This window comes from Gymnogyps californianus, chromosome 4 (genome assembly GCF_018139145.2).
Source record: "Gymnogyps californianus isolate 813 chromosome 4, ASM1813914v2, whole genome shotgun sequence".
Classification (NCBI taxonomy): Eukaryota; Metazoa; Chordata; class Aves; order Accipitriformes; family Cathartidae; genus Gymnogyps; species Gymnogyps californianus.
In genome coordinates, this window is record NC_059474.1 from 58,525,450 (window position 1) to 58,669,628 (window position 144,179).

At 44.5% G+C, this 144,179-nt stretch overlaps 2 protein-coding genes across 4 annotated transcripts; one reads left to right on the forward strand and one right to left on the reverse strand.

Annotated features, from left to right (window-relative positions):
• Positions 1–290: 290 nt before the first annotated feature.
• HADH (hydroxyacyl-CoA dehydrogenase) lies at positions 291–20,229 on the forward strand. Its single transcript, XM_050896063.1, has 8 exons — positions 291–419; positions 4,152–4,280; positions 5,789–5,946; positions 10,786–10,912; positions 13,797–13,886; positions 15,410–15,482; positions 18,583–18,699; positions 19,751–20,229. The coding sequence occupies exons 1-8, from the start codon at positions 291–293 to the stop codon at positions 19,867–19,869; spliced, it is 942 nt and encodes a 313-aa protein (XP_050752020.1). The 3' UTR covers positions 19,870–20,229.
• A 15,536-nt stretch (positions 20,230–35,765) lies between these two features.
• On the reverse strand, positions 35,766–105,866 carry LEF1 (lymphoid enhancer binding factor 1). 3 transcript variants are annotated; one of them, XM_050896059.1, is made up of 12 exons: positions 105,657–105,866; positions 104,659–104,722; positions 103,019–103,152; positions 64,809–64,941; positions 60,735–60,825; positions 58,367–58,450; positions 56,379–56,501; positions 55,483–55,645; positions 52,721–52,828; positions 48,849–48,897; positions 48,156–48,196; positions 36,470–36,534 (listed from the first exon to the last, which is right to left on the reverse strand). In XM_050896059.1, exons 1-11 carry the CDS (start codon positions 105,864–105,866, stop codon positions 48,162–48,164), a joined length of 1,194 nt encoding a protein of 397 aa, XP_050752016.1. In that variant the 3' UTR covers positions 36,470–36,534; positions 48,156–48,161. The 3 variants fall into 3 exon arrangements, with proteins under 3 accessions (XP_050752015.1, XP_050752017.1, XP_050752016.1); XM_050896058.1 differs by lacking the exon at positions 48,156–48,196 and having other exon boundaries at positions 35,766–36,534; XM_050896060.1 differs by lacking the exons at positions 48,156–48,196; positions 58,367–58,450 and having other exon boundaries at positions 35,766–36,534.
• Between the last annotated feature and the right edge of the window lie 38,313 nt (positions 105,867–144,179).

Genomic DNA, 144,179 nt, shown 5'->3' on the forward strand with positions numbered 1-144,179 from the left:
CAGCCGGGGGTTTTAACTGTGTGCGGCAGTCCTTCTGTTGTGCTGACCCTGGTGTTGCTACTTGACTCCTCGTAAGGAATCAAAAGCAGCGAAGGTGAAGGATTCGAAGCACCTCTCGCCGCGGCGGGCAGCCGGGCCCGGGGGCCGCCGCCGCCGCCCCCCGCGGCCCCCCGGGGCGGAGCGCGGCGCTCGCCCCGCCCCGCCCCGCCCCGCCCCGCCCCGCCCGCCTCGGCCCGGCCCGGCCCCCGCCGCCGCTTCTGGCTCCGCGCTCCCTGCCGCGCGCTTTCGCCATGGCCTTCGCCACCCGCCACTTCGCGCGCGCCGCCTCCTCCTCCGCCGCCACGGCGGCCGCCAAGAAGCTGATCGTCAAGCATGTGACGGTCATCGGCGGCGGCCTCATGGGCGCCGGCATCGCCCAGGTGAGCGCGGCCCGGCCCGGCAGCGGGGCGGGGGTTCGGGGAGGTGGCGGCGCCATGGCGGCCGTTGGGCGGCCGTTACTCGGCGCGTGCGGCGGGCGGGCCCCTTCACGTCTCGTTCGGGTGCTGGGGCTCGCCTCGTCGCCGGCTGGTCGGATGAGGTGGGGATCGTGCTGGCGCTCTGCTCCCTCAGAGGCTGCGCTGGCAGGGGCCGCCGTTCGTGCTCTGCGGCCAGCTGGGGCCCCGTCCCGGGCTGAGGCGGCAGGGGGAACCCCGGCTCCAGCCGCCCCGCGCGGCTCCGCCTCGCGTCCCCTTCGCTTCTTGCTTTCCACTTCGGTTTTTTACTTAAAGCTGAGCCCGGGTCCGATGTAGCGCTCTAACCTGCCCCCCAGCCAGAAGGGGAGAGCGCCGGAGAAGGCGAAGCAGTCAGTCTCCGCTCTCCTTCCGTTGAGGAGCGTCACGTGTGGGTGCCAGTTGCTGGCCCGGCCTTGCCAACTTGCTTGAGTCGAGTCGCCGCTCAAGTACTCTCTCTGAGTTGCAAGACAGGAGCAATATCAATAAAAACAGTAACCGCTTTTCTGAATATATTGTAGTTTGTGTTCAAATTTTTTCATGCTATGCTTTTTTCAGCCTGTGTTTGTGTGAGAAGCGGTGGCTGCTCTTGCACTGGAGGGGCGTATGCTCAGCAATGTCCGACAGTCCTGGTCCATAAACCAGCCGGACAGGCGTACCTGCTGGAGCATGCTCTGTGTCTCGCCCCGTCGGCCTGCCCTGTGCCAGGCACGTCGGGGAGCTAGCGTGGGCAGCGTGTGTTCATCACACCCCGAGGACGAGGGCTGCTGGGGGCGTGGAGGGAAGCACCCGTTCTGCCGTGTTGGCAGACTTCTGCGAATTTTGATTTTATTGCTGCGGAGGAGTAGAAAGTCCTGCTGCACCGCTGCTGTCCGGTTGCTCAACTTTCAAACTTTTTCTTCTCTTGCTAATCCACACATCTTCAGGTCAGACGGGTAGGCAAGAAGAACCAAGGTCAATGTTTTAAATTGTTTAAGGTGATTCATAAGACAATGTGTGGACTATTTGTAAACCAGACAGTGTGTAATAATATTTGGAAAATGTTGGTCCAAGAAAGAGGCTTCTTCTAACTTGCCAAGGGAGCAGATCAAGTGACATTTTACAAGATATTGAAGTAGAATACAGCAGCTAAAATGAACAATTAGCTGTCAGTCACCTGCAGAATTATGAAGTGGTTAATATTTAAATAGGACTTATTTTCCCAGTGTTTAATCTCAGGCCTTTGGCTTTCAAGTCATCTTTAACTTGATAGATTTGGGACAGAAAACTGAACAGTCCTGTCAGTGATTTAAGATTTAGATATTTACTTAATTCACAGAAAGAATCTGTTGCCCAAGATAACAGAGTAGCTCACAAACTTCACAAAGAGTAACTGGAGCATGCAGGCATCCCCAAGCAGAAACTGACAGGGAGATTGGAGTTCATAAATAGCAGTTCTCCATTTTAATGAATTAATGGTTTTCCTTCTCAGAACTGAAGATTTCTCACATTCCTGGCAAATCTCTAGCAGGAGTAATACAGGGGCTATTTTTTTGCTAAGGAATTAGCTAGTTGTTTATTAACTTGTCTGGTAAAAACACTCCTCTGTACCTTGATACTAGAGCTTGAGGTTTCCACTGAAGAAACCATCAAAGAACAGCTTTGAAGTAAGTTGTTCTCATGTTTGAGGAAGAGGAACACTATGCAAAGGTTATAATTCTGCAGGGAAAGTGAACTGATCTGCATGTTCTGTTAGACTGCACGTTTTCAGAGAGCTGCTTGTCAAGAGAAACATGTCTGGTATTTGGCAGTAACAGGGGTTGCAGTCTTCTACCACTGTTAAGGACCAAGGATTGTTTTGCTGACCATCTGCCTCCGATTTATGAATCCAAAATTATCTCAAAGCAGAGATGATTATAACACTGAGTTGGGTCTCCTCTGCACCCTATTAATAAGGCTTTCCCTCCCTTTTAGAACACTTAAGAAATTGTCTCTCCTCTTTCCTTGCTTTCTCATACTGTCAGGAGAAGCTAACCTTTGCTAAAATGTATGGCTGAAAGCCAGGAGTTTATAATTTCTGATTCTGCCACGTGAAAAGCACTTCTGTATGAGAAAAGCATTAATTGACTCCCTAGCGCTCTTGTGTTTCTTATTTAGTATTCTTAAGATCATTGGATAGTAGAGTCTGAGTGAGCGTGCGTTTGAATTGCAAGGAGATGGTATGACCTTTTGCCATTTTTCTTCTTTCCTGTCCATGTAAATATGGTAAGAATGAGACGGGAAAAGGGAGATGTGGATTCTTCTAGGATTTTTTGCCAACTGGTCAATGATGGTGTAATCATAAATGGATAATCAGTGAAGCATCTCTTATAAATGTGCTTGGTATTGATTTTTCTTCTGAAGAGTGGAGGGTCTTGCTTTGCTATTGCAAATGATCAGCAACAGATGAAGTGTTAGAAGTGCCAATCCAAGCTTGGTTTAAACATTTTTTTGTGATTCAGTTGTTTTTATGAAATGGCTACAGTGAAAATAAAAAAAAAAAAAGATGGATAAAGAAATGTCCAGCTGCAGACTGACACCTTGTTAAAGCTATACTGCTGCTGTCCAGAGGCAGTCTGGCATTTCTTTATTTGCAGGATTAGTGAGATGACTTGGATGAGAATAGCACCATGCTTTTGTTCAGGAGATATCTCTGTATTTTTCTTTTCAACTAGCTTTGTTGGAGTAGATCTTGTAGGCACAGGAGAATCTTTAGTCTCCAGGTACAAGGTTAGATGTAAAGTAAAAGTTTGCAAAAGGGAAGCTCCTAAATTGTGTGACTTTAAAAACAGTCAGTGGAGCCATGTTTTAACATCTGTTTTCCATAATTATTATATTACAACTCTGTTAGTTCAAGAATTCTGAAAATGAAGATAGGCTGTTGCTAACTAACAACAGAAACATAAATTAATGAATAGTGAAGTAACAGATAATGAACAGCTGATTTTTAATAGGCTTTTGCAGTGTGAGAAAGTGACATTGTATGTTTGAAATTAATTGAATGCCAACCAAAAAGACAACCCAATACTGCTGTCTGTAGCTGAGCTGGTTTGTACCAAGTACGTAGTAAGGGGAGTTTGCGGGCCATTCAGGTCTGTGCAGAGTCCTGGAGTGGCAAACATTTCACTGCTACTCCCAGCTCTCTGTCACCTTCCTGTTGTTGCAGGGACATGCTCATGGCCTAACAGCAGAGTTGCGTTACGCTATGTCCCAGGAACACAGGGTTAGCCATCCCTTATGCCACCCGCTCACCCTGCCAGCATTCCAGTTTTGGTCTCCACAGCCCTTTTTCCTTACAAGATCCAAGGATCACAGCTAAGCCGCATGCTCTTTTTTTTTTTCTCTAGCCATAGCCACAGAATTCAGCTGACTCCAGGCGCAGGTAGCGTTCTGCAGACAGCTCGGAGGAAAAATGGTTTTCTTCTTCCTTTTCCCTCAAGTTGTTTGAGACCTTTATTCCTTCCCCTCTGCCCCAACGGTGTGCAGGTTTTTATGATTTTTCTAGTAAAGTGCATAAGTCTTGATTCAATGTTCTTTAGCTCTCTCTTGCCTAATTCATTGCCTAGTGTATTGTCTGCCCCAGCACAAATCAATATGGTTGGTTGTTTTATGATATTGATGTTGAATCTTTTTTTTAACTTTCAGGTTGCAGCAGCCAGTGGTCACACTGTGGTATTAGTAGACCAGTCAGATGAAATCCTTAAAAAGTCTACACAAGGAATTGAAGAGAGTTTGAAGAGAGTGACAAAGAAGAAGTTTGCGGATAAGCCTGAGGTTGACATCTTCTTCTTTATTCCTCTAGGAAAACTTCGGAGAATAAAAACTGCCATACTGAAGTTCTGATATTGTTTACGCTTATGCATTATAGAGCATGTTAATGTAATGGCTTAAAAAGAAAACTTTTTCTAGTGTGCTGAAGAACTTGGATTTTCTTTTTTTGATTCAGGGAGGTTGAAAGATGTCTTACCTTATTTTCTTCCATTTGTAGACTTCAGCCTTGACATAAAGATTTAAAACAACTTGGTGACCTTTTAAAACAGATGCTAAATGTGAAATGGTGCCAAATTATTCATCCTAACTTAATAGCCAGCTATGTTTGAGCACTTACCTGGGAATGCACTGATTTTGTCCAAAAGAGAATAGTAACAAAATTGTCTTAATACCTTAGTAAGGAGTCTTCCCCCCCCCAAGACTTAGGCACAGGATTACTGCAAAGGAAATGAGAGTGCAAGTTTAACTACCCTGGAGTAACATGAATTAGATGTATTAGATGTGTAAGATACTTTGCGTTTACATTACTGAGTAAGACTTACATACAGCAAGTCACTGTGGAGCAGTTGATGTATCTAAATTTATATCCTAAGGGTTATTTTTGCTATGCTTGTTTCTCTAAATTCCACAGCAGATTCAATTCTTCTTTTGATACATATTAACGTATATAATATATACTGGTATTGATGATTACCAGCGTGAATGATGCAGCAGACAAAGGAAATGAAAAATGGGCTTGTTTGCATGAGGGAGTACAGAAGAAAAATTATAGTAATACCAGGATAACCAGAATATGCATACATACATAATTATGGGCAGTCTTTTAATCCAAAAGAAAATTGTCCACATGATGCTTGTACTTTATATATGACATTATATTCTAGCGTGCAGGTATGTTTTTACTTGTACTATGTCTCCATTTACCCTTAGTTCAAAGTCTTGCAGTTCTGTTTGATTTCTGTCCTCACAAACTATGTCAGTGATTGGCAGATTTACTAGTCAGAAAACAGAATATTTTTTCCCCACATTTGCACTGAAACTATAGTGAGTGTAGGCCATTTCATTTCCTGAAGTATTCATGAACTAGCACATACCTGTTCACAGGCGTGAAACCAGATAATCACTGAATGAAAACAATGCAAAGGTTTGAAACTGGAAAAGTTCCTCTTTATGGAGGGCAAGTCGAGGTTGTCTCAGAAACTACTGCTTGACCAACCAGTTGTTCACTCAGACTTATGCTGAAGGTTGGACTGCAGCAAATAGTCTTCCTAAAAGAATGAATTCAAAAGTCTCCTGTTCGCTTCAAAGCAGATTTGATTGGCTAGCAAAATTTTGTCAGTGAAAGCACTGTATCTGTACATACTTAGAACTTTCTGACTGATTTGGAAATGTGGCAGACTGCCTGAATTTTTGAGGGCTCAAGACCACTTCAGAGCACATAAGGGGATTTTCATGTAAAAATAAATTAAATCATTGTATATAGACATTGCAACTTCTTGGAAATGTTTCAGGCTGGTGCTGAGTTCATTGAGAAGACCTTGAAGAACCTCACAACAAGCACAGATGCAGTAGCAGTGGTCCACAGCACGGATCTGGTGATAGAAGCCATTGTGGAGAACCAGAAAATTAAAAATGAACTCTTCAAGAGGCTGGATAAGTTTGCTCCTGAGTATGTGTATTTTTCATGTTACATTTTTAAACTTAGATACCTTTGTATCTTCTGTTTTTATTCTTACACCATTAGTTCTGCATTTTCTTAGCTGCCTTTTTAAAAAACAGGAGTTTTTCTCCCTTAGACTAATTCCAGACTGTCATGTGGTATGGAATAGTTGTGCCAGGTGCATATGTTACAAATACTTTCAGGTGTATTCACCAGGTTTATTTACTTGTTGCATTGCTTCATTTGATGTGTTTCAGGGTATGTTTAGTCATAGAGCTTGTCCATCTACTCAGCAAGTTCAAATCTAAATCCAAATGCAGATGCACAACAGTAGAATAAGCTTGTGCTGCTACACATGGGGTATGGTTAACATACGTGTTCCCATATTTAAATAGGGAATTGGGATGATAAAATACTTGTTTTCAGCGTGCCTGGCATGAACAAGTTTTAAGAAGTCTCAGCCTCTTAGCCGTAAGTCAGAGTCAGCTCAACAGTGGCTTAAGTGAACTAAGTTTACTTTGTATTACAAGATTTTGGAAATAGCTCATTGCTGGTTATTGTGTGTGAGGTAAAAGTGTACATAATTTCTTTGTGTGCCCTCAGTTACTTACAGTCCCTGGAACTTTCTTTGAACTGTGTTTGATAACTGTTGGAAGTTACTGTTGAATTGTATCCAAACCCAAAAATGCTGTTAAGCTGAGCATGCAGTCTCAGAAGCTTGATCCTTGTAATGGATGACTCAGGATCACAAGACCTTGACTGCTTGCAGGTTGAGGTTTTAACTAGTACAGTTACATCTGGGGGTATTGGCTAAGAGGTATTCTAGACTGTCTAAAGAACTAGGCGAGCTGCGGCTTGAATATAATGTCAAGGGAGAAAAGATGTTATCATTAGTTGACTTCAGCCTGGGGAGATTGTCAAGCTGTCTCATATGGTCGGTAATCAAAATTACCTGGTACTTCTGAAGACAATAAATGATCCCGAACAGCCATGCACTGAACACGGGGTAACTTGCCATTACCCTTAATCTGACAGCCAAAAGTAAGTAGCTGCCTTTGGCAATTATCAAGGTACCTTGTCATGATTAGATTGTGCTTATTTTGTGAAAACAGACCATTGGTTGCCTGAGTCTTTGTCCATATTCCGCAGAGAAAGCTAATGAGCAAATTAGAGTGTACTAAATGGCAAACTGTCTAGAACCAGTCAGCAAGGAAAGTGGGCACAGGGACTTGGAGCCTCATTTAATGATATGTATATTTGGAACACCTGAGGCTATTTTTCATAAGACTGAGCTGTTTATAAGCATAGCTGCCTTGAAACATCAAATTGTACATTACAGAGTGTTAAAAGATACTGGGAGTTGTTCAGATATGCTCCTTCCTGTGGCAAAAGGCATGATTTTACAGGGTTGGGAAAAATGACATTAGACAAGAAGCCTTCCTTTTTAAGAGGAGAATTGGAAATGATGATAAATATACAGATGTCTTAAATGTAGGATAAAGAAAAGGGAAGTGAATGGTGAAGAATATGGGTTACAGTGTAGAAAGTCTAGATGAAAAGAAAGAAAACCTAGTAAAATAGTGAAACGTAGTAGCCAAGTGTTTAAAATATTAGCTATTAGATACAAAGGGTAATTTGTAATTATGTGAGGTGTATAACATTGCAGATCATTTAAGTAGCATGGGGAAAGGCAGAAATGTCTAGTGAGTGTTTTTCTGTGCGTTAGCAGGAAGCAGTAGGCTTTATTCATCCCGCACGGCACTGCGGTGGAATGGAAAGCTCTCCCTGTCAGTGCAGGCGTCCTGCAGCCTTCGCTAAGATTCAATGTTTCAAAATTTCTAAAACTATTATATGGACTAACTGTTGCGCCAGCTTAGTGGGGGTGGTGGACTTGTGGTTGATTGGTAACGAAGACAAGATTTGTTTAAAGATAACTTTGAGGCTCAGGAGAAGCTTTGCTTCTGTGGGGCCCTGGGCGTTGGTGGCACTGTGAAGTGTATGTTACAGGCAGAGATCATGAAAGACCAGGCTTCTGAGGAGGGGAGGACTTGTGTTAATTCAAATGTCGGGACTTACCACGGGGGTAGCTGATAGCTGATCGAAATGTAAGGGGCTGTGTGTTACAGTTGCTCAGACGAGATGATGAATTATGCGTTTGGAACATAAGCTGTGTGAAACCTTGCATTTTTCTTCTTTTCTACTGTGTCCCATGTCTCATGTGTTTCCTCAGATGCAACAGCTACATGTTTGTCTCCCATTTTTGCACTATGATGTCCTCTCCAATGAAGATAAGTCTGGGGACAGCACAAAACCAAAGTGTTGCATTAAAAAACAAAACCACAATTAACTTAATTCCTCTTCCTTTTTCTGTATAAAAGAATTAGAATTCCTCTGAAAGTGGTCTATAAATGGAGCGGGGTGGGAAAGCTATTCTTTATTAAGAGAAGTTTTATTCGGGGTTGGGGAGTGAATTTCTCTCAAGTTTTCAGTGAAAATGTAATGAGCTGGGAGGGTTTGGCAACCTCAGAGAGCAGTGGGAACTCAGGGTATTCTTCATCTGATTAACTGTCCAGGTGAAACGGTGAGTGCTGTTTCTTGGATGCCATCAGTCTGAGAGCATACTAGTTTATGTTTTTAGAGCTTTGCAAAATTGCTTGTGTATGTTATATTCCTCTCAGTGTTATCCTCATCCTCCTAATATGGTAGTTGTTACTGTGTTACATGGTTGTCATCTTCAGAGCAGGTGATAAAGCATTGCTACCCACTCTTCAGTTCTGTCTTCCTTTTCTTGAATTGAGTCAGTCTCACGTTTCCATTTTGCAAAGGTCAGGCTAGGGTTTTTGTAGAATATCCCCGTGTTCTTTTTGGCTTTTAAGCATTTAAACAGTGCAGCACTTTTCCAAACAGCATCATAATGAACATGACAAAAGAATTTTTGGGTATTCGCTTTAAGAGCTCTTGCCTACTTGCCTTCTCATTATTTCTGGGTGGAGGGAATGCCCGTCAACATCTCTTGGCCTTGGATTTATCTTTAGATGTGGAAACTCAGCTGGGAACTGGCCAGTGGTTTTCAGCTGTTCACTGTGTTAGAATCAGTGTGTTATAAAACTGTTACAAAAGAAGTGTTGTTCAGTGTTCACTGTGTAACGGAGCTGGACTGTAAGAGTTTTATTGAGATGGTGTGTTTCCCTCGTGTTGGACTCCGTTTTTAATGTCTTCCCCTGACCCACTAGATGGCACCAAGAGAAAGCACACTGGTGCCTGGAAAAGCATCACGAGGGCTTCACTAGCACTGTTGCTTTCAAAAGCCTTCCAACTCTGCTGTCACCTGAAGCATGCATTATGTAATTATAAGTCACAGAGTCATGTAAATTCTATTTTAAACTCACTTTAAATCAATTGGTTGGTCAGAGCAGAAAGTGTAAATAAAATGCCCTCGTACACAATACAAATTTAATGCTTTTTTTCCCAAGGCTTTATGTTATGTGAGGCTACAGTATTCACCCGCAGAAGTGATGCTGAGGTAAAATCTCTTACTTTAAGTGAACCCAGATACAAACCTAGCAATGATTACATCTCACAAATCAATGTGCTTAATTTTTATATGAATATGTGAATTCTTTGTATAGAGTGGCAGATTTTCAGTGGAGATAAGTGTCTTTTGGATGCATTGACCTTGCAAGGTCAAAACTATGAAATACAGAATACTCTTTTTAGTACCTCACCTCAGAACAATATAAGGCCCACTTTATGGTGGGGAAATAAAAAAAGAATATTTGTAAGAAGTGTAAACAGGAATTTTCAGGATTTTTTATTTCCTTCTCCGTAACAAATTCTCAAAAACTGAGAAAACATAATAAAAATGGAAATCAGTGTGGTTTTTTTTTATCCACGAATGTTTTCTTTTAATGCCACTACAAGACGTCCCCATGACTTGGACATAACTTTTCTGAAAGCTCTGTTGTGAAGCTCAATTATATCTTAGTGAAATGTAAGCAAAATACTAATATAGATTAACATTTGATGAGTCCAGTAGGATAACTTTTTGAAAGGTCAGTGGGATACAGCTCAGAATGGAAGGCAGGATTTCATCTCTAATTTAGTTTCTGATTTTTGTGGTTTGAAGAAAAAGCCATTTCTGTAAGTTTTCAGTGTGATGTCAATATAGCAGGACTGTTGAGGTTCTGAGATATTTCTGGGGGGGAAAAAACCCCAAACCATTATAAATTGCAATTAGTAGATCTGGTTTATGTCTGGAAGAGGACTTCATATGTGTCTTAAAATTCTTGTGATTTTGTGTATCCTTTGCAGTGTCCTATGCGTGGCAGTTTTTATCTTTTCTCTGTTTTTTTCCATCAGCTCTTTGCTCTGGTGGCAGGTTTGCTCATCACATCTACCATTGATCATTTAAAAAAAAAAAAAAATAATTCAAATTTTTCTTAAGGCTCCAAAGTGCATTTTTGACATGACAAATGATTGAGTTTCCAGAGATGTGTAAATGATTAGCAATAAAAAATGCCATTGGGTTTCCAGGATTGCTGAAGGAATTACCTGGAATAGATTTGGGGAGTTAACAAAAATTTTCTACTTACAGTCTTTTTTCCGTCACCTAATACAAGTATTCAGCATACTTATGTGGGAGTCAGAAACTCACACAGCCCTTCCAGTGGTTATTTCATCATTGCTGTACTTATACCTCAGCAAAAGGACCATGGTAATCTGCAGGGATATTTCTGAGAATTCTGTGGATGGTTAGCCAATTGATGTCTATTTATGTTTAGTGCACCAATCTCCTACTGTCAGAAAAATAGCTATCATTTATGCAATCCATATGTTTCATTTTTCCAGGCATACAATATTTGCAAGCAACACTTCATCCTTGCAAATCACGCAGTTGGCTAACTCAACCACCAGGCAGGACCGATTTGGTGGTCTCCATTTCTTCAATCCTGTGCCTATGATGAAGCTTGTGGAGGTGAGTGTCTTATCATCATAATAACCACTGTAGCACAGCAATGCAGTTGTCATCACTGAGAATTCAGTTAGATGAAAGAGTAGATCTCAGTTTGGAGCTCTTCTGATACGGAATAAGCTACCTATAGTGATAAGAGGATGGTGCAGTCTCTGTTGAGGGGCAGGTTAAAGAGACAGAGGTAACTCCTTCAGTCTCAAGGCTCCGAAGTTCTCCACTGAACTGCCAACAGAGGTGCTGTTTATAGTGATCACTTCAGGCGTGCAGGCAAGCTGATTAGTAAGAACTACTGATAGCTTAAACAAAATCATTTGATGACTGACAGAGGAATTTGGTTGTTAACAGTGTAGAAATCGATAGAAAATTACGTGAGGTGAAATCTTACTGCCTTGTGACTTTTGAAACAAAGTCAGTCATGTTTGTTTCAATGTTCCAGATTATTTGTCTGGAAGTATTACAGTATTTCCCAGCCTTTAAGGAAGTGTAAAAAGAAGGTTTTAAATAACTCTTCAGATGTCTTTTCTAAACACTCTCTTTGGCTACATCATGCAATTTCTAATAATAATGCAATGCAGAGCAGAATAAGAAATAATCTGATATAAGAGTTTATCTGAGCCTCCAAAGTAAAGGTCACATTGCAGAAAAAATGACAGGTCTCTTCTTTTTCTCACATTCCCCCGTTATGGCTGACCTTGATCAGCTAGAACTTACAAACTCTTGAGTAAGCGAAAATAAACTTTGCATTTTGGCCGCTCTGCCCAAAGTTTCATGTACTTTGTGCACTTAAATGCTGTAAATCTTTTTCCTCTGTCCCATGAGTGATTAGTTCTAGTATTGCTTTGGTGACAAGCACGTCAAATATGTTATGCTTGCCTTTTAAACTCCTGAGATTCACTTTATTATATTTTTTGCTTGTTTCCCATTAAAATACATATTACGCAGTTGCTTGCTCTGTGTCTTTGAATGTATCATTCTCTTCCTCCCCCTTTTGAAATGTTTGAACCTTTTGGCTGAAATGAACAAATTTGATTCAGAGTGTGGTTGTCTGATGAGGGCTCAAACACTTGCAAATTCTCTCTCACTAACTTCTGTACCCGTGTGGATTTTTTTTTTTGTTTAGTATTGCATCCTGTGTATTGTGACTAAATGCTCTGGGGAAATGTTGTAAGAAGGAAAGGGAGGAATTCTGTAGGTGTTGTCAGAGATAACAGAAATCTTTAGCATAATTCCTTAGGCTAACATAGGCTTTATTGATTTCTGTGCTAAGAACTACTTGGTGGCAGTAATTTATTTCTATGGATGAAATGTTCTATGCCTTGTCTCAAGCCTAAAACAAATCATAGTCTGTAGCAATCTAAACTAAGCCTCTGTGAGATTTGAAAAATACAGAAGATATCTATCATAGTTTGTAAAAAACAAAACAGAGCAATCCCTGTCTTTATAATTTGTGGGTTTTTTTCACCTGACTTATGAATGCCCTACCCCAGAGTCACTCCAGTTGATGAGTAGTATTTGAAGAACTTTAAAACACAGAAGCTGTGCTTTTAGTGACTTGATCTTGAAATGTGCCAATATTAGTAAATAAATACACTTTTTAAAGCTTTGCTTTTGTTTCAGATCTACTGCTGTAAGTCAGGATTGGCATTGACAAACACTGTAGAACAACATTTTCTATGTAAAACAGATGTTTCAGTTTGAAATAATCGGGGGAAGATGAAGAGAATTGCCCAAACTATGAAAGATATTACTGAAATTGCCAGTCATGGAGGCTGTCCTTCTTGGGTCACAAATCTGCAGTGCCTTTGAGTCTTATCTACTCTTTTCATAGCTTGTTGATCTCATGCTCAGAACAACGTAGCTTTGAGGGGATTTTTTTCTCTAATAATCCAAAAGGCTAGTGCTATTGTTTCAAAATTCTGAAGTGTATATTAAAAACTCATTCTTGAAACTGTTGCAGTCTTATGTAAGTATCTCAGATATTTTTATCTAATATCTAACTAAAAGAACACTATTTTTTTGTGCTGAGAAACAAGCCTTTTCCTCACTCCTAACAGTGTTTTTTTGTGTTGGCCTTACGTCAGTCATTAGGATGGGGGGAAATCTCTATGTGACTTAGTTGTATGAACAAGGAGGTCAGCCTTAACTGCATATGTATAGCAGTTTTCAGTTGCTGCACATGGAGGTCAGTTTCAACACGAATATCACAACCCCTTCAGCTTCTGCAAGTCTTTTTTTTTTTTTCTTCTTTTTTTTAAGGGGGGGAGGCAGGTTAGGTCCCTAATAAATGACTTAAAGCATCCAAACTCCAGTGAAGTATAGAAAATATTACGTGACAAGTGTCTCAATTCTGAAGAAAATCAACATGGAAACATACTACTCAAAAGCTAAGAGGCTGTCACAAATTTGAAAGATAGATTTTAAATTTTCTTTAGAATTAAACGTCTGTGTCATGTTTACATTGGGCACAGGGTAGATGTTACAACCCTTTATATCAGGAACTATGTCTGTTAATATGGTTCTCTAGAGTGATGCCATCGTGTTTCCCAAGGCAACAAATACTATGTAGCTTTTAAAGTTGTTTTGTTATACTATAATCTCTAAATGTGATTCCAAAGGATGGTCCCTTTTACCATCCATACTGGCTGAGTGGGACAGTGTCTTAAAGTAACACATAATTTCAAAATGTGCAAAATGTTGTATCTATCTTTAAAATAGATTTCTGTGTCTGTTACATATATATCCACTGAAATTGATTTTTGCAAAACAAATGTTTTGTGAATTTCTGGAATAGTGTTCTGGATTACAGTTTAATCATTGCTGTACTGGGAAATGAGAGAGATTCTGCTCATAAATGTGCTTATGCTCTCCCTACATTCCCTCTGCCCAGGTCATCAAGACTCCAATGACCAGCCAGAAGACTTTTGAATCGCTTGTGGATTTCAGTAAAGCAGTAGGAAAGAGTCCTGTCAGTTGTAAGGTGAGTACATTTTGATTGTATAGTGTTCAGAAGGTCTGTTCTTGAAAACTGTTAATTTTAAGGTGGTAGGTTTTAGTAGATGCAAGAGCACTTCAAGAATTTCCAGGCTGCTTTTTGTCCAGTTTCTCTTCCCTATTAAAAGCATTTTGACAAAGAAAACACCCACATTTACCACAAATTCCTCAAAGTAGAGTGACTCTAGACATCTTGTCTAGAGCAGCAAAACTCACAAGTATCAGGGTTTACAGTTTTTGGTTTTTCTTTTCCAGTCCTGCAGAAGCCTGGACTGGAGAGCTTAAGCAGAAGTTCATCTTTAGCCATGCTAGAGACAAGACTGCTACCTCTTGTACTGTGAGGCAGTTGGATGAGTCCTCCGTGGTGTGTGCTCATTGCAAGTTTTTCTTAAGACTGCAGTAACTAGACCCATATTAGTCTTCATTGCTTCGCAGCTTTGGTTTTTTTCTCTAGAGGAACACCCTACTTCTTAAGCACGCTTTTTCCAAATCCATTAAGTTGTGGTCTGGGTAGCTTTATGCAAACTATTGCCTTGAGTTTCACAGCCCCCAGGAGACATTTGGCCATAAAAAGAAGGGCCTGCAATCCAGTAGTTACCAGTAATTCACCGTCTTAATTCTGGCTCTACTGCTACATTGCTGTGTGGCCCTAGTTGACTTTTTCCCTGTTTCTGTCACAGTTTTGCAGTATGTAATGTGCAGAATATATGATGAATTATTGTTATAAATTAGCTTGGGTAGAGAGTAATGCAGTCGCCATGTCTGAACCCCCTTTTTTTTTCCTTTTTTTTTTTTTTTAAATTCCTGTTTGTAGAAGAAAAGTTGCTTGGAATTCTCTGGATTAAGTATTGAGGCAAAATGGAATGAACAATAAACATCTAAAACAGTAGTAGTGTATGAAATAATACTATATTTGCAAAGCTCTTTCTCTTTTCTTTGTATTGTTGCTTTTGATTAAAGCTTGTGTAAAAGAAGATCTGTATCTGTTATCTTCTTCTGACAGCATGTATCTTATCTTTTCATTGATAGCATTGGTGTTTGCTGTTGAATTGATCCTAACTTTCAAAAGCATCGTTTACCAGTGAGCAGTGGGGGAGAAGGAGACTATTTAGCCAGGAGTGTTTCTAGTAGTGAAAACACAAAAAAACTGTTAGGGAAGAACTGCTCTTCTCTTATCCTTCAGGAAATTGTATCACCAGAATTTTGCTGAAGAAAAGGTATTTGCCAACTGGCCACATTAAATTCTTTTAAGATTAGTTGAGGTGGGCTTGTAGTAGCCTTATTGTTCTCAGTCGTGATGAATGTTTATGTGCCATTCCTTGTTTGTGAAATTCATCTTTTGTGTTTTAATATTGAGCAGATAAATCAGATGAAAAATACAGTTTAGAGAGTACCAGAAGTTGATTATTCAATAAGTGTCTTCATCCACTTGTTTAATTTGTCATGTAGCGTTTGAGTATAATACTGGTAAAGAACGTTTATTTAGAATCCCTTTTTTTCTTTTCCTAGGATACTCCAGGGTTTATTGTAAACCGTCTCTTGGTGCCATATATGATGGAAGCTGTTCGACTTTTTGAGAGAGGTACTTGTTGGGATATTGACTTCAGGGAATGTTGACGTATAACAATGCTAAATGTTATATTCCTTCAGAAAAGCCTTGGGATTCCGTCAAAACTTTCAGACCTTAAAGGCTGGAAGCGAATAGTGAACATCTAATATGAGCCAGTATGTATAGTTGGAAAGACCTTCTCTTCAGTTTGAAATGTCAGTGTATGCAGAGTTGGGAGGTACTAGTTAATGTGTGTGGGAAATTTCTGGTGGTGGAAAATGTTTCTGGTTTGGAAATGACAAGGTGAGTGTAGTGCCATTGTAAAAATATCCTCTGCCAACTGATCAGGAACCTCCCTCTCTCCATCCCAAGAGACGTTAATGAAAGTGGTTGAAAATCCTGTAATGGGACCATTTATAAAGTTCTCCTGAGTTCACTTACATTGGGCTTGTGAAATAAAACACCAATTTTCAGGTGAGGTAAGTACTATAATACTCAGTGTCACACTATGGTACTAACATACAAGTGATTTGGGCTCAACTATCGCTCCATAAAACCTCCTGTTCCTCTTCTATGTCCTTTTTTAGACATAGGTTTTTTAGAAACTCCCTTCTCTCTGCTGGCGTCTTTTATGTTAATAGTGAGGGTAAGTAGAAATAATCACAAATCCCCAAGGAACCACTAAATTTTTCAAAGCATTGATAATTGTTTTGCAAAGGAAACAAGCCAATAATGTAGTGGATAAAGAGGAAATTATGGAGTATAATTGCTTTTATTTCAAGTACTCTGCTCATAGCGCTGTGCTACTAAGAATGTAATTTGAAACATTTTGGTTTTGAAATCACTGCTTTTTTACAGATGAAAGCACTCCATCATCACCATTCCACCAAATATGCTTTAAATATTAAAAATCTCTTTTATAGCACATGGAAGGGATGGTTTGATCTCCAGCAAAAAAAATATAAACCAACACTACTTGTTTATCCATCAACAGATGTACCTAATTACATCTCAAAGGGAGAAAAGAGCAAATTTAGTGACTTGAAAGGCAAAGGCATGGATGCGAGGGGGCATTATTCTCTTAGAAAAAGTCACAATTTTAAATAAAGTATATGGGTGTTCCACTGTGTGTAAAAGAGGTGCCTTTGTTAAGTGACATATCTCATTATGCATATTTCAGGAGACAATAGAACTTTTAATTAAATGTAGAAGAAAACAGTCACTGAGATTGTATGTTAAAATTGACTGTTTTATGCCTGCGCAAAACAATATTTTGATTTAATCTTTATTCTGTTTGTATTTTGTTCAACAGTATGAGATTTCCAAACTTGTTAAAGTTCATTTATGAATTTTTAACTCTAATGAAATCTATTTAAAAAGCTGGTTAATGTTTTGAAAAGCCTGATGGCTGTCTTTGAATTCATATTTTCTATTGAATCAGGTTAAATTTTTATCATATCCTTTGCATTAATTCTCAGAGTAGACACTTGAGCCAGATTGTCATCCACATTAGTATGAAATTGGGTCTTTTTCCTGGCAACCCCAAGCACTGAAATACCATTTTATTGGGTCCATCCTTGAGTCTTTATTTATACAAAATCTCCTTGGGTTAAATGTGTGCTTTTGCATAGGCAAAATACCTTTAGTATATTAACAGTGATTTAAACAGGGGGAATATTATAAATATTAATGTATGGTGGCCTGTACTGCCCTATTCTTAGTGGAAAACCAAAAAAGCAGTCAGTCAAGTTTCTATGGGAGTCTGCTTTATAATAGGAGACTAGTATGAACTAGGAGTACAATCCTTGTTTGCCCTTTTACTATTTTTGTGTTGTAACACTACTGTATACTGTCAAGTGGCCAAGTCCCAAGTTTGACAAACAAAGTGGGACAAATCTGTTGATAAAGGAAATATTTACATCTGCATCAACTTCAAGTGAGTTGAGGATTTACGTGTGTTTGAATTTGGGGAACTGAAATTATGTTAGAATTAAGTAAGGCTACTTTTCCCAGTTTCTAAGAAATAAAATGTGGTTTAAAAAAAAATAAATTGTCAGCTTTAAAGAGTGAAAGGAGATATATAAAAATTATTACTTCATACAGAACTTTCACTGAGGTTGTTGCCTTTACAAGAGATTTTGAAAATTTATTTCTAAGATTCTCTGATCTTAGGTGTATAAATTGCATAGGCTATGTCTGCCAAGCTTTTGGACACCCTGAATGCCTGTACACATCGAGCATGGAGATTACTTAACAAGTACCTCTGGGGTTTGTTTAACTTCGTCCTTTTTGTAGGATCTGCAAAGCAGTGCACTGCCTTTATCAAGATATATATTAGAAATAAGCAGTAGAGGTGCATCTGCTTTCATGACAGTATACAATATGCATTCCCAGTAAAAGAATGAGGTGAATATTAACTGTGACAGTGTGGCAATGCAGGATTTGTATTTTTATAGGCACAGACTGAAGCAGAAGTAACAAATTTCTGATAATTTTGATTTTTTTTTTTTAAATAATTTTGGAATTCACAAATGTAACTGCACCTGCACAGTCTCTTCAGGTCACTCCTATCTGCCATCTCTGATGCTGATGGATATCCTCTGGTGAAAGTTGCTGTAACTAAGCGTGTTACTCAGCTGCTACCGCTCCCCTCCCCGTGCCTCCCTTGTCCATCAGCTGGATATCACTTGCCTTCTGGCTGTTGTAGAGTAAGAGTAGCTCTGTCTTACACATCATTCAAAAGCTGCTGCTGATCTCATGAAGCTGAAATTGAGATCTTTCCTTACACTATTCAGCTGCCTCTAAAAGAAGCTCGATTCTTCACAGTGACCAATTCTTCCTCTAGTCTTTCTGATAGGTTGAGCACAGTAGCTGTGGCTCCATCAATAGCATAGTGATCTATATTGAAATGCAAGAGGAAGCTAGAAAAATGGAAAGCAGGCCTGCAGGGTGCTTTTTTTTTTTTTTTGTGAGAGATTCAGCTTTATACTCCAGTTTTTGTGGTTCTGAAACATGCAGATATTTCTGTGAAGAGCTTCACCAGGGTGAAATAACACCCTGTTAATTATTTATAAGTGGTGCCAAGCAGATGCAGAATCTACTCTGTTCATCAAACTGTCAATCTTTTCTCTAGGAGATGCATCAAAGGAAGATATTGATGTTGCTATGAAGCTTGGGGCTGGCTATCCCATGGGTCCATTTGAACTGCTGGACTATGTTGGGTTGGATACCAGTAAATACATTATAGATGGTACTGCATGCTTATTTTCTTCTATTTTTCCTCTCTTTAGCTAAATTGTAGATTAATGTTCTAATGAAAATCTGGCTCTTAATTAGTTTAAACTGAATGTTTATGGCACAGCCTTTTAAATGTTGAGGAGAAAGGAATGAGAATTCAGCTCAGAATGCTGTATGAGTACAGTATTTGTACTGTATGCCTGTACCCTATGTACATGGGGACAGAACAGTGGTGGTTTTGCTGACTTTATCAAGTTCCAGTGGAAAATAATAATAATATTAGTGGAACTTTCTGTAACTAAAAAGAATCAGTGGGAAGAAAGACATGTACTGGAGGTAAGAAATTCTGATGAAAAGCAACAAATGTTGAGACTCTCTATCCTTTTTCTGCCAGCAATGTTTTCATTCTCAATTAATAGGAAACCCAGTAAATACCTTAAAAGATGCAAGTATACCATTTCCCTTTCACTGCAGTTGATAAGTGGATGAATGTCAGTACAATAACAAAAAAAGACATAATTGGTGACGGCTTGTTGATGGTTGTTGCATTTATTTTGAATGAGCAGCTTAAATATTGTCGAGGCAGAATGTCACTTTCAAAATGGCATCTGCAATGAAACCTCTTTTGCTTTTAGCCAGTACTGTGGAGTAGTGTTATATTGTTCTAACTGACCATGTCTTTCGCAGGTAGAAATTCAACTTGGAATATCTTTCCACTTGAATTTCTTTTCAGCATAGCCTTTGTTTTATTTCATTGTACTTAACTATATTTTAAAAGTTCTCCTTAATTTTTTTTAAAGTACTAAAAATCCTCAGTCCTGGAGATTATAAAGTGTTCAGAGTAGACTATGCCTGAAGGCTAATTGCTAGATTTGCTCATAATCATCAATACTGATATGTGCTTTATGAAGCTGTATTGAAGGGTCTCAGGGAGTCTAGAATAAGTTCCAAACCTCCTTCAGTTTTCTGACCTCTTAATGTTTTTCTAAGGAGATGCAGATCTCTATTATCTTTGCTTATAAACAGAACTGTTACTAATTCATGCACTTCTTTTCTTCCTCCAGGATGGCATTCATTAGAGCCCAACAATCCTCTTTTTGCACCCAGCCCACTCCTGAATAAACTGGTAGAAGAAAAGAAGCTGGGTAAGAAGACTGGAGAAGGATTTTACAAATACAAATGAACTCCAAACCTCAAGAGGTGTTAAACTATCTGTGTATGCTATTCAGCATTGCTATATTACAGGTGAATTCTGTTTAAACCTTTCCAAGGATGGCAGAAGCTGCATTTAGAACGTAACCCACCTCTGAACTGAGTGATTGCACTAGTTAACTATTTCTCTGGTGAAAGCTTGATTTGGTAGATTTTTTTTTTCTTATAATTCTGAAAAGCTTTATGTGTACAGTGCCTTCATGCAAATGTTGATTTTTCAGGTGCAGGACAGAATGACAAGTGAATTTATGTATTTGAAACATTATATTAATGAGAAAAATCCTAAAAATAACCGCACTTTCTTAAAAATAAAATTTTCAACAATTCTGTATTGAATGTCATGGCTTGCAGTTGATGTACTTGATTGTAGTCCACTGGGTGGCAGTCTCTTTTCACTCTGGCAAATGTAGCGATGGAAAGGCAGTAAGTTGTTTTGTTAGGATTTTTCTTAAGTGCAGTGCTAATCTGTACGTGTAAATTACGGTGCCTTGAACAATAACGTTTTGAATGTCATATTGTTTAAAAAAAAAAAAAATCCTGCAGTGGCAGGCTGTCACCTGGACAGAAGGTTCCCAATACAGCATTTAAAAGCAGAACTCATGATTTGTGTTGGGATTTTCTGGCATTTTCAATTACTGGTTGAGGGCCTCCTTCTGCTAGGTGCTGTAGAAGCATATTGAAGAGGTGGTTTCTATTCTGAAGGGCCGAGGACATAGATTTGTTTTTTATTAACTAAGCTAGGAAGCTGGTGAAAGCTTCCGTATGCTTTCTAGAGTCCTGTAAATTGGCTTTATTTACTGGCTATTCATTTTAAGTGTCGTTTTTACGCACTACGCTACTACTGTAGTTGAGTACTTCGGGGGGTTGAAATTGGAGTCTGTGCTGTGTAAACAAATAGGTGTGTCTGGCTCTGTGAGGCACCTTCTGTTTTGCAACTTTATTTCCTTGGGGCTTAGCAGAGCCTGGATTTGTTCATGGCAGGAGTGCTGCAAATCCTGCCTTTTATCCAAATACTGCAGAGCAAGTGGGCATGAGGGTTGGAGTTCCAGTTCAGCTGAGCGGTAGCCTTCTTTTACTTTGTGTATTTTGGATCTGCAAACTGAGTGCTTATATATATTTTCTAATTAGATTATTCACAATCATTTAATTCTAAGTTGCCTCTTCCTCCCTCTCCCAACATCTAATTCAGATTGCATATAAAGAAACTGAGGCTGACAAATGTTAATTTCCTTGCATGTGATCACTCAAGAAGTCTCTGAGTAGACAATAAAAATTGTTGGTTTATTGGATCCTGGTTCCTAATTACAGATCTTCTGATTTTGAGTCACTTGTCTTGAAAGAAGAGGGTTGAAGAAAAGAAATGGTACTCTAGACAGTCTCTTTCCTTTACTAATATATTGTTAAATTGAATTGGTTTTCCTAAAATACAGTCCACTTCTTGCATCTGAATTCTGTTTCACTTGAAGATTCTTAGTGTCTGTAATTCATTTTAGTGACTTCCAAGTGCTGCAGGGTGAAGTTAGCTTCAGAACTACTGTTTTCAGTAGTAAATAAAAATGGGAACGTGTATTACTCTTGTGTCTTAAAAAATGCTGTTTGTTTTTTACAAAAACATTTAGGCAGAATTAACTTGATGCTGCTCCCTTTACTCGGAAGATCATCTTTATTTTTAGTTTGGAAACGCTTAGGTTTATAGCAAGGTGTAGGCTATTTAATATTAAATGTGCAAAATATTTTTCGCTATTAAATGTGATATTTTAGAAAAACAAACTTTCTCTAGAACAGTGTTTTCCTTTCAGGAGCTCTAACGGTACAGTATGTATATATATAATACATACAAGAAACCTGAAAGAGGCATTTGTAAGTTTGACGTGCTATTTCAGAAGAGACTTCTTTTTCTCAGTAGCAAATAGGCCATGTGAAGGTACTTTACTGGTGGGTGGGGATGGTTTATTTTACCAGCATGTGGAGTGCTGGGCCAGGTTGAGCAGAGATACTCTCCCTTAAATCTAGATCAGAACACATAGTGGTAATTGAAAGACTGAGGCCATTGAATCAATGTAAGCCTTGTCTTCTGCTCTTCAGTGAGGAGGCATGGAGGATATTCAAGTCCCTTCTTGGGTTCAAGATCATGATGAAATTGGTCAGAAGTAGGATATTAAATAGTTGCTCCTGATTTGTACAAGAATTTCTGCAGCTTTGACAGTTTAAAGATGTCTAGGAGGCTTAAAGAATGAGTAATGAAATAAAGGAATTGTCTGTCTCCACCTTTCCCTCAATAAAGATTATTTCCCATCCCTTGCTATGCCTGTGACTTGTTGCGGAGGTACATGAGCCACCTTCCACTGCATGTAGTGGTGACGAGTGAAGGGGAATCTACTGCTGGTCAGTACCTCAGAGCAGGACATGGTACAGTAGACCTGCTCTCACCAGTCAGCTCTTTCTGAATTTTTATTAATGGGGGAAAAGAGATTGTGGAAAAAAATGAGGGATAGAAGAGAAAGGAGGAAGGGTGTTTGGTTTCCCTCATTGCCTACTTTTAAAACCTTTAGTCTTTATTATCCTTTTTGTCAGCAGGCCTCACAGATTTAGAGCATTTGCCTCACTTCGGTCAAAGCTTTGAGATGTACGCTTGGCACAGCTTGAGGGCAGCTTGACAGCCAACAGCTGAGGAGTCAGACGTGAGCCCAGCTACTGCAGCTGGGAAGATGGCTCCAGATTCAGCATCTGGGTCATTTCAGCTGCCAGACACGCTCCATCTATGGTCATCCTAGCTGCTGATGCGGCTGGGGAGAAGATGGGAGCACAGCAAACTTTACAGAGGGAGTTGAAAGCAGAATCGTAATTCGAGTGGAGGAGGTTGCTCTGCATGAGTGGCTTATGGAGTATAAAGTGCAAGAGGCGACAATAAAGTTTGATCTGAAGAGGAATTACGCGTGTCGAAGTTAAAATTTGGCTTTGCTCTAACAAATGAAGTATTCTCCATTAATGGCACTGAGCACAGTAATACTTGTATGCGGGTCAATAGTAACAGCTGCCTGTTTGTTGAGTGCAGATGTCCTGAAGTTCTAAATCTGCATCTGTGTTTGCAAAAGTCATTGAGCTTTTCCAGTATATTACTGTAGGAGATTAATTGTCTTAGAAGATACAGATATCAACTTGCAGTATGGATTTGAATCTGGAATGGAAAGTGGAGTTTATTGCTTCCTCCTTCCTTCATTGTGGGGACTTGCAGAACATCACCTTGGTAGGAATTTAGTTGGGAAAACAGCATTGCCAAAGAATTTAATGTATGTTAATTGTCTCTTGATGAAGTTTAGCCTCTGGAAATGAGTAGCTGCCTTGAAGTGAATAGCCCAGCTCTGTCCAGATGGGAGTTTTGTGAACCTATGCCTTATTTTACACAGTAGGAAGAAGGGTTGACTGAGCAACTGCATAAAACAACTTGGAAAAGTATCTTTTTTCTTTCTTAGACAAGTTGGATTTTTCCCCCAAACCATCTGACCCAAGGGTTTTGAAGTGACAATGCAAATGTCCTTCAAAAATCAGTTGTTATAAACGGCAGGCTATTGACAAGACAGGAGTTAACTCCAGCATCTAGCGTGGGCTCTTCAGAGCCATGAGATCCAGTACTACCAGCACAGTGCCTCAGTGAATCAGGCCTCTGAAAAGCATGGTAGTGGCTTCAAAATGAGATTCAGAGTTTTTGTTTTGGTTTTGTTTTCTTAATGCCATATTTGGTGGTTCTTCTTCTCCCGATATTTTTTCTGTGGATAAGGCTCTTATCACACTTTCAGATATTTGTGAAACTTTTGAGGTTTGTCAGTCAATCTCTTCTGTAGATCCACTTACTATCAGTTAGTAAATGTTTATCAGGCTGGAGAAGAAGAAACCAAGAAGCTTTCTGTATAAAGCTAAGTGTAGTGAGATGTGATTGTCTGGTGAAATCTGTACTTGTTATTAGAAAGAGAAGGGTATCTGAAGAAGAGGTATTTCCAGTTTGGCCGCCCAAACAGTTGTCTTGGTGTGAAAAGGTCTTGGGTGTTCCTGACTGTGTGCCAGACTTTGATGAATAAAGTCTGCAAATGAGTTAGGTGTAAGCTAACTCAATGTAACATATTCCCGTGGTCAGAAAGGTAGGTGCTAGAGGATATCGGTACTAGCAAACCATCTCTTTTGTGTTACTTTGTACTTTAATTGCAGTGCAGTATTGAGGTCTGAGATCCCTGAGGACAGTGTCGTTTGGGTGTGTGCAGTGTAGTAGCATAAAGGTTGCATTGTTCCTTAGGGGAAAAAAAAGAGTATGATCAGCCATGAGAAAGTATGTGCTGTTTCTGCTGCTGCTTTGGAAAAGCACTTCTGACTATTTTGTTTCATGAAAAATTCTTCTCCTTGCTGTTCTCTAGTGAATTCTTTGTGTAAGCATCCACTGTGTAGCATCACGAGATACGAAATGTTTTCTATGTCTCACAGTATTGCTCTTGAAGCCTGTGTAGATAGATATATAGCTGATGGTTATTGCAAATGTTCGTACTAACAATTTTTATTAAGCTATCAACACATAATTGCCAAAGTTTAATGCATGCTTGTTATTCTTACATCTAGAGAAAGCCACTTTACAGTACCAAGTGGCTTTAAAGATGTGGGCAAACCAGAAGCAGTTTTTGTAGTCTTAGTGACCAACTTTCCCTAAAAATGTACTGCTGACAGTTTTGGAGTTAATTTTTTCAAAAGACGCAGTAGTCTTCTTGCACCTGTAGCTATGGTGCTATGTTCTTACTTTTCTAACTAGTACCACAGCAGTGACCCACATCTCAGTATTTTTATTCGCTACAGTTTGCAACCACACGAGCAATTATAAAAGTGACCTGAATGATGCCTGTTTCCCTGTGCTTTTTGCAAGAGCTGAGACCAGGAGCAAAAGCACATGCTAAGATTCTTTTGAGAGCTAGATCTTTTCATGTTATATGTTCCTTCAGTAGCTTTTCCTGTTGTTCACAGCCAGAAGGAAGTGCTTCTGCTGAATTCTGTTAGAGAAGGGTTAAGTAGAGCCACAATCTGGTAACTGTAAAGATGATTTGTAGAATGATCTGTCTTGAATTTTGTGATCTTCTCAAAAGTTCATGTTAAAACTGAAATCCCTTTTTATGTACCATTTGCTATCCAGTATACTTTTCCATTTATAAATGCAGTGCTATGCAGAGTCTTAAGTTAAATGTATGTGATCACAGAACAGTATGTAATGAGGTCTGGGGTTGTTACTGATATTATATTCATCAGATTTAGGATTGTATGCCCATAGAGCAGCTTTGCACTTGTTCAATTCACTCTTCTCTTTTATTCCCGTAGAGGTTTTCCATTTGGTTTTCTATAAATTGCAAATAACTCACAGCAATGCATTCTTTGCAGAGAAACTAGCACCGTAAAGCTCTAATGCTGGCTGGATGTTTTGGTTGCTTCTGGGGTAGGAATAACACAAAACACCAAACCTAGTTATTAAAGGAGCTATTTCTTTTGTCATGTGGTGGCATGAGGCATCACAATGAGGCATAAGGCCAAGTTTTGTTTCCAGCCTTGGGTCAGATGCTGTAAGTTGGCCAGGGCACCGGAGGATATTTTAGCACAAGGCTTTTGCTTGGCGGGCACTAAGGAACTTGTCGCTTACTTTGGCTGTTTCATGCTGCCAGATAACAGGATTTTTTCCTAGCCTGTTGTTCACTGCTGCTTTGCTTGGTGCATCTCTGTCCTGCCTGGTAACAGCTTCTTCTATTCTGGTCCTGTTTTTCTGCCAGCAACCACTTCTAGGGTGGTTTTCTGTAAATGGACAAACCCTTACAGCATTCGCTAGTTAAAGAATGCAAATTTTTGTCATTAGTAACCTAAACCCCCCATTTGGAGTCTTGGCTTCAGCAACAAAAATCTTGTGGATTAACCACTTTCACCAGCGAGAGGCTTTCTGATGAGCTGTGGGAAGAAGTGTATGCTTGGTGGTAGATCTACAGTAAACAGCTGGAATTTGCATGTGGTGAATTAGCACCAAATAAAATCCCCCTTTTTTTGCTTAATGATCCATTTGAGTATGCAAGGATCTATTAAATGTTTGTGCAATAGAAATTGGTAAAACCACACATTTACAATAAGCAGGTTTTGATTGTGCACAGACTGAGATTTGTCTGCTCTGCTGGTGGCAGGGCCTGCGTAGGTAATGTAATGGTCTATGATCTGATGAAGGGACCGCTCTGTTCCCTGACTCCTCCTCGGCACGCAGTGATGCCCTGAGCCGGATTGAAGCACTGCCGCCATTGGAAGCCCTTGCTTCAGCTCTGAATCTTCAACTACTTTACATTAACTTTGTTTGAGACCTGCTGTTTTGAATCCTACAAAGCTGCAAGCATAAGCAGGTGTAAGATATACTGCATTTATATTTCACAGGCTTTTTAGTTGTTGGTTTTCTTTAAAGAGGTTGTAAAAGGTAAAATGTTTCTGACAACTTCTTGAAGTCCTTATTTCTCTGAAGACGACAAGAGGGCTAATGGGTTCCTTACGGCTGATGTTGCAATTCTTTCTTCTTTGCAATTTAGGGTGAGATTTCTAAAAGCCTTTTTCAGTTGGAAGCCTAGTGATGTTTTCCAGAATGTCTGAGCAGGTGAGGCATCTAGCTTCCAATGATTTCTTTCCAGCACTGAAATGCCTCTCAGAACTTAAAGAAGAAGTATTTATGGAAGAGCCTGATTTTGGGGTCCTAGTTTTATTTAAATCTTGAACTTAATTTTCAAAAGAATGGGGAATATTAGAAGAGAACTGGCGTGGATTTTAATGACAAGTTCTCCCACCCCCCTTCAGTTCTTGAGAGAATGTGAAAGAAAAGAGCAATTTTCAGCCTTTTCGTCCTCTGTTTGCGGTTTATCTACTTTCTTGGACAGAATCAGTTGCAGGAACAAAACTCTGCTCTTGCTGCTAATTAGTAATTTCAGACAGTAGCAATCTAACAGTCAGAAAAAACACTGCCTCCCAATTTCTTCACCCTCCTGTTTCACTTTGTTTTGAGCGAAAGGGTTATCACAACTGCTTGCGGATTGATTTCTGGGTGCTATTATGACATTAGTGTCAGAGAGCAAGCAGTGGAAGTTAGGCACCCAAGTGATGTTTTAAGTGCCTAAAAAAACTCGTGTGAGTCCTTTGAGGAAGGAGCGTGGGTGAAAAAGGCTACAGGGAAATACTTCATTGAGAGAGAGCTGATTTGAACGAGGCTGTGGATTCTAAAACCCAGTCAGGGTGCTTTTAGGAAAATGGCAGTGTCTGTAAGAGTGAGATCTATGATAAGCATTTAAATAGCTTACTTCAGAGTAGGAGACAGAAGATACTTGGAGAATTTAATTTATTCAGTACTAGAGACATGAGGTTTTTAAAGTTGGTAAATTTTGCTTTTAAAAAGGAGAGAGAATATGGGGGGGGAAGATGCTGTGTTAATTTCACATAAGTGGTTTTCCTGATACCATCTTTTTTATTTCTTTAAACAAAAGCATTAATTGGAACTGAGGAAGAAGTCTTTCTTAGAGACTTGGTATTTTATTTTTGGCTAAAACTGAAAGCTATTGTTGCCTAAGTTGACGCTAAACTGGCAAATCTATGAACTGAAGCCAGTATTGTTACTTGGGATAAATTTGTAAGGACATTTGGTTGTCTTAGAATAAAAGTTGAGCATATAGTTTACCTCAAGGGCAGAGTTATACTCTAAAGATTATTTGCACAGGCTTACAGCTGAAAACGTTGCTTAGCTTATTGACACATGACATTTAAAGTAGCATGCTGATGGAACAGAAGAATAATGGCAAATGATGATGAATATGTCAAGTGATCGTACAGTAGGCACGATCTTCACCCACAGGCTCACTGCTTTTTGGCAAAGGGCAGAGCTTTTCTACAGTGGCAGCTAACATTACAAGGAGGAAAGTTTCTAGTGAAGACTGTGATTTTGAAAAATCACTTTTATTGTGTTTTTAGGGAATCAACTGTTTCAGTGACAGATAAGACTGGGCTTAGCTATGGCTGGTATCAGTTTGACTTATAATTCATTTTAATTCACGTTATGAGAGTAGTGCAAACCCGCAGGCACCTAGCTCAACTTACAACTGATTTATATTGAAATTGGGAATTAAAATCTAAAAATCAATCTAAATAATTAAATTGAATCAGTCAAAACAGAAGCAGTGCCCGTACAGCAGGTTATCCTAATTTAAGTATAGTGGTTTGCTAAGGCTGTCCCACAAAGCTTGCTTGCTTTTAACTAATATTCCATGTAAATTTTTGGGTACTGGCAGGGAAGGAGAGCCACTTTCTCTGCCTTCTGCGTGGAAGGAAGTTCTTTTAGAGAACTTGCTGGATCTGCTGAGGAATAGAGAGAGAAGTAAAAAAAATTGATATTTGACATGGCAGCTGGAAATCCAGCATGTGTTAAAGGATTTTAGATACCTTTGAACAGAACTGATACCAAGCTGTGAATTAGCAAGGACATCCTTCAACCGCAACTAGTGTTTGCTCCAAAGAACTTTGCAGGCTTTCCTGTCCTGTTCAATTGTTGTTATGTCTATAAATTACCTAATTTAACTAAGTATTGGCCGTAATGTCTGAAAAAAATTGGATGAAATCTGGTAAAGGGACAGGTGAGAAAGTGCTGCCTAGTCTTCAGTGTTCAGCAATCGTAGTAGTGGTGGGTAGTTGGGACTGGTGTTAACGCTTTTCCATTTCGAGCTTTCTGTGAGCTGTTACTTCTGCTTAGTTACAACTCTCGGCCTAAGTGTAAGTCTCTCCATGCTTCCCTGGGATCATGGAAGGGTAACGCTACAACAGTGCACAACAGAAAATAGTTCAGGTGAAACACTTAAATCCACGCTTATCAACCTACTCTGTTCTCTTACTATTCCCCGAGTTGTTACCATTGCCTCTGGAAGTGAGGTAACTCCCCCAAAAAAATGACAAGGGGTTAAGCTAGTGAGACAGCTGTTGGAGTAAGGTGATCTGAAGAATTCTTCGAATGTTGGTTGATAAATGCTGTATATTCCATGTTTATATAATTGTGTGGTAGCAGTTATAATAACTATACCCGTAGTGTAGTTGTATGCATCTCATTTAAGATATCCCTTAATTCTTCCATCTGTGGTTTACACTATAATCATATCTGGTCCTCACAACATATCTGTGAGCTAAGGAAGTACCATCCTTGGAATGCGTTTGGGGAACAGATCTACAGGGAAAGTCTTCCTTAAATTGACTTGAAAATAGTCTTTTCCCCCATTCTTTCTTCAAATGGTATTTATTGCCAAACTGAACTGAATGAAGATACAGTGTAGGTGTTAGACCTGTGCTAGATTTAAGTCCATCTTTTTATGTTCATAGGAAATCCAGCATCAGGTCATTGGAAAGGGGAGACTGCTTCCCAGTTGGTGAGAGCACTTAGCAGTGCTGTTCCATCAGCAGGGAAGCCCCAGTTGCCCATGAGGACAGGGCAAGAGCAGAGGAGTCAGTCAAACACCGGAGAGAACTGGGAGGACGGAGAAACCCTAGAGCAGGAGTGAAATTGAATGGACCAGAGGAAGAAGGGAATAAACTGCTTGGATATTGAGAAATTGCTTGCTATTCTGTTTCAGTAAGTAATTTCAGTAAATTCACACATAAAAAAAAAAAAATTAAAAAAATGTGGGGAGTAACTGCTTTAGAATACTAGTATAGGCAGAACTAGACTGCTCAGTGGTTAACTGATTGCTGTGAGTGGTTTTATTTCTGAGTCATGCAGTTATACCAGTCCCACACAAAGGGAAACTTATAGACCATGTGGTAAAATCTTCCATATAAAATCTGAATTTTCAAACAGTGACTAAAACCACTCATTGTTAAATTTGTTGAGGGACCTTAGATTAAGGTGTTTTGATTGTGAATTCTTTCAGGACATTGTACTAAAAAGCTGAGTAGAGTTTGAGCCAGCAGGTTTTTACAGGAAAAAAGCAGTGGCCGTTCTGCCACATAGTTTCTTTGCAAATATGATTACTGCCTATCTAATTTAGGATTGAGTGGAGAGGAAGAAGTTGTTGCTGATGATGTTAGTCATGACAAAATAAAACAGATTTCACAGGAGAAGAGTAAGAAGGAAACATATTTCAGGGTAGCAAAAGCAGCAACTAGATTTTAAGAATCTTGTCCATCTCAGGCTTTGAAACTTGGTCTCAGTCAAGGGGTGTAGGCACTGCCATGTTCTGGTGTGTACTGTCTCCTCTTTTATTACCCAGCACTTCACTTTCACAGGCAGGTGCTGAGAAAAACTAACCCTTATATAGCATTGTGCTTTGTCAAGATCTGAGTCCTTGTTTCTGTGGCTTGTTCTCTCTGTCTTAAAAGACATGGAGATGGTCCTATCTCAGCCTCATCAATATCTTGCAGGATTTTTTAGCCAGTTTTCTTAGCTGTAGGAAATTAGTCCAAATTCAGAGTTGCCTCTCCGAATAAGTGTCTTGACCACCATTTAGTTGTGGAGTATGTTATTTTTCTGCTGAAGATTTTATTTTGTTGTGGTTACCTTTTCTCAGCACAGTGAACAGGACAGACGAGTTCTTGGGTGAGTTGCTCTTTTGGTATGAGGCAGATGGAAATTTTTCTCGTAGCTCTGCTGGTTCATGTTGGTTTTCCATAGCTGAGAGGGGTGAACAAACCTGTTACTTATGTGTATGTGTTGGGTTTCTGGGAGGTGGGATGGGTGAGTTTATCAAAATGTGTTTTGTAGAACATCATTCACAGGAAGAAAACCTTAGTATCCCAGACCAGGTAAGCAGTGACTTATCTCAGCCAAGCAGATGCTGCTTCTGTGGCTCAGTGAAGTTATGGTTGTTGCAGGAGGAGTGTGCCAGCCAGAGAGAAGACGTCGTTTAAAGCCCATGGCCTGAAGGTATGAGTATTTACCTGGGAGGACCGGGAGCAGAATTTTAGTCCTTGCTGTGACCTGGCTGAAAGCTGGTGGTAAAGAGGTTCATTTCCCATACTTCTGGCAGATACGTCCCTTTTCCTGGGGCTGCAGATGCTTGTTTGCTTACTTGCTTTCTAAAGCTGATCTTTGTATCCGTGAGGAGACTCACAGGGTAAATTCATACATTAATTCAGAGGTTCTCTTCCTGGCCTGTCATGTGGAAAAATGAATGTGTTCGGGCACACTTTCTAGGTTTTTGGCTTCATCTCAGAATGTCTGTGTTTACAGCAGACCATTTTCCTTCTTAGCCCAGTAGTTTTGTCACAGACCTGACTTAGGAGAAATGTGTTCATAGCTGACAGGCTTCTGGCCATTTGTGGAGTCGCTTCTTTCCCCCATAATGTTCTATTTTGTATTAGGTCCTTACGCTGGAGGAGAGGCTTCCTGGCATGTTAGCCCCCTTGTAAATGCAAGGGAACAAACTGCAGTTGCGTTATTGGAGAGGTTAGTGGGCATTTCTTAGTCTGCGCCGTGTCCTTCATTTTCTGCCTGTCTTACTTTAGCCTAATTAGCTGCCATGTAGATCAGAGCAGGAGGCCATCAGGAAACAGGGAATGGTTGCTTCAAAGCCTTGTGCACTGTAGTGGTTTCAAAGGAATGCAGATGACTGACATTCCAGATTCTGCTGTCCTACAGCCTGGAGCAAGGATTGGGTCCTTAAGGTCCCACATTTGCTGCAAATTGACCTAACCATCAAGCTATCACTTGTACAACTAACTTACCGCCTTTTCTGTTAGCTAATCCAAAGCGGAAACTACAACAGAAGATAATTCTCTAGAGCTGGTGAGTCCCTATAAGCACAACTAGTGAATCTGTCATCACTTGCTGTGTAAGAAGCCAAAGTTAGCCTGCAGCATTGTTCTTTTATTTAACAGAGGGGAAGTGGCTCTGGTCCAGGTGATCCAGAAGCCTGAGGAGCCAGACCATCCTGTGATGTTGGTCTGATTAGCTGTAAATAATTCTGGCTCAACTGCCCTGTTCTGTGTCTTTGCCCTTTTCTGTTTTTTCGGTGAGGGGAGGGAGAAGGACGTGTGTTTCCTAGCTACTAGGATATCTCCTGTGTTTATGAATGGGAATACCTGTACCGTGATCTGTGCAGAACTGTTTTTGGTGCATGCATGGAATCAAGTATGGAGGGAGACAGTGGGTTTATGAATGCTTCTACAGAAGCATCTGGATAATTAAGTCAGCCATTAGGTAGGAGCATTTAAATCCTTAAAGACATTTTCTGTGGGAAATACAGGGTAATCATCTCCTCAGGCATGCAGGAGAGACATGGTTAGATGCCGACTTCTGCCTAAATTGCACATCAGGAATTTAGGTGGTGGTTTTGAGTCTCACCTGGAATAATTTATTTGGTATCCCAAGGATTTCAATCTAGTCTTACTGCCAGGGTAACACCGTCATCACTAGGCCATTTTTACTAGCTCATCTGCCTCCACTGACAAGCTGGCGCGGTACAGTGAGGGCCCAGGTCAATTTGCTCTTTCAGTCCCACAGAAAACAAATGCCGATTAGCAGTGGGGGGCAGGAGCAGACACTGACCCAAGTCACAGAGGGTATTCCAGGATAGCGCCGTTACTCTGTTTCAGGTACTCTCATGGGAGCATCCTAAGCCTTGCATATTAGTTAACCTTTCCCATAGTTGCTATATGTGAAAGGTCTTTGATCTATGAATGAGCCCAACACATGGCGCTTGCTCACTGTATGTTAACAGCAGAGATGTTATTTTTAGCTCCTGAATTCTTTTTCTCCTTCACTATTAGAGCTGAAAGACCTTTCGTCCTTAAGACAGGCAGCTGTTCACTACATTGTGTATTTGCGACAACGTGCTACATAAGGCTAACAGCTCTATTGGGAACAATTCTTTTGCAAAATGGGTAAGTGGCTTTTTAAATAGCCATTAAAAAATCTAAATAAAGTAGTCGTGTTTTAAAAAGTTTTAAAAAGAACTGTTGGACAGTTTGGAACGTGTAATTTACAGAACTCACTGCAGTAATCCTTGATTTAGAACAATTACTGCACTAAAGTACTTGCTTTTTTCCCTTTAAAAACAAAACCAAACACCAAACCAAAAACCAGACAGGTTTCCAGCAAAGGCTGGGATAATTGACTGGAGTGGAAACGTAGCCAAGTCTTGCAAAACTCCAGTATACAGTTGCTGTTCTCTCAGAGGTCTTTTCTCCTGCCATCTGAGAGCGTTCCCTTCCCTGGTCACTTGTTTTGCTTTTTTTTTTTTTAACTATATTGGGTTTGCGTGGTAAGGTTTTGGTAGTGGGGGGGCTACAGGGGTGGCTTCTGCGAGAAGCTGCTAGAAGCTTCCCCTGTGTCGGACACAGCCAATGCCAGCTGGCTCCAAGATGGACCCGCCGCTGGCCAAGGCCGAGCCCGTCAGCGATGGTGGTAGTGCCTCTGTGATAACGTATTTAAGCAGGGGGAAAAAAACCTGCGCAACAGCAACTGCAGCCAAAGAAAGGAGGAGGAGGTGCTCCAGGCGCCGGAGCAGAGACTCCCCTGCAGCCTGTGGTGAAGACCATGGTGAGGCAGGCTGTCCCCCTGCAGTCCATGGAGGTCCACGGTGGAGCAGATATCCACCTGCAGCCCGTGGAGGACCCCACGCCAGAGCAGGTGGATGCCCAAAGGAGGCTGTGACCCCATGGGGAGCCTGTGTTGGAGCAGGCTCCTGGCAGGACCTGGGGACCCGTGGAGAGAGGAGCCCACGCTGGAGCAGGTTTGCTGGCAGGACTTGTGATCCTGTGGGGGACCCACGCTGGAGCAGTCTGTTCCTGAAGGACTGCACCCCGTGGAAATGACCCACGCTGGAGCAGTTCGTGAAGAACTGCAGCCTGTGAAATGACTCATGTTGGAGAAGTTTGTGGAGAACTGTCTCCCGTGGGAGGGACCCCACACTGGAGCAGGAGAAGAGTGTGAGGAGTCCTCCCTCTGAGGAGGAAGAGGCAGCAGAAACGACGTGTGAGGAACTGACCACAACCCCCCGTATTCCCCGTCCCCCTGCGGCACTGGAGGGGAAGAGGTAGAGAATTCAGGAGTAAAGTTAAGCCCGGGAAGAAGGGAGGGGTGGGGGGAAGGCGTTTTTAAGATTTGGTTTTATTTCTCATTATCCTACTCTGATTCAACTAGTAATAAATTAAATGAATTTTTTTTCCCTGAGTTGAGTCTGTTTTGCCCATGACGGTAATTGCTGAGTGATCTCCCTGTCCTTATCTCGACCCACGAGCCTTTTGTTACATTTTCTCTCCCCTGTCCAGTTGAGGAGGGGGAGTGATAGAGCGGCTTTGGTGGGCACCTGGCATCCAGCCAGGGTCAACCCACCACATTAACCTAATCACTAGTTGCTAGAAATAAATATTGCAAGAAATAATATGCTGGTTACCTTCTTACAATCGGGTTCATGTGCAGTGCATGCTGGCTTAAGAGGAAGCTGTTTTGTAACATTTTTAATTATGAAATTTCTTATGCAACAGAGTTTAAGGGTCAGTTATAAACAATCTAATCACAAAGCTTCCTTAGGCAGTAACTCACCTATGTCATTTCTTGTAGCTCAAGCTTGACTCAGTCCAGTCTCACACAAAACAACATTCAGGAGCTAGAATACACGGTATGCTGATTCAATGTACAGTTCATAATATTTCTTTTGCAGTGGTGCTCACAAACCATTGGAATAGTTTATCTATGGCTACATTGGTTTTTTCCTTTTGAAGTCCTTTAGTAGAAGTCAGGCAGCTGTGTCTGTTTTTCAAAGCTGTGGAATACCAGTCCCTGAACAAAAGGGGAAAGGTGTCAGAGAAGTTGCTGGTAGCGTTTGGGGCTTGAAAGACTCAAACGCCTGCGTTTTCAGTTTTGAAGCGTGCAGAGGAGCTGCTTGCTATTGCAGGAATGCCTCACGGGCACCATTGGCAGCAGGCAGGCCCTGCCGACTCTGGATCTGACACCATGAAACCAGGCCCTCCACAGCCAATTCTGCAGCCAGCTCCAGTCCCTGACTGTGGGATAATTTATACAGCTATAAAAAATTTAACTGTAGGCTCCTACCCCTTGTGTGGGCGTGGACTGCATCCAGAAAGAAGGGAATCCATATTCCTAATCATCAGCTTAAAACCACTGCTCCACTCACTAAGATTTTTAGTAGGAAACTGAAGATAGAGGGAGGGATCACAGACGGTGGTAATTCCACTTGGGCCAAATCTAACTGAGAAGTGTAAGGGAGCACCAAGCCTGCCCATTCCTTACTCCTGGTATGAAAACAAGAGACTTCTGCTCTTCTTAGGAAGAAAAAGAAAGTCATCTTCCAAAATGACTTTACTTCAGGTGAGCAAACAGCTGAACAGACACATTGCCATTTCCTGCAAGGGAAGACTGAGTCAAAAGTCTTCAGCTTTAGAAGTGACTGTGCCTTCCTGGGCTTGCTTCTACCTTCAAGGGATTCTGGCGCAAGCCATTCTTTTTTTTTTTTTTTTTTTTTAGCCAGACAATTGACTTCAGTTTTATTACAAAGCTTTTATTAAAAAACAAATGCTCAGCACATTAACTCAAACTGGAATGACAAAAAAAAAAAAAATCGGTTGACAGTATTTTTGGCAAAGGCTGTGCCTTACTATTTTAAAAAATGGGTACATCAATGCTCATTTCAACAACTGGCATAAAATCCCACTAACAGGCTAACAAAAACAGATACAAGTACAGAACAATTGAAGTAATAATTCAAGTGCTGGGCTTTTTACAAGGAGAAGGGCAATGGGTGAGAAGGAGAACTCACTGCAGTCAGATTTGCTGGATGTATTGCTTATGTTTACAGAGTAGATGATGCAAGACTGACGTGTCTACTGACCAGCTGACTGTTGTTACATTTATTTAGTTCTACAGGACACTGTATTATATAGACTGAGAGGCCACTATTTGTTACAAATAGTTTAACAAAAAAGCCACCTTTTTTCCATACAGGTTTTTCCTCTGGCAGAAAAAAAACAAAAAGAAAAACCCCTTTTATTTAAAAAGTATTTCAGATTTCTGACACTTGTTTAAAAGCTCATACCTAGTAAAATATACACCAAAGAAATTACAAACTAAAAGTTAAAATATAAAAGCATTCAAGTTTCTTAAAAAAGCTAAAACCAAAATTGATCCTGTCGCACCATTAAATAAAAAGAAGGTTGAGTGTGTCATCCTGGTCCAGGCAAATTCCATTCCTCGATGTGCTGTATGGGGCAGCTGTGGTCTACGTTATTCTGTTGGCTGAAGCAGGCAGAGACAGCCACGCTACTTTGTTTGCTGACTCGATACGGACACAGATGAGACGGGGGCTTAAGAGTGCAAGGCAGAGGTGGAGTGAAGACAAAAGCTGCTCTGCTGACCCAGGAGCTCATTTGTTCTATTTATATCGGGGCTGGACCTCGTGATAGTGAAGGATTTTGGCAGTGATTGTCTTTATGATTCAGTGTCTCTAGCAGTGACATCAGGGTGAATGACATCCTAGACAGACTCCTTGGGGGTGGTCTGTGTGGATGAAGGACACACCTAGGGTTTAACAAGCTTCCATCTCCAGAAGGGGTCCTGGTGTCGCCGCCTTTGCTTTGCAAGTTGAGAAAGCATTTCTTTTCCCACCTACAGGGAGGGGGGGGAGAGAGAGAGAGAGAAATAAAGACTATATGAAGCCTTTTTTTTTTTTTTTTAAATCCTTCAGAGAAGCTGGTGATGGGTCACTGTAACTCTATGACACAACTGTATTAGTGGAAGGTGCGTTTGCAATGTCAAAGTTAAATGCAGAGTATTGCTACTTGCTCTTGCTTGAAGTTTGCAAGAATATTTATGGAGAGTACTCTGGATTGTAAATAGATGTCCACACCAACTAGAAAGGTGGGGTTTTAAGCTATTTAGACATTCAACATATTACAGAAGTAATTTCCTTTCGTAGTGGATTTCATTTATCTACAACATTTGACCCAGATATCTGTTACAAAACTAGACATCCTCAGGCTTTGGTACTACAATGGTTGAGGTCAATTATACGTCTGCTTCAGAGCCTCAAGCTCTACTCCCTGCAGAAGCGAAGAAATGCTGTCTTCTCTAAGCAGCTGGGTAGAGGAATGTGGTGGGTGAGGCTTGTGTGAACACTGACCCTACCATGCAGTCACACGACCGCTCTTCAGACTCACATTCTGCTCTTCAGCAGGGTAGGGAACAGCTTCCAGTTGCCTAAGAGCCACGGGCCTCTTTTACCTAGCAGTAAAGTTCACTAGGATCTTGGAAGGATTTATGTTCTTATAGCATGTGAAAAGGCCAACAGTGCAAGCCTTATAGGTATCGCTCATCCAGAGAGGAACAGTTCTTCATCATTAGGTGTCTGGGTTACATCAGCTGACTTACACAATTGCTAACTCAACCATCACCCCTGCCCTTCTGACCCAGACAACTGGGTTATAACAGGGACTCCACCCAAAGACTGCCTAATGAGTCAGGCGTTTTTCCACAGACGGACACATGCTCTCCAGTAATGGTCTCAGGATTATTGGTATCTCAAAAAAAAATCTGTTAACCTCTAGGCCTCCAGGTACTACTCAGCTGCCAAACAAGTAGAGGGTTCAATGAGCAGAGCTTTTGAGAATGACCAAAATTAGCACAGGAATGCAGTTCGGTGGAGAAGGTGAGTGATTTTTCACCAGAAGAAACACAAAATGCTTAGTCACACAAAGAAGATGATACACTGCCAGCACCTTGAATCACGCAAGGCAAGACAGAACAAGTTTATGAAGAAATGGTTTAAACCACAAGTCAAACTTCTGTTAGACTAATCATAATAGATAGACTGCTTGAGCCTGTAAGAGCCACAAGCAGAATTAATCAGCAAATACTACAGCAGCAGTATTTAAACCAGGGCCATTTATAACTAGGCACCCACCTCCCATCTGCTGCAGCTTCCGTGTAAGCCATTACAATGCAAAGCATTCTGCCTGTGCTGGTTGAGTACAGCTCCTGAATAAGGAGTTACACAGGCTAATGTACTCCAGGGTAGAAAGCCACCAGAACTGATTCTGGACCCTTTGATTTTAGTGAGTGCAAGCTGAGGCCCCAAAATCTTACTAAACAAGTTGACTCCTCATCAGAGGCCACCCACATGACCATTGTTTTAGTGGAAAGGAAAGTTGAGGACACTGAAGTTTAGCTGCAGACTAGGTAAGGTAGAAAGAAGCAGCACAAATTTATATCAAACTGTCCTGTATAGCTTTAATTTGAAGGACACTCTCCCCTCCCCCAAATACCACCATCCCTGATACATAATGAATAATTTTCACCTGCTGCTGGTAGCCACAAAAGGACATTTAAAGCCACTGTGGCCTCTTAAACAGCACAGCTGAAAGTCAACTGGCAAACCAGTGGTTTCAACAGAGGTGGTCTGTATTGACTAATTCAGTTCCTATTTCCTCATAAAACCAGCCCAAGTCCCAACTAAAAAAAGCCTTCTGAGCTTCCTGCCTTTTTTTTTTTTTTTTTAAAAAGTAGCGCAGTGCTCCGTAACACATGCGGATCAAAGAGCTGCGAAGGGCTCTACCTTTCCAAGGAGCACGAAAGAGAGGCCAAGCAAACAGCAGAGGAACACTGGGGAGAGCACCCTGCAGCTTTATATTTATTTTATGCCTTTTCATCCCGGATTTTCAAAGGTTTGGTCCAGGTTGCTCTTCCTGGGAAGGTTTTCCTCTCAGTCTTACATGAAAACATTCAGCTTCCTGTTGAGGAATGGCCTTGAGGCGCCAGGCCAGTAGTTCACAGCAGTCTGATACAAGTGCTGTGATTCAGAGCTACTCCCCATTAGCAGCCAGGAATGTCTACTTCGCTGAAGGAAATGAAATGCTCTTCTGTTGAGATGGTTCCCTGCCTCCTCCCCCCTTCCCTTACCAGCAAGCTGTCTTTGAAGTCAGGAGGTTAAAATAACGACCGCGGCCTTGCTCTGGCCCTCAGCTTTTTCAAACAGCGGCCATCACTCCTTTCTCAATTCGAACGCAGCTCTCGCAGCGCCTGCCTCCTCTCCATAGCCCCTCTCAGCGCCTAATTATCCCCCGCTCCAATAGAGAGGCTGCAGATACTACTGTAATTCTGCAAGGGGTCAGGCGCAGTCAAGCCCCAAATATTTTTATTTTTAAGCAAATACTGCAGTACAGCAAATTACACAGTAGCTATCCTGAAAACAGCATCTAGAACCCAGCCTTTCCCCAGCTGCACATTAAGGCTACACGCTGGAAATTGCTTCTACTGCTGATAAACCAAATAATACCTAAAAAATACAAGTGACGATGGTGTTGCCTTACAGATATAAAACAGGTCAAATCAGGATTCTTTTCAAGAAACCACAAGCATGTGCTAAGGAGACTGAAGACTTCCCACATCTAAGGCTTCACTGGGGGGCTGTAGCTGCAGTCTCGCCAAGCGAGGCATGCCCTAGCAAAGCCCAATCCACAAGTGAAGTCGGCGCAATCAAAGACGGCAATTACAGCTCCCTGGCTGTGGTTAGGCTTCAAAGAAAGTGCTGTAAGTCACATTTTACATATGTGAAGTCTTGAGCCCGAGCCACAATAGGAGGCACTGTCTGTGCCATTTGCAGTGTACATCTGACTGCAGGAGGAAAGGAAAAAAAAAAAACCCACCTCGAGTAAGAAACAGAAATAAAATTCAACAATAATTCAGTGTAAAAAGAAAAGCCTTACTACTGAAGTGATAGAACTGTATTTCAGGAATCACTACAGTAAAACTAAAGCCTCCTAACAAGCCTGGGTTCAACGGCTGAGGGCAAGAGCATCAGAGGGGGATCAGAAGTCCTCCCCATGCTTGGGAATGAGATGCATTGAAGGGTGGGTCTGCAAGGGCCTTGTGCTTATCCTCTAGTCTTTAACTCATCTCCATTTTGCTAGAACAAGGGAGAGGACTATGCAGCTTCATCCAGGTCATGCTAATGGGAAGAGGTTATGGAAAAAAGTCAAGAGTGTCTGGGCCAGTACAGGAGTAAGTACAGAGTAAAAGAGGTAGCTAACCCTTCACAGAAAGTGAGAAAAAGTAAAAATTTTTAACGAGGAGCTTTTTTTCTACACCTTTCCCCACCATAGGTTGTTTTCATACAGTTGTAAGAAGACACAAGATGACATATAACGGCAGTTATACGTATTTAAAAAAAAAAAAAAAAAAAAAAAGGAAGTCAGTCTCCAAACCTGGCTTTTAATCCAGTACTTCAAACAAGATGGCAAACTCAGGGGCCCGGCAGCTGAAACTGTCATTTTCTTTTGAAGTCCAAAACGAACATGTTCGACTTACTGCCAGGGTTTATCCAATACTCCAGAAACTTGGGTATGCAAAACCAGGTCATTATTTATCAGAAAGGTTCACACTGTTTGTGAAGCCCCTTTGTATTTTCTTTAGCAGCAGCGCCGGAGAGAGTTTCAGGCACAAGCAGATAGATGCCGGCGCTGCAGTCTGCTCCTCTTCCTGCCCAGCTGTGCCATGGTTTGTGGGGTTAGCCTAAACCAGATCCTTGAAATGTTCTGGGCAAACAAAAACAAACACTCCACAACCTTTGTTGTTTCTAAACAAAAAAACACACCTCCCAGCAAAACCCCAGTCATTTTAGTAATTCAATTTGCTGCAGGGTCCCACAAGCTGTTACAGCACATGGATGGAGGGACCTACGGGAGACAGGAAAAAGCCCTCTCTGCAAGAGCTGGATACCAGCAGGCAGCAGAGGAAACCTTTTAAGCTGCCTTTGTTGCCAAAGAAATTACATAAAATTGTACCCTAAAACTGTAACAGATACTGCCATATTGAAGCTACGTCAGTGGTAATTTTTTCTTGGTTTAGTCTCCAGTAACAAATTATCCACTGGTGGTTTAGATGCCCTGAAGTAGCTACCCCTGAAAATACCTCTCCATTGACTATAGGTGGAGTCCGGTGTCCTAACTTCTGTCCTCTTAGATTGGCCTAAGCTAGATGCACTAGCTGAACAGCAGGAATACCTCTCCCCCGCCCCCGCCATGAGTCAGAGACCTCTTCCAGAGCAGGTTAGTGTCAGCACGGGAAACGCCCAGGTATTTTAGGGCTCCCACTTTGTGCACTTGAAGTCAGTGACGCCAAAGCAGGTGTGGCTCTTCCTAAAGGCCCCCAGCGTAGGCAGCATGAAACTAGAAGCTCTATCACTGCGCTACAATCTTTAAAATGACCCTACTGGAAGACCCACGATGTGTTTTTCCTGTTGGTGGTGGGAGGGGAGAGAGGTTCCATGTTTATAATAAAAAACAGATTACCTCTAGACAGCCGTCTCCAGCGGCTTCTTAAAGAAGAATCATATACTAACAGTGATCTGCAAGGGAGGAAGAAATAGGCTTGTTCCCTTTTTGTGTCTTTATGGCATATAATAAATATTCAGAAGACTGTTCTTTAAATTATTTATTTTATAGACTGAGAGCTGTGAAGAAAGATGCATCTGTTCTGAAGTAGCGATTTCAGTGCCCCTAGTTTTCACCCGCTGTAACAGAAAAGACATGAGGTACCGGTAAAGTAGTAAGTGAAAATTCTTTCAAAAGAAAGAAACAACATAGGTAAAGTTTCCTTTGTATATCATCTTTTCTGCCACAATTAAATGTAGGTTAGAATTTGCACCGTACTTTGAAAGACAATCTCAACACTTAAATCTTCTAGCACATGGAATAATTTAAATAGTTGCTTTCATGCAACCTAAGTCAGACGTAACCTGAATATCTTCTTGAGCTTCATCAACTCTGCTACACACATGCATCTACAGAGCAACACTACTAGTGTAAGACAGCAGGTCACAGAAACCACTACAGAACTCAAACACATCAACTTCACTTTGATACAATTAAGTCATCTCAGCAGAAAATCTCTACTGATCCGAAATACACAACAGGAGGCTTGTGTATCTCAAAAGACACACATATGGGAAGAAACCCAACTAGTCTCACCTAGTGTCAAGGCAAAGGCAATGCACACACCATAAAACTAATTATATGTAGTTATTCTGGCAATAACATTTTACCTCGAGCAATTTCAGGTATCCCAGAGATGAAGGACAGAGGCCTCTCAAAACTCCCGAGTTTAATTCTGATGCAACTTAATATTCATGAGGAAACGTGTATCTTACTTTTGCAAGGAGGAAGCAACTTCAGAAATGATGTCTCTCTGCTCAGTCAAGCCTCCTTAGTTCTCTTACCCCCTGATCCCGCTCTACCGATGCCCGTGGCAAGAACACTAATTCAGGGAGATGGTCGCTAGTACCATTTCCCTCATTGCATCTAACCCTGCTCGCACACTACACCCCAGTGCCAACGACACCTTCACTGCACAAATGCTTCCAACATTTGCTCCCACTGCTGGAACCAATGGCAGAAAGCTGGTGTCCTGAAAGGTCAGACTAAAACACATACTGTCTAACTGGTTGCCAGTCTCACATTTAACTGGCTAGACAGTGCTTCAGCTGGCTCCGCTGTGAGCTTCCTTCCTTGTACAGCTTTCCAATCTGCATGCTTTCAGAACTGTCTATATGGTACAGTCTTAACAAGCAGGTAAAGGATCAGAGATTTAAAAGATGACTTGCATAAAAAGTCTTAAAGTAGAGGATTAAGGAATTGACTGGTATGAGCAGGTTGGCTCTATTAGCAGTGACTTTTGCAACATCAAATTTAGGCTTTTTGGTTTTGTTTTGTTGTTTTGGGGTTTTTTGTATTCAGGATGGCTGGGTTTGCATTCATGTATATCAGAAGACCTCTTCAATCCAATCATAATCTCTAAAAGTCAGAGGCAGACAGAAACAAAATTCAGTGCCAGAGTTTGCTAAGCTTTGACAGAATTGCATTTGAATACAATTCTGTTGAAATTAGAGGACAGATTTCACCCAAGCTTAGTCTCCAGAAACAAATGGGAAAGACTTTGACAATGTCATAACAACTTGCTTTCTAGCTGTTCGGGAATACAGTATCAATTTCTCATTTTGAAATTTTTCATGTAAATACACTAAAAAATTAAAATGCAATACAGACCTGAGATGAGCACTAAAATGCTGAGGTTTTCTTCCAATTGGGAATGAAACCACATTTCAAAATCTTACGTTTTCTTTATGAAACAGTTTGTTTCTACAGAGTTTTTCTCACGACCTTAGAATTCTCAGTCTGGTGGCGAATTTACTAAATCCACTAAAACATACCGTTTTCATCCAGAATGGTGCACCAGCCGTCAACTCCCTGTCCCCACCCTCTCCCACAGGAAGAGTTAGAACAATAGTCGTCCCACTGTTCCTTCATTCTAGCCCAAGCCGCCTACTGCTAACACCTCAGAAGTGAAACGATACGGGTTTGTTTAATCACTTGTAAATGTGGCTGAGTTCAAACTTCATTAGGCATCTCTAACTTCACAGCAACATCTGCAACTCAAGCATCTCTGACAAAATAAAAGGGTTCTAGACATTCACCTGCTGAATTATCTACTTTTGCCCTTTGTCAGTGTCAGTTTAAAACGCAAAATGCTGAAGGTCAGCTTCATAGCTGACCGTGCTACACCCTTTGGCTGCAAAAACTAACATTTTGTACGGACTTAAAAATTTTCTTGTTTCCCTAATCCCGTATCTATGCAGATTGTCTAGTTGAAAGTGTTCTGCTGTTTTTTTATTTAGAAAACCTACGCTTGGCCCCTACCCTGACTTACTCTTATCCCTCACAGAGTCTCTGATTGCACCCAAAATAGCTTTTATACCCTTCCTTCCTTCCCTCCTGCACTTCACAAGGCTCCTCCGCCAGGCTGATAAAGGAGATTGGGGAACTCGGTCTGCTCTGCCGCAGCTCTCCCAGCAGGTGTCAGTGCCCTTCTGTACCTGCCACCTAAACAGGAGGCAGCTTTCTTCAGGTTTGCTCTTTTGACGTTTCTCTTGATGTCAGAGAGCCTGAAAGAGGAGGTTTTCTACCGTTCACCCCAGCAAGATCCATGTCAGGTCAGAATTAAGTTGCAGGAGGGGATCTGTCTGAGGGCTATACCCTTTCTCTTTGGAAATTTCTATGCCTATCTGAAAAGGGCTGAAGTTAACCAAAGTATTCAATAATACAAAAGTTTCAATCCAGCAAATTCTCTTCTGTTCATTCTGTCCCTCTTGCCAATGCTGAAGGCCACCGTTCATAGGCAAAGCAGGGAATAGGGAAACATGGGTCACACAGGAAACATGATTTTTAAAGCAAATCAGGACATGTCTCTGCACCACCATCACCACACAAATTCTCACACAACACTAACTTCTGCGCAAATCCTCCAGGCTCTGTTTAAAGCTTCTGAGCGGTCAAGGGGTATGGAAAGGGGTGGAGCGTTTCTTTCATTTTCAACTACTGCAGCAGCAATTTCAAGAGCACGGGACAAGCCAAGTTAGAAAACATGTGCCTCAGAAAGCAAGGTACCACATCCTCTTTGCATCGCCTTTCTAGGATGCTGGCCAGAAACCCATGGTCAACCATGACTACAGTCATCAGATGGTTCTTTTCCACAGTATTCTGGCTGTAGATTGGTCCACTTTATAGTCTGCTTTCACAACCTCACTCCATTTTATTTCTAAGTAATAAGAAGATAATCCAGTCATAGATTGTTTGTTACAACACTATCCAAAAATCACTTCTGCACTGAAACTTGACTCTAATTTCCATGTAGGAAGTTTGAAAGGTTACAGATAATTCATTGTTTAAGCAGTCTTAATCTGATCCTTTTAAGTGCTTCTGACTGTAAATCAGTATTAGTCAAGTTTTCTCATTTTTGAAAGTTTTGCTAATCTAAATGCTAATCGTCACGGAATTTTGCAAGCCACAAATACACTTCTCACAGGTTTTCAAATGTCTATTAAGCTTCTCTATCACTCTTTTTAGCCCTTGAAGATATGCCAAAACACAATGTTAAATTATGTAGCTTGTGAGGACTTCCCAATTGCATCCTGCCGTATGTCAAATGATGTGCCTTTTACAATTACCGTACATAGCAAGTCATAAGAAGTTAACTATTTCCATCTTGTGGAACAATCAGGAGGAATTTTTGTTAGTACCCTTGTATTTCCTTGCTGATTTAAAAATACTCATAAGATGCTGAAAAATCAGCTGGTTTTCCTTCCAAAAGTCAAATTGGATAGGAAATCAGGAATCTCCACTTCCAACACAGAATTGCTCCCATTTACAAGTCTTCTAGAAGGCTGTGCTTAAAGTAACAAGAAAACACCCGCCTTTCTGAAAGGTGCTCAACAGACGATCTCTACCTCGTCCTTAATCTTAGCTTTCCTCATTTCCCCTTCCCTCCTGGCCTCTCCCAAACTCATTTTTAGCATTATCAGGTCTTATGCCACTCTCGGTTGATTTCAAAAGGAGAGAATGAATACGAGTTATTTCTTCAACAAATAAAAGTTATTTCAAACATTGTGCTGGGCCATATCAACTGAAAACAAAATCCTGCTTGGGAACAGTTCCACAACCTAAAGAATGGTGACACGCTTTGGAGTACCCCCCAGGATAATTTAGCAAAGACTAGACCACCAGGTCCCAGTATTCCTAAAGCACGATAATGTTAAAGTGTTTTACAAATTGGCCATTCAGCAGGCTGGAGGAGATCACGGAACTCAGCTAAATCTTACGCAGTGAAGCCATAAGAAGCCTGCTGCTGCGTACAACCCCGGGAAGAGAGGCAACTTAACGCTACCACCTTGACTTCACCGCTCAAATGACGTCCAAGCTAAAAAGCAGGTTAGAGGTCCACCTTAAAAATCAGTTATGTGCTGAAGTGTTCATGGACAAAAAAAACCAACCAACCAGACCACACTCAAAACTTTCACAGTATCTTAAATCACTTCTGTTTGCATGTCTCTTCCGTTACTTTCCTCTGAACATCCCACCATACAACCCTCCCACCATTTCATCCTTCTCACTTACATCACCGTAATTACAGCCCTGGCTGATCTCCTTTGTGCTGATCTCGAGATTCTTTCTTTGGTCTTGCCACCTACTCATTTCTGATTCTTCTCAGATAACAGAATGCTTGTCTCCTTCCCAGACCTCCCACCCTCCTTCCCCCTCTTCCTTGCACCATCCGTATGAGTAAGAAAGCTAGTGTTTTCCTGTCTTCAAGAGCTCTTTGCGGCACTCACTGAAAGGCATTCCCAAACTTATTATCTCCATCCAGTAAAGACTACAACAGCTCTGCTGTGGGCCTGGTAAGATATTATGCTTGTGGGCAAAACATTCTTTGGATTAGGCTTGCAAAGGGCAAGAGTCTTAACCTTCAGAAGTTTACTTTCAAGTCTGGCTAATTCAGGTTCTCTAAATCATTCTGTGCATTTACTTCCAGCGAGAGCACATCTGTACATCTCCAGTGGAGAGCATTCACTCGGCACGCAACATTTAGTGAGGCTGCCTACATGCGCAGGTATGGAGACAACAGCACACTCCCCCTTCAGTGGAAGAAGATACCTACTGTTCTCATACTCCATGTTATAAATTGCATGAAGACAGAGAGACGGGTATTACCAACAGTTTCCACACTGTTACAGAGCTTAAGGGGAAGGAAGAAAGGGGTGTAGAGGTAAAAGGGAAAGAGAGAAAACCCACACGCTCAGAACATTCATCCTCTTCTATTTCAACTCATCCTCTACTATGGAAAATGCAAACAGAGAAACTCCAAAAGTAGTTCAGTAGGCAAGGCAGTAATCCTTAGATTGTAAGGCATCCAAGAAACCAAATATCCCCTGGTTTTTAACTGTCAGTTGACCTTAGTTGTATTCCAATCCCAATCGAGTGCTCTGCGTCAATTCAGATAAAATGATGTGTGTTTTGCTTACCAGTACTGTGTTAACATCAAAGGGAAAACTACTCACAACAATCATGGACCTGGGCAACTTAGCTGAAATATCAATTATAAAACTCAAGGTTAAAGCACTTGCTTTTTTTTTTTTTTTAAATAGGTATAATACTTATGGCAGTCACTGTAACTAATGATACTTTACAGCTACATTTGTTGTGTAGGCTACAGAACCCAAATGCTGCAATCCACATCTAAAATCAGCATGACTCAGGCCTAGTGCAAAGGGCAAGACTGTCTGCTTGCCTGAAAAACTTTTGCTTAGCAGGAAGAAAAAAAGAGCACGCATTTTACCTTTTCACTTCAGCTTTAAAAAAAAAAACCAAAACAAACCCAAAGTCTTAAACCCAACCAAGTTTAGACTAACCAGCATAATGGCGTAACTACAGAAGAGGCTTGAATCATGCTCGCTGACTGATGACTGACACGCTGCACAGAGCAAACTTAACTGGGCTTTCTCTGGCTGAAAGTCCAAGCAGAGCAGAGGGCCAACGGGAGGCCGCTTTGCTGACCACTCTGAGTGCCAAGGCGATCATGCGGCCAAACAAGGCAGAGGGAGAGGGGATAAAGAGTCCATTTCTGTTATATATTATTTTTTAGACAGTGTAGAAGCATCTATTATGTCAAATGAATGCCATTCCTACTAGAAAATGTATCACACTGAGAAGAAGAGAAGGACCAGCCTTCCAACACAAACACTGAGAAATGAGGATCTCACTGTGGTACTGTGTGCGCTCACAAGCAGACTAGATGGTGTCACTGGATATGTGTAATCACTAGTCATTCCACCTTCTGTGCAGTTGATATGATATGAAGAGAGAAAACACACGCTGGAAATACAACAACAACAACAAAAACAACCCGCACCACACATGAAATACCACTGTACAATCGAGGGAGAAATTCTTGATGTAATTGCAATACAGTCCCATTTTCTTAGCAGATGTTTTGTTAGTATACAGGTGAATAAATTTTTAAGAAGTGTACCCAGCCAGCATCTTGTAGATGTCAGCACACAAAATGTACTCTGAAGCCAGCTTCTAACCTGCTCTTATGAATTGTGACAGTCTGCTGGCTGGGAGGGTTTGCACTGCTTAATAAACCCATCCCTGTGCTTCTCAGGCAGACTTGCAGCGAGTCAGTGAGGTATGGTCAATTTGAAAATATTAAGGTTAAGAAGTGAAATGGTGAATACCTAATAGATAGCCGGTATAAAAACCATCAGTAGTCAAAGTAACATTAGCTTTGGGATATGATACTTCTGCAATTTTTGCTAAATTCATATTATTGCATAAAATTTATAAGAAAGCTTATTTTACAATTCAGTTTTATCATCAGGAAAGCTTTAGAGATGTTCTTACCATGCTTCAGATGTAGGCAGCTGTCATTCTGGGGCCTGTACCTGTAGAAGATTGTTTTCCTTTAACAAATTTCTGTTACAGCGTTTTTGCACATTCCAAATAAGTTTGTTTGCTACAGTATTACAGGGATTTTTTTGGTGTGTTTTTGGTTTTGTTTGGTTTTTTTATGGTTCTTATACCAGCCATTTTTGTTGGGGAAAACAGGGTGTTTCTTTGTATATATTTTACAGGCAAAGAGGAGACCTCACTGATGCTTTTAGCCAACCTACTAGACAGCTGTTAGTGTACACAGAAATGTAAAACACAGCGATAAAAAATACAGTGGCTACAAAAAGGTCAGTGTAAAGTTTCCAGTGTCCGATAATCCCACACAGTACTCAAGTCATAGTTAAGTCTAAGGATGATACAACATCGATTTAGGAGAAAAGCAAAGGTAAAGCAGGACAGTGATTGCAGCAATGCATAAGTTCAGCCAAAGATGTTGATGCAGTCAGGACTGCTGTATGGAAAGGCGTAAGGGAAAGGAGACATGTATTGTGTGCATTTTCACAAGCTTGCATTCAAAGTGAAGTATCTTAAAACATCTATCAGAAGCAAGTGTTAGAGAAAAGCATGTAAAAATTAAATAGCGCAAGCCCTGGTTTCTAAAATAAACCTGAGGTGAATGGTAAGTAAGAGTTGGTCATGGCCTACCTGATGCTGATTCCTGCAACTTTTCTCTCTTCCTCTTCTTTTTCTTCCCCTGAAAAATACGCAATTTTACCACACCATTACACGCACAGAACTTTTTTTTGTCACTCCCCCACCTCACAGCATAGAAACGAAAACCATCTGGACACCGAGAAAGTGGTTAGGAAAAAAACCTATTGTTTTCGGGGTAGCTAAAACCTTTTCTAACCCACTTCCAACTGTTTCAATGGTAACAAGGTTTGCTCTCAGCATCTATGGAGAAATGCGCACACGAGCAATACACATTTTTATATCCACCTGGAATTACAATTTCTGGCAGTTTTTCAACCAACACTGGCAGCCTCAAGCATCTGAAAGACTTCTCGCTTAATAATCTGATGACAAGTATGTTGATATCATAATTTATGGCTCTTACAAGAACTCTTCACACATTCAGATACTTACACTGTCATACATGGCAACAGCAGATAGGGTGTTGAAAGTACCTAGGACGACCATGACTTGTCCCCAGGGTGCAAACCAGCCAACTAAAACTGTTCTGATAACGCTTGTACCTTAACAAAAGCCAAGTCTCGTATGGCTGTGCCCGGAGAACGTGCTGTGCAATAATCAAATAGCAGACCGCTGTACAGCAGAGAACCCTTAACGTGACCGAGGTGCAGGACAGAAATGGATGTCAGGCAGCTGTCTTTCTTGGACACCACACTGGCACCAGCATGCCGGCGCAGGCTCATCGTGCCAACCCACACACTCAGCCTTCTCCCGCACCCCCATCTATGGAAAAGGCCACAGCTCCCGGTTCGCACAGTCTTTCAGGAAACAAAAGGTCAGTTTAGACCCACAATTTTAAACCTCAATCATCTTGCATTGCCCTAATTACCACTTTGATATTCCTCCATATGACTTCTCTTTATTTTCCTGCTTTGTCAGTCAAAGCTTTTTTTTCTGTTTGTTTAAAAAAAGTCATATCCATTTATATTTTAAAGAAGCCTTCAAGCTGCCAGGACAGGCCTTTCAGATGAGCTCTGGCAAACCTTGCTGCAGTTGCTGTAAGCGGGACTGCAGCTCGCTGTCCATCCTTCTGCCCCCCAGACGGAGGTTACCCCACTCAGCACAGCTGACAGCTGCCATCGCGTGTCCCAGCGTAGACTGTGCCATGCATAGTGGCCACAAACTGGGAGGTCTGAGGTGGAGGGACACATCTTTCTGTTAGCTAGCTCTGCAAGGCGACGGGATGGACAGCAGGTGATGTGAGAAACCACCTCAAACCACTGCAGGGCTCACTGATGGACAGCAAGCAAGGGCCCCAAATACAGGCTACAGTGAAGCTATGGCACATGAATTTAAGTAGTCTCCAGGCTGCGCTGACAGTGTGGGCTTGCTTGACTCTTAAGCTCCTGTCCTTATTTATCCTGAGGCTGGCAACAGGGCCAGGGAATGCCTTGTGAGTGAGCTCCCAAAGACGGGACCAAGATTAGAAGTTGGAAAGCAGCTTTCAATGGCTCTGGGAAATCCACAGGGATGTGCTTTATCACTTAGGCACCAAGGCAAGCTTCTGCATTAGTGCAGATGTTAACGTGGAAAAATTATGCGAGGTAAATTATGTTTTATTCTCTATGGCAGGCTGACTTCAAGTGCTAAAACATACTGAAAGCTGATCTGAGATCCATCTATGAGATACCAGAAGTGGAGGAACAGAAGGAAGAGGCTGGGCTGAAAACTACTTGTCAGCATTCCCAAATGAGGGAGTTTCTGACAACTCCAGCACACGCAGACACTACCACATTACGAAAACACTGTGCTTCTCGTGACTATCACAAACTTTCGAGGACTACTTTGGGTGTCAGTAATAAAAACATAATAAAAGGCACACAGATGTTGTCAACAGTTGAATAGCAATGCTTAACATTTTCTTGAAATTTCTGAAATCCTGAATAACCAAGCAAACCAAAATGGAAGAATTAAAACCAAGTGGTAGATATTTCTTAACTGTACTGTTTTGTGAAATTCAGCCACATGAAACAGAAAAGTCACCCCTAAGTCACTCCCAACTCTCAAAATACTGCAGTAATATCTGTGCTAAATGAGTACAATTTCATTTTTTCACTGCTCAAGTTAGAAAAAATGAAGAGAAAAAAGAAAAAAGAAAAAAAAAAAAAAAAGACGACATATACCTGAAAAGGTTTCAGTGAGAAACTGTGATCTACTATGATCACCTCCTCACCACTGCTGCGACAAACGTGTGCATTCCTGGAGAGGCAGAGAGAAGGACTGCAAGAGGAAGCTAGCAGAGTTCTCCATTGCAACATATTGGACTGGAGTATGTCAGAGCTGTACTTCTACATAGGATGTAAGTTGGAAGCACATCAAAGAGAGAATTCATAGGTACCACCTTACACACTCTGAATGTCTATCAACGCATTTAAGAAACCGCAGGTCCACTGCTTGTGCTATATGGCAGTAGGCTGTGGCAGAACACATCAGGTTCTCAAAGTCAACATGACTGAGCATCACAGGACAATCTTGACGGCTGATGTCCAGTAAGCGTGAGCTAACAAGGCTCCAAAGTGGTTTGATTTTCCAGCAAGTAAGTTCAAGACAATTGAAATCCCCTTGTTTTCAGGGAGTATATCACTAAGGCCCTATTTGTTCCCAGGTATATTTCAAGACAGCTCTGTTGACACAGTCTGGTTACTGGAAATAAACCCTACCTGCGTAAGGTCATGACAGCTCATCTGCTAGGAAAGATGACTGTATAAAACAGGCAGAAACAAGCTGCTAGGGCTTACAGTAGTGTCTGTGCTTACAAAACTGGGCATGGACGTCAGCAAGACCAAGGCATTTGCTTCAGAGATGATCACGTAGTTTCTGTGTCAATGCCTTCTGTGCCAAAGATCTCCCTGAGAGACTCCAGCTTACAATGAGAATTTTGTTTAAGCTGAACAGTAGTTGTGCTGGATTGCAAATGTCAGGTACTTCTACAGTTTCTGTTAACACTATATTTAAGTGCCTCATACTCTTTAATGTCCACAAGACATCACTGAAGTAGAGAAATACTACTGTCCACCTAATACAGATGGAAAACTGAGCTAGATATAGCATGTACGCTTCCTATCACAGTAAATAACGTCACAGCTGATGGGGGGACAGAAAGGAGCCCAGATCTCAGGCTAGGATCAGTCGCTCAGGATTGCAGCTTGCAAGTTTCGTAACAACACGTGACTACACTGACAGCTCATTGTAAGCACAATAGTATAATTGTGCAGTGCAAGCTGTGCAACATGCTATTAACACTTGTTTGATATTTAATTATGAAATAAGAGTAATTGTAAGAAAACTTCTTAGCTTCGCCAAAATGTATAAAAGCAGAATCTATCATGAAGTTTACTTACACAAATTTTGCAGGCTTTATTTCAGAGATGGACCATTCTGAATTACTTTCAGCTAAAGTTCAGTTTGCATTAAGAGCCCTGGGCTTTCAGTTCTCTTGAAAGAGAGAAACCCCTTTTTCGCTCAGGTCTAAAGAAGATTTCTGAATAGCAAGTGATCGAATAGAAAAGCATGGAAAATTCACAGCTATACAGTAGCACATAAGCTTTCAGACAGTACTGATGATTGTCTCAGAAAAAAAACTTTCCGAGCTAATTTCTTCCCCTCAAGAACTGTGACCTTTGTAAGAAGCATCTCAACAACAACAACAAAATCTCAAGTTTTCTGGATGCTTGAAGTGCAAACAAATATAAGGCTTATGTTATATGTTTGTTCACCATCCCTCCATCCAGAACTTTCCACAAGTTAAAAAGAAAAAGAAGAAAGAAAAAAAAAGTTAGGTAAAGGAAGTTAATTTGAGAAGAGCCTTCAAGTAAGCGACTTACATAGTTGTCTCTTGCAGACCAGCCTGGATAAAGCTGCATGTGTAGCTGCCTTTCTTTACGAGCTAGTTCATAATATTTCGCTTGTTCTTCACGGGAGAGAGCATGCCACTGCAAACAAAATAAACACAGCATTAGACTAGGAAATAACTCATACCTAGGCAACAGATGACATGAGCAAGTATTTTTGTGACTTTGATTCAGTCCTTCCCCACTGCAAAAATGAAATTCATTAGCAATTACAAGCACCCGTGTTTATTAACCAACTTTCAGGCATTTGTCAGCTCTGCAACCGCCAAGTGCCTTAAGCAAGACAAAAATCATTTATGGAAGCAGGGCTCACCAAATAACGTGCTCACAGAACCATGCTCTCCCAACACTACTTAAAAAAAACACCCACCCACCCCCAAAACGAACAACAAAAACCTACCCTTTAGCTCCTGACAAAAGAGAAAGGTTTTGTGCTCCTTTTAAAGGGCAGCGAGCTCCCCACCACAGAAAGGTTTGCTGTCTTGGTTTTGAGCAGCAGCTACACGTGGGTTTTTAATGCCAACGCAGAGGGCTTTCTGGGCACCAGCAGGCTCCTGTTCCAAGATCAACCTCTAAGTATTGAGCTTCAAGGTACCTGTTTTCTGATTTCTTCTTGTTGTAATAGAAGAAAATGGCAACTGCAAAAAGTTTCTAAGATACAGAAACCACAGAACTGTAGTCTTCCAAATTACACGAGTGGACCTCTGTAGCCAAGTAAGGATACACTTCCTCTTTTATCTACTTTTAAAAAAACCAAACAAAAAATCCCTCACAACCTGCACATTTGAAAAGGCACCAGCCACATCAGTATCTAATCATTTCGTTCTTGTTGAAACATCTACCATAGACCTGAACCAAAAAGAGTAAAGGCCTTTTATTTAGAATCAGGTTCCACTGCTGCAGCATTAAACATGTCTTCTTGTTTGACTTTGACAACATGCGTGGGGGAGCAAGGGGAGAAGAAGATACTAAAAAAAAACCCAACAAAAAAAACACCAAACAAAAAACCACCAGCTTAATGACATGAAATCATTAAGACACTCATGCAAGAATAATTTACAGAACTAGTATTTCAGATCAGATCATATTTGTATGATTTAATATGTCGTTTTGTTACACGTCAGAAGATGTGAACTAAAGGGCTTGTCTGTTTTGACTTGGCAAGTTCAATGTGTTACTGAGAGCATAGCAGTTCAGCCTATTTGCAACTCTCAAACTCCACACGTGCATTCCAAAGCTGGAAGGTAGTGAACATTATGCCATAGCATCAGAGAGCCCAGCATCACACAGAGCATCAGCTCTTGAGAACAGAGGTGGTTCCTGTTCTGGAGTTGCACAGGGTATACTAAATAGTGACCAGGATGACTGAACACAAAACATTTTACAATAATTAATCTCCAAGCAATTATATTGGATAACTCATGTGTTGTTTGTACCACAGTAAAAGTGGAATTTGAGGTACTTTCACGGAGAACAGTAACTTGAAAAGAGGAGTCCAAGCTGTGGAAAAAGCAGGCAGTGGAGCACTGAGGCTTGATTCATTACCAAAATGGAGATAAATAAGCCACTGCCCTCATTCAGGCCGAGAAAACAAGGCTGACATACTAAGCAATTAAGATCAATGATGGAGGTAGTGAGAATGAAAACATGATCCTAGAGACTTGCATGAAAGAATGGAAAAGGCAAGCACCGAGATGTCCTTTAAGAGGAGGTAACAAGAACATCAGAGAAAAGGCAGAAGGCTGCAAGAACCGGGACAAGCACCAATGGATTTCTGCTCTGTTTGAGGCGGGGGCGTGGAGGAAATTCTTCAGATTGTAACAGAGAAGCAGCAGTTAAGGTCATGTACTGACTTCCCACTTAAAAGCAAAGGGTTTTCAGAGAGTTGCAGTGCCTCTCAATATTAACCTAGTGGTCAAGAAGAGAGGTTCACTGAGCAAGGGGATTTGAATAATCCCTACTCAAACTCAGATTGATACAAAAGTCACCCCTTTTCTCATTTCCAGGACAGTTGAGGTCAAAATGGGCATTTACCTCTGCTGCTTTCCCTCGGAATAACACTGACAGTGAACGTGAAATCTGTAATTGTGGGTTGGCCTGCAAATTTTTTTCAGAGCATGGAAAGAACAAAACATGCCTACAATGCCACAGAAGCAAATGGCTCTCAGCAAGGCTCTGGGACGTGTACCGGGATCATCAGTACTCAGTGAGTGTAGAGACATTCAAAACTTGACTGGACAAGTCCCTGAGCAACCTCATGTAACTAGACCTGCTTTGAGCAGGTGTTGGACTAAACGACCTCCACAGGTTCCTCCCAACCTACGTGACTTCACAACTGGACCACATTATATTCACTTTTGAGTTCCATCTCCACTGGTGTCTAGTGTTCATCTTTGAATGATCCCCTCCTGCTCTGATGGACGCCAGCCTACAGGAGGACCCAGAAGGTGATCTGAATGCTCCTTCCATGTGTGAACAAGGATATTTCATGCCTGAGGTGCTGATACCATGACATGAGTGGAACAGACACCAATTTGATGATGTTGCTCATGCTGAAAAAAGAAAATCAAGATACTGCTTTTATTTTTAGTTGCATGTTTTATCTTCTATGGCTAATTTGATAGTTGCACATTAGTTAGCACCTCAAGCAGAAAGTGAGCCATCACACCCAACTAAAGGGAAACATACACAAATTAGCAGCACACGTGAGTACACACACACCCTCCTGTACATACCCTTCTGCCAAGAATCTGGTTGATAGCTGCGCTTTCTTTCAGAGTACACTCTGCTACAACGTTCGCTCTCATTTCTTTCATGTACAACATGAAAGCATTCAGAGGTTTCTTAATATGAGGTCTTTTTGGCTCTTGTTCTTTTCTCTGTTCGTGCTGAGGCTTCCTAAAACGTGGTGGGGGAAAGGGAAAGGAGGGGGAAAAAAGCATCCATTTACCTTCAGCCTAAAAAAACCCAATGGAAAATTACTAACCTGTGGTTACAGCAGCATTTAAGTAGTAAGAATGAGAATTTCAGCAGTTATGTCCCATCCACTTTCATATCTTTTCAGAGAATTGACTTAATTTAATACTCAGGGAGGACGTCAGGTTGACATTCTCTAGCAAATAACATTTGATACGTGAATCCGCTCCAAACTCATCACTTGTCTCAATTCTCTTTTTGAAAGGCTATCCATAGTACCCTAGAAGACCACTGCTACATGCAGGAGGACAGATGCTCATCCACTTCTTTCTTAGGCCCTTTGCCTTCAAGTACTAAGCAATAAGGCTGCTTTTTACTAGTAAATTTTGCAGTTAAGACCTTTTCCAGCAGAAGTGCATGAGTTCACACTCAAGCAACTTTCACAGGTAGACAGGTCCATGATTACGTCTGAATCAAGATGATTGTTGCCAATAGCTAAAAAGTGCTGGACTGGAATGAAAAATGGCTTCACGTCTCATTACTCTTCCCAAACAGTAGCCCACATGTCCCATTTTAGTTATAGGAGAGGAGTTAAAATTCAAAGAGGTCACGAAAGGCACTTTTTTTTTTTTTTTAACCTCCTTGACTCTTCTTCAGATAGAATTAGTTCTCAAACATTTATAGATTAAGGGCTAGTGCAGAAAGGCAGACTCACACATGCATTAGCTCACTGTCGTTGTGCGGATGTTCTTGTTTTACTTGAGGTGTTACAATAGCTGGGTGGGGGATTCCAGTTGTGTGAGGGCCTGGAGGACCAGGAATCATGTGATGTGAAAACCTAAAAGAGAAAACAAAGGTAGGTCTGTAACCCTACTGAAGACAGGCATCAAACACATATGACAGCAGCAGGATACCCCAAGAATGCAAATGCCACGGAGCTTGCAATGGAAGACAATTCTTTAAGAGTGCACGAAAAATATTTGGCTAAGATTTGTGCATTGTAGCCCATTTATTCAAGAAAAACAAATAAACAAAAAAATCAGTCAACATTTTGGTTGTAAAGAAGTTATTTTATTACCTTTCAGGCAAACAGTTTTAGCAATGCACACAAGAAACATTTAATGGTTGTACTGTTGCACTGACTAGCAACAAAAATACACATTTCTTAACCAAAAACTGTATTTTCCACACCAAGATATAAACATTCTTAAAATATCCACCACCAGCCAATGCAAAGGAGGGAACTGCCATGCAGAAACAAAATAAAAGAAGAGGAGTCTTTTCAAGAAGTCCCTGATGGCTCTCTAAGGAATCTCTTACTTAAGCTAAAACATTTTAACATCACTTCACCTAAACTCACTATCCTTCCCTCAAATGCTTAAAATAAAAATAAATCAAAAAACCCTGGCATCCTGGAAGGGGGGGGGGGGGTGGGGCAGGAAAGAGAGAGAAAGACTTTTCTCCTAAATAAACCTTCCTTTCATTTGTACAAGAAGGAAAATGGAAAAGAAAACCAAAGTACCACTAACTCAGTCTTCCCACCCTACTAACCCAGGTCATCCTCAAGGATAGCCAAGACGGATCTTGAAGGTGCTGAGCATTGCAAGCTCAAGTGCAGCAGAAAACCTGCACGTTTTATTTTGAACTGGTGGACAGTACCATTAACATCAAAAGCAAGCTCACGCTCCAAAGGTTTGCTAAATGAGTGCTGGTTAAGGAATCGCATCCAACCTCTCCTTTCTCCATTCCCTAGTCCCCTTGCCCTTTTCCTTCATGCCATCAAAATAAAGCAAACACAAAGCCCTGTAACGAAATCAGGTCATTTTATTATGGAGAAAGAGGGGGTTTTCTTCCCAATCACCCTGACAGGCACATGCTTATCATTCCCCTGTAAAGAAGTGAAGGGACAGTGATAATCCACAGGAGCCCACACAAACAGAGGCAAGAGGACCCACCACTTAACAAGGGGCCTGTCTTAAATCCCCGTGCAAGAGGATGTGTCTTCTACAGGTCACGCAAAAAAACCCCAAGAATGGTATATTGCAACCTTGTGTACACCAAGCACAGGATGCAGAAGCTGTCTTTAGAGTGCAAAAGCAGAGGAGAGGAGGTCTGGAGTGTGTCATGGCCAAGTCTCAATTAGCATTGCTTGCTAGCACTTAGACATAAAGACACAGTGCCTGATTCACACACCAGTACAAATACACTGTGCTGGCATCCCTTGCCATTAGTGGCTTTGGGCTATGAAATACCTACTTGCGAGCAAGTTTCCACACGGAATGATACCTAAATGATTCAAGACTAATTACCAACAACTTTGAAATTAGAACTAGAGAACGCAGACTAGAGTGACAATCCACCTGGTTGCATACTTGCATGAGCAAAACTCAAGGATGCACACTATATGTTGCATCTAGAAATGAACTAATGACTCATTTCAGACGAAAGAGCTCGATTAATTGTTGACAATTCACCAGTGCTCCTAATTGCAATACTTCAGAGACTGCCAAGAAAATGCTGAATGAGACCAGTGTGGGATCCAGGCAAACTGTATATACACAAATATGTTAAATAAAAATGTACGCATAAAGTTTTAGCTGACTGAAAAGCAAGCAAAGGCAGATCAAGATGCAAGCAGAAGAGCAACTTGCCCTCTAATGCCACCAGTTACTCCCCAGTCAGTCATTCACCTCCTACACCTACCTGGACATGGAAGGGTCGACTGAGAGTGAGGATGGATAGGGCTGCCTGAATCCACTCGAGATGGGATATACAGGCTGACCTTGCCTGAGGTCACAGAAGAAAGGAACCCATCAATCATACGATACGGTATTCCATAGTTACTCTAGAGTTACAAGCACTTGATGGGAACTCAGTACTAGTCACAAATAAATAGTAATAGGTAAAACTTTCAAGAATTCTGCTGTATTCAAAGCTAACGAATACTTGAATGCTTTGGACTTTCTCCCTTGCTATTGAAAGATTCCCAATCTAGGTTTCCACTGGGGAGGAAAGCAAAACAACCAGCCTTCCTTCCCCAAAGCACACGTGCACGTACACACACACGCATGCATGCACACTCCTCTATCTCTATCCCTCTCTCACCTAGTTTTAAAAGCACTGGAATCAGATTTGGTTAACTAGCTTTTAGGAAAGAGGCATTTTATTCCAAATAGTTCTACTGTAGATCAGCGCAAGAACACCAGACTGTAAATTATCAAGCTAGAAAATCTTTTGAACAGTTTTATTAAGTCTTTGAAAACTTAGGACTCTCTCCATTTGCATCTTCTATAATGAGGTACAAGTGGCCAGCTTTTCTAAGAAAGTATAAGTTTATTTGATTAAAAAAAACCCCACAGCCACCTAAAAGCTCACAGAAACACAAGTCCATCTTAACTGCTTAAAGTTCAAACTTTGCAATCCGTAAGAGAAGCTTGTGAGAAATTCTTACCTCCTTTATACTCCCACATATACGGAATATTCTGTCACCAGCCTGTCATTTGGACTCTCTAGTTTTTATCGTCATCACTATACGTTGGTTACTTTCAGTTAGCAATGGTTCAGGTCGCGACTATGATTAACACCCTGAAGTAGCATGCTATGGTAATGCAAACAAATACCAGTTCAGCCCAAATACCTGAACCAGCCCAGAAAGACCACTGCACACACCAGTCCTATTCAAACAGTTACTTATTGACTGGCAGATCAGCTTTCAGAGGGGATAAAAAGGGATATTGGCCTTTGTAAGGTTCAGGATACAGGTTTCACACTTGGGGTACGTTACTGGAAATAAGCAGTGCTCAAAGGGAAGGGGGTGCGGAGGTGGGGGGGGGAAGGTGGAGGAAGCCTCAGCAGCGCTACCGCACAGAAGGCAGCTGGAAGCCGTATAGCATAAGGGACAGCTGGGTATGTCCTGCTGTCGGTGAGTGTCGCTGAACACATCCCCAAGCCTTATAAGATCGGATCTTGTCTCTCATCTTCTTTCTCTTTTCCCTCTTCCCTCCCCCCAGCCTCTGCATCGAGAAACCATTCAGAAGAAATGATTGACCACATCTGGAAAACGCATGCCAGGAACTGCCTGGTGGTGGTGGAGGTGGGGAGTCAGCCGAGCAGCAACAAATGGGGAGGAGGGGCAGAAAAAAAAATAATAAAAAAAATTAGAAAGTCAGATACTTCCATATTTTAGTTTGGTATCTGATAATAATTTGTTCCAAAAAGGCATGTGGCACTTCCTGAAAGATTTGCCAGCAATACAGCATTTCACCATCTTCTGCTCTCTACTTTCTCTGCCTGTTGTCATCTGGATCATGTTTTCCTCACATAGACACATTAAAAAAATAAAAATAAGAAACCTGCATCGCTCATTCCGTGGGCACAGGCTAGTCAAGATACAGATTCCAAAGCACTGAAATTGTTGCTGAGTTTCCTTATTCCCTGCTCCGACAGAACTGAGGGCAAGTACCTATCCTCCCCAAGCAGACATGAAGCATCCTGCCAAATTGATTACTCTGAAAATACCACGTGTTTCCTCCAAAAGGAAAATGACACCCTGAGTGGCAGAGAGAGATCCTGAGAGTGCTAGTATTAGCAAGAGCAGCAAAATCTCCCAATGACAGAGGCTTCTCTCCATACAGAAACTGTAAAAAGCAGCAGACTACAAAAGTTTGTTCTCCATTTGGGTGCAGTTTCAAGATTCCCCCCACACACACACTTCAAAGTTCCTTCTTGCCTCCCCTCCCCTCAGTAATTGCAATTTTGTTTATTAAAAATTTACATTTAATTCCTTGAGAACTGTTTTCTGTTATCTTTCCAAATGCCAAGAGCCACAAATCTGAGCCATAAGAAATATATAGACTTCAAAGTGAAATCTACACACTTCAATTTCTGTACGTGTTCAAAAACCAGATTCAATTCATTTCAAAGATCGACATTTTTTGATCTTTTCAACTAAAATAACTTAGTAATTTCTTACTGCAGCGACATTCTTATTTTGTAAATGCTGCGATTGATTCAACAACAGAAAATGGTGTGAACATGCACCTTTGTCTGAAAAGAAGCTAAAAGATCTTACCAGCCAAGAGGTGGTGTTATCTGTCCAACCCCCCCTGGAGACAAGGGATAGAAGGTAGGGAGATCAGGAGCTGGAGGATGCCTGGACATGCCTGTTAAAGAGCACAGAAGAATGAATGACTTTCCCCTCAAAATACTACACGTGAGCTACAGTTCACAGCTAACGTGGCCAACGCTACGATGGAATTAGTGCTCTGGATAAGAAATAACCACCTTCCTGGTTAGTGTTAAAAGCAAAAGGCTACCCATGCCACCTTTAAAATAATAAATAACTTGCATACAATATTGCAATTCAAAGGGAAATACTAGAAAAACCAAAGTGGAAGGAGGAAATAAATGTATGGGTAAGGACGTGCACAAGTTTAGATCTCCTGTAAAGCGCGTCAGGCAACACTGTCCTCTCAATGGTTTCACCAAACCCGATCGGATCCTGAGGACCTCTTCTAACACAGCATGAGACAAGAGGAAAATAAAGCGTTGTCAAAGAGGCAGCACAGCAGAGCTATTAGATTAGGTAAATTGCTACTTGTACATTTTTGCGGGTTCCCTTATGGATTCACAGATTTTGGAAACTTGCTACCACAGAGGATCAGTGGTTAATTAAGAATCATTTTCAGGCCTGTAATGGTCACACTTGATATGATTCATTTGGCTTCCAATTGTCACTCCAGCTCCAACTAAGCTCTTCATCAAGTTGACTCCTGTGGGCTCCAAGGTCAATCTGTTTTGCATTGGTAGTATTTCATGGGAAAATAAAAGTCCCATCAGGAATGATCCATCAGCTCACATTCCCCAGAACATAGAGCCCTACAACTGCAAGAATCACCTCAAGATTAAAGCTAATCCTCGTCCCAAAAGAGTCTGTGGTCTCCATTCTTCACCTAAACCTTGTGCCCCCAGGAGACATGGAATTACGGTTGCAGAGGCCACAAAGACATCGGTTTATTTAAATGTGTTTGGAGAAGAGGGGGCTGAAGCAGAAGGAATTGTTAAGTCTACTTCACATGTTAAATCAGCTGCTTTAAAAGGGTATTAAATATTTATGTGGTGACACTCCAAAGGTCCAAGACTGAGTGTGTGCTACCTTGAGACTTGGTTTATAGATTGATGCTACTGATTTATTCCCCCCCTCAGTTTGTATTTAACTCTTCTGAATTTAATGACAAGATTTGAAGAATATCTTTCAGGACTGTGTACAGGAAAGGATGGAAAACAATACTGGTGGTGTTACTGTCTCAAAAAAGCTAAATTCTCAGACTTGGGACCGCAACCTGAGTGAGGATCAAATTTCTGGCCAGTTGTCTTTTCAAAGGTGTAAAACAACTGGTGGCTGACAGGAGAGAGAACACTTTATATATCCCAGGGTTTTTATGTGAGAGGGAATGCTCTTTCAGAGCAGTTTAAAAAAAAAAACAAAGGTGAAAAACAAGCCCAGCGTCTCTTCTCTCTCATCTCTGGTGACAGTTGATGCTCCTGGGAGTGACGACATGACCTTGCCCCTGCCAGACCAAGTTCTGCGCAAGGAGCTAGGCCGCTCCTTCCCCAAAATCCGCATTTCTGACCCACGGAGACGACGCTGCTCTCTCTGCACTAATGCACAGTGGTTATCGCTAGTCCAAAACTTCTGGCCCCTGACAGGGGGCTGCCAGCTACCTGATGCCCAGCAGGAACACGTGCAGCTACTGTACAGCCAGTGTGCTGCAAAGCAAGTTCTTGCTCATGAAAGGGTTAATAAAAAAATAAAATAAAAGGGAAGAAAGAAGTGACCGCCTTTAGCAAGGCGGTGGCTGTGTGTCCATCCCAAAGTGCCTGGGGTGCAAGAGGCACCACTGCGGGCAAGCTGCTGTGGACCCCTCGTCTTGGGATTTTGGTGGGAGGAGGGCACCCTGGCATCAGGGCTGGGGCGCCAGGGCAGTGCCTCATTCCAGACCCATGGTGGGAGGCGAGGACAGAAACAATGGTCGGAGGCGTTTGGCAGAGGACCTGAGGGAAAAAAAAAAATCCTCTCTTCACAGCAACTGCATAGGCCACTTCACTGGGGCTGCTCCCACACGCCAGTGGCGCCGAAATGGGAGTATGGAAAGACCACACACATCAAGGAGACCATCACAGCCAAAACCAGAAGTCTCCAACCCATGTTATCCGTCCCCATCTTCATCAGATGCTGAGCAAAGGGACAAAGAGCCCATTCAGGAACACCAGAGGGGCACGAGCTCTGTGCCAGAGGCGTCCCTGGCTGCCCCCCAGCAAAGTCCCTCACCAGGCTTGTGCTTGGGGATGGGGACATGAGCAGTGGGATGCACTGGGGCTGGACAAGGCAGAGGGCGAGAAGAGGCAGGAGGACAGGCAGCAGAAACAACAAACCAGGTGTTGTTCAGTTTGGGTCTGCAGGACAGAAGTACAAAAATAAACCAGGGGTAAAGGCAAAGAACTGGGGCACAGGAGGGCAAACCCATCATGTAGTAAGTGAAAACTTCTTAAGCTCACAAACTGCATCAGCGGGGTGTGCCCCAGCCGTCGCAGCCAGCTGGGGCAAGAGGTGGAAATCCCATTCTCTAACACATGGCACCCCTGGGATTTCAAGGAATGAGTGTGAATATCCTTCTCCTGGGCACTGATGCAAAGGAGGAAGACAAATGAGGACAGGAGGTCTCCATTTGCTTCTTCCAACTCTGAAAAAGATATTACACATGTATTTACAGGCCAGGCTTTCCAGGCAGAGTGCTTTTTGTATTCCCTCTCCCTAAAAAAAGCCCCAACAAACTAACCAACAAACAGCAAAAAACACACAGAGCCAGAAGGCCATGGTATTTTCTGGATATAGCCCATGTTATTATCTGCGTAGCAAGGCCAAAATAAAAACTAGGCATTCAGGGAAAGTCAGAACTAAAAAAAGTCTCTCTCTGAACGATGGTGGCTAGACACCTCTCCAGATAAATGGGACAACTGTGCATGCGGATGTGTGCCCAGGTAAAGCAGAGCTTCACGATCTTGTCAACTAGGTGTCACGCCACGTGGTGGGACACGCAAGCGCAGAAAGAGGCAGGGAGAGGCACCCCTCCAGGACCAGTCCCGGCACCGACAGACTTCACGCCCATGCACAGACGTCCCAACTACAGCAAACGCCTTCCCTCCTCACCACCAGGTCTCCCGCGCAGGCTTCTCCTCCTCGGGCGCTTACCCAAACCCTGGCTGAGACCCGTGCCGGCCAGGGTCAGTCTTCCCTTTGCACCTCCCCAACAACCATCACGTCCCCCCCCAGCTCCTGCATCCCGATGCAAGCAAGTGCACCCTCCCCAGGAAACCCCTGGGTTCACCAGGGCGCTGGGTGGGAGCTCTCGGCGCAGGCTGGGCTTGGCACCTTGGAGGTTGTCAGCACTTCCCTGGGGGCCTGCAGACTGACCCGGAGTGGGGCTGGTCCGACGCTCCCAGATGAGGATCTGCGGGGCTTTTTTTGTTTGTTTTAAGGAGTCCTAGGGGCACAGAGAAAACTGACACCCACGACTCCTAAAACGATGCTTTCTGCAGAAGGCAGTGGGCACGAGAAGGTTAAAAAACGTCATGTCTGCAAAGCCTTAACTTGTGCAGGCTCAAAACTGTATTTTATGGGCTACGCTTCAGTTATGCCAACTGACGTATGGAAGAATTCAGAGAGCCAGAATACAAGGACATAAAATACAATTTTGAGTAAGAGAGAAAAAGAAAAGGTTTCAATAACACCACTACTGAAGTACTCTTCCCCCATTTTTGGGAAGGTGAGGGATGATTGCTGTTTCCACATCTGCATGCTGCAAGCCTCGGGCACCACAGGGGATGGTAACGACTGGTTGCTGCTTATTGAGATTTTAAAAGATTTTGACGAGTGAAGCAAGCCCGAATTATTACATTAGAAAGAGCATGAAGATTTAAACAGCCAAGTTAAATATCAGCATCATGGCAGAATTACCGTCTCTGAAAGCGAGTGTGCATGCCTGGAACCCTCCCTCTAAAATATTACAAATAAACCTCTGTCAGCAGCATGAGGGGCAGTGGGACCACTCTGCATCCCCACTGTGCTGGGACGGGACAGGCTCACCTTGTTTGGAGCTGACGTCAGAGGGGATGTGAGACGGGTGCGACCCCGGGGAAAAGTGCTCATCACTGTAGGTGATAAGAGGGGTGAGGGGGTGAACCGCATGAGAAGGCTGTACCACTGGCACCTTGTTTGACTGCAAGAGAAGAGAAAAAAATTAAATTAAATAGTGTTAGTGAGGTAGGGCTTCTGTATTAAAAAAAAAGACACTTCCACAACGCAATTTTTACATATTTGTATTACTGAAGGGGGGGAATGGATGGACAGACACGACATTGGGGCTGGTGGATGGCAACCAGGTTTGCTGCCAGAATTGGCATCCTCAAACCACTGGCGCCGGAGGAGGGATGCAGGCGTTGAGGAAATGCAGGGAAATGGGTGGGGGCCAGGAGCAGGAGGAAAGGCATTTGGGAGACACGGAGATGGGGCCAGAGAAGCAGCGGCTGGAGAACCGCAGGGCAGGAGGAGCACCATGCCGGGCAGGCAGGCACCACGCACCAAGGGCCGCGACTGAAGGATGGCAGAGCCAGCAGCAGCACTGAAGAAACCCTTCAGTTACAGGATCAGCATTTAAAAAAAAAAGGGTTTAAAGTGCAAGTTTGCCACATCTCCAGCCTCAAAGGCAACACGAGCTTCATCAACTTCACTCCTCCTCCCCATTGCTCTCCTGTACAGCTGTGGCACAGCGCAGCAGGGACAAGCCCCCGCCTTTGCCAGAGGGTACAGCAGGTTTTTTCCCTTGCAATTTTACAAACTCTGGTTGAAATCTCTTGGTCTGTGTAGCAGGTAACTGAAAAAAACCACCCTTAAAAGCCTGATTTCATATATAATCGGTTGGCAGTGGCCTCTCAGAGGGGTCAGTTAGGGAGGAGACCCACTGACTGCCCGGGGACAGCTGGGAGGCCTCTCCCCACATCATGCCAAGGAGAAATCGAAGTGCTACAAATGCCCGAGAGGGTCCTGAAATGGGTGCCGTAAGGTGATGTCCATGCCGGCCAAGACACACGCTTCCTCTCAGCGCTTCCCGCAGAGGCGCAGGGGAGGGGGCACTCGGCGTGACTGAGGGACGCTGCCCAAAATCATGCTCTTGGATCAAGGCTGCAAGACAACGGGACTCGTCCGTCCCAACGAAATGCTGCTGTATTAACGCTGCTTGAAACACAAGTTGCTCTTCCCATGGTGGGACGAGCCATAGCGATGATGCCGGTGTGTAACAGGCGCTCCTCATTTGTTCCTCACCACTCTACCCTGCCCCTTAGCAAAAATAATTATGGCACAAACAGGTTTTTAATAAAATAAAATAAATTTTAAAAAGGCAAAAAAAGCCGTCCTTCAGACAGAAACACTGATAAAACTCAGCAAGGACAGCCTGTCAAATATAAGGAATTAAGAAAAAAAAAAAATTTCACAGCCCAATGAAATGAATTTTCTTTGAGTTCACTACTGAAATCCTGGCACAAACAGATGTTAGGACAATACTCCAGAGTACAAACCCCAGATTCCTCTGGACTTCTGGAAGCAGAAGGGTTATTAAATGGACAACTCAATTTATTATTAAGACCAGTAGGAGCAGAGGAAAGGGAGCAAACGGGAACCAGTGCAGCATTTTCTGCTTGCCTTGTTTCCAGAGCACCACCTTAAGGAACTTGCATTAGCAGGCGGTATCTTCTTAATGTCTGACCTATCCCTCCAGTCATATAGCTCAGAATCTGGTGCCATGAATTTTTGCTAAATTATGCTATCCTTGCTCTCCTCTTAATTTTACGGTCTTCAACACAGATTTGCTTTCCTGTGGGAAAGAGATAAGAACCTGAGGATTTTAATTTAAGCTTCGGCCTTGTCTTATATTTTGCAAGATGGAGAGAGAAAGCAGCGCTAGTAGGTGTTTTAAAGCCAACAAGCATTAGGTCCATTTTTGTGACCAAATAATAAAAGCAATATGAATTCTCAATAATATCTATGAGTTGAGTTGTAAAGGGGATAGCTCAGACTGCTATTCATCTTCTCTGTCTGTATAAATTCAACAAAAACCAGATGCCAACAAATTTCAGACGATTTACAAATCAGGCCTCAGTCTTTAGCTACAAGACTTGCGGGCCAGCCCACCATTCAGCAATTACTTTATCAACAATAAACTGTACATTATGAATAAAGATCAAGCAATAGATGTATTTAGGTCACACACACGCAGCTGCTAATCAGCATTAATTTCTCAAAATTTAGTAATTAACATTTTGTATTATACTGGATGTAATTGTCATGCACGCCCCTGGTATCAGGGTTCCTTGCTTTCAGAAATCACCCATTTGTACTTTGAGCAAGCCAATCCCCATACCCCCTCGCTCTCCAGCATCCTGCAGATTTTATTTTATTTTCTAATTCTCAGCACCTTATCCCCTAAGCCCACAGCAGCGGCTTTCAACGGGCGAAGGAACCGTGAGAATTCAGGAAAAAAGCAAACCGCTTGTCAGCAGGCTTAAAATTAACATATAAACGGGCCGTATCTCCATTAAGAACATTTGGGGGTCTGCAGAGCCAGAAACTGGGAAAAAAAAATAGTAACAATAAATAATAACAATAATAAAAAGCTCTCTGGCCTGCCTGCCCCACACCGCTTTGGGAGGACCTAGGGAGCTCTGGCAGCTAAATCCTGCTGGGCACCCAGGTATGCCACCAGACGGGGGCTCGGTGGGCACAGGCTGAGCCTCCCCGTTCCCTGTGGTCCCACCAAGATGACCACAGTGATTGACAGGGGGAGAAAACACAGGGCGACATGTGTGAAACAAAACCAGGATGAGAAAGGCCTGATGACATATTTTCCAAAAGCCCTACGGACTAAATTGGTTCTGCTACGGCACCTGCCTTACAAGTCAACCCAGATGGATTATCTGGGCCCTCCTCCCAGAGAGGGTTCAGGGCAGGAGACCAAGATCTTGTATGCAGACCTGGATGCCCCTCTCGCCGCCCTCTCAACCCTCCCACCGCTGGGCCAGGGCGAGGGGAGGAGCAGACTGGCCCCATGTGCCCTGCCTGGTCCCACGGATGCTGGCCTGCACCCTTTGCCCTGCAGATATCTGGACTGGGGACGATGCCGAAGCCCCTTCCACCGCTTAATGCTTGCAGTGGGCAGTACTGTCCCAAAGGCTTTTCAGGGCTGTGCGACATAGCCCAAATCCCACCTCATGCTGAGGTACAAGACAGTGCTGATCAGACTCCTCCTACTGCAGCCCAGTGTCTTTGCCCATAAGCTTCCTCCTTCTCCCACAAACATGCCACCCCTGGTACATTTGTCTCCCCAAATCCTCCGAAGATGGTGCATACAGCTGCAGAAACACTTGAGCGACTGACAGAGACCTGAACCCAGGAACCACCTATCTGGGTCAACGTGATCTCCATGTAGGGGGAAATCGGTCCCCTATGCTTCGGTCAGCACCTGCTAACCAAGCCAGCAACCACCACGGCTCTCCCCAGCACACTGGTGACATTTACATCTAATATAGGCACAGTTCGCGGAGCACCTTTTCTCCTCAACACAACCTTAAAATCTTCTCCTGCAAAACTCAATCAGTCCACACACCTTCAATGAGACAATTACATAACTTGTCCTACGTGAGGTTCTTCATTATTTCAGTACAGAAATAATACTTCATCCACCCACCAAAACGTAGTATTTTGGTGCAAGTTGGTACCTAAGCAGCTTCTAGAAACACAATAAAGCAGATGAGGATGCAATTCTTATTTCCAAGACAATCTGAAGAAGTTGGATGTTTGTTGAAACGGTTCCTAACACAGGTCTGAGGCAGCGTACGTGGTGTACTACCACACCTTCATTAAACTCTGGGCCTAAGCTTCTTCACATGACCTGGAAAGTAAAGGAAATTGAACATACAGCCTAGCTCAAGATCTGCAATTTGAAAAAAATAAATAACTAAATATGAGGACCTGTGGTTTACAAACCTGAAGACCTTCCATTATGCTTTAAGGCACCTTGTCACGTGTGTGTCATAACCTGTTATGAACATTAAAGGTTAACAGCAAAGCGATCGCCTACGCCTGTTGGCGTGGGGACGCCCAGCTGTGCCCCACAGGACCCAGCTCAAAGGGACACTCGCTCCTGAGCAACTAAACCTTGGTGGCCTCCTTCTCGGAGGCCGCTGGCCCACCAGGGCTCCAGTCCCACTGCACAGTCTTGCAGCACAGCCTACGGCAGCATCTTTTGGGAACTGGCCTTGCACTCAAGGGACCTCTCCCTGGCGCACTTCTGCTGCTTGGACTTTTGCTCATCAGCTTGGCCTTCACAGTCTGTATCTTATTTCTCCTGAGCACGTGCTCAGGCTGAGGTGAGGCAGTGCAGGCAGGGGATGGTCCACTGCAGGGACACCAACAGGCCAAACAGGTAGTGCTGGGAAAATATACATGTACTGGAAACAGCAGGAGCCGAATTATTTGGCCAGTTAGTGCTAGGATGAAGCTGCTATTTGTTTTTACGACTGACCTGAAAAAAGACAAAATCCCTAATAAAATGTTGGTAGGCAAAGGGTAAGAGCTCGCAGGGAAGATGACCCTAACCCAGCAGTAGGCATTACCCCAGCAGGAGCTTTGCCGTGCACCGGACACCGGCTTAAAACTATTGCTGTGTTAAAGTAACGCAGGAACAACTGCCCAAGATGGTACAAGAGCAAACGTTTCCCTTGCAAACAGCAGTCATGGTCTGCAAGTGGTAGGGCTTGAACTGTACTCGGGCATTTTGGGCAGGGCAAGGATAGGGGGAAGAAATGGCCCCGCCGTGGCATTGGCACAGCTGCTGCCATGCGGCTGGGTAACCCCTGCAAGTGCTCTGCACTGGCGATGCCATACCTGGATTCGCAGAGTTACTCGCCATTTTAAACATGCGCCTGTCCTCTCATCCGACGAGTACACTTTGAGACAGTTTAAATTAATCTCCAGTGAGCTGATGGTGAAACGCTGCATCTCGGATTTGGTCTGAATTCAGGAAGTTTTAAGGTATCCTATATGCAACAAGTGTGCAAAAACTATAAAAAGCTCGAGACAGACGCAGCAAAAATGCCTGTAGGTCAGCACCAGGCGAGGCGGGCGGCTGGGAGCTCCCACTGGAGCTGGGGGGACCATTTGTTCCAGCTGCTGCACAGAGAAAGATATTAAATTAACGACCCTTCAAAGGACATGCACGTACAAAGGAGGTTGCAGACGGGCAGGGAGGCTCACAGAGAACCGTGAACAAGTGAGCCCATGCACACAAGACCCAAGAGTCCCTGGGTCAACACCCAAAGAGGTGCTAGGTTGGTTTTTGTTTTGTTTGTCCTCTTTTCTCTAAACACAAAGCTGCTTCTAAAAAGCCAAAGAAGGCCCCAGCCTGTCTATTCTTCCTCTCCTGTCAACAAGTTGTGCGTTTGGTACAGGCACTAGCAGATGGTCTTCTCAATTCAGACTAAAATAAGCTAATTAAAAAAAACTCCCACCAACTAAAACTTAAGGATGGAGAAATGCATGCATTCCCTTTTGTTCCTGAAAGAGAGGGTCATTTTGAAAAAACATGGCTTGAAGTTTTTGACAGCAAATGTTAAATTCAGGGGGAAAACACAACAACAGATAGCTCCTCCAAAAAAACCCCCAAACAACCCCAAACTCTTCTACTATTGCTATAGCAGTACCTCAAAATAAAAGGACCAATGACTTGTTGGAGGATTTGAGGATACCTCGACCTTGAAGAAACAAGAAGAATTCATCCCTTTTTTAGCCTATTTAACTTCTAGTTTCTAGAGCCCTGAAATCATCCTTAGGCAGAAGGTTTTAGCAAACCCAGAAGACGGCAGTTTCAGTCGTCCTCTCAAAATAGCAATAGCATTTTAATGGCTAAACTAACTCTGCATTTATGCCTTTGCTGACCAGCTGTTGCAATAAAAATGCAAGACCAAGAAGAATGTAGTTTTGGAGCAATGTCAAAACCAGGCCCATGTCCAGGGTCATCACGGACAAGCTCTAGCACAGGGGGACCTGAGGTGGAAGAAGAGGAGGCGACAGTAAGGTCGTTTGGCCAGAACTAGTTACCAATAGATGAAACAAGCTCATCAACACCAGCAATAACTGCAATTACAATTTGCCACCTCCCTGGAAGCTATTGTACAATCCCTTTCCATAAACAACTTTGCAGAGATGCAGCAAGCTCAATATATGAGAGCTCAGGTTACTCACCCCCGTCCCCAAACCATTTATTTAGAGCAAACAGTTTTATGTCCAAAGCCAACCTCCTTCTAGGCTCTTGACAGCAGAGATCATTTTATGCTTAATTTTCAAAACTGTCTCCAATCCTTAGACAGTACAGTTGGGAAAACGACATAGCAGGTACGGGGGTGGTGGACTTGTAATCTTACTTTTAGCCTCACCTGAAGCTAAAAGGAGCAGGGATGGGAAAGCACGCCCACAGGAACACCCCGCTCACAGGAAACAGGGGCTTAGGAATATAGTGATTTATGAAAGCCAAATAAAAAAGGCGCTGCCTTTTTACCCTGTAAAGTTGCTTCACAACTTGGCAACGGGAGGCCATTTATCTCACTGACCTTTCGCGCTTACAAACAGCGGGGGGTGACACCCCAGGGACTTGCCATGGTAAGGAGGCAAAGTGAAACGCTGCATCCACTCCAATGCAAAGCTTTACGGCTTTGCAACTGCTAACACTTATTCAGAACAAAACTAGAATCGAAATCACACTTTTCAGGGGGTAAACTGATGGCTTGCCGAGGTCAGAAAAAAAACCTTCCTGGTCTCCCTTTTCCTCACGTACTGTACTTCAGTGCTTCGCCATGTAATTAAGTTGTATTTAGTGCTGGGAGCCAGGGAAGGGGAGAACAAGAAAGTTACCTTAAGTCAGTCATTGAAAGCTTCCCCCCTCCCCAACACATTGCATCAGGCCACTGCAGAGCCACAGCATCCCAGGAGACCCCCGGGAGATGGAGAGAAGCAGCTGCCAGCCCATCAACAGTCGAAGGAGGCACCCAGGATCCTTGCTAGAGCTTCCCGCGGTTATTCGGGAGCAGGAAAAGTTTGTGCTCCTTTTCCAGCTGCCCAGACTGCCTTCCTTTTTGGGAAGCCCAGCAGCAAGCGGCTGTGACTGCAATGCATGGGAAAGGCAGCTTCATGGCCAACGGTGCTGTGCCACGGTCCGCAGGCAGAAAGATCAGCACCCGAAGCAAAGGGGATGTCACGGCTGGAAACGCAGGCAGCGTACGAGGACAGGCAAGAGGAGTCGGAGCAAACCGCTCTGCCTGAAGCCTGAAGGGTCGGTGTGCAATAAAAACTTCAGTACAACAGCCAGGGGAGCGTTGCAAAGAAAAGAGTAAATGCGATTTGATAAAGCCTGGGATAAGCATCTATCTAGACGGATTACAATCAGTAACCGGATTCAGGTTAATTGCAATGTTAGTGAGAAACCACTGCGCTAATGGCTTGTCTACATTCTTGTCTTTTTCCAACTTCTTTTCCCCTCCTTCCCTTCAATCTTGGAAATTAATACAGCACAACTGTGACGGGTTTTTGCTGAAAAGTTGTAATAAACATTTGAGTTCCCTCAAGACAGCTTTAAAAACATGGGTGTTGAATCTCTGACAGAAACATGCTTTATTTCAAGTGTTCATTAAGCACTGCCATTAAGTAAGTGATTAAGGCACACCCAGTATTAAAATAGCTTGATTAGAAATCCCCTGCTATCTCCATTTTCTTCTCTCCCGTGACTTCTTAATTTGTTTGTTCTTGCCTGCTCAGGAAGGCTGTTGGGAGACCTGAAGTGCTGGTGAGCCACGCGGGGAGCCAGGCAGGTCTTGCAAGGCTCCGATCAGGGGAGGACAAGCCCATTTCTATTTACATACTGCAAGTTCACATATACACAGATTATACTTAGTTTTGCACAGCCCATTAGTTTTAGAAATACGTACTAACGACTGATAGGGCATTAAATCGCCAGCAAAGCCACATGCTTGCAGGGAAAGCTTTCCCTGTTAAAATATTTTGCAATGTTTTATTTCATTCTCCAAACTCAGATGCAGGTCCTCTCTGATGGCGATTAATTGCCAGTAAACGCTCCGCAATTTGCCAGCCGATGCTCATTTTAAGCTCCGGTTCCCGCATGATGGTCCTTTTAACTTTGCCCATCCTGAAGAGTTCATCTTTTTCCTGATGTAAGTATGTGCACCAAGAAGCCTACACCCAACAAGCGGCAACCTGCAGCATCAAATCACACACTCGACCCCAGGGGTCACTCAGCACTCCCAAAACCTGGTAAATGGGACCACTGGCATTGGAAATACTCTGGATGGCAGTGCCCCATGGGCTGCAGCTCCCCGGCCTTTACCCTGCGCAGCATCCCTGATTCTGCTTCATGCATCCTTGTCACACATAAGCCGGTCCCGTCAGCCAAAAAGGCGTTTTCCCCCGTCATTTCCTGACCTGCCCACAGCCCCTTCTGTTCTTTATTGGCCAAGGGGAACACAGGCACCGCAATGTTTTAACAAGCCCAAGCTTGAGCCTCTGAGTCGCACGGGTCTGGCTTATTAATTGCTTTGACGATAAGGACCATTGCCCTAAACCAGCAGAGGAAGCCCGCGGGACATCAGAAGAACCGGTGCCCACAGCCCAGCTGCTTGCCGTGGCAGGATCAGCAGGGGCGTTATATGCCAGGGAGCCCCAGGGGTTTTGGGTGGGGGGAAAGATGCTGGAGCCCATCCTGGCGTCACCTTTTCTGCCATCTTCAGCTCTTCCCTGGGGATAAAACTGCTCTGGTTTCTGTCACCAGAGCCATCTGCTGAGTTAAGACAAAGACACAAGCTTGTTTTGCTTGCCTTGAGGTTATCAGGATCCCTGCTCACAACTTTGGCGTCTTCTCCGGGGTACTCAGACCCGCGAGTTGATGTGCCTCTCCCAGGCAAAGGGATGCGCTATGGTCCAATATTCAAACCAGGGACTCTTCTGCACCCTCAAGCACTCACTTAAATCAAGCATGAAAACTGCTCAGGGAAGCGAAACGCCATCTACTACATAAGCATACAAGTTTTGTGTCAAAGCGGGCAGTCCAACGGCATCCTCTGAAGCCCGGCGTTCCTGTTCTGGCAAACAACGTGCGTCACAGGATGGGATGACTTTTCCTCATCAGCCTCCTCACGTCCCACAGGATACAGACCCAGGCTCCTGGGGGGAACCGAGAAAAAAAACCCGTCCTGCACCCTGGTGACAGGAAGATGCCTTTCGGCATTGCACACATGGTGGATCAAAAGTGCTTGAAATAGGACCTCCCTTAAATGTATTTACATTAACTCTATGTTACAGCCTATTCAACACCACATGCCATAACAAAGACCATCAGAGGCCCAGAAGACTAAGAAATGGGTCAACTTCTCTTTGAGCAGCAATTTTTAAGATGCACTGAATAGAAATGTTCTTGATTAAGAAAATGCAAGAGCATGACATGCATCAGGAAGACATCTTAGCTCTGTCTCATAGAAGGTAAGGACAAGGGCTCAGACGCCTGTGAAGCACCTGACACACCTTCATGTGTCCACAACCTCTGTTCACCATGCCTAAATTTGCAACTTAGAGGCTGACCAGGCAGCAACTGCTTACTTCTAGCAAAACAGAGATCAAACTGTGCTGGCCATGCTACCCAACGTGACTGATGTTTTTGGAAGTGCTCCTGCCTTGTCTGCCTTCTAAAAAAACAGCGGGGGGGGGGAGATAGAAACAGATGTGAAGACAGAGGAGTGATGAATTTGACAACGTCAGTGACTCCTCAGCTGGTCCTTGCTCCTGGCGAGCCCCACTCCCCACCACACCATTGCTGCCGAAAGGCTCCTGTGGGGAAACCGCTGCTGAGGCTGACCCCCTCCGGCCCCGAAGTGGCAAGAAGGGCTGCCCACGCTTTGCTGGGAGGCGAGGAGTCCCCACCGCTGGGATTTTAGCTGCTTCAGGGGGATTTCCCGGCAGAACTGGAGCAGACCTGTGCCCAGCTTGAAGCCCAATGCTGACAGCCAGGGCTGCGTGCACAGCGTTAAGGGTGGCAGGGGCAGGCAGGGCTGGGTGGGATCGATGCAGGAGTTGCTTGGCGTATGACGGGGTATGAAGGAAGCACCAGAGGGGCCACCTTCTCCAAATTTGAGGCTCCCAGGCACCGCTGACCCTGCGTACACACTGGAAAAAGTTTTCAAGTAACTTCCCTGAGTCTGGCTAAACCGTATTAACAGATTTATCCAATAACATGCAAATTCAGGTTTTAATGAAAAGTCTTAAGTCCCAGCTCTAAGTGATTTGGACTTTTCTGCTAATGGCATCTGCTAATGACCAAAGATTTAATGCATCAAGTCTTAGCATACATCAGTGCAAACAATATAACCATTTAGTGGAGGTAAAAAGTCATCTCATTAGACATCCATCATTGGATGTGGGCAAGATGGTCCAAAGGCTTAAAATAAAATATTCATTTTTAAACTAAAAAAAAGAAAAAAAATCCCTAAAAATGTACAAATGATTAGGCCAAAAGTAGCAGTCTGCTAAAGCTTCACTAGGATTGAAAATGCAAACTGCAACATTTATCTGGAGGTAAAACGCATTTGCAAGTACTTAATTTCTGCAGCACTATTCCACAGAAGGCAAAACCAATTTTAACAGGAATTAAAGCAATAGGGCCCTCCAGAAACAGGATGTCTCTTAGACAGGTTATTTGAACCATCAGTAGAAGGTCACAACAGGAATTATTTCTCTACCACATTGTGCAAGATGATTTCAGTACAAACAGAAGTGTTGAAAAGCTACTAACTTAATTTCATAGATCAGTCCCACGAGGGTTCGTCACATAAATGAGACACAAAAACATGCCCTAAAATTACATTTACGTGTAACTAAAAATATAAAAATCACAGCACACAGCTAAGGACAAGCAAAGAATGACTCGAACAAGGCACGGGCTCAAAGGAGCAGGGCTGCAAATGCTTTTTTTGGCCAAAACCATCGATGCCGACTGTTTCATTTGGACTCTTGGCATAAACAGGGCCAATAAACCTACCACAAAACACTGCTGGACGCTGAGCTACCAAAGCATAATCTAAAAGCTCCGTATTTTTAGTCCTGTTTGCCAAACGGCATCTCAGAAGATACAAAAAAGGGAGCGATGCCTTCCAGCCAGGGGCTGCCGGTGGGAGATGACTCAGGTCAGGGGAGTACTGTAATTATAATGGGCCTGTGCAAGCTGCCAGCCTGTTTGCAGGAGAAGCAGAAAAAGGAAGGGAAAAGGGGTACCCAGAAAAGATGGAGCACCCCACCTTTGTGCCTGCTGTCTCCCAGGGCAGCTTAGGAAAGATTTTTTTTTCCCCTCCCCGAAAAGCAGGCACGGCAACCTCACGGCAAGCCTTGCCCCCAGCTGCAGAGAGGAGCCAACGAAGGAGCCCTGGAGGGATGCTCCTACATCGGCTTTGGGGCTAGATCAGCCTCTGAGAGCTGCCCATCCCTGCTGAAACGCACTCTCGTGACCCAGGGAGTCCTCAGGACCCAAAATGCGTCTTTCCCAGTGTTGGTGGCATTGGCTCTCCTCTGGCTTTCCTCTAGCCCCATTCACCACCCATCCTCACCTCTGCCCCACCACCCTGCGCTCACCCCCGGGAAGCTGCCTGGACCCACCTGGCCCCGCTTGGCTTGTTTTACTGCACAGCACCCTCGGGCTCCCCAAAAACAGGCATTTCCTTCAGTTTTCAGGCCTTACCCATGCAGGCGAACAGCTGTCCTGGGCACTGACCCAAAGGCTCTCCAGTGGCTGGGGTGGCCTCAGCTTGGGCAGCCTGTGAGAAGGGGGGAGACAGGGAGAAACGTGGGGCTTACCTGCTCCCCCTTCCCACCCCACTTGATTTGGTCTGTTACTACTAAGTTCCTTCCCCCAGTTGGCCACAGGGCTTAAAAAAAGGTTGCTGGTACGCACAACACACATGATGCCTTTTAAATCCTGCGTAGGATATTTCTGCCTGCTGCTAGACTTGATTTTTTTTTTTTTTTTTAATTCAAGAGCTGCCCTTTAAAATTCAAAAATCACTCTTAAAACGAAAAAATCACACCCAGCCCACAACCTAAGTTTTGTGCAGCAGGCACCTACATTCTCATAAAAACCCTGGGCTGTGCTTTATAACGTGGGTAGAAGTCTAAACATCGTAAAAAAAGAGCCTAAATTGCCAGATTGCCCAAGCCTCCAGTAAATCACCCTTCCAGATGGGCTTATGGCTGCACACAGAGCCCTGCTAGTAGCAACGGGTCACCCCACAATTATATATCAATCCTACTAAACTCAACAAACATTATATGAGAGTTATGCTCGATTTCATTAAAGAGGCACTTCCGAAGTTTACCATCGCCCCGTCATTACCAACAGTTTGATTTTTTCATGCAATTAGCGCTCCCCTGTGCAATTCACTCCCCCCCAAAGCATGGCGGAGGAAGAGGTGGACAATTTCTTATCATAACTGCATCCCTCCTCAGTACTTTTCATTGCAATAAAGGCTGCGCTTGGGAGAAATACAGACGCGTTAGACTCTGCAAAACACCGCTAAACAATTTATCAGGCAAAAAATTAGCTCATGCCAGGAGAAGCATTCAGCCCCTCTTCCCCCCTCCACTGCTGACCCGGCAGATGGTTGAGAGTGCCAGAGATGTCCAAATACAGCGCTAACCCCCTTCTTTTTTGGGGTGGACCCACGAGGTATCTACACGAGACCTGCCCATTGCACGCACGCTGCCGCAGGGCAGGGAACCCTGAAACTGCTGCAGTGCCTGGCGTGGGCTGGCACTGGGGCTAGGCAAACTCAGCCAGCGACGCTCCCTCCAGCTGCCACCACCAGCAAGGAACGTGCTCAAGGTCTGCAACCACATACTGGAGAAAATTTATTTATTTTTTTTTTGTCCCCTGCTCCTTCCTGCTCTCTCTCTTTCCCCTGCTCCCAGCAGAACTGGCAGACTCCTTCCCCATTCTCAGCATGGTATTTCGGAGGTCAGGACCAGACCCTCCCCTCTCCCCTGCAGAGGGAGCACGTTTTTTAGCTCGATGCTCTGGGATCTGAGGATCATCTGGAGATGGGCGGCAGAGACGGGCGCTCCTGCTGCAGGCCCCGCGGATGCTACACACACACATTTTCAGTTTGCTCGAGAGGCCGCATGTCCACAGCCAGTTGCACAGTTTGCCACATTTATTTGCAGATGAGGTAAATTTTTACTGCCCCTTTATTCAAGAAACAAGCTGGGAGATAGATTCAGGGGCAGCTATTTCAGACCTTTAAACAAGGAATAAAGTGCTCTGTTCCAAAAAAAAAAATTATTAATTTTCCCCTTTTGTGGCAGTAAGTGCCCTTGCTGTGTAACATCGCATGCTGCTGGAGAGAAAGCATGTCTAGGTCTCTTTTACTCCTATGCTATACCTAGGATAAGGATACCTTAACCTCATTTAAAAATAAAAATTACCCCGAATTTCAGACTGTTAACCTGCTGCCACCGTCTCACAGGTGCTGGGTCGCAGCCAAGACACTATCAAACTGTGAAACACAGGCAGAAGTCCCCCCTGCCTTTCATGTAGTTTCAGCGCCTGTGCCTGAAGACAAAGCTGGCAAAAACACCACACCAATCAACCAGGCTCAGGACAGTCAGCCCCCAGCCACAGCCAGAGATGGGACTGTGAGCCACAGGGTGAACCCTCATCACCCCAACTTGAGAGATGCAGCCCCTACCACCACAGAACTAGCACAGATGCAAAAATACGGCATCTAACGTGCAGAAGCAGAGATGGGATTTGCTCATCTTGAGCATCTTTTCCTTCTGCTCGCCCCCCCCAAAACTCCCTGTCCATGCACAAGCTACTCGTGGGGGATAACCAGCTCAAAATGAGTAATTAAATACCAGTCTATCAAAACAGCAAGAAAACAATATCCTTCACTGGAAGATACCATGGATAATTTCTCATATGCCCAATATTTTGGAACTCACCGTTTGTATCAATTGCACAAAACTAGGAGCTGAGAACATGAGGAAAGCAGCTCCTTCGGTGTAGCACAGAGACAGAGCACAGCTTTTCTCAGCATCAAGCTCTCGCACTAAGTCAGAGGAAGGAAATGCTGCCTCCCCCACAAAATTTTTTTTAAAAAAACCAACACCTTTCCTCTTCAGAAAACCCAGGCCAGGTGTTACATGCTCTCGACATCAAGCTAAGGCCAGGCTGGCTAATCTGTAGGTTCACTCCTTAACGAGATAAAGGATTTCAGTGCGGTGCCACAGCCTGGGCTGTGGGAGCTGTGGGCTGGAGGAGTGCTGCCGGCAGCCGAGTATCACTCCTGGAGGAATGCCTGACCTTTCCTGGGGCTTTGATCATGCTGGCTCGCAGCGTGAGATAACCAGCCCTTTGCAGAATCCGGAGGTAATAAAAAAAGCAGCTTTGAGGCATCGTGTTTTTGCAGGGAAATACTTACCTGTGTTCCCAGCACACTGCCCAGTCTCCACCACCACCACCCTCCTCAGATACCAGCCACTTTAAAGCCAAACCCATTGCTGTCAACTAGGAGAATCATGTAAAGCATTCAGGTGAGAGTTTTTAGCTCTTGTTTAATTTCTCTTAATTGAAGAGCATACTTGTGTACAGCTCTTACGGAAGATGCACGTACAGACACTCAAAAGAGAGCAGAGCAACAGAAGTAAGGTCTCCAATTAGTACACGATTAAGCTGTAAGTAGGATAATAGGAGGAGAAATTTTGTATCTTACACAAACAAGATAGCAAAAGAGATAGATAAAAGCACAGAAGGGGAATAAAGCTTTATCCCCAGTTCCCCTCTGAACACTGAACCCGTACAGAAAGGAGTGGATTTGCTAAGGGGTTTTTGTTTGTTTGTAATTATTTTAAAGGGGAGATGTCTTTCTCAGGACAGTTCATGATGGGCAATTTAAACAAGCCAGTGTAGTACCAGTTTAGTAAAGCGTGAAACACCTGGAGCCCTGGGTTCAATGTGCTGAATCTGTAAGTGATAATTAGATCAGTCTTCAATACTTCCTTTAATGAGTCTACGCAAGCACCACGTCTACCCAGCCTGCTTTTGGTCGCCAACCTAGAGAAGTTCGTATGATCTTTCTCAGGCTGGGGTTGTTTTTTTGTTTTGTTTTGTTTTGTTTGGGCCACTGCAGTACAGTCTCTAAAGTCAGAGCTACAATTCCTTGGTGCTCTCTCCAGGTTGTACACAAGGCATTGGGCTCGCTCTGCAGCACTCCTCAGCTGCAAGCAGGCTGATGCCAAACCGAGCAGACCTGGATAAGTTACCCCTCTGGGGGGAAAAAAAGTTGTGCTCAGCTATGCTGTCTTCCTCACGGGGTTAACTATGTAGATTTCAGATGCAAATTTTACTTTAGGGCAGGCTTTATGGTATTAAGAGTCTCTTTTTCAGCCTTCTGAAATTTCATATGTATACATGCTAGAGCTCTCTCATCTCTGTTAATTGGGTTTTGTGGAATTTCAAGGCCTGGGGGCCAAGGGGGGAGGGCTGCTGATTAAAGCACGCCGTGCAGAAGTGGATGCAGAAGTGTTGCACAGTAACAGGAGGGAAACTGAATTCCTGCGAGCTACCTGCCTTCACGCGTGCACCCCACCTGCCGCTTTGGAGGAACCCTGTCTTTCGCCCCGGCCTTCCCGAGGGTGCGAGGACGGCTCCTGCCCCTTCTGACGGGCATTGCGGGGAGGATGCTCATCCCTGCTTCTCTGGTTGCGCAAATCGATCTTACAGATTTCAAGGCTGGTCTGCAGCTACATTTGCTTATTGCACGGTGCCCGTGTCCTCACCGCAGACCCGAACAGGGCCATCTCACCGCAGCCCTAACCCCAAAGCGGTGGCGAGGGGGGGTGGGGGAACCCACGCTCTGACCTACACACTTCAGGACCATTAAGGAGGAACAAAAGGATGTTTAATCTCCCTTTATCCCCTTTCATAATCCAGCACGTACATGAGCGTCAGAATTTGTCAGGCTGCGATGCCTGAACTGATGTGACGATGCGCGTGTGTGGGGGTGTGTCCCTGTGGGGGTGTGTGTGTGTGTGTGGTGTGTCTGTCCCCATGTGTGTGTGTCCATCCATCCCCACAATGAGGGCACAGAAAATACCCGTTCCTGCATTTGGCCAATCTGTACGTCTCCACATACGAGGATCCAGTCCAGGAGCTTGCTTGCTGGAGCTAAATACAGATATTCACACACCCATTACAAATGCAGTCTAGTTTCATTTTTAACCCACAGGAGGGTGTGGAGGGAGAAGACATCAAAGCATGGACACAGGCTACCCTGGCATTCTGGGTGTGCAATTTTATCTTCCCCTCATTTCCCTCCTCTCCAAACCAGCTGCTACAACTATCATGATGCTTGCCCTCCGGCCAGTATGCTGGAAAACTGGCTTCCAAGGCAGTCATTAATCTCTCCCCATTACCCAGCTGGCACAGGATTTTGCTCAGATCGGAGGAAAGTCAGCTCCATGCCCTCCGAAACACCAGTGGCAGCTCCCGCAGCCACGCGTGCCAGGCATCCACCGGCCCCGGTGCCTACACCGGGCACAGCCTGGCACCACTCACACTGCTGTGGCAGAAGGGCCACCGCGCAAGTGACGAAGAGGATAAACTCAAACACAGGCACTGAAGAGCACTGAAAGAAGATCTTTGATGTGAATTAAATAAAACCCGCCTGTCAGCAACGACGGTGAAAAGAAGTGCTATGCATCTTCGGAGGAAGGTGGCTCAGATCAGAGCTAAGTTTAGAGGCTGACTTCTTGCATAGCAATAGCAGCAGAGAGTAGCCCCTACATACTCAAGTTATGCAAGTGAAATGAAGATGCACGTAAACCTTCAGCAAGAAAATGCAGCTCGGCAACGTTACACTTTTCATTCGGCCATCAAGTTTCAACCCATCTGAGGTAACAGGGCTGGAAATACACTGATAGGTACATGGTATGCTGAGCACAAGCAAGGGCTGCTCCAGTAAAGCCAAGCTGAAACAAGAATAAAGCAGGCTTAGAAAGTAATGATGTGCACCGCTGCAAGTTCGTTAGGGAGATAAAGTAACAGAGGTGTGTGTTGTGCGATTACCACCTGAAAAGCAGCCATTTTACCATCCCCCACGATATACTGCACTGTCCCAGCAACACTATGAGGCAATGTTTGACCATCTACATCAGGACAAAAATAACCTTTTCAGAGAATACTTTTTTAATGTATTGATGGGGTGATTTATACCAAATCTGTCATATCCTCTCAGTAATACTGCTTATTTGCTACTTCTAGAGAGGAACAACGGGGCCCACCGAGAGCCCTGTGTATACATACATAAACCTGCATTTGATCTGTCAGTAGGACCGTAGGTTCCCCCAAGAAGAAGAAACACACAGACGAGTTTTTGATCTTCCTTAAAGTACCGCTTATCTCAGCTTTTGTTTGTTTTCTGTTTTTTGGGTGTGGGGTAGCGTCTGATGTGAATGCCACCCACCATAAGCTATCCAGGCAACGAAACAACCATCATAAACCACTGCTGGAACAAAAATAGCAGCACCTTTCTCTCCCCTGCCTCCCCCGGGCACAGGCCACATGTAGGACGGTACTGCCAGCATGTGCAGCTACAAGTGTATTTTGCAGATCACACACTCAGAGGTGCTAAGCATGGGTCTCCCATCATTATCTTGCACCCAGACACTCGTTAGGGAACTGTGGAGTCCTTCCTGATGGCTACCAGAAACAGCAGCCCTTCTCAAACAGCCATGGAGCAGGGAGGGATGGTCCCCCCCAGGCTGCTGGCAGGTGCAAACTCCAGCTTGGCCCAAGGAAAGCTTACGCCTACGGTACAACCAGGTGAGCAAGCATCTACAGCAACAGCTCAAAACAGTTTGGTCCCATGCAACAAGCCTAAACCACAGCGCGCTGAGCCTTCCTCTGCTGCCCAAGTCTTCATCTTCTCACCCCCTCCTCACCACCTAGAGGGAGTACCAGTCCACAGCTAGATGCACGACAGGGTGCAACAGCAATGGTACCAAATCCTAACTTGAATGGGGGAAGTGGTCTGAAAGGGATTTACTTGAGGTTGCAGGTTAAACCAACCTTCGCCCACGCTTACGGCTCAGTCCCTCTTAACTCCAGAGCACACTGGCCAACCGCGGCCGCACCAGAGCCGGGGGGAGAGGTCTCCAAGTGGCTACGCTCCTACCAGCTTTTGGAGGGGAGAGGAAGGACAAAAAACCCCAGTGGTCAGGCAAGGGAAGGAGCTCTTAATTAGCAGGAGGCAGCAACTGCTGCTATGCCGCCTGTTTTGCAGCAGCCGGACGGGAGAGCGCGTGGCACATGGGGCCACTGGCGAGCGCCACGTGAGCTCTCCATCCCTGGCACATCCTTCCTTGCCGGGAAAGGACACAAACCCCCGGGAAACCCAGCTGCGGGGTCTGCTGCCGAAATCCTGCAGGGCTCCTGCTGAAAAGCGCACTTCAAATGCACGCTAAAAATAGAGCCCGCACTGATGCTATATTTAGTGGGAGGGGGCACGCTTTCGGAAGGGCCGTCGTCCCCTCCAGCAGCAGGGGCAAGGCAGCCGGGCATGCCCTCAGGACGGTCCCACATGCCAGCCCCGCTGCAGCGGCATGTGCCGGCACCCAGCACAAGCATGCCTCGGGAGAGCCGCATTTTCTTAAGGAAAGGCGAAGGCAGGCTGCAGGAGACAGTTTGCAAGCCCACTGGGTAGCGGTCCCTGCTCCAGAGCAGCCGAGTGGGAGGCAGGAGCCTGGCCCTCCCTGGGAGCTGTGCCACTGGCCTGTTCCACAAGTGGATGCTTCCTTCCCTGTGCCCTGGTTTTTCTACCCATGTAAGAGCGGTAATGAGCATCGCGTTCTTCATAAAGCACTTACGGACACGTTGCTTCATCCAGGTGCTCAGGAGAGCTAGGCATGGCTGTAGGAAGTAATATTTAATCAGGGCCACTGAAAATTTGTCAGCTAGTGAAAACACAAAACCTCCCGCTTAGCTTGTCAAGCTGAGCATCTGTCAAAACCTTTGACTAACCGTCTCCCCAGTAAAGAGCAAAACACCCATCCACTGGCCGGACCACTTAGACTACGGGGGCAGATCCGGAGCCGACGCAACACAGGCACCAGGCTCTGCACCGGCAAGCCCAAAGGGGCAGGTTTGCACTTTCCACATTTCGTGCTGGGTTTCCTCTCCCCTCGAGCAAAGCCGAGGGGATGCGCAGCACGAGGAGAGGATGCCACACGGTCCCTGCGGATGCTGCACAGGACAAAGTGGCACCTTCCCCCGTTGACTCGCAGAGCCCCGTGGGATGGCAAGGCAAGGCGGGGGGTGTCCCACCTCTGGCACCCGGGAGGAGCCACTGAAAGCCGAGCTTCTAATTAAGACCATGGCTTTGGTTAATTGAGTCCAATTCACCTGTGACATGAAGAGCCCCAATCCCATCAACAATAATGGAACTGCATCGGCTTACACCAGTAATGACTTCAAATCAGTGGCATAATAAAGCTAATTCAATACTTCTCCAGGTCCAGCTGATGAGGCTGCCACGGGAGAGCAGGAGACAGCCTTCCCTCCGCCGCACCGACACCTCCTCTGGAAGAGAGGGCGACGCAAATGGCCGGGGGGTCGGGTTGGTTAGAAAGGCAGGAAATGTAAAAAATAAAGTAAGTTGCCAACAACGAGACTAGGGCTTACTTTTAACATTGAATTACTCTTGCAGGCGACCCTGTGCAAGCGCTGACGATGAAGCAGCGCTCCCCACGACTACCTGCCAGGACGAGCAAAAGCAAAACCCTGCAAGGCAGCCACAGGTTTCCAACCTGCCATGTGCCGCTGAGCCACCCTGCCGAGCCGGACCCACCGACTCGGGGCACCGGAGGCAGGAGTCGTGTCACGCGTGTGCCAGGTAGTGCCCGCCGGGGCGTGGGAAGGAGCTCACGGGAGACGGCTGCGTGCTGGCAGCCCCGGGGAGGAAAACAGAGCGACTTGAAAGTCGCCCGACGTAGGCAGACATGCAAATCAGCAGCTGTGTGGCCGCACCGGCAACCTCCTAATTGCCGCGACGGCAACCTCCTAATTGCCACGACGCCCACCGCTCTCTCGGGGCAGGGGCCGAGCGGGAGCCAGGAGGAGCAGAAAGGAGCCAAACCCTCCCGCCGGAGCAGGGGATGCGCCGCTGGAGCGGGTGCCGCCCCGGGACAGCCCGAGTGCCCCGCGGGGTGGGAACGGCACGGCTTGGCCCCCGGCCGCCCCACACAGGCCACTGCCTTGTGCACACAAATTTGTCTCTGCCTCCAGCCAAAAAAAACTAAGCCACCACTCTTCTAAAGAGACGCGCATTATTTTAGAGCAGTCAGGTTATGACTGGTCTGATTTCCATAATACACGCTCTGCTAACATCTGCCTGTTATTTAAGGCTCAGCTCCAGCGGGACAGAAGTTGAACAGGGCAGACCTTTGAGCCGGCGTGTCCACAGAGAGCTCCTTGCTGCCGGAGCAACCTCAGGGCAGAAACGTGCCCGCCGGGAGGTCAGAGTGGTCACTTCTTGCTCCTGCGGCTGCAACCGACTTCATGTTTCTGAGCCTTTCCCCACATGCCACTGATGCTCCCACTCCCATCACAGGAGGGCTCTGGCCCCTCTCCACCAAAAGTACCTGCTCACGCCAACGAGCACCCCCCAGAGCCTGTGCCACCCGCAGGAGGACCCAGCCGGGGTATCTGTCCCAGAAAGACACGGGCTATGTATCACAGGCATCTAACAAATCATTTGGCACCTTCAGGTTGTCTGCCGTTTTTGCAAGCCGACTGTTGAAACGTGAGTGTCTCAATTAGACGAAGTTAAATGCTGCCCTGAACAACGAGCGTTGCTGGCAAGAAAGTTATCCTGGCGTTATTGGACTGCTCCCTCCCTACTAAGAGACCGCAAATTGGTGTTTACTTTAGCGGCTAAGTAGGCCAGCTTTGAGAAATTGCACCGTCCCCACCATCCTGCAAGCTCCAGCTTCCTGGGGGCTCCCCAGAGGCCACAGGATGGGTGCACCAGCTCCTCACCACACACCTCCATGCCATGCCCTTTGCTCTGCGTTTAGCCCCTGCTCCATCCCAGCCTGACGCAGCATTTGGCTACTGGTTTTATTCCCTGCATGCTATACTGGGGGAGCTGAAATAACTGAGTCTCTGTACCGCAGTGAGTTGACACAGGCTAAATCAATTAGCGGCTATTGCTGGGATGCTCAGCTAGGCCAGATCAAAAAAGACAAAGAAAGAAAAGCCCCACGCTGAGAGGAACCCGGCCCAGTCAACACATTTATCTCCAATACTTTAATCAACATATTTGAAATGGGAAAGGGAGATGGCTGATGCTTCCCAAAGCGACTAGATGCAGGCTTGCTTTCTGAGGGCCGGAGGGGCAGAGAGGCCAGGCAGAGCGCTGCAGCTCCCATTCACCTCTGCTCCATCCTTCATTTCCATTCAACACACACTTCAAACAAACACAAAAAAGGCAAAATACTCTGTAAGTTCAGTTAAGGCACTTTCCATTTCAGATTGGGTTGTTTAAGCCCTGTAGATCTCCTAGTTCGTCCTGATTCAAACCAACACATTTTGCAGCTTGTGCTTAGCATCCTTCAGGAATGACACAGAAAAGATCACAACACACTACATGCCTTGCATGCCCCCCTTCTCTGGGCAGGATTTATTATTTTGCAGCAATCTTTGCTCTGCATCAGCCGTCCCAAAGACTACGGGTCTTCTTCCCACTGACTTATACAAAACCACACTGGTTGGTAAGCAGCACGTCCCATACTCAGCATTTTGAGTACCAAGCACTGGACCTGGTTCTGCCTCCGCAAAACATAAAATGTTTGAGAGACTGACAATTACTGCCGACAAGACTTCGCCTACAGCTGGGACTGGAGGAAACTAAAACTGGTGAAGGACGAAAGCGGCTCCGCAACACCCAGCTGTAGCTGGGCAGCCTCCAACTTCAGCTCAGTGCCTTGTGCAGCCACTCCTGATGAGAGGTATCATGCCATGCTGCTCTTCACTTCAAAGAAGACAACCATAAGGAGAACTATTAAAGCAATTAAAAAAATATTATCTTTAAGATGCAATCTACCCAGAGATGAATGGGAATAATTATCAAGCTTCAGATTTTTATGGGTTTTTTAAGGCAATAACTGGCTGAACGTTTCTTCTGAGTAGCGTTACCTACAGTAACTTCTACCTTATCGAAATGAGAGACTGAAGATACCATTTTTTGACATTGTGAGCCACATCTCCCATACCATATCTTGCAGTAACATCTATACTCATTAACTCTTTCCCTGTTCAGTCTGTAATCCCATAAACACCTCTGTAGCAGCTCATGCAATTGTTCACATAGAAAAGCGTGATTTATGTTTTTCTCAAAGCAGTGAAGGCAGCATTTCAGCAGCCTGAACTGAGAAAAGCCAGCCCCAGGTTACCAGGCAGCTGTCTGAAAACACCTCCTCAAATTCTCAATGAAGAGCAAGACCTAACATCAATACCCTTGCCTCAGCCTACTTGCATCTGCATATCCTGAAACCTTTATTATTCCTCTTCTGCTCTGTTGTCCCATCTATGAAATGGGTATTATGCCACACTGCAGATGGGAAACAGGCCCTGAGACACCAGCTACTGGGCTGAAGTTGTGCATCAACTAGACTTTCCCAAATCCTTTGAATATTAGTGCATTCCAGGTATTTTTGCACACAATGTACGATCCATGTCTATTAATCACTTTTGGTTGGATAAATGTGTTTCTGCCGTGGGAGTAGCTATTACCTGAAGCATTACCCGCTCCTGTCTGCCTCTCATGTGCCCGTGGGCAGGCACAAGCACCAGCCATCCTGAGCTAGGGATGCCGACAGACACCTTCAGCTCCTCCCGACGGGACTCAAACATGCGTGCTGGCCCCTATTATAAACACCTTTAAAGATGCAACAGAAACAGAAGAAGCTCAAAGCCAAGAGACCTCTTTCCAAAGAAGACTTTTTTGGTTTGACTACACCCCGAGATGTCAATCCTGAAGAGGCACACAGAGGGGTTTAGCTTGTGTATCGCAACTTTGGAGCGCGATGCTCTCTTCTTCACAGGTTAAGGCTTAAGCCACGTACTTGATCCAATCAAGATAGTTAACTGGCATTAAAAAATTTATGAATCAGCATGAAAAAGGGTTAAAAAATTCCATTAATTTTTTTTTTTTAAAAATCCATTTAAAAAATTCCTTTGCAATTTAAATTTATTTGAGAGGCAGAGGGAGGGGGGGAAATATCCCCAGAAGGAAACGCTTTTACTTTTTTTGAGATTATGCATCTTTCACCAAATACTTAAAAAGAAATCTCAGTTCCTATTTGTAATAACAAGGGATTATCAGAGTCCTTAATTTGCTGTTGAAGTCTGCAGTGAAGTTTTGTACCTTGAGTGAGGTGCAGCCTAATCCCTGTGTGTGATTACATTTAGGAGTGTGAGGGAGGTATGCGAAGGGTGGGGAGAAGCAAATTTCATTGAAGACAACGCTTCAGGCAGCCCCGAAGTAGAGTGGATCCAGTTTGAAAAGAATTGGCAACCCTAAAACTTTTTGATAAGATAAAAATTCATTGATGTTGGCTCACACTAGGCCCACTTCAACTCTGCACTTGTCCTCTGTGTTTCCTTGGCATATCTGTTCCTTTCCTCTGTCTGCTTTAGCATAACTTTATTTTTCTCTTTTATCTTTAGCTAACTGCACCCAGGGACTGGAGGGATTGATTTTTTGTTTTGACTTATTGTTTGAAGATCTGTAACTCAAAGCAGCTTCTTGCGCCTCTGATGTCTAAGCCTGAGCAGTATAAAAGGTAAAGTTCATCCTGTGTACCAAACTGAGCGGGGATACCATTTTATAATCAGTCATCTGTGTTTTATTTTGCCTTTTTGGGAGGAAAACTATTTTAAGACTTTATAGGCAATAATACTTTAAATAAATATTCTCATGGCAGATACTACACATGCCAGTTCTCTTTTTAAAGACAGTCAGCTATTGCTCACCGCTTAGGGGAAGAAAAAAAAAAAGATCCTAATTAAAGGAAGCCATTATACATCAGAAGATATTTTGAGCATCACGTCACACTACCGACAGCCTACTGCAGCCAAAATGTTACCATGCAAATCTAAAAACGCTCTCGCTCAGAGATGCGCTACCACAAGGCTAGCCTAAATCCCCGCTGGGAGGGGAAGGCAGGAGACGCGAGATGTGCTCGTCAATGTTGTTCGTAAACAGGGATCTCTCATTGCCATGTTAATACCACCCTGTCCCGAGACACGGAGGGATGGAGAAGGATTTTTGTTTGCTTCCTCTGCCTTCTGAGGGCCGAACTCAGGAGATTTCTCCTTTTCCCGGGCAATTCTTCCCTCCTCCCCTAAAAAAATGCCACTAGGCTGTTTTAAATAAGCAGCTCTTCCAGACGTGGCACCCAGGTTTCTCACTGCACATACGCATTTCTGTATTGTAGAAAGCTGATAGCCATGGCACACACCGACTTTGTTTACGATCGCCCGTCTCCACTATTCCCTGAAGTTGCCCAGCTTGCTGAAATATGGTTACATATGCAAACATTATCTCCCAATTGTAACCTCATTTTCTGCTCTGCTGGACAGCGTGACCAGCATTTGTCATCTCGCCGCCCCCGCCCGCCACATCATTCATGTGTCTATAATTGTCATCAAGATGTGGCATGTCAGCAGGACTCCGGCGTCCGCTGCTCCCCATCTCCACGCAGTCACTCAGGTAACAAACCCATAATCTCGCCTTGTTTTCATGATGGTTGAATTACACATAATTGTTTCTGCACAGTGATTGATTTCTGCCTGAATAGAGACCTCTGCCTTTTTTCAATGCGAGCGAGTGGCAGCCAAGTCTCTCCATCTAGGAGGAGGCAGCAGCCTTTGAAGAGATCAAAGCCAAGGCCGCGAGCAGTTGTGCGCCCTGGGAATATGGAAAGCCTTTATGCTCTCAACCCCATTTCCAACATCATGTTGGATTGCAGCTGCATTACATTCTGCCAGCATTCTTAATGCTTTTAGTATTGACTCTGACATCACCGATAGCTGTTTTAAAGTAACAAAAGCTGAAGGATGACTTATTTTCACAACTCCGTAATTGGAACATGCAAAGTTAGGGGAAGGGAGCATTTGTTTTTAATCTGAGATACAAAAGAAAGCACAGAAAATTATATAAGTTCCCCGAAATTAAAAACACGTTTTTCATATGGAAAGAACAGAGGGGGCATTTTTATAGCCTAGACCACACAAAATGAACTGATTATGCACATGCTTTTTCAAGCCTAAAGGCTGAAGTAAAAATACGATTGGGCAAGCGAGTCAAATTGGGAAAAAATATTGTGACTCATGGTACGTTTAGTGACTTTTAGCACCTGATGCAAGGCAAAATAATGCAGATGCCCAGGCTGCCGCCTCCCCTCTGCAGCTCCTTGTAGCAAACTGACAGTGGTTCACTTACCCTAAACCAGAGACGCAGCACATGGCAAACAAACACTAAATCTCCATTAGTTATCTAAAAAGGTAAATAATGATCTAAAAGTGTAAAACACCGCAAAGCTTCCTCTAAGACTCCCTCTCCTCCAGTCGTACAGACAACTCTTAGCTGCCTTAAAACTACTCTTGCCACAATATTGTTTTCAGGGGCATCAAACGCTCCCACACTCCTCCTCTCTCATCTGGCTTTGCTAGTGAAAACAAAAGTAAATCTCTATCGAGAAAGACTGCCCTGAACTTTGATTAAACGTACGTCTACACTGCCCTGAAAAAATATTTCCAGGGAACTTTCAAAACTTATCAGTGGAAAGGAGGGGGGATAAGGTGGATGTAAAAAGTGAGAGCCCAGGAGGGCGCAGCAGCTGACCCACTCTGCGTCCATATGCTGACCAGTCTGAGCACCACTGCTACTTCGACAAATATTTTTATTCATGCTAAAACCACTGAATAAGAGCTTTTAAGAGCAGTAATTTTGAAATATGGTAGCTGCCACTACAGCGTGCAGAGTGGTGAGGAAGGAAGAATGTGCAAATAAAGCATAAGCTGTAAAGAATTAAACATTATGAGCACCCATGTATTAGCAATAAAAATAATTTCCTCTTAGCTGTATCATTTTTCTTCTGCTGTTCTAACACTCCTTTTTTTCCTGTAGTCATTAAAACCCTGACTCAAAGACAAGAGCAAAGGGATCTGCCCTCCCTCCCTGTGGACACAGAGCTTATGTCCCTGTCATTTCAAGGCTGGGAAACTGTCTTGTTTTTACTTTGACTGTTCCTTAACACACGCTAACCATACTGAGGCTGAAACTAGAGCCAAATGTAGCAAGCTCTTTACAAGATGTAAAAGCTTCTAGTTTTTTAGTAGTATTAAGACAGAAGATTTTCTGTGTTAATCCAAGGTTTTGGGGTTCCCCCCCCGCCCCATTCTCCTGCCATCCCCAGCAAATTTACTGCTTCCTCCGCACACGCTGCTTTCTTAAATTAGGACTAATTCTTTGTGGCTCTTGTGTCCACTCTGATAACCAGAGGGATGCTCATAAAGCAACACTGAGGAAAGAGCGTCAAGATACAGAGAGCTGGAGCAGTCACTGTCAATAGACGTATCTGCTGCCATGTTGGTAGGGCAGCTAATACAACTTCTGCCTATCCCACAAGGAGTCTCAAGTATCTGGAAATGAATGCCAGCCTCCAGAAACTGAGCAAGCAACACATGTAGCATTGCAAAGGTCTCCAAAACACTCGCCACTAGGAAGAAACAGCAGCAGAGAAGTCACTTTTATATGATGCTGCAACCCTGCCTTTCAGCGTCAAACCATTACTGTGATGAAAAAGTATGTTTTACGGTAATTACTGCTTATTTTCCCTTCCAGGGACTTCTGTGTTCATTTGCAGAGGATTCACTTGCTACTTCTGCTTGAAAGCTTGCTACTTTTTTGCAGCTATTTACTGAAATTTAAGAGACACCATTTAGCCTAAAAGAGGCACGCGAAGGCTGTCAGCCAGGTTTTCATCCTGCGCAGCCCACCGCATAACCTGCACAGGCAGCTCTCTGTGCCCAAACAGAGGCACAACTTCTCCTCACGCACGATTTTTTGGTGACCACGTTAGGGAGAGCCGAGGGACCTGACAACAAACCTCACCAGTTCCTTAAATCCTGATCCCTGCAAAGTGATGACCTGCATGACTACAACAAACTGAGTTTTAGGTTTGGCTGTGGTGCTGGGGGATGTGCAGCCACCAGCTGTGGCTGCCGTGTACAGGCTGCAGCTACAGAGCTGTGAAGAAAAAAGAAAACAACACCGATGACCCCGGTAGCCCCGGGGAGGCGATGCCACCAGAGCACGCCACTCAAGAAAGAGGGATAGGAAGCTGAAAGCTGTGCTCCAGCAAGCACAGCCTGGGCGCACATTAAAGTAGCAGGTATTTCAGGATGCCCAGTGCCCTCCAGCTTCAAACCAGCCAGCACCTCCTTGCAAACCACTCTTCCCACCAGAGGCTGCTGAGGCGCAGGGCACAGATATCGCTGAGGCCACGGGGGGTGTCCACCATGGCTGGAAGAGGAAGACAGATGCCATTGCTGCCGAGATGCCGTCCCAAAAAGCCGCTCTGAGAAGCAGCTGAGCAAGGTCCTCCCAGCCCCACGGTAAACAACAAAAGCCCCACCAAGCCAGTGCCCAGGGGAGCTGGCTGAGAAGCCCTGGTCGGCCGTTCTCAGCACACCGTGTGCCAGAGCCACGATCAATGGCAGCTTCCTGGGAGAGGGAGTGCACCATGCTGGTTATCTAGCTGCATTTGCGCTGAATTTCTGAGAGAGGGATGGAGACAAAAGCAGGGGGTGCAAATAACGATGCTGAGGGCAAGCAGCCTGCACCCCCTGCGGAGGGAGAGCAAACAGAAAACAGAGTGGGAAGATACGAGTGCTGCTGCGATGGCAGGGAGGGAAAATGAGAAAAAACAAAGTCAGCTTTTTGACAAAAAGTTTTTAAGCTAATTTTCTTAAGCCCCTCCTTGCTTTTACTTCGAAACTTCAGTAGGATTGTTTGGTCCTTAATTGAAAGGCTGGATATGAAACAGCCACAGCCAGCACTGACACCAACTTTCTTCTTGTATCTGCGCTGGTTTTAATCCTCTCATTCCCTTCCTCCACGCACATCCCAGTTTTTACTTTCTCAGACTTCTGGTTTGTTTTCATGGAAAAACAAAACCCAACAACAACCAACCCAAGAAACATATCTTTACAAGCGAGCTGTCTTTCAGGTGGGTTCCTGAAGCGAACTCGGGAAACGTGGATTTTGTTCCCACCTCTGCCATCACCTTCCTCTAAGTCTCTGAACAAATGTTGCTTTTTCAGGTCCTCATTTGCAGAAGCCTCCTCCCAGACTGTGCCTCTGCTTTTGGGAGCAGGGTGAGGGGAGGCACAGGACATGACTCCCCCCTGTGCCAGCGTGGGCACCGGGGATACCTCCCGGGAATCTGCCAGCAGCCACCGATGTGCTGCAATTTCCATGGGTCACGTCCTCACACTAGACTCTACGTTGAGTAATTATACACAGAATTTACCTATTTCATGCTTAATCGCACAGGCACAAACTTTTGCTCCACCCCCAAAACAGCTATAACCCACCAGCGGCACTTGCGTTACTACAGGCAGCTCTCCCAGTCCTGGCTTAACCCCCTAGGCTCAAATTTCAGACACTGTCTTAACCAGCCGTCCCCTCCTGGGAGAACCCACCAAGCCCTGCAGAAGAGAGGGGAAGCAGGCCCACGGCTGACTTGTGAGCTACGGGCTCCTGGGCTGTGAAACACCGCCTCCAGAAGAGAAATGCAAGACCCAGCCGCAGGCTCTTCTGCTGACTGAACCTGAAAAAATGCTTTGTCCAGTAGACGTTGGCCAGAAAGATTCATTTAATGGAGGAGGGCATTTTTTGTGCCGGGAGCACAACTGTTTAACTAACTGAATGTATTTACTTGCAGTCCTGGAGCCACAGCTAGAAGACAAGCTCCACAAAACCCCCTCTGAAATCTCCTTCTCCTAAAAAGTCTGCCTGTGCCCCTAACACAGGGGGTTCTGAACTGGCTTTGATTAAACCACATTTCCCGACTGAATATTTATTGTTCTGCCCCATTAGCCTGTAATATTCTCATTTACACGCATATCCCTGGAAAGAAAAAGAAAGAAAAGGAAGGATTTAAAGTTTCAAAGAAAGAGGGAAAGCTTTCTACACAAGTTGTTTTGGGAGGGCCCTTGAATTAAAAAAGTTTCAAGCAAAACAGCACTTTGACCAGCTCTCCTAGAGTCTCTTAATATTTCTTATTACAAAGTATGAAGTCATCTTTTACAGGTCACTCCGATAAGAAGCTTAGTAGTTGCCAGTTTAAAAAAGAAGTGTTTGCAATAGTGCTGTCAAACTGTCTGGGGAGTTGCCTAATAAATTAGCATTTTTTTGCGGTTCTCCTATTCCGAGTTTTCCTTCTGAAGATTTACATCTAAAACAGAATCTCTGTACCATTATCTTAGAAATATCCTCAAAATAACTGAGAGGGGAGAAAAAAGCCTCAACAAAACCAGAAAAATCCACACACTTAAGAGCTAAGCTTTTTAAAGTTTTATTTCTTTTTTCCTTTAAATCCAGCACAGCTTCCTTTTCTCCCTATAGCAGGGGTATTTAAGACATGAAATAATGTGAGGGAGAGAAGGTTTTGAGTAACAGATTTTCCAAATCCCACATCCTCAGTTCAAACTTATTTTTCAAGCTGAATTTCAGTTGTGTGCAGGAGGAAATCGGGCAGTAAAGAACAGACACAAATACAACCCAGCATGCTAGTGTCAGAGGGCAGCAAAACAAAAAGCTTTAGGGGCATTCTTCAGGGTAATTTATTTTAATCGCTTATGTTTTTCAAAATGTATTTTAGCACGTTCGATATATGGCTTATTTCCTCGATATCCTCAAAAGCTCTCCCAGCGCCAGCTCGGTGAGCTCACTTTTCCTTTCGGTGTCGATCCCCAGCAGCCTGGAGGGGACCGGGGCACGCTGCAGCCTGCCCCACCACCCCAGGCTCCTGCACCTGACCATCACCCACCTGCTCGCACCCGCCCGCTCCCAAAAGCTCCTCAAGAGGCTGAACCTGCGCGTGCATTTGTATTTGAGAGAGGAGGACCTGTACGTGAACCCAGGGACAATTTTTACTCTTCGCAGGGGCTAATTCACGTGCAGACGTTGAGGGGAGAAATCAGTCTCCCCCAGTTTGGAGGGGTCCCTGCGCTGTGTCAAGCCCAGCTATTCTCCTGCTTCACCTCAACTTTTCCGTAACAAGTGTTTCTTGGGTTTAAGAAACAGAAACGCTGCCGACTGCGCCACAAGGAGTGCCACACAATGCAACAAGCTGCCACAAACCCTAAACTGAGGAGAGGGCACGAATGTGAGAAGGAAGCCACTTTGTAAAAATGAATTCGGAAAGCCGCGTGGCGGGAAGATGTGCTGCGGCGCCGTTTTGCGGCATGGCTGTGTGGGATGTAATGCGGGTCGGTGGCGGGAACCTTGCTCACCGTGGGGGTACAGGGGAGTTACATGAAAATGCAATGAAGGCAGTACAGGACTGGGGGTGGGGTGATAGAGCACAACGAAAAACACAATTACCACTTGTAACTGCAGCTTCCTAAACCTGATACAGCAGCAGTCAAACTTTAGAAACTACAGACCCTAAACAAATCGCTGGATCGTGGCATTTTAACAAAGTAAACACATTTGCACCGCTGGACACAGTTTATCTTCACTTTAGCACATCGCCAGGGAAAAGGCCTTCTCCTCAAACGCAGTCTGCCTTTGACAAGTGTTGACACCTTTAATCGTCACCTCCGTATTGTACTTTTTTTATGCTAGACAAAGCTTGCCAATGCAAGATTTGGGGGGAATGAAGAAAGATCAAGGCAAGAAGATATGCCAAAACTGTGGAGAGACAACAGACTGTCACAAAGAAGAATCTCTGAGGCAGTTTTGAAATACAGAAAGATGCAGAAAATTGAAGAAATAGAGCCTTATAGCATAGCTAAGTGACCAGTTTCTGAGACAGAGCGTTGGCTCTGAGCAGCCGGTGTCACTAGGACCTCAACCCAGAAATACAGGTCCTACAGGGATAGCTTTTTAGAGCTCACCACTCTCTACCTCTGAGCCAACAAAACTGCCCAACAAAAGCCCCATGTTCCCTTTCCCTGTTTTTCTGGATGTATGTGATGAATCAGACCATTTTCAGACCGGTTTTCTTTGGATAACCCCTGCATCCCTGTCCAGAGCTCCGTTCAAGTCAGCCAAGGGGGAAGTTGAGCCGCCATCAGCTTTGTTCGAAGCACCAGCATTTTCAGAAGGTACTTCATGGCAAACGTGTGCATGAAATCATAGGCTCCCAAGGGACTTCTCCCCCGTGCACCGGCCTGGGTGAAGCAGACCTGCCCGCTGACTTGTGCAGCACTGTTTGAAGTACAGGACTAGAGTACTGAAAGTGCTTGGATAGACAGATGCCTTTGGGAATTAACTGCTCTCTGGCTTGCCTAATAACTCCTAACCAAAGCGATTCTCTGGTTTACGTGTTACAGCTGGTGACAACAGTACGCTTACTTTTAAGTTAAACTGCCCATTTTATAAATATTCAATCAAAGCCTCGTAACTTCACACTTGTAATTTTTGCTGACTAAGCTCATCCTATTGATTTTATGCCTCAACTTCACATATACCCACAGCCACTTAAAGAAAATAAACAAATGTCGAGTCGACCTTTCAGCTCCATGAAAACGCTCTTCTACACGAGAGATTTGGTATCTTTGAAGATCACAGGCGAAGATATTCTAGGTCCTTCATCTCAACCTGGAGCATCAGTGAGCAACACCACTGCCAGAAGCCAGGGGAAGGCATGCCACTTCTCCTCAGGCAGTTTGGACCACTTTTCTTCCCCTTTAGAACAGGCAATCCCTGGCTGATTAGCACAGTTGGCACGCACGTTAACTCCCTACTGCACTTTTAGCTCAATCCCAAAGATTCAATGAATACATTCTTATTTAAGTGCTCAATCACTTTCTTGCTGAGAGGACAGATTCCTTTGAAGTGGGAAACCCAAACTAAATAAACATATCCACAAGATCCAAGTCTCAAAATAGAAGCCATTGGGTTGCTAGATTAAGTTATTCTGAATGCAATTTTCTTAAGTGAATCTAATGCTTATGAAGGGCCGGAGTGACAGAGACACTAATCCCCAACTGCCTGGGCAGGAGCAGCACGCCAAGCAGCTGCACCGCCTTCCCCCCAGCGTCCTGCAAGAAGCAACCAAACCCAACGGCCAGATGAGAATGGTCTTCACGCCAAACATGCCTTACGGCCAAAACCAGCTTAGAGAGAAATGCCTCCTACCCAGGATGGGGGTAGTTTGGGGTAAATGGGAGTCATTTACGCACAACTGGAGCATCACAGCACGTGGCTTCTCTGCAGCAGTGGGGAAGACACATGCCAAGGACAACCTGCCTCCACCAGGCTGAGGACCCACAGACCGCCTGGCTCGCGGCAGTGTTTCCTTCAGACCAGCCACACGCTGGATCGGTGTCTGTCCATGCGAGAGCAACACAGGAGATCACAGCGGGCCACACGACGCACAGACCTCAGGCTCCAAAATATTCAGTGTCCATATTAAAGCAGACTCTTGCACATCTGTCTTCTGAGAGACACAGTGTTTTACCACTAGCAAAAAAATCACATGGCTCTAATAGGACTTCAGAAATATTACAGCAGCAGTAAAATGCTTTTGCATGAGTTATTTCCTTCCCGTATCAGGAGGAGTTTTCCCTAACTATAAACACAAGTTAAGTACTCAGGAGGAGCCAGGCCTGCGGTACCCAGGCTTTTCAATGGCTGCAGCCATGCAGCGCTGCAAGTATCTGGAAAAAGCCTTTTCCTCTTTTGATGCCTGAACCTGTGGAGCTTCAGGCTTTCTTCTTGAGCCATATCCTCCCTGGCACTTGCAGCCCATAACAAGCTATTCTTATTAACGTTTTTTCTGGGCTGGGATTAAGTTGGAGAAGAGGTGGGACAGCACCAAAACAACAGGAATGACATTTTGCTTTTAAACCTCCTTAAAATGTAAGCGGCAGCTCCACCATTTACAGTTTATATTGAATTAGCACCTAGATATATAGAAAAAGGAGATTTAGGACATAAGCATACACACATATTGATATACAAAAGCTCCAACTTTGATGATTTGTAATGGGTGGGGTTTTTGATTACACCTCCGTTGAAGCCACACACACGCAATCGCTGCCTCTGGACTGAGACGTCAGGAGAACATTTTCTTTCCCCCTTGCCCATTCACAATTAGACAGATTTGCTAATTGCATCACTCTGACAAGAAGAAGGCAGCAAAAGCAAGAAAGGCTGTTTTCTTCACCAGTATGTGCCCAAAGACCACTCTAATGATGGACATACGTACATAAGACTCTGCCTGGATCGTGCCATCTTATCACGAGCAACCAGATCAAGCTCCAGACAAAGGCCAACCTGGAGGCACCGCAGTAACTTCTTCTGCCCCCTTTTCCAAATGGAGAATTCATTTCACTAAGGGGGAGAAAGAAAGCACCACCAGAACTCGGCCCACGACCGTTCATGGCTTGGATTTGTGTTTCACAGAGACCTGGCTCGTATCTTAGACTGATCAGCTGTGACGCTTGAGTCAGAGCAGCTGACAGACGCTTTTGCAGCAGTGAGGTTCCTCTATTAGTGCTGAGCAGATTCCTCTTCTCCCCCAGTGCTGGCATTTGGCACGACTCGCCAAGCCCCTCAGCAAATAGTGCTAAAATTCCTCCCCATGCAAACCCGAATAAACCTCGGCAAGTTCTGCTTCCACAGAGTCGGGAAGCTTTGTGCTCCTCTGCACCTGATTTCGAAGTTATTTAAGAAGCTAATCGATATCATTTGACTTCATTGAGAAGACATGCGCCATGCAGGGTAAAGCGGCAGAGCCTCAGTGCTGGGTGAGCAGCTCTGGCTTGTCGAGACCCTTGGCTGCCCATGCAATCCGTTTCCTCAGGCACGGGTCTGGGGTTGCAGGGGGAAGAACGAGACGTGTGACAGGACCACAGCTGCCTACAGCCCTTGGAGCATCCTGCTCCAATGCCAACTTGGGAATTAGTGCAAAGCTTTCTGATGGGTGATAATGGGAGCAGGAGCTGAGCCCCAACATCTGTGCTGCAAAGCCCATTTCATATTGGGCGAGGGAGCTTTCAGTTGACCACGGCTCCCAGCAAGTGCCTACAATTGCACAGTCAGCAGAAGCAAACTCTCAGGAAAAGACAGTATTATGAAAAATCAGGTTTGTGTCCTTCTGCAGCTCCCATACATTCCCCTTGGGGGTCTCAAAAATTCCCTGCAAGCAAGTGAACCAGCCTGCTTTCAGAGGGACAGCAAGATGCAGCTAGGGAAACAAAACCCTCTTACTGAGCTCTGTAGCCACTCATTCTTGCTATTTCTACCCTCATCCCTCCTCCTGTCCATATTATCCGCACAATTTCTCCTGGGACATTAGCTCTTCAAGACAGGAGCTATCTCCATACCCCTTGCCATGCAGAAGCATACAAGGAATATCTAAAACTTCGGCAGGGTAGGGCAATTCTGTGTATAAATGTTGTTCCTTGCGTTCAAACTCTTTTAGCAGAATTCCTCATCATTTTCAAATGGATATGCTGTGTTTTGCCCGTCACTGTAAGGTCTTTATATCCTCCAACCTATTTAACACCTCCAGCTGCTACAGAGACAGTTTAGCCACGAAGAAATAAACTCAGACCCCAAGAACAGATAACAGACAAAAGCGAGGTTGCAGAAATCCTCTGTCTTCCCACAGAAAGTTTAATTCATTGGGAAAGAGGGAGGAACAAAGAGAAAATTATTTTCTGGATGAATTTAAGACACAGAGAAATGATTCTTTTCAGTCACCTCCTTTGTTCCCACGTTCCCATCACACAGATGAGAAAGGTTGCTACCCCAAAAACTAGTCTTGTTAACGAAAAAGTAAGAAAAAACCCACACATGTTAGAAAACAAACAGCTGTCTCCATCTCTCATCTTCAGTACCCCCACGATGCTGAGAAACCACCAAAAGATATCTCGAGCACACAGGATGCACATTCACCAGGTGTTACTGCGGTTTTAGTACCATCACGTGCCACTTCTCCTGCAGCCACCCAAACCAACTGCTTTGCTTTTTCACTTACCCAGCTATCTGATAAGAATATGTACTGCAGCACGAGGCTTGTACCTGAACTTGTAATTAACACTCTCCTGCTCCTACAAATACAACTTGTAAAAAGCAAATCAGTTGCCAGTAACATAAAAAAAAAAAAAAAAGAGGAGGAGAATAGGGAAGATGAGATCACTCTAACAATAGCAGATTTTGGAAGATATGAAATCCTCCTCATACACCCTCTCCCCTCCAAATGCCGCACTGAAATTACACTTCAGTTTCCTTCTTTTAAGGCTTATTAGACATCTTGTGTCTGACTATAGATTTGTATTTTTAATTTCACAAAGCAAGAATGTAAAGTGTTTGCCTTTTTTTTTAAAAAAAAAAGGCTTTTTTTTTCCTACATATGCTGGTGAAAGTAACTTTTTTCCCATTCCAAGAAAGCTTTGCTCTCTCTGCCCTGGCATAGTGAGCCGAGGCCGCCTCGGTCAGAGATGGTCCCTCTCCTGGGTCCGGCTGCGTTTCCCCAGGGGTGCATCCCCTGGGCGGTTTGCAGGCAGCCCGGTCCTTCCAAGGCAGAAAAAAGATTCAGCGCCCCAGGGCGGCTTTTTAATCCTGCCTAACACCTCCAGGCAACAGATGCATCAACAAGAAGCGGCTTTGTCATGCAAATGGCAGGGCGCAGGTACACACCGCAGGGCTGCTCCGTGCACAAATGGCCGGGGACTGACACCCCAGGGGAGACCTCTACCTCCAGAGCTTGCTGATGTCGGCCGCTCCTTGCCCCCCAGCCCCGGCACGTCCCCCCAAAAAGGGGAGCAAGAGCAAACCTGCGGGGCGGCAATTGGGACCCCACAAAGGTGAACAGGCAGAAGCGCGTGGCACTGGAGCTGTTGTTAGCCATGAAGTGAGCGAGCGTGTCATCTCCTGGATGCGGCGTTTTGATCTCACGCACATTAAAACCCAGCTGTCAGCTAGGAGACTAACACAGATTATAGTTCAATTAAACAAAAAAATTATTTAATAACTCAAGCGTGTAGCCTTGTGGTTAAACTGAAAGAACTCCAGGCTTATGTCAACATTGCAGCCCTGCAACAACACTATTTTACCAAAATAGTGGTGCTGCTCTAACATGCAAGAGCAACACTGAACTAAATTAGCTCCTCAGATGTTCGGCAGGCAGCTTTACAATTAGAAAGCAGATGCGTTTCCCCCCCTTCCTCCCCTCCAAGGTACCCACATAGGACGGCTCCTCAAGTACCTGAGCAGGCAGACAACCTCCATAAGAAGCCGATATTCTGGGGGCGTTGATGCCAGATCAGTAAAGAGCCGCAGCCCCACGGCACGCATAGGCAGAGAAAATCCTCAGTGAATAATTAAACTGGATTTTGTTGTTCAAAGCCTTGTACCAGCACTAAGGACTTTCTTGGGCTAAAAAAATGTCTGAAGTTTCCCGGTCCTCAAAGGGGCAGATTTGAGTCTCAATGCCCTCTCAAGAAGCTGCATCCTTGTCCCCACGGCACATCCGAACTGAAGTTTTCTGTAGAGCAGCGTTTACAACAAATATCAACAGAACGTGGTCATCGTGCTTCACCCTAAACGGCTGTAGGCCTCTGAACTGTAATTTATACACAAAAACCCCCTAGAGCTACAGAATGCAATATATTGCACGAGTTTTTGCATCTTTCAAACACAATTGGTGACATACAAAAAGGGCACATCCGTGTGTTCCCCAGTGCCCAACCGCCCTGTCATTCCGAATCCGAACATCCACTAATTTAACACGCTTTGCTACTGTCAAATTACCAACACAGATTAGGCCCCCTCTTTTTTGTTTTTGAAGTCAAAAGCCACAACCCTGAAAAAAAATCAAGGACGTCTGAGAGCAAAATAATGCCAGTTGTTTGACAGAGACCGCCAAGTAAAAATCTAAGAGCCAGTAAGACGGAAAACTGCTTTACCACAGGGAAGTAACAGCATTCAACTTCTCATGTCACAGCATACACAACTGCAGCGGCATTTTTTCAGCAGGATGCCTACAAGGAAATTTGTTTCCCGCTCCACTCCAGTTCTACTAATATAATTTCCACAGCTCATTTTAACATTGCCTCCCCATCGCTCTATACGTATACCAAGAGGTTTACAAAAATAAATGGAAATTGAGTATCCAAAATTAAAAGTACATTAAAATCCATCAAATGTGGATCTACACCAATGGAAACAGAGGGACCAACCTGGAAGAATCAGTGCCCGCCACAATGTAAAGGAAAGCTGTTACTACTGCATCACAGTTGATATTAATTCCTAAATGATCATTTCCCAATTTGCGGCTGAAGATACAGAGTATGTTTCAAAGCAATACTGCCAGATACGTAAAGCCTTCATGCAGCAACTGATGGCAGAAATAAATATCAATCAGTAAAGAGCAATGCCATATCTGAAGGCAAAAAAAAAAAAAGAATCCAGTCTTTTCATCTTACTGACAAGCAACTTTAGCAGTTCTGCTTCCAGCCCTCGATTTTCCTCAACAAACGAAGAGTTAAAGCCAGAAAATTCACATCTGTCCCAGTCACTACAAAGACGGCATTTACATCATTCTGCCATACATTATCCTACAGTCGTAAACCAGGGCTCCCCCCACAAAGCCCCCAGCCCTGTTCAAAGGACGTCAGACACCGCAGACGTTAATCTCAGCTTTTCCACCGTGATCGCGACCAACACATCTAAGAGCTCTCAAACTCCACTGGACGGAGGCTCTGAACAGCAGAAGCGCAACCTTCACCGTAACTGAAGCTATTCAAAAAAGCCCCAGCGTGAACACGCACTGCAGACCGAACAGGAGGAAACCCAGCTCGCCAAAACCGGTCTTTGGAAGAAATAACTCACTGTTCTGGGGATGGGTGGCGACAGAGATCCATTAGGCATGTACGGGTCGTTATTCATATTTGGCATCATGATATACCCAGAATAACCAGAGTATGATGGTCCCTTGCTGTATAAGCCACTGTCTGGATGCTTTCCTATGGAAGAGGAAACAATGATTACATTATTCCCCACATACGCATTTCTTGTAAGTTAGAGCGCTTACTTAAACAGGTACTGTGCATTCATAAAAATGTTCTGCATGCAAACGTTTCCTTACTTATGGAAACTACCTCTGACAGAAAGCGGTCCACAGCAATTTGTAATAACATTTTTTAAGGAGGATTAATTCTTAAAGGAACAAGTACTCTCAGTGAGGAGTTTATCCTTAAAATACGGAATAGCCTCAGAGTAACCAATTTATTTTGCTAGTCCCTGTTCAAATCAAGGCAGAAACATAAGCAATGACATCACATTTCTCAAGTAGCAGTTTTTCCCCGTTTTATACATCCCTATAGGATTTGTGGATTCAGAAGCATTGCCAGTATGTGTTTCCAACATCATTGTTAGGAAAGGGAGGAACAGGGCAGTGATAACTAGATATAATCATTTCCTTTTCTTGCTGAGCCACTGTGTGCAGTGAACAATTCACTCTGGCCACGCTCACCAGGAACAATTAGAGGGCAGGGGCTGGCTTGGAAGGAGACCCTAACGATTTGGAGGGGGGGGGGGGGGGGCTGTTGAACACACATGGTACTACAGTCAAGAGGGAAGCTAAGTAAGGGAGGCTATTTTGTAAGAAAATAAAGAATTTGGGTCCGGGCCCTGCAAAGAGGGGTGAACAGGTCTCCCACCTACATGACCGTTGACAACGATACTACTTGAAGGTGAGCTTTTAAGAGGATGCAAGGCTGAAAAGAAAACTATACAGAGCTGACCTCCTCCCCCTCACTGCCAAAATGCTATGAGCATGGACATTACTGCTTTTAGGCTGTTTGATGACCAATTTGGAGAAAGATCACCACAGTGTCCCGGAAAGCACCAGGACTGAACTGTGTCTGTCTTTATATGGAATTTATGATCTGGTTTAGTTTGTGATGATAAGCATTTCATTTTAAACATAATCTCCCATCCTTCACAGCACACATTCTTTGTACGCGTGTCCAGCTTCCTAAGTGATATTCAACGAACTCTGTTACTTCCTCTGTCCTCCTCAATCAAAATTAACTAGCTGCTACAATAAAAAAAGCAAGAGCTCTGTTCATGCTTAGATTTGGAAGAGGAGACTTAAGCGACAGACTTTGGCTATGGGGAAAAAAGCACAGAGTTTCTGAACACACACAACTCGGCTGCACTGTATGAGTGAAGAGATAGATGTGTTTAAGCTGATATCCTAAAAATAGTTATTTCTTCAGCGAAGATCCATTTGGCCTACTTATCAGTTTCAAAACAACTGAAATACCATTTGGTCACTCAAGATAAACGTGCTGCACATTCATCTCCTTTTTCAATGCTCTTTGAAAGCACCCTGGCATCCCCCTTCTCCAAAAGGTACTAAATTTACGTTTCCCAAAAGAAACCAAGTTCCACTTGGAGAACCGTGCGGAGGCTCACAGGGGGACTACGAGGGACAATATCGCAAGACAGGACCGTGCGTTTCTCACCTTCCTCGGAGTGCTCTCTGCCTTTATCATGGTAGGAATCCTGCGCTTGAGTCTGCCTGGAAACCTGACCGCAGGCAATCCACCATCAGAAAAGAAGAAGAAAAAGAAGAAAAGTCATTGTATGGATGCTCATTTATCGATCACAGTGCTACAGCTTCTTGTAGAAAGAAAAAAGTTAGAGCAAGAGATAAGCATCTTTCCTTTCCCTCTTACGAGGCTCGGAAGGCAACTGTACCAGAAACGTTTGTGTAAACGATCGTTTTATGACAACGTGAATAACTGTGGGGCTTTGCAAAGCGTTTCTAGCAGAAGCGCCTTATATTTAACGAAAGGGGCTTATTTCTGGAAAATATTTGGAGCTTCGGCAGTCAAAACACTCTTGGTAAAAAGATACCAAAAATAATAATGAAAATCAGGTTGCCCTCATTACCAGGTCTTTAGGAAAAAAAGAAAAAACAACCGGAAAAAAAAGGAAAGAAAAGAAAAAAGAAAAATAAAAGCAGGTTCCCCGCTCGCCCTGAAGTTGTTTTAGCGTCGGCAATTTCTTCCCAAACAGTTTTATGCAAATCCCTTAAAGAGTTTACGGCTAATGCTCCGACCCCGCTGATTTTACCGAGGAAATTTCATGGCTGCTTGAGGTCTAATACCAGCGCACCGTCGGGGGACTCGCGGGAACTTTCTCGTCCCGGGCCGAAGCGCGGAGGGGGCCGCCCCGCCCCCCCCCCCCCCCCCCAGCCCATCCCCGGGCGCGGAGGGGCGCGGAGCCCGCCCGGCTCTGCCCGCCGCCCCTCTGGAAACGGCAGTTGGGGTGGGATGATTTTTTTGTTTGGTTTTTTTTTTTTAGGGGAAATTCGGAGAAGAGGGTTTTCCCCGGTGCCCCGCCGAAGCTCCCTCCGTCCCTCCCTCCCTCCCGGCGGCGGCGGCGTCCGGAGCCCGCCGGCATCCCGCGCCCTCGCGGCGGCTCCGCGCTGCCCCGCGGAGCCCCCGCGGCCGCGCACCTCGTGCCCGTTGGCGCCGGGGGCGATCTCGGACTCGTTGACGAGGGAGGACTTGATGTCGGCCAGGTCGCCCTCCTCCTCGGGGTGGCTGATCTCGGCGAAGATCTTCTCTTTCTGGGGGTCCCCCTCGTCCTTGAAGGGGATCATCTCGTCGGTGGCGCAGAGCTCCGGGTCCCCCCCACCGCCCCCGGCCCCCGGCAGCTGCGGCATCCTCACGGCAGCGCGGCGTCTGCTGCGGCCGCCGGCCCGCCGCGGGAAGGGCAGCGGGAGCGGGAGGAGCAGCGGGGGAGGAGGAGGAGGAGGAGGAGGAGGAGGAGGAGGAGGGAGGAGGAGAAGGAGGAGAGAAGAAGGAAAAATCCCGTGAAGTCCTCGGGGTTCCTCTCGGCAGCTGGAGACCTCCGCCCGCCCGCCCCCTCGGGGCCGAGGTACCCCCGCTCCCGCACGGCACCGGCCCCGCGGGCACCCTCGCCTCGCCGCGCCGCACGGCTGGAATAAGTCGAAATACACCCGCTTGTGTCCCGCCCGCCCTCAGGGACCGCGCCGGGGCCCGCCCCCCAGGAGCCCCGTCCCCCCCCATCCACCCCCCCGGGGCCCGGGCTCATCCTGGGGTGAGGGGGAGCGGAGCCCGCCCGAGTTTCACCTCCGAGTGAAGTTGCCGCCACCCGGACGGACCCGAGTTAAAATGGCTGGGGGGGGGGGGGCGGGCAGGAGGAGGGGGCGCCTCGGGGAACGGGGACGGCGCTGCCCGCGGCGCGCACCCACCGGGCCTTTGTCCGCCGCTTCGCCCGCGGCTCCGGGCACGGCTGGGTTCGGCTCAGCGGCACCGCGGAGGGCGGGGGGCCGAGGAAGAAACAACCCCGGGAGGGAGGGAGCGAGGGAAGGAGGGATGGAGCGGGAGGGGAGGCGCCCCCCCCCCCCCCGCTTCCCTCCGCGCCCGCGGGCAGGGAAAAAAGTTGCGGCCGCGGCGCCTCCGCGCCCCCGGCCGCCTCCGCGCTCAGCGCCCGGCGCGGGGCCGCTCGCCGCAGCCGGCGGGCGCGGCGCCCCACGGGGGGCGGCGGTGGGGCGCGGGCGGCGGCAGCGCAACTTCAGCATCGCGCCCGCCCGGCCTCCCCTCCCTCCCTCCCTCCCTCCGCCGTCAGGGCGGGGCGGGGGCGGCGGAGATGAAAGGAGCCGCCGCCGTGACTGACACCGCGCCCGGGGCCGGGGGGGGGGGGGGGGGCCGGGCGGCGGGGGCGGGGAGGGGGCCGGGGCCGGCGGCTCAGGGGGGAGCGGGTGCGGGGCTGCCCCCGGGCAAACTTTGCTCAAGCTGCGCCGAGCAGCGTGTGTGAGAGGGAGTGTGTGTGTGTCGCTCTGCGTGTCTGTGTGTCTGTGTGTCTGTGTGTGTCTACATGTACATGTGTGCGTGCGTGTGTGCCGCACCGGGGGGGGGGGGGGGCGGCTGCGCCGGGGCACTGCCGCTGCTCTCCCTCCCCAGCCAGGAGCCCGCCGAGGAGGGCACAGGCACTCGCCGCATCCCCAGCCAGCCAGACCTGGTTTTTTAGGACTGCTTTGTTGAAACTTCCCCTTTTTGGGGGGGCGGGAGGGGGGGGATGCTGCGGCCACATGGCGCTGCTCGGGTACGGGGAGCGGGGGGAGTGTGCGAGGATTTGCCCGGGCGCCGGCATCGGACGAAGGGCAGAATTAACACATCGCCATTAAATCCAGCAAGTGCCCGGCAGAACCGTGTAGTAGCCCCCGGGCGACATGGAGAAAACCGGCCGGGGTGAGCTCGTCCCGGTTTCAGACCGGTAACTGAAGCCAGAGCAGTGACAGAGATTCACCCCTCCGCCCCGTCCCATTCCTTCAGCAGCCGCGCTGCCCCGTTAGCTCCCGGGTGATACGGCATCGCCCCGCGCGGGGTACAAGTACATTAAAAAAAAAAAAAAAAAAATCATCCAAACAAAAGCAGGCGCTGCGTTTGGGGAACGTCAGGATCCGCAACTTCTTTTATTCTGCGAACGCAACGGGCGCACATTTTGCAGGAAACAACTTCCCATTATTTTGGCATCGGAAAAGTGCGCTTCGTGCTTTGCACATGCCCCGCGAGGCTGCTAAACCTTCAAGCGCCGGGAGACGGGGAAACGGGAACATGTGGATGCTCAATCCGTTTTCAGCAGATGCCGGTCTCGGCGCGGCGGCGCGGCTGACTGGGACACGGGCGGGCTGAGCCCGGCTGCCCACACCGCCGCTCGTGTCTCTGCAATCATTGCCCACGAACGAGTAATTAAAATCCAGCTGAGAAATGAGACCCGCCAAACCCCGAGAAAGAGAGCAGGTAGTGGGAAACAGGGGATGGACTTGTCAAGTCGAAGAAGCGCGTAAAATAAATAAGCGAGCAAGGAATTAGAAATGTAAACCCTGGGAAGGGGCTTAATTGTGCAACGCTCCCTGGACGCAGGGAAACCCTCTCTCTCCCGAAGGCGGCTGGAGAGGCGATTGGGAAGCGGTTGTTGGGAACACGGCAACTCGGGGATGGTCTGTGCGCGGAGATGCCGCCGCATCCCTCCCGCCCCTCTTCCCTTTCCCGGCGCTCGGCGGGCACCGGGCACCCGGGCCGGGGGAAGGTGCCCCGGGCCGGTCCCTTTCGGAAAAAAAAACCCTGCGGCGAGCGCCCGAGCGTTGCAGCCCGCTCCCCCCCGAGGGGGCTGCCCGGCCCGGGAGCAGGCAGGGGTCCCCGCCGGAGGAGCCGGCAGTGCGGCCACCCGTCTCTTTCGTTACCGGGTCCCTCTGGAAAAGCAGCCTCCCCCCGCCCCTCCGCCGTCCCGGGGTCTCTCCCTTCATGTGGGCTGGAGTTTTTCCCGGATCGGTTTTTTGGTGGAAGGATTTTGAAGGCAGAAAAGGGCCGGGGTGGGGGCGGAGGGGCGGGGGGGTGGGGTGGGGGGGGAGGTGGAGACCGTAATGATTTATGACAAGAGGATAAACTCAGGAAACCTCAGCTCCAACGCCAGATTTGACTGGAGACAACACAAAGCTGTCGCTTTGCTCGCAGTTCGTGGGGCTGGGGAGGGGGCCAAGGCCGGGGGAGGGGGGGCACGGCCCGGGGTGTGTGGGGGGCGCCCCGCGGTGCCCCCGCCCGCGCCCGGCAGGACCCCGCCGCCCGCCCTGCGCCGCCGGGAGCGCGCCCGCCGCCGTGCCCGCTGCCTGCCGGCACCCGGCTCCGCACCGGCTGCCGCGCGGCTTAGTACTTTAACGGGGTTTATTTTTGCGTTTTAGGTGGGGTTTTTTTTCTTTTCATTTTAGCGTGGTTTTGTATTTTCGCGTGGTTTTTTTTTTTAATTTTGGACGTTTTTGCATTTTAGCTTTTTTTTGGTCATTTGAGCGGGTTTTGGTGGTTTAGAGGTGTTTTCTTTTTCTTTCTCTCTCTTTTTTTTTTTTTTTTTTGCATTTCAGCGTTGAGGGGGTCCGCACTTCGAGCACTCCCCGACGGCCAGCCCGGCTCGCCCGTCCCCGGGGGGGGGGCGGAGGGGGCCGGCGAACAGGGACGGGAAACCCGCCGTCGGCCCCGGGGCGGGCCGAGCACCAGCGATCGGGGCAGCGGGACGACCCCCGTAGAGTTTCAGGGGGGCTGACCGGGGAGAGGGGGGAACCGGGATCCCAAGGATGATCCCCCCCCCCCCGGCGCAATAAGCGGGGCGGGGGGGGAGACACCCCCTCGCGTGCGAAGCGCCGTCCGCCGCCGGCGCCCCTACATAGGGGAGGGCGGGAGCGGGGCGGGGCGGCGGCGGCTTTGATGTCCTGCCGGCGGCCCCTTTCATCCCCCCCGACCCCCCCCCGGGGCCCTTTGTGTGACTAAATTTGGCAGGAGCATGGAGGCGCGCCAGGGCGCCCACGTGTGCGCCGAGCTCCCAGCTGAGCGGGCAAGGGTTTTCTTCCGGGTAAGGAGACAGCGGGGGAGATCAAAGAGTTTGGGGAGCTGGAGCCGAAATGTGCCGTGAAAATAAAATAAAATAAAATAAATAAAAAATAATAATACAAAAAGGGAAAAAAAAAATGCTCCGGCCTGGACGCATGCCAGCCCGGAGGCACGGGGGGGGGGGGGGAGCGCTGCGCACATGGTGGGGAGGGACCGGCGGGAAGGAGCTGGTTTTCTCCTGGAGGGAAAAAAAATTAAAATAAAATACATTCTTGCAAAGAGGGTTGCAGTTATTTTCTGAGAAGAAAAAAAAAAAAAACAACCCAAACCAAAAAACCCAACCCTTTTGTTTAAAACCACCGGGCTGTGGAGCCAAGCGGGCTCCGCCTGGAAGTGCCGCCCGACGGCGCGTCCCTGCACCCGGCCGGGCCGGGGCTGCGCGGCCCCGGGGGGAAAGCTCCTTTATATTGACCGACAAACGAGCAAACAGCGGCAAAAAGTCGTGTGTCCCCCCGCCCGAGAGGCCAGTGCCAGTTTGGAGGGAGTCTTTCTAGGCAAACCCTCCGCGGGTTTTTCTCCCCCGGGGGGAAATGTCGAGGGTGGCCCCCCCGAGGGGTGGGTGCGCTTTGGGGCGGGCGCCCTTTGCAGCACCCCACGCTGTGCCCTGCAGCTCCCCGACGGAACAGGCGTGCACCCAGCTGCTGAGGTGCAGCATGACTTTTTAATGAGCTGTGAGGTGCATGGGTGGCAGAGATGGGGTGCGGGAGGGGAGCCCCAGGGGGCCCCACCACCGCCCTGCACACCCTGCCTGCCCTGGGCCCACGGGGACGGCCACCCACCTCTGGGCTCTCGCTGCTCCCCCAGGACTGCAAAGCACAAAAAAGGATGTCAGGTTTCAAAATCTCTCAAATCAAGCTTTTACAGTGCCTTTTCAAGGCAATGTGACTGAATTATGTGTGTTCCCTGGGTCTGTGTTTGCCACCCTATTTAGATAACATCCGTGATTTATGCGCAAGTTGAATATAAAGGCTGAATTCCCAAATTCCTTCTGAAGCAAATAAATCCTCCTCCGTCAGGACGTGGGGTGAGCAGGGATGCGACAGTTCGCCCTGGGCTCTGCAGCGTTATGGCTGTGGTCCTCTGCACATGTCGCTGCTGCATGGCACTGCCAGGTAGCCAGCCCCAGGCTGCCTCAGGATGCATGAATGTATTTAGAAATATGGACCTGTTCCTTGCCTCTAAAACAAGGGTAATACTTCTAAGCCTCTTTTTCGCCCTGTGAGAGTAAATGCGACGTTGTGTGTAAGAGGCTCGCTGCTCCTCTGATGAATGCCATAGGAAAAGCTGTAAATAACAGATCTGGATGGTTTTGGGGCAAAAACCAAAGCGCCCTGACTCTTGTGTTATACCAGGCAGACGGTCCCTTTGGCAGTGCAGTCCCTTTTCAGTGCTTTTACTAACGCAGGGTCAAGATAGCTGGTGTGGCTTTGGATTTGGGTCCAGGTTTGGGTTGCAGACACCGTGGCCTACGGCCCCATGACCCACATCCAGCTGCTCATCAGCATGGGTCGCCTGCTGTGGTCTCCAGACGCTGCTGGGGCTGTGGGGTCCCAGATGATGAAGCAGTGATCTGGTCCCCAGCAGCCTTGGGGGGACTTAGGCAGGGGTGGCGTGGGGAGGATTTCTCACCGCGCACATCTTCATTTCCCTGATGGTGGCTAAAAGGGCTTCTTTCCGACGGTACGTGGTTGGGCAAAGTCAAGAGGATGCTGCCGAGCGAAGGGAACAGCTCTGTATTTGCCTCAGATTAGTGCTTTGAATAGAGGAAAAAACAAAAAGGGAATAATGTGTGCTGGTTTTGAAAACTCAGTTATTATGAGTCTTTATGAAATGCAGACTCATTTTTTAAAATTATAACAAAGGGCATCCTGGCTATGTTTCTAGCAGCTATATCAAAGACTAACTGCACTTCTCATTTAAAGCTACTTTGAAAGAGATCACATGTAATAGGTATTAGGATATTAAGAGTGTATATGTGCTTTTTGCTTTTTAATTTACACATCCAGCTTTCCAGTTCTGGGATGCCATTAATGTTCTTAGCCCAGAATTACTCTATTTAAAGAGCTAGGTTTTCTTAGCCCTTGCGACAACATGGGCTTTATGAGATTTGAGTGGGCAAATCTCACCAGTGCATTTTTACTGTAAGAGCTTTTGTTTAGAGGAAGGCATTGGTGTCTCAGATCCCACAAATATGTTATCTTATTTTGAGATTAAAATAGTTAGCAGTTTAGGGGCTGCTTTCTTCTTCGTTCTTTAAGCACAAGATAAAATACAGGGGAAGTGGCACGGTTTATTCAAATAAATGGTGACACGAAGTAGCTTGCAAACTAACCCTTACATCGAGCAGTGCTGCTGCAGGATTATTTCTGATGACTCATCAGATCAGATATACCACAGCATGTGGATAAAGGGGAGGCAGGACTCAGAGTCAGAACCAAACCCAGAAAGCCACGCATGGGAGAATGCAAAATGTGAGGTTAATGTATTAAAGGTAAGACCTGAAAAGAGCAGAGCAACGTCCTGCCCCCCAGCAGGGATTTTTAGGCTGGGATTTTCGAAAGGACCGAAGAGATGTTCAAAGGGAGTAGAGTACTACATCCCCGAGGGGGACTTTGAAAATCCAAACTTTAGTAGTTTTGTTGGACACTACATTTATGAGAGATTCTGGCTGAAGAAGTGTATTTTAATTGCAGAGTAGCAGTTTTGCCCATTTATGTCAACATTTCCTACTTTCTTAGAGGGGGGATTTCTGCTCCTGAATAAATAACAGTTATATGTGTCCCAGAAAAGATGAGATTTTCTCCATCCTCGAGAGCCAGGATGCCGCACCCGCGGGCAGTGTCTGTGGGCAGATTTTCAAAGGCCCCTCCGACCGAATCCTGCTTCTGCTCCTCTAGCTTTGCACTCAGAAGTGCCCGTGTGTGTCTCACACTGCAACTTCTTGGATGCACCAGGGAAAGGCACCGAGGGGCTTTTGCCAGGGGTTTTGTGCACACGTCGTTGGAAACCTTACGCTGAAAATGTTTATTTCTATTGGTGCTTGCTTGTACAGTACAAAATTAGTATCTGTAGCCCCAGAAGTATGTGAGGTGCTTTGTGGAGAAGTCATCCTTCTACAAAAGCCCTTGGCATGGCTATAGCTAGGCCTGTTTTGGAATTCAGCATAAACCAATTGATATATTCTGCCAAATAGATAATGAACATGCAGAGCTGACTGTGCACCAGCGTTTCCTCCTAGCTTTTGAAACGCGACCGTTCCCCTTCTGTGCTCCCAACGAAATCAAAGCATCTTGTAATCCCTCGCTTGTTTTTAAGTGACAGTAGTCCTCTGTGCCCTGACAAATATTGCCGGCAGAAGCCTGGTAGCTCCAGACAAGGTCCTTTGAAAGAGGTGGGAGGGGAGGGAGGCTCCGCGGGCAACTTTCCAGCGGCAGCTGTGCACTAATGGCATGGGAGTGTGGGAGGCTTCTCCTGGGTTAGTAAGACAGTTCAGCAATGCAGTGAATGTGTGCTCCCAGTGCATGACTCCTATTTACTTTTTTTTAATTCTCTGACCTCTGTCTGACCAAGTCCGTTGCCCACACGCAGCTGGACAGGGAGGGGGAACAGCAGCCGAGCTGTACCAGGGAACTCGCTGCGCTCGGAGAAACGCGCGGCACTCCCCTGGGGGGAAGCGTTTGAAGCAGGTAACGAGGTGGCGAATTTTCCTTCTTGCTGAGGAAGTTATTTGGAGGTGGGTCTTATTTTAAAGTACCACCTCTCGCTTCCCAGGCAAGTAACTGCCATTAATTTGCCCGACAGAGGTATTACACGGTAACAGCTGAATGCCAGTCAAAGGCAGTGGTGTTTGCTAGGGAAGTGCCAGAAGAAGACAATTAGGAGTTTGCAGGAGTCTGGGGTATTGTTCAGAGCCTTGTCATCTCAGCATCACAGCTTCATGGTTTCAGGTCTTCACGGTGACTGGAAGGCAGAGAGGCACGGCGTACGGGGACAGCATTTAGGGCTCACCTTTCGACAAAGAGCGAGATCAGTCTGAGTTGCAGCTGGCCACTTCACCTTTAGCTCCGGTCTCCTTTGTGTGGGTCTTGTGGGCTACTGTGTCCATGTCCTGGGAAAACAGGTGGTTTCGGCTTGCAATTCAGAATTCCAGAAAGGCTCTCTAAGGCTGAGGGAAGTAAAGGGGTGTGAGCAAAAGTCCTGCAGGCATGGCTGGGCTGTCAAAGGAGGGCAAACACTGCACACAAGCAGGTTTGGGTCAAATTCTGCAGACCTTGACTCATAATTGTGCTGGAGCAGGGACCTACAGACGAGACCCTGAGCTGAAAAAGACAGGGATGACATTAAGGACAGCGTGGGGTAGAGGAGAAAACTGCAAGTGAATGGTTGCACTTACTGTCACAAAATTCCCATGCAGTGCTGGCCTGAGTCTCTCGGACCACTTGTGGTTCCTGCTGAGTTCAGCCAGATCTGTGGGTGCTCAACCCCCCTGCGAAAAAGCCCTGCCTAAGGAGGAGGATAGTTTCTGCCCTGCCGGAGAAGGGTAATGAGAGAGGACCTGTTGAGACCGGCCAGGCGACTTGTGGAGGGTTGAAGCCAGACAGGGTCCAGATCGTGGCTGTTGTTGCTCATCTGCCAGGTTGGGCCGTTACGCCATGATTGATCAGCCGTCTTCTGGCTTGCATATCTCCGCAGAAAGCTGTGCTTTCTCTCCCGTTTCTACCTTACCTCCTCTCCTGCTTTGTGCTGGCCAGAAGGAAGGAGTAGCTGCAAAACTTGCGTATCTGGGTGAACCTCCAGCAGCAGAACCGACCGTCCTTGCCCACTCAGCAAGGCTTTTCAACAAAACAAGGGACTCCAGCTCATAATACTCTTCTTGGCTAAAAGACTTTAATAACTTTTACTAATTTCAGTACCTTTTTACACAATGTGTAATTAAATTATGAAGCTCCTTGCCGTAAGGTGTTATGGAGGCCGAAATGATGAATGGATTCAGAAAAGGACTAGACAGATTCATTTTGGCTATGAAATATAACCGGTTGGATACAACTTCCAGCTTAAAAAGTCCCTGAATCTCCAATTGTAGGCAGTCCTTCCGGGCACACGAAGGTCACGCAGCAGAGGAGTGCAGAGTGGGAAACTGAAAACTGCAGAAACCGACCCAAACGTGTGCTGTGATGGAAAAGTCAGATGTCTGCAATTCTATCTAACTTAAAATGAGATTTAATATATCAATCAAGAGGATCACGTTTTTTTTCTTCAGAATTTGAATTTACACCATGCCATCAGTCACTGGCCTCAAGCTATCACCAAGATTAATACCAGCCGATGTGTGTATGCCTCTACTATGTTGATAATGAAATAAAACTTTCCCTGGTTTATTTGTCTGTCCCTTGAGGAATTCAGTCTTTCAGACCTCTCTCGCAGCCAAGACTATTTTTTATAACATTTATTTATGTTTGGTGACCATGAAGCATCTAACTAGTGTTTCATTAAAAAAAATCTTTATACGAGAAAGATCAGAAGTGTTGCATGGTATTTATGTTTCTTTAAAGAGGATATCATTGGCATGCAGACAGGCTGTGGCTCGACATTATATGTTAACAAAAGATCATCCATGAAACATTCACCATAACAAAACTAGTATTAGATAACTAGAAAAATTAGCTTTTAATGGGATTTAATTTCATTTGTGATACATTATTTTGACTTCCAGTAAACCTTTCTGTTTTTCCTTGAATGCAAGCAAACACCTTGTTATGTCGAGCTCTCTTCTTTTCCTCTTATGCGTCCTGCATTTAGCCCTGATACGGGCGTAGGATTCACCAGATTATTTTGCATTAGAAGAGTGCTATCTTTAGCGAGAGCAATTAAAGCAAAGGGGCTGCAGGCCAAAGCGCTAGAGCTGTATAAGGATAGCAGAAGCTGTAGATTAAGCTATATATTAATTACTCAGTTCCCTACTTGGAGCTACGAACAGTGAATTCTTTAATTTTATGTTGCATTTCTAAGGTAGTTCATGGTTCACTAAACCCAACGCATCAGGAGGTTTTGTATGTAAATATTAAAATGGTGGTGCTTTAGGAACTACTACGGTGTTTTGAAAAACAGCTGAGGCAGACTCCAGAGGCAGATCCAGAGGAAGGGTGCAGAGCAGCTTTTGGGGGTGTTCAGGTCCATTGCTTTATGCAAGCTCTTGCGCAGGGTTGCAATGAGCTGGTTTTATTTCATCTGCACCCCGACCTGTGCTGGTGGATTTGATGTGGGTCCAAACGAAGGTCTGATTTGGGCAGGAAGGTCTCCCCTCCTGCTCCCCCCCACGGTTTATGGAGGTGCCTGTGCAGCCTCTGTTGTGCACAGGATGCTCTCCGAACTAGCAGGTCTCTGCCCTAGAGGAGCTTCTGCTTTGGAGGAAGCTCCTATCTTTGAACTTATTTGAATTATCCTCATCTGGGGAAATGAATTATCCTTCGGCTCCTTCTCACCCCTCAGAAGCTCCCTGTCCCCTCAGTCACACTTTTGTGTCCCTTGTTATTGCTGCACATCCTCCCTATGAACTCTCCCCGCAGCTGGGGAAGCCTGCAACATCCCCTGGGAGCTGCTGCTAATTTCAAGTCAGGCACCAGGGCAGCTGCTTCATGCCCAATGCCCAAGCAGGGGAGGGGGTCCTATTAATGTTATTTTGTTCAGTTGATCTGGGTCTTGTAAAACATGTGCCTTCAAAAGTCCTGACTCTGACCTGGGAAACAGGTGGCACCTCGTAAGCCTTTTCAAAGGGAGTTCTCATCTGCTGTGTAATTTAGGCCCCTGCATTAAATATAACTCGGTGTGGAGCAATGCCTGTAACTATCGTGCCTGGGCCAACGTCTGCATGTCAGTTCAGTAGGACTCTGTGTAAATGCAAGAGCCCCCACTGGGCACCCTCAGTCCCAGGCTAAGGGCTTCTGCCTGCTGTGGCTATCGTCTGTCATGCAAGCCAGGGATCCTTTGCGCCTAACTCCCGTCAAAAGCACAAATACCCATTTGCTATATGGTAGAGGAGGAAACGGCAGCAGCAACAGTTTTCGCACTGATTCTGAAATCCATCCCTATGATAATGGAGAGATTAATATAATATAACATAATTTAGTAAGCATGCAATAGTTAACATTTAACTTCTCTGCCCCTTTTGTTCTGGCAGGAGACTAAATGTTGGCCATCACTTGGGTGATGTGGAAAAAGCACGACTTGAGATCGACCCAGGTGCTCAGCTTCCTTCAAGATCGCTGTGTGGCTGGATGGTCCCAGAGAGAGGCATGAGCTACCATCAGGCCCAGGAAGAAAATGCCCGTGCCCCGACAGGCTTGTTGGAAGCGGTTTTGAGGGAAGGTGGTCCAGGCTGGTTGAGGACAGAGACCACACGGCACAGTGGCGTGCTTGGCAGAGGTGCAGGAGAGGAGCATGGCTGGTGGGCAGGCAATGGGGGAGCAATGCTGCCAGCCGGGCCGGGGAGAGGTGAGGAGGTAGCGGCTTTCCTGCAGGGGGTATGCTCAGGCGCAACTGGTGGCTAAACCAAGCAGTGTGGAAGAAGATGGATGAAAGACGGGGGAAAAATCCTTGAAAATGGCTCCCTGGCCATCCCAAGGCTGGAAGAGCTTGCTAGGTGTTCAGCTCTGAAAGCATAGCTTGTCAGAGGCTTACAGCAGCCCTAGGTCTGACCACAAGACGTGACATAGCCTTCACAATTGCCCTCCGGGGAGTGTTTCCCTCCATGCTGGATGTAGCAGGGGAAAGGTCTGAAAATTTCAGATGGATGGTCTGAAAATTGCCCTAAGGTAACTTACTGTCTCTTGGTCTCAGTTTTATGAGACTCAGACATGAGGCCAACAAAGAAAAAGAAAACAGCATTGACCAAGACCTAGAAGTATTTAATGTCAATTGTTCCTCGGTAAAGGGGAGAAAACACGAACTCTTCACAGAAGTCGAGGAGCCGATTGCCAGAGCTGCCGTGGTGCTGCTGAGCTTAGGATCCCATAAGAAGTCGTTTGAAGGAGGCTGGTTGCTCATTCCTAATCTCTCGGCCTCCAGCACAAGGGACAATGAAAGAGTTTTCAGGCACATACTTTCGGCGGTCTTGGCAGCAGTTGCTTAAAATTAATCCTTACTCATGGTTTCAGAGACTTGCCTCTTGGAGCAGGCCCATGGTGTCCTCTGTATTTGTACCATGAGGAACACAACAAGACTCCAATCCCAATTAGAGTCTGAATATACACCTATATGTGCATGTGCATATACGTGTTTGTATATGTATAACATGTATAACCAGGCTAAGCAGCTTGGCATGGACATCTCTGTGGCCAAGGCAGTGGCCCAGGCAAGCAGACCCACAAGGGTCTGGGCTAGCCCTTCTTTTGCTGGGCCGGCAGCACAGCTCCCTGCCTTGCCACAGTAGAAACCTTGCTCTCCCCCTTTCTTTGCTCAGGTGAAGTGTACTTGGCATGCGTTTTTCTTGGCAATTGTGACACTGCAGCTCCATGATAGTCACAAATACTAAATATAGGTGTTATTTTAATTTGTAAGTGCTGCTTACGCTCTTCAATTAGCTCATGTGGAGGGTGGTGGCAGCCCGGTGGGGGCCTCTCAGAGAAACAGCACTCATTTCGGCCATACAGCACAACACAGTGTGCAGTACCCCGTTGGTTTTGAGGACTGAAAATGTCTTTATTTCAACTAGACGGCCGAGCTGGGAAGCTGTGAGGGATTTTCCCAAGGGGAAGTTTTTAGCCCTCTCCCTGGAAAGGCAGGAGACTGCCGAACCAGGGCATTTTATTTGTTGTTGCCTCCTTGCCCTGTCTGAGTTTAGTTCACATAGTTGTGGGGCAATGCACGTACACATAGCCGGGCTAGTTTGTTGGCTACACTTCTCCTTTCCAATGAAAGGTTTTCTTCCGTGCAAGTTACTGTATATGAAAATAACCTATTGCTCTGAGCGGCTGGGCTATACCGTTAACCATACTTACTTAACCTAGGAGGGTTTCTATAAAGAGTCCACTATCTGTTTAGTAATGGTGAGTAGGTCTGCCCATTCAGACCCATCGGTGTAACAGGAAGGCTTTATTGGCAGGAATTTTGCAGGAACACTGATTTATTTCATTTACACAAAAACTATAAGGACAGCTCTCTAAGTTTGTAAGGCTTTAAATGCTTGAACCAAATGAAACGCTTAGAAGAACACAAAACTGCTCACTCAACTCTGTGAGCCCAGCTCCTCTCTCAGAAACCCACCTCTGCTGACTGCAGCCTAGATATGTATTCTTTGCAGTGCATGAAGAGCCTTTGCTGATGCTGTCCTGGGAAAGGTGGGAGCCCTTCTTCCTTCAAACTTCATAGCATCTGGCTCAAAGACCTCTGCCAGCTATGATGGTTATGGAGTAGCACAAGCAGAAAAGCTGCAAGCCATTTGGAGAAAAAAAGTAAGGCACCTGACACTAAGATATCATGTAGGGGTATCAGGGACACTCAATAATTGCACCTGCGTGTTATTGAGCAGCCTCAGTTTTGGGTGGTGTTGGCCATTTCCCTGATGTACAGGAGAATCTCACCCACTTCTCTATTGCTAGCAAATTTGGAAATCATTTGACCTGAGAGTTGGTCGAACATACCATCCCATCATGTTCATGTGCTTTCTTGTGTGTTTTAACCTAAAAATTTTTTCAGCAAGATTTTGAAGCAAGATTTATTTTTAGTTCCTTTTAAAGCAATTTGGAGCCAGAAAGGAACAAAAAAGCCTCCAAACCCCAAATGAAACGGCGCCACTGAACAAAGGGGCTCTTGTTTGTAAACTTCCACTTTAAAGTGTTGTTGCATATTCTAGTGGAACAGTTTTTCATCTTTCACTTACACAGTCCAATTTTTAAAATACTAACCTATTCAAGAGTCAAGTACTTTTTAGTGCCTTTTTAAGCGTCTTTTCAGTGCTGTGTCCCTGTTTTTCAGAAAGCTGAACTTGCTTTTCTCCTATGTATCGATCCTCTTAGATAATGTCTCCAACAAGAAAAATAAGAGAGTGTTTCAATTTGCAGAGAAGCAAAGTTAAAGAGACTGAGCTGAATTTGTCCTGTAATCTGTCAGCCACAGAGCCTTCATCACTTAATGACCCTCACCTCATGTTTCTGCCACTTGCAGCACAAGAACAGGACTCTGTTTCAGAAAAAAACAACCCAGGAACAACAAAAAAAATCCCACTCCCTTGCTTGCCCCTCGATTTTCCTTTGAATCTAGAAATGGTCTAGCCAGGAGAAATTTTTTTCTCTGCACTTCTACCTTAATATTTCTGACTACATTGCTTTGCCTTTCTCTGCTGCCAAAGCTAAGTGTTTGCTGAATTAAATAAACCATGCCGCGTTGACAGAACTTGTGAATGCTGCTATTGTCACCAGAATCCTTTTGCTGATCCGACCCCAAATCCTAATGCCAACTCTGCGCTTACTGGTGCAGTAGTAAGTGAACAAGAATCGATCACGCTGATGAGGCTAAGAGAATCTCTGAAAAATCATTTTATAGGCTGGTTTTGTCACCAACTGGCAAAACTTCGGGTGTGTTATACCCGATCCGGTTTGGAATTGGTCCTGCCTGTCAGGAAAGGTTTTTAAATTAGTAAATGCTCAGTAAATTAGCAACACATTAGAGAAAAGCTTTTCATCCTATTGCTGAAATAAAAATAGTTGATGATTTCAGTTGCAAGGTAGTTAATAGCATTGGATTTAACAGATTTCCAGTGTTTGCATAATGCAATAGGGGATGGTGCAAGAAAAAGGATTGTTTCTATGTGTATTGTGGTGAGGAACCACTATGTAAGTCTCTAAGATGAAAAATTAGAGCTGTTGCTGACAAGATAGTTTCTTAAGACCTTAAGATGAGAGGTCTGAATTCTCAAAACAAAACCATAATAATTAAAGTCCCCTAATTTTGCATATCTTAAATGCCTATGCACTGTTAAATATTCCAGAACCAAATACTCATGTGTCCTACTGAGAAGTTCACGTGAAAAAATTGGGTCTACTGTTTTTGTGTGAGGTCTAGAAACAAACATATCCACCTTAAACTCCAGTCGGTCTTTGTCAAACTACCCAGTAAAAGAACATCCTGCCTCAAATCCCACGCCATTATTTCCTCTGATACCTATTGTTTCTTCTCCTTTTGGGCATGCTGAACAGTAGCAGCAGGAGAAGAGATGCTTTGGGGAGTTATGGCAAGGAGCTGATGGCTCAGAACAGTATTGGCGTTCCAGAAGTGGTATTGGCTTAAGGGTTTCGGTTTCTCTTTTAACATACTTGTGTGAGACAGCACGATAGCCTTTTTTAGCAATGTTTTCCTTTTCACTTTGTTTTTCTTTCTGACAATACAGCACACAAAAACTCAATGTGGTTGTATAGAGAGCTGCTGCGTGAATGACTCACGCTGTCTCGAGACATTGTATTTCACCGACGTGCGTTCTAATCCGAGAACTATGGTCTCAGCCCTGTGGTTTAGGTGAGTCATGCTCAGCCCAGCACCTGGCAATAGGAGAAAGGCAGCTTTCATTGTCTTTTCCCAGTTTGGCCCTTGTCACACATACTTAAGGGCATACTTACTGCTCGGTTACCTGTGGTCTCATGGAAGCACTCCATCTGTTGCACTGACCTTTGCCTCTTAGGCAGGGTCCCCTGGCTTTATTGATGCTTTGGTGTCAAAGAAGCTTGGAAGATGCCCAGTTTCTCCAAAAATGGGCCCTTTCTGTGTGAGCTTTCTGTTTTATAGAAATAAGGGGAATTATATTCTTCCTCCTTAAGGTATGAGGAGAAAAGTGTCATCGTTTATAATGCTTTCAGGTTCGTAAGCAGAAGCTCTGGGCTATCAGGGCTTGCTCTGTTGAGGCTCTGGCGTCTCGGAGGATTGCAGGAGAGCTGGCTCCCACGGGGCTGCGGACTTTGGAGGCAATGCAAGAGCATGGCAGCAGCAAATCATTTCCGCATGCTTTTACAAAATCTCTTGTTGAAATGACAATGCCAGCCTTGCCGCTGCAGTGACCAGCAGAGCCCAGGTTACCATTTGACTCTTGCTATGCAAGCAGAGGCTGGTACAAACCAAACTGGTAATTCACATCCACTGGAATTCAGATTGCAGCTCAGAAGTGACTCTTTAAAAGCTCCGGAATAATTATTTCACCTGGAGTTGGAATTTTTTCTCCAGGCTCGATTTACAGTTTATAAATATGTGAGATAGGAGATTGGTAATTCAGTTTATAGTTTGTATGAACCCTGAAGCTTATGTCAATGCTGTTATCTATTATAGAAATGCAAACATGCTCTTTGATGTGTTATTCTCAGTGACTTGGGAGGATAAAGACGGAATACTCTATGGGCATTTGTAAAAGAAATTCAGAAATTGCAAGTCTACTAGGACCTAATAACATATTTTCGTGTATTTTTTTCCTCTTTTGCAATATGCTTGATTACAGTAACTTAAAAACAAGAGAAATATTGCATCTGTCTTGGTTTCTGCAGTAGGAGAGCCCAAACCAGTTTCCCTGCTATGCCGAAACCCCTTTTTTGAGTATGCCAAATGTTTATTATATTATAGCGGCAGGGAAATTTGGTGCCACGTGTCTATGATTTATTCTGTTGGACAGATTTTCTTGCTATAAGAGCACCTCCTGCTGGCTCTGCACTGCACTGCCCTTGGACTGCTCGTGTTTTCCAGACTTGGGAATAAAAAAGGAAGCCAAGCAAGGTTTCTTGAGATAAAGGAAAATGATCAGCGTGGGACCAGCTCTGCTGCTGTGAATGGTGATAGGGACAGCTCGGGTGACTCACACTACCCCATCTGCTACAGATACATATTTATATAGTCCCTAATGGAGTATTGGTACTCCACTAACTCAGTTCAAGAGGGTCGTAACACACTTTCTGTTCCCACATTTCCACGGTGACCCAGCTGAAGTCCACAGAATATCTGGCAGTAAAACTCGGTAATAGGGAGGTGAGAAATAGCAAGACGACATCGTGCTTGTCCCTGGTAGCTTCAACTAGTCCGTGAAAAATAATTCGGAATGTTTGTTTGCCAAAAATGCCATTTTTATTAAAAAAGGTGAACGTCTAGTGGGTTTGTGACTGTTTCAGTGAATTTTATTTGAAAATATAAAAGCAAGATATCAATAAGTCCTTTTTGATTACTGTCACAACAAGCAGCTTCAGTGTTTTGTTTCCAAGCAATTTTTTCTTGAAGTTTTTTTTTTTACTTTTTTAGGAAGCAGTTAAAAAGTCATTTTTAAAAATAAAATAAGTCAAACTACAAATGATATGTTAAAGGTAAGCTAAATAAGCTATCCTGACCAGAGTGTTTTTTTCCTTGGAAAACTAAAATAATTGAAAATACTTGCTGTCATTCAGATGCACAGCAAAAATAAGTGCGAAATATCAACATTTCCCCCAGAATGAGAACACTGCCAGCTCTGACATGTTCCCTTTGGTGATCAAAGCTCTTGGGATGGATGGAGATGACATAAAGAAAACATGGTTTGTTCGTTTAAATGCAGTGGGTGGGGAGAATGAGAGAGCAGCGTGTTGTAGGGAGTAGGGCTCAAACAGAAAATGAGTAGTAAAGATCTGTTCATCAATGCCTATTGCTAGTAGTAAGCATTAACACTGTAGCAGCACTTAAAGGCTCCTGTTATTTATTGTTATTCCAATAGTATATGAAGAGGCTGTCGAGATAGACACCAGAAAACAAGCACAAGAAGACACAGACCTTGTCCCTACAGCAATTAAGCTTTTGTTTTACAAAGGGACAACCCATCGTTTATTACAAAAACATTTTCTTCTTTATTGTCCTGTTTTAATATTTCGACACACCCTAATGAAAACACAGCATGCCACTACAGTGCCATGCTGTACTCTGTTGTCATGTATTTTATGGCTGTGTGTACCCTCCGGTGTGTTTCTGCAGCCTCCTCCCTTGGTTAATTGTCACCTATGGCTGGCTGACTGCTCCTAGGGAGGGTGCCACAAAGGTAATCGATAGGGTTCAGATGACACCCATCACAAATGCACATGCATCAGCCCAGACAAATGCTCAGCCGGGATAGTGCCCACAGTCCTACACCCTGTATGGCACACGTTTTACAGAAAGAAAAACTAGGAAATAATTTGTAAATATTGTAGAAAATGGTTTAAAACTTCTCTGGGGCTATTTTGGTAAATCTTGCTGCTTGCAAAGCCAGACTCCTTTTATCTCATAGGGACTGAAAGGCAGAAGAAAATTATGACTAATACATTTTTAAGAATTAGAAAAAATTACCTAACCCCACATATTTGGAATATCAGAATATTACCATTTAAGGCTGTGATTTTCAAAAGAGCTTATGGGAGTGTGGCACCCGGACCTACTCCTACCCCCATGGAAATGCATATTAATTTGCTATCAACTTTCATGTGAGGGATCAAAACTCTTCAGCTCTCACTGAATTTCCCTGGGAGTTTGGTGACTGTAGCAAAAATCCCAGCTCAAACCTCCGAGCTGTCACTCTCCTTTCAGGGGGAATTGGGTGCCTATTGCGAAAATCCCAGGCTGAACAGCTTGATAACTCCTGGCTTTCAGGGCAAGAAGCAAGCACTGTGCATCCTACCTGAAAGCCAGCAGGAATCTCTCTTTTCCAGTGCAGAGAGTTTTGACATTTTGGCCTTAGCTACATCCCTCAAGCTGGATGGAGTATGACCTGTCTGAGGCTTGTGATGGGTTTCCTTTATTTGAGGATCAAGGAGAATCTATGTCTGGGCAAGAGAAAGCAATATTTGATCTGGCTGTAGCGATCCATTTCTATTAAGCAGTTACTGTTTGAAAGGTGCCCAAAAATTTGCACTGACAAAAAGTAGGTCTTGTGAGCTGGACTAGGGGGTGAAGATGGCTGGGGCAGCCACAAACATATATTGCCATATATTCCCAGCCCATTTCAGTGCCACGGTCACACAGATGCCTTTCTCTTTCTGAGACGAAAAGTAACGTGTGCGTTATTTCATACGAAATTACTGCAATGAGGTCTGCGCAGTGGCTTTGCACAGTCAGCACAGAACAAAATCAGCGGCGGTCAGTGGGATGCTGCAGGGGCAGAAGTAGTCATTTGCACAAATCTAGTGCCAAGACTATTGTGCGTGTGGGAGTGTGCTTGCACGTGTGTACGTGGGGGTGCACACCCTGCCGCGTGCACACGTGCATGCAGCTGGACAGCAGCAACGAGAGGGACTGCTTGTGGAAGAAACAAATCTGCTTTACACTAACAGCTCCAGATCTGTGTTTTATTTAGACGAAATAAAGCTCACGTATCAAACAAATAAACCAGCCGTGCTTGCCAGTGCTCTCAGAGTGATGGTAATTACATAGATTTTTGGTCAGTGCTGTCATATTTACTCCACTAAGTTGATTAACCTATGTAATGAGTACAGGACTGTGACCAATACTGACCCCACATCAAAGGCTGGTATTGCTGCTGTGTGCTGACCTGAATTTTAATTGTTCACTAGGTTTTGTAATTAAACCACAAATGTGCTAAAGAAGAGATTAGGCATTTTAGTTGGCAGTGTATGCATTTTCCCAGGTGTGCCAATTGCGTACACTATAAAACGTCTGATGCCTGCCTCAGTACGCAAGTATCTAACAACTGCCACTTCACAGATACTTAAAGCCTCTTCTATTTTTTTGCCTAATATCTTAAGATGGGGAACAAATGTAATTTATATGCTAAAACTTTTCTATATACGTTATTGTGTATCACCAAAGCTCTTGCATAAAGTTATATAAATAAATCAACAATACATAAATTAGGACTTCAAGTGTCTGTGAAGTTCCCACAGGCTTACACACTCGGTCCTCAGAGTCCAAAAAAGCTACTGCAGACAGATGTGTTTTCCTTCTTCAGGATCATCAGTGTGGTACATCTGTTGCTTCAGCCAGTGGCTATGCCAGACTCGAGAGAAAACATGTTGCTCCTTAAATGAAGGCAACTATCAGAAATAAATGAGAACATTTGGAAAGCTACTCATGCCTCACTTTTGTTTGAAAGACACTTCTCTTTTGGAAGCTCTCGTAACATAAAAAAGAGGAGCTGCGCTGCCTCGCTCCACACGACCCCTCCCTCTCTCATTTGGCTGGAGAAAAACATGTGTTTCGACATCTGAGTTTTCCAGTGCATGCTGCCTTCTACCTCACGTGCCTGCCTCTTTGCGAGGAGAAGTCCAGTGTCTCTGTTGGCACTGCTCCCTGCTTTGCTTCTGACCATACAGAGGAGGTGGAACTAGAACGAAGTGGGTTAATCCGGAGTTGGGTGGGTTGCGCTGGAAGGGAACAACTGGGAAGAAGATCCATCTTTCATTCATAACATTTTGTTTGAAACATATGGGAAGAATTAGGAGCTACATTTTCATCTTGATGAGCTGGGACTTGGGAGCATGTCTTGAGATTTATGCAAGACCATGAATTTGGTCTGAAACTATTCTTTGGTGTGCTTGTAGTTCTTCCATCTTCCTGTGATTTAGTCCTCCTGTGATCTACCAGCGATGGGTGCCATCAGGACTCACGAAAAGTTGTTGACTCTGTGGATTTGATTGTAAGCAGAGAGCTTGGCTGAAGGAAGAGCAATACCCAGATTTCTTTCCTACAGGAAGACTGTTGTGTATAAAGAATAATGAAGCCAAGATGACAAAATGTGGCAGGCTTGGGGAGTAGCAATCTCTGAGATACAGGCTATTTGTCTCACACCTTTGATAGCCAGAGTTCTTCTAACACGGGCAATTTGCAGTTGTCTATTAATACTTTGGGAAAAAATAGTTTCGTATGTGGCTGTGTAATTTACTGAGATGGTGAGACAGTCCTAGTTGCCTTTTTTTTTATTAAAAAAACCACACTGCAGACTAAAGAGTACCCACCTGTCACTGAATAGTGTCCTGTAGACACTGGTCTTAACGTAACATTCGCAACGTGCTTTCCAGGGACAATCTCCGCTTTGTTTTTCTTTCCTATGTGCTGCCCAGCAATCCCAAAGGCATCTCTGGGAAGATTTTTCTTTCAACAGGGGAATTGTTTGTTCAGCCATGTAGTCGAGTTCACCAACTGGATGCATTTTTTCCTTTGCAGTGTGCTCCAGTATGCCTTGATCCACTCTGAGAGCCTCAGAAGCCAACAGTGTTGCTTGGGTGTGAACTTCTCTGCCTGTTTCCCAGCTCAGGTTGCTCTCAGGCACAAGACTTTGCAATCTATTTCGGTTGGTCCTGCCACGAGGGTAATTTCTGCATGCTGGAGTTTTTAAGAGCACTGATTTATGTCATACTGGCATCGGCATACTGACATTTTTCTACCATTTTGCAATAGTTATTCATCCATTTAAGCATGTGACCAGCCTTGAAAAATCAGTGAGAACTCTTAAATGCTGACTGCTGGACTCTATAAAGAATGATGCCTTCGTTATCAGACCTGAATACGCACAGGAACCTTGCTTCCTTGTTCAGAAGCACTCTCACCTTTACAGAAAATGCCATATCTGAAGCCTGCCGTGTCTGGCCTTCCTGAATGTATTTGCAAGGACTGAGCGTTAAGTAAAATACCTGCTAGCTAAAGAAAATAATGTAGCCCTGCCTGAAATACTGATGTAGTGTATTCTTTAAGAGTGTCTGCATGCACCTATAAGAGCAGATTTTAGATTGTAAATAAGACTTCCAAATTTTCCTCCTGTGTCTTAAGCTTGCAATGACAAAAGCCCATGCAGTGCATAATGATGCCTCCAAACAAAAATATGCAAATGTGCTAAAAAGAGAAAAGTATTTGTTTTCCAGAAATCTCAAGCTCTATGAAATAGGTTTTGACTCTTAAAGTGAGACAATAGTATTCAAATAAAATTAAGTGGGGTAACGCAAGATTTAAATCCTACTACAAGAATTAGCAGGGAAGAAAAGTCATAAACAAATTACTGAAATATAATTTTAAGGTAAATGTGTTAATTTAAAATAAGTTTGCATACTCATTTGAAAGATGTAATTTCAAGAGAGAATAACCAGTTTAAAATTAATATAATTTATTAACAATTAAAAATTATAACACAAGCAGAGGGAGGTTGGAGGTGAAATATTGAGTTTCCTTTGATAGGTAGAGTAATTATGAAGTATGCTTTTGAAGTTCAAGAAGAGAGCCTTAGGACACAACATTTTTTAAAGTAAAAATTGGCTTGCACTCTGTTCAAGTGATTTATTTTGCACTAAGAAATGGGTGTGAGACATGATGTGATTTAAAATGTCATCCCTTGATGGAACTGCTTGAGGGTGACATCATTTTTTTTTTCTTTTTTCTCTCTTATTTATATATTTGGCTGCTTGATTTCTAAAGTTTTCTATCGTAGGGAATCTACTGAAACTATGTAGAAATTAAAAAAAACCAAATCATCAACACCCCCACAGTCCCCCAAACAAAACTTTCCCCTAAAGTTCAGGAAGCTAAAAGCTAGACTCTGGAGGGAGCCACTGGGAAGGAATAAATTTTTCAGCTGCATGTGCCATCGGTGTTGTTTACCTGGTGGCCGACTTTGAGGAATACCACTTGTACATGCCACCAAACAAATGCATGTAACGAATGTTGTAGGAATGTTGCTTGTCTTCAAAACCAGGCTGTCCCACCCATCCCTGGACAGGGAGGACCGCTCCTCCTCTATCCTCTCTATGTACCTTTTTGCAGGAACACTCCTAAAAGTTGGGACTGGACTTACCACCTCTTACAGTTTTTCTTACAAGCAATGCATTATGTGAGACATGTGGTAGCTAGTCAACATGATGACTTTTCTGACACGTTTGCTTGCACTGGGCTTTACTGGCAGGAGGAGGTGAAGCTGGCTGTTGTGGCAATGGGCCCGGAGGACAGAGGTGGTGCTATGGCCGAAACACACCCTTGCTTACCTTTGCAGACTCATCTCTTGTAAAGCTTTTGCTTAACCTCAGTGGCATTTTTATATGCCTGGTGATTTTTATCATAAATCTCACAACTTTCGTTGGAAGCTCTAGCTATTGGAGGCAAGCAATTTATGTGAGAATCTCATAGTTTTAACTTCATGGTGGATCTCATGATGTTTTACCTACTGCTAGCTGAATAGATCTTGTGAGTCCTGGATGGTACAAGCATCTGGACACAGAGTAGCTCGGCTGGGCAGCTCTAGGGGAGATCCGTCTGTGCTTGCTACCTATGGAAATTCCAGCCAAATTAAGAAAAAAAAAAAACAAAAAACCAGAAACCCTTCAAGTTTCACACAGATGTGCTCTGGAGAGCCCTGAGATGTGGATGCTCTTCTCTCTCTGAGCTCCACCAGCTCTGCGGGGCTGAGCAATTGAAAATGAGGGGAATGTATTTCATCACTAGCATGAATAAATTATAACCGAATACACACAGGGCACAGATCTGCCAAGTAAGAGAAGCCACTTTTTTTGCTTGTCACTTTTCAAATAAAATTGCCATCTAATCTAAAATACGGCAGTCTTGCTGAAAGTCTGTGAATTCTCTTTGTATGAGGAGCTGTAGCAAAGTTCGTAGCCAGACTTGTTATAAAAACACAGAAGTTAAAAATAGCTGTGCAGTCAGGGAGCAGGATCCAGCTCTAAATGGGTGGCCCAGTTTGCTCTCACATTCAAGTATTGTAAACAAAAATCAACCCTTTTCCTTTTAGGCTGCTGCTGATAGCTTTTTCTCTTGCCATGGGGAAATGTTGGCACTTCCCTACCATCTGACAACTCTTGAGTATTTTGGTGGTCTTTGTTTGTTCATGAAAGGTCTGTGTCAACGAAGTACCAGTGCCATTTTGACTGTGGGCAGCACATCATTGGGAAGGTGTTTATAATGGAGGAGAGGGAGTAGCTTTTTTTTTGCAGAAGATTGGAAAGATTTCTGCAGGAACTTTGCAAGGATCTCACTACACTTTTATTCTGGGCCTTCTGCAGGACTTGCTGTTGCTCTGGTTAGTAGAGAGAATTGCTGCTGCACTGGGAGATGGATTGGCTCCCAGTCCCACTCTGACAGCCATGAGGCCTGCATGAATTGCACAGCCTAGTGTTTTGGGTGGAGCAATTCTGGAAGATTCATCCCAGCTGTGTCTCACACCAGGTGGCAAAACAAACTATAAAGGGCTGAGGGGCTGGGGACTTGATCTTCCCTGCTGTGCTGTGGGTAGGGACTGTTGTGTGTGTGTGTGATTGCTGCCCTCCTCATTGCACCATGGAGAAAGCTGAGGCTTTAAAGGAGGAGGGGGTAAGAGATATCTAAGCTGGTATGTCTGTTATGACTAGAAGTATTTTTTTTTTTTCTGAAATGCTTGGTTGAAGAACTGAGGCCAGCTCTCTGTGTTTTCTGACTTGTGCTAATCCCCAGCCTTGCTAGAGCCTGTGCTGTTTCACTTTGCAGGCCTTGTGTACATCTACTAAATATAGCACAGAGAGGTCTATCCATCTATGAAATGGGAGCATAATATTTATTGATCTCACAAAGGTTTTTTTGAGGTAAATTTTTCTTTTGTTTTTAACTGTAAGCCTTTTGAGACTGGGTTCTTGTCTCTTGTGACTGCTTGGTGCCAAACAGAGGTGTTGTTAGAGGCAGATTGTAAAAAGTGCTCTAAAATCACTGGATGTGAGGGCTAAAGAATGAAAAGTCATTCCTTTATTTTAGTTATTTAGAATGTTGACAGTCCACAGAAAGCTGTAGGCATGTTCTCCATTACTAACTCATATTTTAATGTGTGGTCTTATGAGAGCAACAATATCTGCTATTTTCCTAAAGCTGGTATTTCTAATAGTTTACACACCTCTGACACAGTGTGAGGGATAAAGTCAACTATGTATCTGTTGCCCAAGATGTATTTGATGATATTGTAGCCTATGGTGTCCTACTGCTGAATCAGCTCTTGCAAGAGGCTTGGAAAGCTGTTACAAAGCTGGGAAGTACACAGCTAATCCATAAAATCTTAAATATATGTAAAGCAATGTGCAAATGACACCTACTAACTGGAAATTGCTACAGATAAAAGAGTTCTGGCAGCTGAATCACAAAATATTATTCAGAGTAAATACTTACACCAACTTAATAGCCTAGAAACAGTTCCACCACTCAAACAGCCTTCAGAATTATCAACTAATTTGAAAGAGTGGGCTGCTGTTAAAATAATAATGAATCCAGCCTTGTCCTTTCTCTTTGGTATCCTCCAGGCTTTCTCTGGTGGGGTTTTTTGGTGTCTTTTTTTGTCTGATTCAGTAAAGCACTAGGCAAATTTTAATCTTAAACACAAGCTTAAATCCCTCTGGGTTGAGAATAGCTTTTCAGTATGTGCTTAAAGCTCAGCACATTGTTGTCCATGGTCTGCATGCCCCTCCACCAGCAGCAAGACCCAGCATGGACAACCATGTGTTGTCTTGGCTAGTGAGATGTTGAAGTAAGGAGGTGGTAACCCTGCTCTTGTGCTGCTTACTCATAAATGAGCACTTGAGTGTGAGTCTAGTGGTTTGCATCGTGGTGGAGAGGTGGGGTGGCTGCTGCTGTCTAGTAGGCAGTTTTCTCAGGTTGTGGCTGGTGACCTCGAGCTTGCATGGGGCAGACTGCCAGCACAGGAGGCATGACGAGCCAGGGAGTTTGCTTGTGTCTTTCTTTTCCTCAGTACCTAATTAGATGAGCACCTACGTAAACACTGTTCCTCACCCTTGCCTGTGTCAGCTTCCTGCATTTTAGTTGCAGGTTGTGCTTGGGCCACCACACCAGCCCCAGCAAGGTGATGGATGGTGCAGGAGGTTGGGGTCCTCTAATGCTCGTGTTGCTGTTGCCCTTCTTTGCTTGTGGGTCCCCTGCTCTAGTGGGGCTGGGCAGCCACACCACCTGTGTGGTCAGTAACTACATTTTCCTGGTGTTGGGGTCATTGCCCTGTTTTGCCTGCTGTGAGGATTTGAAAGAACTTACCACTGATAAATATCAAAGCAGGTGAGACTGCTGTGTGTGGCTGAGGGTCTGCAATATGAGAGCCTTAAATACTGATACTATACCTAATGCTGTAACAATTTCACTACTTTTAGCGAAAAATATCCAGGAAAGATCTCTAGTCCTTTCCCGGAGGGGAGTGGGCCTATTAAAATGAATGACTAAGAACCTGCCATGTTGCTGGCATAAGCCATTTGCGTATTTAGCTAATGAAAATCTACTTGTTTTAATTTCAGTGAAGTTTCTGCTGCACTACAAGCTCGGTGTCTTGCTTTGCAGTTCAGGAACTGCTGGCCATGCAGTGCAAGGGAGCTCCTTCCTTCTGTTCAAGCTGAAAGGATGCTCTAGAAATCAGGGTGATGATCCTAGGATATGGCAGGCTTATGTTCACCACTCTGCTCCCTTATTGACTGCCTGTGTGATATTAGGCTTAGCCTCCCTGTACCTCATCTCCCTGTTGAAAAATAGACATAGTGAGGACACAGCGGTTGTGTGAGACTGCTAAAAACTGCCTTTTGATAGTACAGTGGTGTTATAGTCTAAGGTATACTTGCAGGTGAATATAATCTTGTTTCTGTATATTAATATCCAGAAAGCTTGGCAGTGGGTTGCACAAAAGCTGTTCCTACCATTCTGAAGAAAAAGTAACAAGAATGTTACTTTACTTTTTTAGTTAAGGACTTCTGGACACTGTAATTGCAACAAAATTACTAAATTCTGCTTAGCATATGTCTCTTTCAGTGTTTATAGAGAGGTCACCTGCTGAGCTTTATCCTGCCTAGCCTGGGCTGCTTCTGCTATGGGCACTGGTTTGCTAAAAGCTGGTTGTCTGCGCTGCATTGCAGTGGAGACATACCTTCAATGTATGATTTCCAAAGCACTGCTCCTTCATGTAACAGCAGATATTCCTTGGTGACTACTATTGCTTCATGAACTGTGGTTCAGGTTCTCTGTATGTAATATATACACTGGGCATGAGATATATAGAAGACTATTATATAGCGCCTTTTGAATTTCATGCTCAAAACACTGTGAAAGGCTACCAGGGCCTTACAGATTCATAAGAAAATTGTATATTCCTTATGCATTTCTTCCAGTAAGTGTAGCCAATGCTCAGCATCTCTAAGGACCAGGTCTGTACTTCTGAAATAGTAGCTAAGTTAAAAAACCAAACTTCTTAGGCTGAAAACCTCATTATAACTATTTGACCTCATTATTTATTGAAGAACACTGCCAAATCTTAAAAAGAAGAAAATAACCCATATTATACCTGTCACAAGTAGGACTCCTCCACGGACGTGTGTAGCCCAGCTGCTGAGCTGTTGGCTCAGCTTCTCTCAAGGAGCGCTACAAAGCCACATGGTGTCTCCGGGTACTGGATTTTGTACTTGGACCTCTGTATTAAAACCCATACGGAGTGACAGCTCCCTATTGGATATACATCTGAAGAGCTGCAAGAGTGCAAGTCATTCCAGCAAGGGTCTGGTATAAATTAGGCTCAGTAAATTGGCTCCAGATTAAGTCTATTTTGGACTGTGGAACATGAAGAACTTGTGTGGTGTACTAAAGCCTCCTATTTCTTGCCCAAACCCTGTGTCTTTGCAGGGAGCTGCCATCGGAGTCATAGAAATATGGATCTAGAGGCTGGCAGGTTTTGGATGGCAAAATCCTACTGGATCACATTTTGCACAAAGACTGCTATTAGCCTCCTGGGCATATTATTTAACAACTGGGAGACATGCAGTGGGATCTAAGAGCTGTATCAGATACTTCATTTAGCTGTAGCAAGTTGTCTTTAAGTGGCAGCATGCATCTTAATTTTGATATATGCAGCCTGAGACTACGGAAGAGGTAGACATGGTACAGTTGTTTAAACCTCAAAATATGTTTTAAATAATTGATTTCCATGCATCTAAAGTAAAGATCAGTTATTCAAAACATTTATATTTGCAAAAAAAAAAAAAACCAGTATGACAAAATAAATACTTATAAATAATTTAAAACATATTTGGAGGCTTTTAATGTTGCAAAATATGTGTCTCTAACAGTGGTAAAACCTCAATAAATATGGTTTAATAATTCGTTTCTATATTTAATACATAAGGGTGCTATTGATTAGGAAAAATCAAATTTAATTAAAAGTTTGGCAATGGGGGGGTGAGTTCACAAAGCCAGCTTCTAAGTTTACACCTGTTTTGTGAAAGGCCTGCACAATTATAAGTATATGAGAAGAAACTGTTGTTTATGTTAAGAATCCCTAATTATTGATCCAGTGCAGGTGCAAACTAGTGTTTCATAATCTGATAGTTGTGTCAGGAGAGGTTCAGACTTGACATTAGGAAGTGTTTCTTTACCGAGGGGGCGGTCAGACACTAGAACAGGCTTCCTAGAGAGGTGATCGATGCCTCAAGCCTGTCAGTATTTAAGAGGCATTTGGACAATGCTCTTAATGTGCTTTAACTCTTGGTCAGCCCTGAAGCAGTCAGGCAGTTGGACTAGATGATTGCTGTAGGTACCTTCCAACTGGACTATTCTATATCAAGTGAGAAATATTTGGTGAGGCTCTCCAGGCTATTAAGACAAAGAAGTGCAAAGTGAGTTTTAAAATGGATGGAGGTAGCTAAAAGAGAATTTCTCTAAACTGTTGAGGTTTTGACTGGTTACTATATATGTCAATAATGTTCTGCACCTCTGCAGAAAGCTAAGGGATGTGCTTTTAGGGGCATGTCAGGGTGTAAGAGGTAGAGAGAAATACTGCTAAGCTCAGTCACCCATTGGAGTAAGGACTGGGCCATCTCCTAGGAGAAGAAATGAAGGTGGGACTTCTCCAGCTCTACCCTTCCCAGAAGCTGGGCAGCTGGCCCCAGTCCCTGTGACCACTTCTGTTCTCTACCCCTGGCAGCAGTGCATGCCACGGTCCCATTGCTGGGGAATTTTAGTTCCATGCCTGCATCTTACCTACTGATGCAAACAAAAGGTGAGATACCCTTCTTGCTTTACAACAAGAGGCAGGCTGGCTGCCCTTCCTTGGGCAGAGTTTCTGCTGACTTCACTGGGTGCTTCCTTGGAATAAGGACAGCAGAGCATGCACCAGAAGAACATTTAGACACTAAACATTTGGTGTCACTTCAGTCTCACTTGTAATGTAATTAAGCCGCCTGCCTGTAAAATGTTCCTTTCCTGTAGTAAAATAGCTGTTATTCGAAATCCACTTCAGATATTGAAGTTCCCTTCCTATAGTGAGACCAGTCCTGGTGAAAGTAAATACAGATGGACATAATAGTTTTGCAGTATGTAGATTTTGAGCTGGTTTTGACTGTATGCCTGTTATATACTGTCATAATGCAATTGGCTTCCTTGGAAATAGTTGCCGATTGCAGTAATTTGAAGGCTTGTCTACATGAAGTATGTTTAATAACTGAATTAGGGTGTGAATGTAAATCACGTTAGCTTTTCTTCAAGTCTCTATCTGGATACTCTTGCTCTGAGTGCCTTCGTAGTTTGGGCTAATCCACATCCAAAGTTAATTAGCATCTTAATCTGTTCTGTGCAAGCTTTTTCCATGGTTGGCAGGCTAAATCAATATTGCTCCCAATATCTGTAAGCTCACAAATCACCTGTCTCTTCTTTCTTTCATTCATTCCCATTATATAGCGGTGTGATTATATACTCAATGCTTCTGAAATATTCTCAGCCTGGAATTCCCCAGTTAGAAGTTAAATGTTTCATGTTGTGCTCTTTCTGTCTCTCAGTGTGATGATGAGGGTACCTGTATACATGTGAAACTCCTAGGTCTCTACAGCGAAGAAGTTGAGGTGAGCATCTATCTTCCATACTATCAAACACTATTTTGCGTGCTTTTATGAAAAGCGTAATGCAACACAGAATGCTGTACATGGGTTCTTCCAGCTCTGAATTAGTCTCTTTTATCTGTCTCTGACCACAACAGATGTTGGCAGCCTTTCTATTCCATATCCTTAAGTCAGACTAAGAATATCAGTTCCGCTTAGAGAAGCTGTAGGGGAAAAATTTAACCCTTTCGGGAGGCTTTTTCCTAAGTTATTTCTTTTTTTTAAAGCTCTTGACTTAATTTAAAAGAAAAAAAAAGTCAGCAAATGTCCAAAATGACATACATCTTTGGGGTGTCCTCAGTTTAAATTTCATAGAAGTACTCATTGGTCTCTGCATTTCCAGTCAACTTCCCTCTTATTGTGGACACAGAGACAGAGGTTAAAAAGATCACTGTGAAAGTTTCTAATATGCAGTTAGCAAAGGAATTTGCATGGAATGGCAGCAGTGCTGTAAAAGGCTGTGAGTATAGTCTTCTGCATAGACAGCACTGGCCATCTCTGTGGAAAATTAGCCCCTTTTGCCCTTAAACAATCAATCAGTTCATTCTATTGCACTGATTATGGTATGAAACATTATTCTAAAGGTTTGAAGAGAAGCAGCCTATTTTTCCCTATAGGCAGAATTAACAAGAGCTTCACATACCTAGATTCTCTTCAGGATAACCTTGTACTCTTTGCTTTCATCTTAAAACTCAAACAAAAGCAAGCAAGAAAAAAAGCCATGAATCTATAATGTAAAATAATTACAAATGTGCAGATATTTTATTCCTATGTTTTACTCAAAAAGCTCATCAGAAATTTGTAATAAAAAGAAAACACTATATGTATTTATACTGTAATAATTTGAGAAGTGCCCATTATATCCACATAGCCCTTGCAGCCTGTTCACGACTGCTCTCTTTGAGATGACCAGCTATCGGAAAGACCCTGGCAATGGCAGAACCAAGCCAGCATTCTTCTTACCGTTCTCCCGCTGCACTTGTGCCTCTAACAGAGCCATGTACAGCCTGATGTGTAGCTAGATGTCTTCAAGGGAGAGGGCTGTAAGGATCTAATTTTACTGACTGACATGGGCTGCAGAAGCACACACAGCTTGCTCATATCCTTTGTGGAGTTGGAAGCAGAGCCACCTTTTTTCTTTTTTCCTTTTTTTTTCCACCACACAGACGCCATCACATATGTTCAGAGGCTGATGAGCTGAAAAGATCTGGGAGCCACATGTGACCAGCAGAACGAGCATCAGCCTAGAGTAGAGTTTCAGTGGGAGATGACTTTTGGGAAAGTTCCCACAGAAATGCCATTGTAGCATTTCTATCCTTGCTGGGCCTGATTTCATTTATTCTGAGGCTACTTTACATGTCCCTGGCACCGCAAAAATATTTTAAAAGTGGACAAAAAGCACACTTGCAATCACATCAGGGCTGTCTGGCATTGCCAGAAGGGTGCCAAAGGGCTGCTTGTGTCAAGGCAGATCTGACCCACCGTGTTTATTCATACAGTAGCTTCTGCTGAGTCACAACGCCTGCCTCACAGCCAGGAAAAGGAAGGGCTTGTTTTCATTAAGGGACATCAATGCTATCTGGTGCCTGCAGAGCACCGGGGCACAGAGCATGCCGAGGGAGGGTCACAGAAGGCTCTCTGGAATGCCAAAGCAGGAACATGTTAGTGTGATGAGCGATGCAGTTGGAAAGATGATGTTTTCAATAATACAACACAACAGTCTATCCTTAAGCCTTAAATCTCCCAAGTGTAGAAACTGGGGGCTGATCCCTCCTCTCCTGTGAGAACAGAAGCAAAAGACCTCAGGAGGCTGGGATGACCACACAAGCAGGCAAGTCTCCAGCCAGTTTGCTTGTGAAAGTGTGGGCGTCACCTTCTCTGTGGGCAGACCTGCAGGTCCCCTGGCCTGAGTCAGCCTCCAAATTAGTTGCCTGTTCAGAGAAGGAAGCAACAAAAGCAGACTGGAAGAAATGTAGAGGAAAGATAGTATGTCCCCCAAGTTACAGGCTTTTGATATCTCAGGTAGAGTTTGTTATCCAGCTTATAATGGACTTTTTGGGTAGGCAGGGTATATGGAGGGAGGGAGTAGTGGGGGTAGGTGGCAAGGGGAGGGCTGCTATCAGAAAGCATTAGTCTCAGTCATCTCGTTTGGTGCAGGAGGTGGGGCTGTGGAAGCCAATGGGTTCCTGCTGATGGAAATGTGAACCCACAGCTGCAGCCTTCCAGCAACCTGCTAGATGCAGGCAGGAGGAGGCAAGAAGATAAGCAAGGGCACCTCTCAGTCCTCCCTCCTGATGCTAAGAGGGTGTAGTGAAGTCTAGAGCTGAGGCCCTACCTCTGAGGGAACTGTCCTGACCCCTGGCTGAGGAAAAATATCTAATCCCACTGATATCTAAGTATTTTATATATGCAACTTATAATTTGGGGAAAGCTGCAAGCCAAGCATTTCAGAGGCAGTCACCCCTGCTGCTGTGAGACTGTTAGGACACAGCAGAGAGGTTCTGGTCTCTGCCTCTGTGGACTGGTTCCTGATTTATATCGGACTGCAGTACCCACCAGCACCACCTTCCTGGGTTCCTGTCTCCTGTATTGCCAGGGTACCATTAAGGGCCTCTAGCCAGCATACTCCTGTGTACATGATGAGGATTCATGCCCTCTCAGGCAGAGAAGGGATTTGAGACTGGGTGAGTGTTCTATCCACTTTTAAATAAGTGGGACATGCAGTGGCCTTCTGCAGTTTTGTGCATCTGGCCCTTTGCTTTGTTTGATTCTCTTCCAAGCGCCCGCAAATGAAATGTTTCATGCTGAAAAAATGTTTTGTGCCCAGTGAAATGGCTTGCTTTCACAGTTGTGAGAAAAGAAACGAAAATTTCAGAAGGGTTGCAGTCAGGACCTTCCCCTGTCCTCCCTGTTTTGTTGCCAACCTGAAAAATCAGTTATTCCTGTAGTCCAACTCCAGGCATAATGTCAACATGTAAGGGACAGATCATGAAATGTCTTACTGTGGTGAGGGCTTTGGAGCTTCTACCCAAGAGACTTTTCTTGCTGGGAATTGAGCTCTTGTGCTTTGTGTGATTTAAACAGCAACATATCCTGCAATCACTATAAGATAATGTTAACTTATTTTAGAGCACACCAGGCCTGTTGGTGAATGTTGTCTAATAATTGATAGTTGGAGGGTTTCTTAGTGGCTTGTGGTAATGTGGTCTTCCTCTTTGCAGGATTATCAGTCTTTTAAGTGGGATTCAGCAACTTTCCTCAACAGAGTGGAATACTAGATTCAGCCAAGAAACACTTTGAAATAATATTTAACCTAAGGCTGCCAGTGTTACAGAACATGAAGGAATAATATTCCTTCTCTCTTCTTCAAATTCACATGCACATGATTAATTGCATTATTTATCCATAGCTAAATACTGTATAAAGCTATATCTTTATTAATCTCCATTGCAATTCAGCAGTGAAATATTTTTAGATGTTACATACGGTCTCTGCTCAGTGTTAATTTCTCTATTTCATTAATATGTAGTTTTGCATATATATAAAATTCTAATATACTGGAATTCTAATAATTATTCCTTTTATGTTTGATAAATACCTAGTATTCATTGAAGAATATGGAAAAAAAAATTGAATATGAGCCAAATGGCACAACTGAGAGCAATACAGGTGACTTTGCATAGTCTAATCTGTGTGTTTGTGGGATCGTTTTCCTAAAAGCATCCTAAGTTGCTTCTACCTTCCTAAGAATATGAAAAAGCCCCATTGTCACCAGGTTTGTTTACACTGCAGTGTGGGACAGACATGCTAGAGAAAGCTCTAAATAAGCTGGATTAAATTCCAGAAGTGAAGACATAGCCTGGGATATTTAAAACTGGTCTAAGAATGACACTTAAAGATAGGAAAGGTGTAAAGGAATGAATTAGGTACTCAGAAGGTTCTCTCTTGTCTCTATGTTAGTGCACTCCTCTCAGCTGCCCAGTCCAGTGTAAGCCTGGAGCTGACACAATTCCTCCAAATTTACTTTTTTATTATCTTTGTACTAATTAGGGCCAGTCCATTTTTGTGAAGTAGGCTATTGTGTCAGGTAAACCGGCCGTCATGGGTGCTCTGCTCCACTGGTTCCAAGTGAGTGTGCGTGAATATTCAGAGGTCTGAACCTGAAAAAAGAAAATCTGGCCTATCATCCAACAGGCAGAGATTGAGACTTGAAAAGTGCCCATCCAAATCACATCAACTTCCTAGAGCACTGGTGTAGTGTTGGAAGAATATAGGGCTCAAGCTGCTGGATACTTGGTTATCTTCCTGCTGGTTCATTTTGGGGCTGAAGATTTCCGTTAATATTGGTGCATGTTCACATGAGTCATTAAGGCATGTCGCAATCACAGATCATATTGCTTCTGCTAAAAAGGCTGCAGGTAAAATACACAAGCTCAGATTTTCTTGTCTCTAGGTTTGTTCTGCTGTCTGGGTCTTTTGAAACAAGTTTCCATGTGAAATAGTCCCGAGGTTAAACTCTGTTACTAACCCCCTATGGCAACTAAACAGTTTCATGAACTGGCTACTGAGATCCTTAAGGAAAAATTCTGCACTTGTTGGGCCAGAGCAGGTTTTTGTTTTTTTATCATGATCCTCACTGATGTGGGACTTTGAAATAGTGTTTCAATTTGATGGGCTATTAGTTTCTTTCTCTTCTGCATAATACTCCTTTCTTGCCTGCATATTTTTATTGTGGGATATGACTAATATAAAAATATATTTTGCCTCAATCAATGACCACTGTTGCAGACAAATGTAGCTTTTTCTGATATTTGTTTCTCAAGGAGTGTTCAAGAACAGGGTCTAGAGCATCCCTGAGACTGTCCATCTATGAGCTTTGGCTACATTTGGCTACCTGAATCTGTAGACTGAAATTCCACTCTGCCACGGTCATCTTCTTTCCTTTCATCTCATGTCTTGAATGTCACCTCCATCTTGTTGAAAAAATAAGGTTGGAAGAGAATAGTAACTCCCCTCTATTTCATTGCCATCTGACGTTTTAGCTACAGATGGTGGCTGACTAATGGTGAACATCCTGTTCCCTTCTGCTATAGGAAGTCCACATAGGAGACATAAGAGCACAGATGCAACGGGAGCCTGCTGGGCTCCCCACTGGTGCTGTCTGCCTCCCCCTCCTTGAGAAGCTGCAAGTGGTAGCACTGTGCTGAGCCTCCAGAAACGGAATGGCACAAGAGATTGCCGTGTAACCCCTGATGCTTCTTGGGTACTTGCAATGGTGATGCACCTGACTGTTTATTTGGTTTTGGGGTTTTTTTTAAATTTTTTTATGGTTTTATTTAGAGAAAAATATATCCCTGGTGACCACATCTCTGCTCAAATGTGACTCTTCTACTGACCAAGTGTTAGCAAAAATGGAATAGGTCTTCAGAGCAACACAATTCTTCAGCTTGGAGAAGAAATCCCTGCAGATTTCAACTCCCAGTACTCCTGTGTCTTGCCTGGGTGGATGGAGTAAAGAAATAAGGAGGCTCTGCACTGTTAAGCTCAGCTGCAGCAAACTCACCAGGTTTTGCCTGAGAAGATACTACCTTAGCTATACAGAGAGCATGAACTCTTCAGTCTCCCTTGAGACAGGAAAGCTCTGAACTCTCCAAATAAATCCACAGTTTAATCCAGTCTTTGAAAGGACCCTGAGCAGAACTTGAAGTCGCCTGGACTGGATGTGCTGAACTACTCTTCACTCTTTCTACTTTTGGCAACTTGGAAACTTATGTCTGTCCAGTTTCAGGAACACTGATCCTCAGAAGTGATAGAGCCTTAATACATAGGTCATTTCAGAAAAGACGTACAAAGATTATGTTCACCCCAGCATGAGGGAGTTGCTAGTTAATATTATTCAATGAATAGGAAAAGATACTAAATTTGTAGGCTAAGTTATTTCTGTTTTAATGCTCCATGGATTCCAGTGTTTAGCATAGTAAACTTCATGTGATAAATTACACTTATAGCTTATTTTTACTTGCTTCACTTTTGCCATTGCATTAATAAAGTCCCCAGAACTTGAAAATCTTCAGAAAAGAACTTAGGTAGCCAGCTAAGAAATTGTAGCCTGAGTATTTTCTTCTTTCTCCTACCTGTCTCTCTAAATACTACAAATGCCTGATGTACAAAAAGAAAATATTTAGGGATAAACTGAAACTAGATTTAGGAAGCTATGTGTCACAAGCGTGTAGATCTAAAAATAGGGTATTTCTACTATTAGTGCTAGATATCCTAAGCCTCCCAAAGGACTACACAAGAACTCCGTAGGGCTAGAAAGGAGCAAGATGATGGATGTTGAAGTAGTGTCATTTTTAGGCATTTTTGAAAATAAGTGGCTATTTTTCTTGCCATTTGGGAGCTACACAGCAGGATTAATGGTAACTAATGCAGTATAGATTTAGACAAAAAGTAGTCCCAGCAAGCAATTTTAAAAGTCTCTCCAACATTATCTGATATTGTAAATAGGAATATGTGATCACATGACCTGATTTGTGGGCATGAGTATGGGATACTATCTTTACCTTAAAGTAGCATATCATTTAAAATAACGTAAAAAAAGTTTTCCAATGCACATCCTCAAGTATTCCATATGTACTGCATTTCACAATATTTTGCTATATATTGTGCATTTTACATGTGCTGTCTCTCTGGCAAAGTTTATCAACAGTTAGACATTTTACAAGTATCTGGCTGTTTATACATTACTGTTGGTGATCCTTCCATTATATTAATTTTACTCAAAGTCACAGGGGAAGCATTGTTTCCATGCCTTGGGAAAAAGTTGTAAACCTTATAATAGAGTTACTTCATAAAACAACAGCTGCAAATACTTTTTCTCCAACCCTCTTTTTTTCCTCCTGCTTTTTGACACTTTCTGCAAAAGATGAGTAATTTTTGAAAATGAAAACATCATAATCCTATAATATACCTAAGCTCAGAAATTAAGTTTGGCAATCTTAACTTCAATTAAGCCCTTTCCTCTCCCCACAAAGATGTGAAAATAGAGGAAAAACAATTGAAAGAAATATCCTAGGCAAAAATTTGCAAATAATTAAGATTGTTGAGAAAAGAATGCCACTTTTGATTTAGAAAATACAGCTATTAAAACAAACAAGCAGTGGACTAATTATAGTTGTGGGGCAGCTATTCTGTGAGAGTTGCAAAAATGAGGATAATGGTCCACACTCAGGGGAGAGAAGGGGAGCGGAGACAGAGGATGCTCAGTTGAGTCAGGCGAATAATGATACTTCAGCATGTCTAATTGTCTAATGCTGCAGTGTGTATAAACTAGGGCAAGCTGTATATTATACAAATCAAAAGCAACCCAAGGCTGTCGTCTTTTTGTATGAGCTCTGCTCTACTGCAGAAGAGTTGGCTTTGATGGGAGTTGTGTTTTCTGTGTTGCTCACTGCTCGGCTCTAGCAATATGGAAGTGGAGGTGTCATTCAGTTGGTTTTGAAAGATGCAGTTGCATCAGCACTGTGTTACTGTGAAAGACTTTTTCTATAATTTTGTCTTTGAATGATCTCCAACAGTCCCTCTGCCTTGCCTTCAGAGATCAAGTTGGCAAGTGCTCAGCATTGCTCTAAGTTGTGTCTTTGGATGTGAGCTGAAGGTCTTCCTTGTGACCTTCCAAGCTGGCATGTGGATCACTGCGCACAGGATGCACTAAGGGGAACAGGAGCGGTGTTGGAGCGGGGAGGCTTTGCATCATCTGGCTCCAGGCATCGGAAGTGCTTTGATTAGGAGCTTAATCTCCTTGTAGTGAATACAGAGACAGGCTCCTCAGAGGAGAGACTCAGAGTGCCTGGACTAGCAGCCTACCTCTTTCAAAATTTTTTTTCTGAGTTTTGGAATCACAGCATCTGTAACATCCCTCCTAAATATATTTAAGACCTGAAAAACTCTTGTTTGTGAAGCTACTGAAAGAGATGGGGCCTAACACTTTGAGGAGAGAAGAGAGAAATAATGGAAGCTAATAAAGTGTGATAAATTGCAAATAGCAAAGAAAAGGTAGCTTGGGAGTTCTGTTTTCCCTGTGCCACAACATGCTGCCTTCCAAACTCAATAAGCTATATCACAAAAACAGAAGGTGGCCAGCTATGCTCCTCAGTTGCCTCCATGGATATTTAGCTCTACTAAGCATCACTGTCTGCCTTTTCCTCCCCACATCCCCTGAACCTATCTTTTAATCTTAATTCAGTTCCAGGGTTTTGGTAATCTTTAACTATCTTGTTAAAGATCTTAATCCATATATTGTCTTTGAGTGGTAGTAAAAGCTGGCTAATAAGAAAAGTTAAACTGTGAAATAATTTTTCTGCAGCGAGAGGGGCTTGAGGCTTGTGTCCCATCACAGGTTTTCCTGGTCTGGATCATTTGGAATCCAGCTCTGTTCCAAGCTTTTCCTAGCACAGGGTGCTGTCAGCTGCTCACATAGGATGCTAGTGAGCCTCCTGCATCTCAAGGACTGAAACCATTTTGGCTCCAGCCTTAGCAAACATTATTTAATTTTTTTCCATAGTACTTAAACCTGTGCAAAAATTAATGTAATTTAGCAGGATACTTAATATGAAAGGAAAAGAGTCAGTACAGCATCCACCTATGGCATACAAATAAGAAGCAAGCATGTGCTTTTTTTTGGCAGCATCATTTTAACTGGTGCTGAAGCATGAGAACAGTAGT

Bases quoted from the DNA above. Each gene is read 5' to 3' on its own strand.
- LEF1 (XM_050896058.1), bottom strand. From the start codon at position 105,866: ATGCCGCAGCTGCCGGGGGCCGGGGGCGGTGGGGGGGACCCGGAGCTC. The intron at 104,723-105,656 runs GTGCGCGGCCGC...GCCTGCGGTCAG, and splicing joins CCGGCGCCAACGGGCACGAG to GTTTCCAGGCAGACTCAAGC. The intron at 64,942-103,018 runs GTGAGTTATTTC...CTTCTCTTGCAG, and splicing joins CGCCACCCATCCCCAGAACA to TCAAACAAGGTGCCAGTGGT.
- HADH (XM_050896063.1), top strand. From the start codon at position 291: ATGGCCTTCGCCACCCGCCACTTCGCGCGCGCCGCCTCCTCCTCCGCC. The intron at 15,483-18,582 runs GTACTTGTTGGG...TCTTTTCTCTAG, and splicing joins TGTTCGACTTTTTGAGAGAG to GAGATGCATCAAAGGAAGAT. The intron at 18,700-19,750 runs GTACTGCATGCT...TTCTTCCTCCAG, and splicing joins CAGTAAATACATTATAGATG to GATGGCATTCATTAGAGCCC.